Source organism: Phacochoerus africanus, chromosome 8, assembly GCF_016906955.1.
Source record: "Phacochoerus africanus isolate WHEZ1 chromosome 8, ROS_Pafr_v1, whole genome shotgun sequence".
In the NCBI taxonomy this organism is placed as follows: Eukaryota; Metazoa; Chordata; class Mammalia; order Artiodactyla; family Suidae; genus Phacochoerus; species Phacochoerus africanus.
Genome location: NC_062551.1, coordinates 45,146,557 through 45,271,348, shown reverse-complemented (window position 1 = coordinate 45,271,348; position 124,792 = coordinate 45,146,557). Strand labels below are relative to the sequence as shown.

Here is a 124,792-nt window from a genome sequence, read left to right as displayed (position 1 = left end):
TTCTATATCATGGTTGTGGTGGTAGTTACATGGGTGTATACATCTGTCAAAACTCATTCAACTGTAAACTTAAGACTGGTACATTTTATGGTGCATAAATTATATCTCAATAAAGGTAACTTTAAAAATAGGATCCATAAGAAAGCAGCATAGGGAGATATATTTTTTTTTGGTCTTTTTTTGTCTTTTTTAGGGTTGCACTGGCAGCATATGGAGGTTCCCAGGCTAGGGGGTCTAATCAGTGCTGTAGCTGCCAGCCTGCTCCACAGCCACAGCAATACCAGATCCAAGCCATGTCTGCGACTTACACCACAGCTCATGGCAACGCCAGATCCTTAACCCAATGAGCAAAGCCAGGGATTGAACCTGAAACCTCATGGTTCCTAGTCAGATTCATTTCCACTGTGCCATGACGGGAACTCCCAGAATTCTTATTCTTTGTATTGAAAAGCAGGAAAATATAACTGAGAAAGCTATTTCCACGAAGAACACAGTACACAGATATTTAGGTATAATCTTTCTTTAGACTTCTACTTTATTAATCATATCAAAACTGTCTCATCCAAATGCCTTTCCATATATATGTTTTTTATCAGAATAGAATAAAAATTTTTACACCATGGAACTGGAGTTCACAAATACATTAAGGTCCAAATAATGTCCCCTTAATTTTAAAAAATGATTCCATACCTAAGAGTAGAATTTTTCTAATTGTATATTTTTCCTTTTCAAAGAGGAAACTTACAACATTCTTTTTCCACATTGGCTAAACAAGAAAGGTGAATGTATTGGCTTTTCTAGCTGACAGTCCCACAACATTCTTTTTCCACATTCGCTAAACAAGAAAGGTGAATGTATTGGCTTTTCTAGCTGACAGTCCCAGGGGAGTGTTGGCTTCAAGCACTGCTGGATCCAGAATTGAGCCAAAGCTATGAGGGGTGTATTTCTCTGTATCTCTTGGTTTTTCTTTTCTCTGTGTTGACTTCATTCTCAGGTAGACCCTTCATTTGGGAGACAAAGACAATCACTTGCTATTCCACGCTGGCATTCCACAAGCTCAGTAGCCAGAGTACTTCTTTTGCCAGTAGTTCTAGAAAGTTCTAGGGCTATCTTTCGTCAGCCCAGCTTGAGCCTTACAACCATTTCTGAACCAATCATTATGGCCAGGGAACAAAATATGCAGATAATCCAAGTCCTGGGTTATTCAGCATCACATAAAGCACTTGGGTTCGGCTCTCCAAAGGAACTCCCAGGTTGTGGTTGTGTCTCTTCACATACTTCTTACTTCTCTTTGCCACTGTTTGAATCAGTGTTACAGATATCTACTGCTTCTATCTGCCCCAAATAGAGTCCATCTTAATTATACAGTTATCATTGAATAAGACAAGTTCCTAATTATGCCAAGCCCCTGGATCCAGCTATACCTGAAGTTAAAGGTATAGCTTCTGGACTATAACTTCCCTTTCTCCAGAATCCTAATGGATACTAGCTGGACTCTTAATCTGCTGAGCCACAAAGGGAACTCTGAAGTGACTATCTTAAGAAATTAGAAAATGAGCCGTAGAATAACCCCAAAGAAAATAGAAGGAATAAGAAAATTAAATCAGAATAAATTAGGAGTTCTCTTGTGTTGCAGTGGGTTAAGGATCCAGCATTGTCACTGCAGCAGCTCGGGCTGCTGATATGGTGCAGGTTCACTCCCTAGCCCAGGAACTTCCACATCTGTAGGCATGGAAAAAAAATTCATGTATATCAGAATAAATGAATGAAAAAATGTAAAATAGAGATTCTTGTTTAAAAAGCCAACTCTATGGTCTTGGAAACTAACAAAACATACAAATATGATTACACAGAAAAGAATGTCATTAAGGTTGTGAATGAAAAGGACAATGTAATTGTGAAAAGAAGGACAGAAAGTGAAGTAAGACAAAAAAAAGCTTTCAGTTCTAAAGTTAGTTTGCAAAGTTAAAGCAATCTGGAAGAGTGTGTGTGTGTGTGTGTGTTTGTGTGTGTGTGTATCAGATGGGGAGCCATGAGAGCCTCAACGTGAGGTGTCAGAGCCTAAGCACAGTGGGAGGGCTGCCCAGTGCAGGCTGTGAGAGTCCTGGGATTATGAAAAGGGCCAGTACCCAGGACAGGGGTAGCAGCAACAATGGGAAATGAGTTAAACACAGAGACTGATCAAAGAAACAAATATATTAATAGAGCCAGATTTCTCATTATCAGAGACAGGCTTTGCACATAGACCAGAATGTATCATGAACCAAGGATAATGGTTAATTCATTTGGTGTGCCTGAGGTCTAGAAGAAAAAAAAAGAAAAACAAGACTAAACAAATATAGGGAAAAATCATATGCTCATGGGGCTGTAAGTTAATAACAACTATTTTGCCAAATTGTTTGGCGATATCTACTAATTCTGACTGTATGCATACCCTACAACCTTACAGTTATACTCCAAGGCGTGTACCCAATAGAGACACTTATAAATGTGAACCAAAAGCATGAACTAAAATGTTCACTGCTACCAGAAAATGGAGACAACCCAGCTGTCAATCAAAGGAGAAGGGATAACTAAACTGAATATTCATCCAATGGATACTAATCAACAACAGGGGATGAATCTCACAAACATAATATTGAATCAAAGAAGTCAGACCCTGGAGTTCCCCTCATGGCTCAGAGGAAACGAATCTAACATCCATAAGGACATAGGTTCGATCCCTGGCCTCGCCCAGTGGGTTAAGGATCCGGTGCTGTGGTGAGCTGTGGTGTAGATCGCAGATGTGGCTCGAATCTGGTGTCGCTGCGGCTGTGGCATAGGCCTGCAGCTGTAGCTCCGATTTGACCCCTAGCCTGGGAACCTCCATATGCCGCGGGTGCGGCTCTGGGGGAAAAAAAAAAAAATGTCAGACCCCAAAGAGAACATACTATAGGATTTCATCTCCTTAAAGTTAAGAAAGAGTCAAATCAGATTGGTTATCTTCGGGGGAGAGGGAAATAGGGATTGGAAAGGGGCAAGAAAAGGAGGGTTTCTAAGGGGACAGATAATGTTGTTCCTTGACCTGGGGGTTAGTTACACAGGTGTCATCACTTTTGCCATGCGAATGCCCTTAAAGATGTTTTCAAGTTGTTCAGGAAGCAGACGCATGCCTCTGCATGTCAGGCATGCCTCCTTCCTGGCCTCCAAATTCTGTAGCTCCCTTCAATCAACGCAACCAAAAAAGTTTGCGCAAATTTCCAAAACTCCCACCAGGGGGCGATGTCGCCCTGTTCGAGAAGAACCAATAGACCGGGAGGTTGGTTGGTTCTGGAGCTCAGGGGAAAGGTCTGTGCTGGAGATGAAAACTCGGTGGTGGTGATGGGAGTGTCCTCTGCATGTTACGTGGTCACTGAGTCCCACTATTAAAGGCTGAGTTCAGGGCATCGAGGCAGAGAGGACCGCAGGAGCACAGGGTGGGTAAGAATTTTCCTAAAACTGCCGCTGGAGAATAACTATCAAGGCAGGGAGCGGCAGAAATTGAGGCTGGTGAGATGGGCAAGGATACATCACAAAGGTCATCTTATGGTGTCTGTACTTTATCCTATGGGTGATCGGAGGCTACTGAATAGTAGAAACAACAACGGATAGATAGCACTCCTGAGCTGTACCTGCTGGCCAATCCCTTTTCTAAGTTCCCAGTATATTCTCTCCAGGAACACCAGAATTCTCATCCAGATCACTCTCATCCAGAGTTCACTGACCTTTTTCCTGTTGACATGCAGTCTTCTCTGGGGACGCATCAGTGCCTAGTCCCTTACTTCAGATACGCTTTGTGCTTTGTCTGTTATCCAAGACACTTGGGGCTCTACCAATAAGCAGGTCCTTCGGATCTGGCCAATCGGAGGATCTTATCTTCCAAGCCCAGTGATTGGCGTAGGGGTCATCCGGTGGCCCAGTCAGAACCAATGAGAAGACTCTGACCTTACAACTGCTCTCCCACTTAGAACTCTGCCTCTGAGCTAATATTAAAGCCCTTTCCCCTCCCACCACAAAGTGAGTGAGCTCCCACCGAAGGACCATCTGGGAACTTCATTTAGGAACATTCCAGGACTACTGCTGAGCAGCATCTTGTATTCTCTCTGTTCTGCCAGGAACTCAAGTGTCCCCACCTAGTCTCCCCCCACCCCACACACCGTCATTTTCAGCTTAATGTTCCCCCATTCTAGTTTAGTGTTTCAGGTCGATCAAAAGAAATGCTCTTCTCCTCCCCTTAGTTGTTTCTACCTCCTTGCCATTTTTTTTTTTTTTCTTTTTAGGGCTGCACCTGCGGCATATGGAAGTTCCTGGGCTAGGGGTTGAAATGGAGCTGCAGCTGCCGGCCTATGCCACAGCCACAGCAACACCAGATCTGAGCCACATCTGTGACCTAGACCATAGCTTGTAGCAATGCCAGATCCTTATCCCACTGAGTGAGTCCAGGGATCAAACCCACATCCTCACTATGTCAGGTTCTTAAGCCACTGAGTCACAGTGGGAACTTCTGACCACCCTTTTTATTCAATAAAAATTTGTGGGGCATCCAGCCCATGTTATACTTTGGAGGATGCAGAGGTAAATAATGGATCTGATTATCTTCAATGTTGCATAATTTTGTTTTGATATGTTTAGGCAAAAATTTATTTTTATTTATCTAGTTCAGGATATACTTGCTTCTTAGAACTGTGGATTCATGTTTTTCATCAGTTCTGGAAAATTCTCAGCCATTGTTTCTTCGAAGATTGCCATTCCTCCGTTCTATTTCTTCTTTTGAGATTTCTAATATATATTCAATGTATCTTAACCACTTTTTCATATATCAATCTCTTTGTCTCTTTGTGCTGTGTAATTTCATTTGATAAATCTTTCAGTTCAATAGTTCTGTCTTCAGCTACATCTAATATGCTGTTTTTATTTTTATTTTGGAAATTACCTTTATTATATTTTTAATCCTAAAAGTTTCATCTTTTGTTTTATTTTTCAAATCTACTTTTTCATTCCTGATACTCTCTTTTTGCATGCTTATATTTGTGATTGCAGATTTTATTTCTTTAAACATTTCACAAAGGGCTAGTTTATAGTCTGATTTTGACAATTCCAATATCTGAAATTCTTGCAGGTCTGAATCTTTTGTTTTTTGTGGTGGTATATTGTATTTTCCAAAGATGGTCCTGGAGGGGCTGGAGACCAAGGTCAGTCACATGGGAGGTGGTCAGCCATGCCTATGGGACTGACCCCTGATAAAAAGCCTGGATACCACAGGTCACGTGAGTGTCCCTGGCCCGGGTACTCCATGTTTGTTTTCATGCGTTGTTGCTGGGAGAATTGAGTGCTGTTCACTAGGCTCTGCAGAGAGACAGCAAGAAGAAGCTTGTCCTGGTGTCTCCAGTACTGTGGGCTTCTTCCCTTTGGTATTTTTTTTTATGGCTATACCCTTGGCATATGGAAGTTCCCTGGGCAGGGATTGAATCTGAACCACGGCAGCTGAAAAGATCCTCTAACCCACTGCGCCAGGCCAGGGATCAAACCTGCACCTCTGCAGTGACTTGAGCAGCTGCAGTGGGATTCTTAACTCACTGTGCCACAGCGGGAACTCCCTCCCTTTGCTATATTAAATTTTAAAAATATTTTTATCTATTTATTTTTTGGCCACACTCACGGCATGCAGAAGTTCCCAGGCCAGGAATTGAACCTATGCCACAGCAGCCACCCAAGCCACAGCATTGACAATGCCAAGTCCTTAACTACTGGGCCACCGGGGAACTCCTCTCTTTGCTCTTTTTAATCTGTATCCTTTTACTCTAATAAATCATAACCATGAGGAAAACAGCTTTTCTGAGTTCTGTGTGTCCTTCTAGCAAGTCCATGAACCTGAGGTGGTTTGGGGGATCCCTTAACACAGGGGTGATTAATGGCATATACCAACAGGAGCAGAGGCACCAGTGAGACTGGACATACACAGCACTTAATGACCACAGCCAGTAGGTACGGAGCACATACTGTGTACCAGGCTGTGAGTTCCATGGGCTCCCAGGATCCTCATGACAACTCCATGAAACCGATACTGTGATTAATTTCTTACTTTTATTTTATTGTGAACTGTACATTCAGAAGTATAAATTGTAGATGTATGGCTTTAAAAATACTTATACTTAGCAGTGAACAATGATGAATCATAATTAGAATACAGAAAAAAGACACAGAAGCCCCCATAAGCTTCAACCCAGTTACAACTCCTCCAATTCCTTGAGCTAAACACCTCTCCAACTTTTGTGTGATAAGAATTTCCTTGCTTGTCTTTTCTTTATAGTTTTACCACCCACGTATGTTGCCATTTCATTGTCCATGCTTTCGAGTTTATTGAATAGATTAACACAGCATATTCCGTTTAGTCGTTGTCTGGCTTCTTTTTTTTTTTTTTGGCCACCCCTTGGCATATGGAGTTCCCAGGCCAGGGATCAGATCTGAGTTGCAGTTTCAACCTATGGTGCAGCTGCAAAAACACTGGATCCTTAACCCACTGTGCCAGGTTGATGGTCAAACCTGCATCCCAGAGCTTCAGAGATGCAACCGACCCCATTCCCACCACAGTGAGAACCCTGTGGTTGGTTTCTTTGATGAAATATTATGTATGTGAGATTTATTTGGGTGGTTGTGTGTATCAGTAATTTATTCTTTTCATTGCTGTATAGTACTCCATTGTATGAATATATCACAAAGTCTTCATCCATTCTCCACTCAATGGAAATTTGGGAGGTTCCCATTTGAGGTTATTACAAATAGTGCTGCTGTGAACATTTCTTCCTGTATAGGTTCCCTTATGCTCAAGTTCAAGTTCTCCAGGATATATACTCGGTATGGAACAGATGGGTTAAATGTTACATGCATTTTCACATTTGTTCAATAACACTATATTTGTTCCCATTTTAAGATGAAACAATTGCAACAAAAGAGATTTCCCAAGATCACAAAGCCACACTGTCTTGCTCCCAGAGCCCACTCTTCCTTAACACTCGCTGGTGCGTGATGGACCCCTAATAATCCTGAGCTGTTATGCCGACGGTCATTGGGGGCTATTATTGGGGGTTGCCTTTCCCATACCCATTATTCTGAACTCTGTCCCTATAAGTTAATAATTAACTACCCCCCCAAAGAGCCTGTGATCCTAAAGATTTGCCTTTCCCTGGGTACTGCCTGGTTAATCAGTCACTGCCCCTGGCCGGGCAAGGGGCACTTGGTAAACTTGCTACCTCCAGAGCCCCCTGACCTGGTGTGGAAGTGGTGAAGGACTCCTGATGCTCCGGACCTGTCGTGCGCTCTGCTCGCAAGCCAGCCCCTCCCCTGGGGGCTGGCAGCCCCTGAACTTTGATGGTGGGGCCTTCCACCTCAAGGGCACAGGAGAACTGACCCGGGCTTTGCTGGTGCTACGGCTATGTGCCTGGCCCCCTCTGGTCACCCATGGCCTGGCGGTGAGCAGTGACTGCGGGGACGGGCCTAGGGGATACCCAGGGCCAGGCTCTAAGGCCTCGCTCCCTGTCACCCCAGCTCCAAGCCTGGTCTCAGCGACTCCTGGGCTCCCGGCTCTCGGGCGCACTTCTCCGAGCATCCATCTATGGGCAGTTTGTGGCTGGTGAGACCGCAGAGGAGGTGAAGGGCTGTGTCCAACAGCTCAAGACCCTAGGCCTCCAGCCCCTCCTGGCAGTGCCCACTGAGGAGGAGCCAGACTCAGCTGTCAAGACTGGGTGAGTAGGGGACCAGGGCCCAGGGGGGGCGGGAGGCTGGGAAGGAAGGGGGTTAGTGGGCTCAAGCCCTGACACCTGCTGGCTGGGCAGTGAGGCCTGGTATGAGGGGAACCTCAGGGCTATGCTGCGATGTGTGGACCTGTCACGAGGCCTCCTGGAGACCCCTGGCCGAACTGGAGACATCCTCATGCAACTGAAGATTACAGCGCTGGCCAGCACTCAGCTCTGTGTAAGGGAGGGGCAAGGGGGGAGTGGGGGTGTTGTTGCCCACCAGGTCCCCCTCACCCCCCACTACCACCCCATTCCAGAAGGAGCTAACCTCATGGGTCAGAAGGCCAGGGGATTCCTTGGAGCTGAGCCCCAAGAGACTGGCTGAAGCCATGGACTCTGGGCGGGTAAGAACCTCAGGCTGGGAGAGATGGAATGACTAGTGGGGGATGTGGAGGTGGCAGGCACCTGCCAGGGGTGTGTGCAAAACATTTAGGAGTTCCTGTTGTGGCTCAGCAGGCTATGAACCTGACTAATAGCCATGAGGATGCGGGTTTGATCCCTGGCCTCGATCAGTGGGTTAAGGATTGGGTGGTGCTGAGAGCTGTGGTGTAGATTGCAGATGATGCTCGGATCTGGCATTGCTGTAGCTGTAGTGTAGGCCAGCAGCTACAGCTCCGATTCCACCCCTAGCTTGGGAACTTCCATATGCCATCAGTGTGGCCCCAAAAAACCCAAAAAACAAACAAAAAAAAAAACCCCACCAAGCCATTTAACTACTTCTACTTCCAAGGTTAAAAAGATCTGAATAAATGTGACTACAGCCCTGGGGCATGGCTGGAATGAATAGAAAGAACATGGGTCACCTGGAGATTTTAGGGGGGGGGCCTGGGGGCTGCCGAGCTCCCAGAGGCGGGATGGAGATGGCAGCTCTTTAGCAACTAGAAGCAAGTAATCAATCTTTTATCAATCAATTCAGCTCTGCTGGTGTGTGCTGATTAGCTGGGAGCTATGATTAGACCAATAGGCTTTTGGTTCATTCATTCACTCATTCATTCTTTCATTTCTTCTTCATTTCTGAATCATACCCTCCCTGCTGTTGGCAACCACTCCATCCTGTATAATGTGTATTTCTTTGTCATCGTGACTTTATTTTGCCAAGTATATGCTATTTGGGGGCATATTTTCCCAACATTTTATTATGAAAAATTTCAAACATACGGAAATGTTGAGGAGTTCTTGTTGTGGTGCAATGGGATTGGCAGCACCTCTGGAGCACTGGGGTGCAGGTCTGATCCCCTGCTGGCACAGTGGGTTAAGGATCCATCGTTGCCACAGCTGCGGTGTAGATCGCAACTGAGGCTCAGATCTGATCTCTGGCCCAGGAACTACATATGCCATGGGGCAGCCAAAAAAGAAAAAAGGAAAAAAAAAAGCTGAAAGAATTTTGCAATGGACACCCACATACCTGCCACTGTTAACACTTAACTAGACTTTTTTTAAGACCATATCTATCCCCCATCCATTCTTTTATCCATCCATCGATCCATCGTATTTTTTGATGCATTTTACTTCTCCCTCAGATGTTTCAGAATGCACATCCCTAGTTAGAGCTCAGAAATAATTTCTTTTCAGGTGAAATTTACATAACAATGAAACGCACACATTGTAAATGTACCCTTTGATGAGTTTGGACCAATATACACCTGAGCTTTTCAAATCTCCATCAAGCTATTGCACATTTCCATCACTGCAGAAAGTTCCTTTGTGCCCTTCTCCATCCATCTTGGGGATATAGTTTGAAATGTACACAAGTAACACTCTGTTTACTTACTTTCTCCACTGAGCCCTCTGAACTTAACAGCCTTCAAGCCTCTCTGTGTGCATCTCACCCAGTATTTCCATTGCTCCTTCTGGCCCTGTGGTTTGTCTCTCCTGGGATGGACACCTGGGTGGCCTGTGGGTCTCCACTACCACAAATAATGCTTCCTGGCACCTGCTGATGTTTCTTATTTCAATTTGTAATTGTAAAAATATGTTACAGAACACTTGGCAGCAGGTCTTAGGGCTTCAAGGGTCAGCCTTAGGGTGTAACGAGATTTACCTCTTCATGAGCTTTAGTTTACTCATGTGAGGACGGTGATAGTAATTTCTTCCCAGAATGATTTTAAGGCCTAAAACCCCTGCCAGGCTGGCATCTTCACAATGACAGAGGAACCCTCCTCCTTCGGTGGCATTTGCTTCCCTTGGCTTCCCCAAGACCATCAGACCTGGTCTCCCTTATCCATCTCCACTGGTTCGTTCTCCATCTTCGTAAGGTTTTAGTCTGCCTGGCTCAAATAATACGGAGGTTTCCCCGGGATAGGTCCTGGCTGTCTCTCCTTTCACATCTTACTCCGCTCCAAGGGGCCTTCTCACCACCCCCCAGAGCCTCAGCTTCCCTGCTCTGCACTAATGACGCCCACCTTTCTGTCTCCAGCCCCAGCCTTTCCCTTGAGCCCCGTGGACACCTGGACACCTTCCCCTGACGTTCCCCAGACTCCATATCCCACTGGGTCCCACACTGACCTTGGGGTCTCTCCAAACCTGCCCCTTCCTCCTGTCCCCAACTTAGTCCCCCTCCCAGCTCCCACCCACCTCTGGTCTCCACAGCGCAGTTCGTGGCTGTCCCATTCACGGCCATATCCTGGCCCCTGGCCCCTAGACCAGCTATGATAAACGTATGTCAAATGAATGAATAAATGAATGGAGCAAATGAGGTTGAAATAATAAACTGATGGTGGAAAACTTACAGATCACTCACAATGGGCCACTCGCTGTCCTAAGTGGTTTATATGTGTTCGAGGGAGACATTTACTCTGCCAGTGAGTGGGCGTGTAGGGTGATGCTTAAGAACCCAGGCTCTGGGAGTTCCTGATGTAGTGCAATGGGATATTCAGGGTCTTTGCAGCACCAGGACGAGGGTTCGATCCCCAGCTTGGCACAGTGGGTTAAAGAATCTGGTAGGTCACAACTGTGGCTTGGAACTGGTCCCTGGGAACTCCATATGCCACAGGGAGGCCAAAAAAAAAAAAAAAAAAGAACTCAGGCTCTCTAGAAGGTGTGGTTTAAATCCCAGATCAAGCTGTGTGACTTTAGATGAGTGATCTCACCTCTCTGTGCCTGAGTTCCCCTTCTGTAAAATGGGGATGATAATAGCCCCTACCTCAGAGAGTGGTGAAGGGTAAATGGAGACCTGGGGTAGCGCCTGGCACTGAGTAGGCCCTCCGAGGCTGCTCACACACCAGAGCTCCCCAGGACAGTTCTCTGACTTTTTTTTTTTTTTTTTGGACCCGGAAGTGTATGGAGCTCCCAGGCCAGGGATCAGATCCAAGCTGTAGCTGTAGACAAAGCCGTAGCAATGGCCACATCGGATCCTTAACCCACTGTGCCGGCCAGGGATCAAACCTGAGTCCCAGCGCTCCCAAGATGCTGCCAATCCCATTGCACCGCAGTGGGAGCTCCGACATTCTCTGATTGAAGAGAACTGGGCAGATGCCCCTCACTCTTCCCTCCTCCTGGAGAGAGTTTTCTCCCCCAAGAAGGGGTCCGTATCCATCCTGTTGGCTGTTCCATCCGTTCCTCTTTCTTTAACTTCCCAATTTCTTTGAACCCAGCTGGACTGCCCGAGTCACCCGCAGCTCACATTCACCCGTGAACCCCCTTAAGAAGACTGTGCATGAATTAGGGACGTTATCGTTTCCACGTTACAAATGTAACAATACCCTGGAGTTCCCACCATAGCTCAGCAGTAATGAACCCAACTAGTATCTATGAGGATACAGGTTCGATCCCTGGCTTTGCTCAATGGGTCAAGAATCCGGCATTGCTGTGAACTGTGGTGTGGGTCCTGCCAGCTTGGATCTGGCGTTGCTGTGGCTGTGGCTAGGCCGGTGGCTACAGCTCTGATTCGGCCCCTAGCCTGGGATCCTCAATATGCCACAGGTGTGGCCCTAAAAAAAAAGAAAAGGAAAGAAAGAAATGTAATAATTCCCTAAATATTTGTCGAACTTCTGCCACATTCCAGGTGCTGCACCAGATGTGGACTTGATGACCAAGACAGACAAAATCTCTGCCCTTAAAGGCACTAATTTTCTAGTTAGGGAGGGGCAAGAGACACTCAACCATTAAAACCAAAGCCAATATGTAACTAGTATAACTCATCATCATAGGGAAGCAGAAAGCTGAGGAGGGGAAAGGAGAGTGCCATAGGGAGGTACAAATTCAGCCAGGAAGACCTCATAGAGCAGGGAACACTGGGAGAAAGAGCCAGCACAGAGGCAGGTGACATCTGGGGGAAGGAGTGTTCCAGGTGGAAGGAACAGCCAGAGCAAAGGCTCTGAAGTGGGATGGCCCCTGGCATATTCAAATAGCAGCAGGGGGATGGGGTGGCTGAGGCGGGCAGTGAGTCTGGGGGGCAGTGGGCCAGGCAGGGTGGGAAGGAGGTGAGAGCAGCGGGGCCAAACTGGGGAGGCTTGGGAGCTGCAGAGTTTGTCTGGGGGTGGGTTTTTTTTGCTTTTTTTTTTTTTTTAAGGCCCGCACCTGGGGCACATGGAAGTTTCCAGGCTACGGGTCCAATGGGAGCTATGGCTGCTGGCCTACACCACAACCACAGCAACGCGGGATCCGCGCTGCATCTGTGACCTACTCCACAGCTCATGGCAATGCTGGATCCCCGACCCACTGAGTGAAGCCAGGGCTCAAACCCACATCCTCAGGGATACTAGTTGGATTCATTTCTACTGCACCACGTCGGGAACTCCGCAACGAGGTCTTTGATGTTTGATGTGGAAACTGAGGTCCCAAGAGGCTAATGCGAGGTCACACTTGTGGCACTTATTATGAGCTAGCCACTGTTCCAAATACTTTTTTTTGGTTTATTCCAAGTCGTTTTGCTCTCCCAGCATCGGTCTCCTCACTGGAACATGGGGCTTAGAATAACATCTGCCTACGAGGATCATTGTGAAGATTAAATAAATAAGATAGTATAAGATAGTATATGAAGATCAATAAGTAAGATAGTATACAACGTGCATATTGAGTGCTTATCACATGCTGGCACTCTCCTCTGCTTTTTATGTCCAGACACAGCTCACATATTAACTAATTCTTATTCACAGAGCAACTCCACAGGTGGATACTATCATCCTCCCTTTTTTTTTTTTTCCTTTTTTGGCCACGCTGTGCCATGTGGAGCTCCCAGGCCAGGCATCAGATCTGAGCCGTAGTTTCAGCTTAAGCCACAGCTGCGGCAGCGCCAGATCCTTAATCCAACTGTGCACGGCCAGGGGTTGAACCTTCGACCCAGTGCTTCCACGACACTGCCGATCCTGTTGCGCCACAGCAGGAACTCCCATCCTCCCCATTTTACAGAGGAGAACATTGAGGCCCAGAGAGGTTGTATGACTTGCTCAAGGCCACACAGTAAGTAGTGGAGCCAGAATTCAAACTCAGATTCTGGGCACTTGACCGCTGGGCTCTCTCTACCCACATAAATAGCATCTATATGATGTAACTACTTTTCGAACTGCTAACACTTTCGAAACTGTTTTTCCCTTCTCTGTGGTTGGAGAGAGGGGACTTAGGCCCTGGAAGGGTCTAGTAGCCCTGAGCTGCTCTCACCTCCCCTCTGCCCCCCCAGGACCTCCAGGTCTCCTTCCTCAACACTGAGCAAAACCGTCATCTCCAGGCCTCCCTGAGCCGCTTGCACCGGGTGGTACAGGTAACACCTCTGCCTTGGTCTGGCTCCACTGCACCTGCTGGTCACCCCTGGGGGCCCCACCACAGTCTCTCCCCCTCAGCATGCCCGGGCCCAGCACGTGAGGCTCCTGGTGGATGCTGAGTACACCTCGCTGAACCCTACACTCTCTCTGCTGGTGGCCGCCCTGGCTGTGCGCTGGAACAGCCCCAGGGAAGGCGGGCCCTGGGTGTGGAACACTTACCAGGCCTATCTGAAGGTGCGAGGTGCCCTGGGGGTGCGGGGTGGGGCAGCAGGTAGATCACAGGCCGGGATCCCGGTTCCCTCCTGACCTGAAGCTGCCCCCATGCTCTGCCAGGACACCTACAAGCGGCTGAGGCGAGATGCTGAGGCCGCAGACAGGGCTGGCCTGGCCTTTGGAGTGAAGCTGGTACGAGGGGCGTATCTGGACAAGGAGAGAGAGCTGGCCCGGCTCCAGGGGACTGAAGACCCCACTCAGCCTGACTACGAGGCTACCAATCAGAGGTGAGTCTGGGCTGGACCGGCCTCTGTGTAATATCAACGTCCGACTTTTCATTCGGGCTCACCTCCCAGGGTGCTGAGTGCCCTCCCTGCCCTCGTCCAGGACACTGTCACTTCCCACCTAAACAGCAGCCTCCCCCTTGGGCTCCCTGCTCGGTCCTCTGTCCCCTCTCCCCATTCTGTCCCCAGGTGCAGCCAGAGAGACCTGTTAAGACCTGAGTCAAATCTTGACTCTCTCACAGCAGCCAGCACACCTTCCATAAGCCCCAATCCTGTCCCCTCACTCACTTCACTGTAGCCACACTGGCCTCCTTGATGACCCCAGGGCCTTTGTACTTCCTGTTCCCCCTGCCCCGCACGTGCTTCCTGCAGACAGCTGCATGGCTCGATCCCTCACATGTACTTACTGGTATCTTCTCAAGGGACTGTCTCTGTCCTCCCGTCAAAAACAGGAACATCCCACACCCACTCTCTTCTTGGATTTCTGTTTCTCCCAGCACTTGTCAGCAGCTGAGGTTTCACATTCAGTTGCTCACTGTCTCCCCCATGAGCATGTGGGCCCAGGAGGGCAGGGCTTTCTGACTTGTTCACTGCTGACCTCCCAAGGCTTAAAAGTGTGCCTGCTGCATGGTACGGATCCGGGTTCTTTGGTGGTGGTGGGTTTTATGTTTATTTATTTATTTAGTGGCTGCCACATTGCAGCAACTTTGATGTGGGATCTCAGTTTCCAGGCCAGGGCTTGAATGAACCTGGCTACAGGGGTGAATGCACTGAATCCTCACCACTAGACCACCAGGGAACTCCTGGTACGGATCTGTTGAATGAATAAACAACCTCAAGCGTTTGATACTATTTTTATCATCCCCATTTCACAGAGGATGAGACCGAGGCACAGAGAGGTAGAATCACTTCCCCAAGCTAACAAGTGGCAGGGCCAAGATTTGAGCCTAGGCAGACTGGCTCTAGAACCCACATTCTTACCCACCTCACCTCACCCCATGCAAGTGATGCTCCTTGGACCACCCTCCCACAGCCCTGCAGAGAAGGAATTTCTTCTTTCAACACTTAATCTCAGAGTTCTCGTCGTGGCTCAGTGGTTAACGAATCCGACTAGGAATCATGAGGTTGTGGGTTCGATCCCTGGCCTTGCTCAGTGGGTTAAGGATCTGGAGTTGCTGTGAGCTGTGGTGTGGGTTGCAGACAGGGCTCGGATGCCACATTGCTATGGCTGTGGTGTAGGCTGGCGGCTGCAGCTCCGATTAGACCCCTAGCCTGGGAACCTCCATGTGCCATAGGAAGCGGCCCTAGAAAAGGCAAAAAGACAAAACAAACAAACAAACAAAAAAAAACACTAACTCGCCAACCACCTGATTTAGATCGGGACCTGTGCGACCAAGGTGGCCCCCAGGCCCTGTCCTCAGGGAGCTTTCAAAGCCTGACTCCATTTCACAGTGGATCAAGGAGAGGGCTGTAGAGCCACAGGAACTTACCAAGCTTCCTGAGCAAGTGGCCAAGCCACCAAGACTAAGCTTGCATCCAAGGCCCATGATGGCCCCTAGGCACGTATGTGTCCCATAGGCTTAATCACTGGCACCATTATTTGTTTTTACTGAGATATAATTCACATACCATAAAATTCATTTTTTGTTTTTTGTTTTTTGTTTTTTTTCTTTTTATAGCTGCACCTGTGGCATATGAAGTCCCCAAGCTAGGGGTTGAATCGGAGCTGCAGCTGCAGGTCTGCACCACAGCCTCAGCAATGCCAGATCTGAGCCGCATCTGTGACCTATGCCACAGCTTGTGGAAACACCATAACCTTAACCCAACTGAGAGAGGCCAGGCATTGAACCCTCATCCTCATGGAAGCTATGTCAGGTTTGTTTGGTTTTTTTTAGGACTGCCCCCTTGGCATATGGAGGTTCTGAGGCTAGGGGCGAATCAGAGCTGTAGTTGCTGGCCTACACCAGATCCGAACCACCAGATCTGCAAACTACACCATAGCTCACGGCAACACTGGATCCTTAACCCACTGATCGAGGCTGGGGATTGAACCTGCGTCCTCATGGATACTAGTCAGATTCGTTTCTGCTGAGCCATGACAGGAACTCCATCAGATTCTTAACCCACTGAGCCACAACAGGAGCTCCCGCTATTTTAAAGTGTACAATTCAATGGCTTTTAGTGGATTTGTAAGATGGTGCAGCCATCACCTCTGTCTAATTCTGGAACATTTTTATCACCTCAAAGAAGAAATCCCATCTCCATGTGCAGCCACTTCCCATTCCCACCTGCCTTCTGTCCCTGGCAACCACTAAGCTGCTTTCTGTCTCTGTGGCTTTTGTGTATTTTGATGTTTCATATTAATGGAATCATATGAAATGTGACCTTGTGTACCTGGCTTCCTACACTCAGCACAATGTTTTCAAGGTTCGTCCATGATGGAGCATGAGTCAGTGCATCATTCCATGTTCTGGTTAAATACTATTCCATTGTGTGGACAGATGGTTTTTGTTTTTTGTTTTTGTTTTTTTGTCTTTTTAGCAGGGCCAGGGATCGAACCTGCGTCGTTGTGGTTACTAGTCAGAGTAATTTCCCCTGAGCCACGACCGGAATTCACAGACATTGTTTTGTTTATCCATTCTTCAGCTGACAAACATTGGGATTGTTTCCACTTTTTGTCACTGTGAATAGTGCTGCCATCAATAGCCATGTACACAGTTTCATGTGAACGTACATTCTCAATTATCTCAAAAGTTCAGGTCTCTAGGAGAATCTTTGGGTCATATGATATCCCCATATTTAACTTTTTAAGGAACTGCCGGATGGTTTTCCAAAGCAGCTGCAGCATTTTAGATTCACGCCAAGCCTGGGTGAGGGTTGCAATTCTGCACTTATGCTGTAGTGCAGTACCATTAAGGTTGTAAGAGAGATTTTGAATAAATAATACATTCAGGAGTTCCCGTCGTGGCTCAGTGGTTAACGAATCCAACTAGGAACCATGAGGTTGCAGGTTTGATCCCTGGCCTTGTTGAGGGGGTTAAGGATCCGGCATTGCTGTGGCTGTGGTGTAGGCCAGTGGCTACAGCTCCGATAAGGCCCCTAGCCTAGGAACCTCCATATGCCACGGGAGCGGCCCTAGAAAAGACAAAAAGACCAAAAAAAAAATTCATATGATTCAAACATCAAAATTATATGGGAGTTCCCTAGCAGTCTAGTGGTTAAGGATCCAGCATTGTCGCTGCTATGGCATGGGTTTAACCCCTGGCAGGGGAATTTCTGCATGCTGCAGGCACAGCCAAAAAAAAAGACCTGCAAACAACCCATCAAAATGATATGAAAATTGGAGTTCCTGATGTAGCTCAGCAGGTTAAGAACCCAGCTGGTATCCATGAGGAAGCGGGTTTGATCCCTGGCCTCTCTATCAGTGGGCTAAGGATTGGGTATTGCCCTGAGCTTCAATGTAGGTCACAGATGCAGCTTGGATCCCGTGTTGCTGTTGCTCTGATTCAACCCCTAACCTGGGAACTTCCATATGTCACAGGTATGGCCCTAAAAAGACATGTGAAAAATTATATGAAAATGAACACCTCCACCCACATCCACCCACATTCCCATCTACTCTGGGTCCCCCTGCTCCTGCAGGTAACCACTTTTGTTAGTTTTTTACACCTGCTTCCTGAGTTCCTGAATGCAGATACAGGCAAACACCAAGATTTTTGAATGTATGTATGCAGAAGGCATCATGCCTATGGTCCTTGCTTTCTCCTCAGCTGGGTATCTTAAAGGCAGAATAGTCTGGTGTTAATGAGCCCAGACCCTGGAGCCACACACAGCCTGGGTTTAAATTCGAGCTTGGCCGCTTGGAGCTGTGTGACACGGAGACAAGGGACGTAACCTTGCTCAGCTCAGTTTCCCTCTGTAAGAAGGGGAATAACCGGAACCTCTGCCTCCCAGAGTTGATTCAGAGTAGATGAGTCAATGTGTGCGTGTCAGCCAGGGTCCCAGAGGAAGCAGAATTCCAAGCAAAGGGGTTGAGCTTTATTTTTTTTAAGTTTTATTTTTGTTTTTTAGGGCCGCACCAGAGGCATATGGAAGTTCCCAGGCTAGGGGTTGAATGGGAGCTACAGCTGCTGGCCTATGCCACAGCCGCAGCAACTTGGGACCAAGCCTCGTCTTTGAACTACATCACAGCTCACAGCAACGCTGGATCCTTAACCCACTGAGCGGGGCCAGGGATGGAATCCGCATCCTCATGGCTACTAGCTGGGTTTGTTACTGCTGAGCCACAATGGGAGATCCAAAGAGGTTTAACTTAAATTTATGATGATGATTGTACAACTATAAATGTAATAAAATTAAATTAAAAAATTTAAAATTTGGAGTTCCTGTCATGGTACAGCAGAAACGAATCCAACTAACATCCTGGCCTCACTCAGTGGGTCCGGGATACAGCATTGCTGCGAGCTGTAGTGTAGGTCGCATATGCACTTGGACCCCAAGTTGCTGTGGTTGTGGTTTAGGCCAGCAGCTGTGGCTCTGATTCAACCCCTAGCCTGGGAACTTCCGTATGCTGAAGGCGAAGCCCTAAAAAGCAAAAAAATAAAATAAAAAAATAAAAAAAAATTAAAATTTGGAGTTCTCTGGTGGCTCAGCAGGCTAAGGATCTGGAGCCGTCACTGCTGTGGCCCTGGCCACTGCTGTGGCATGATTTCAATCCCTGGCCCAGAAACTTCTATATGCTGTGGGTTTGCCAAAATTTTTTAAAATTAAAGTAATTAATTAATTAATTTATTTATTTATTTTTGTCTTTTTAGGGCCACACCTGTGGCACATGGAGGTTCCCAAGCTAGGGGTCTAATCTGAGCTGTAGCCTACACCACAGCCACAGCAATGCAGGATCCCAGCCACCTCTTCGACACACAACACAGCTCACAGCAACGCTGGATCTGTAACCCACTGAACAAGGCCAGGGATCGAACCTGAGTCTTCATGGATACTGGTCAGGTTTATCAACCACCAAGCCACGATGGGAACTCCGAAAAAAAATTTTTAATTTAGTGAAGGGACTATTTAAGGGGAGTGGTAAGGTTAGGGGAAGCCACAAGGAATGCTGAGGCACCCAGGAGCCCACAAGAGTGGGAAGCTACTCTGACCCTGTGCTATAACCGAGGAGGAGGGGCCGCCCTGGGGGCCGTGTGGCCACATGGGGGACAGTGAAAGTGGGCCAGGCAGGGAGCTAAGAGGTGAAGTACCTGTGCTCGCTCTCCTCCTACCTCCTGTTCCCCTGACCATGACTCCACAGGTGATGCAGGACAGAAAAGTCAGCTTCGTGAGAGGCAGAGAGGGATGGAGACTTGACTGGAGGGCGATGACAGTAGCCAGTGCAGTATGTGACGTCTGGAGGTGGCACCTGGCCTATGGCAAGCTCAGTGATCATTTACCAGTCTTTTTTTTTTTTTTTTTTGGCCGTGCCTACGGCATTCGGATGTTGCTGGGCCAGAGCTGTAACCAGAGCCATAACCAGAGCCGCTACAGTGACAATGCCAGATCTGTAATTCACTGAGCCACCAGGAACATGCTAGTCTTTTCTTTTTTATTAAAAAAATTTTTTTTTGGCTGCCCTGAGGCATATGGAGCTCCCAGGCCAGAGATCAGATCCAAGCTGCAATCTCGGCTTAGGCTGCACATGCGACAATGCGGGATCCTTAATTCACTGTGCCAGGCTGGGCATTGAACCTGTGTCCCAGTGCTCACAACACGCCACCAATCCCGTTGTGCCTTTTTATACTTCTGTAACAGTGCCCGAGCCCCTGGTCCTTTTACAGCTGCATGCGCTCCACTGTCCTCTGGGTGTTCATTCAGCCGGTCCCCCATTACCGGCATCGGGGTCACTGCTAATCCTGCTCTGTAGACAATGCTGCAGTGAGTGACCTTGGGTAAATGTCATCTTATGGGATGTGGCCCTTTGCTGAGAGATGGCCATTGTGCCAAAGGCTTTATGTCCACCGTCGTCTCACTCCAGCCTCACAACAACGCTATGAAAGAGAAGGAAAAGCCTCTGAGGGTGTGTCCCTCGTAGCTGAGGAAGGTGGGATGCAGGTATTTCTTTTTTTTTTTTTCCTATAAATTTACATATGTTTTTGTTTTTTTGTGTATGTTGGGATGCAGGTATTTCCTGACTCCAGGATCCTTGCCCGAGGCACCCCACGGACGGAAATCCTCAGGTCCTACAGCCTAATCCTCACTCATCAGGTGCCATAAGTTGAACCTTCATCTCCCTTCAGTTACAGCCGCTGCCTGGAGCTGATGCTGAACCATGTGGCCCATCGTGGCCCCACATGCCACCTCATGGTGGCATCCCACAATGAGGAATCGGTCCGCCAGGCAACCAAGCGGTATGAAGTAGGGGAATGGGAGACAGATGCCCAAAGGGTGGTGGACATGGAACGAGGGGAGGGACACGGTGGGCCAAGAGGTTCAAAGGGGAGCTGGGGAGGAGAGTCAAAATATTTAACCCCTGCTACCCTGTAGGTCCCATAGGCCCCAGCTGAGCAAGGCATCGCCCCTTACTTGCTGGGGAACGAGGAGGTCCAAGGGTTCCAGGGGAGGAGCTGGGATGCACGGGGGAGTTTTCAGAAGGCCCAGGGCAATGGTGATTTATCAGTGAGTTTGGAAGTGCTTCAATATGTGAATAACTCGAACAGCCCTATGTGTGCGGAAAGGCTGACTTTCAGCACCAGATCCAGCCACATGGTCTGGACTGAAGCGTGGCCTCTTCTGTAGCATGTGGGAGCTGGACATCCCTCTGGATGGGCCCGTCTGTTTTGGACAACTTCTGGGAATGTGTGACCACGTCTCCTTGGCATTAGGTATGAGTGATCCATCCCCCAGCCCCCACCCCCATGTCCCAGCCCCAGGCCTCATTCTTTCCCAATCAGATCCCTTCTCCCCGTCCCAAACAACACCTGGCCAGGCTCCCATCCAGCGCCTGCAGCCAGCCCAGCGCCAGACCCTTCCAGATAGGTCTGCCCCGGATCTGAAGGCCTTGCAGGCCTGTGTCTGTGTCTGGGGTCTGTTGTTTTTGTTGGTTCCTGATCACGGCATCTTGTTTCCTGTGTGCTTTGGTTACCTTTATCGTGTTTTTTCCCAGGGCCTGAGACCAGAAGATTTGTTTCCTTCTGCCGGGTACTAAGGGGTACAAAATCACTGTACTTTAAATTCATAGCTCGAGGCTTCTTGAGATATCCCAGGGGTGCAAATTAGGGCTGCAAAAATGTTAGGGCCACACCCTCTCAGAGATGTATTTATCTGTTTTCTTTCTTCCGTGCTCTGCTTATGGTCAAGGTCCTTCCCTGGGTGTGTGTGTAGTGGTGGGATTTGGGGGGAGGGCTAATTTCTTGTTAATTCATACCCTGAGGGTCTAGTTTTTGGGATTCCAAATTAATCTGGGGACAGTCTTCTTTATAATTCACCCTGGTCAGTCTTTGAGCCTCCACTTCTGTACCCACTTATGTACCCCCTCAAATGTGAAGTCATCAAACAGCAGTTCAGTTTGCCTTCAGGGTAGGAATGCTTCTTGAGCATGTCTTCTTTGGATTCTCACTTTCTCTCTCTCTTTTCTTTCTTTCTTTCTTTTTTTTTTTTTTGTCTTTTTAGGGTCGCACCATGGCGCATGGAAATTCCCAGGCTAGAGGTCAAATTGCAGTTGCAGCTGCCAGCCTACGCCACGGCCACAGCAACGAGAGATCTGAGCCGCACCTGTGATCACAGCAACACCAGATCCTTAACCCACTGAGTGGGGCCAGAGATTGAACCAGCAACTTCATAGATACTAGTCGGGTTTGTTACCCCTGAGCTACAACGGGAACTCCCCCTTCTTAAATTAGTAAATTCCTTATTCTCTTGGAAGCATTTTAATAGCTTTGAGAAATTTTTTTTAAATGATTCCTTGATTTTTAGCTTTTTCAGGGGGACATTTTCTCCCACTCACCTAGTCCACCATGTTCTTGGAAATGGTAGTCTGTTCCAGATGGGGCCTGGGGGAGCCTCTCCCCAAACATGAGCCCATACCCTGCCAATGCTCTCCCTCCAGGGCAGGCTGGCTATGCTGTGTACAAGTCCATCCCCTATGGCTCCCTGGAGGAGGTCATCCCCTATCTGATCCGGAGGGCCCAGGAGAACCGAAGTGTACTGCGGGGTGCCCGCAGGGAACGGGAGCTGCTCAGCCAAGAACTTCGGCGGAGGCTGCTGGGGCGGGGCCTGAGGGTACCCCATTAGCATCCCCAGGGGTCATGTGGTCAATAAAGGTCTTGAGCTGCTGCCCAGATGGCTGCCCTGCACTGAAGCCGCCTCCTTGGGGAAGGGCTAACCTCAGTCAGCCTGAGTTAGGGGTCCCTGTAGCTCAAGGGAGATCTTCAGATGACCCTAGAGCATGGTAAGGGCATTGATCAGAGACTAATGAAGTCCCCACTCGCCCACCCTAAGGCGGCCGGTCCTGCAATAGGCCAGTTAGTGGCTGATGTGGAAATTTTTCTTCACCTCAGTGGACGCCCAGGTGAAGGGCACAGGTGAAAAGCAGACAAGGCACTGATGTCTAGAGACTGGGCTAAGGCCATGTGTCCAGGGAAGGACAGAGGGAAGAGCCAAACCACTCTAATTTTTTTTTTTTTTAATAGGCTGCACCCATGGCATACGGAATTTCCCAAGCCAGGGACCGAATCCGAGTGGCAGCTGTAATTTATGCTACAGTTATGACAGATCCTTTAACCCACTGCACCAGGCCAGGGATCGAACCTGCGCCTCAGGAACGACCTGAGCTGCTGCAGCCTGATTCTTAACCCACTGTGCTACAGTGGGAACTCCTTTTTTTTTTTTTTTCTTCAGCGTGCAGTGGCTTGATGTGGTCAAACCCAGGCCTTGGGAAAGTGCCAAATCCTAACCACTAGACCACCAGGGAACTCCCAAACCTTTCTCTCATTTAATAAGCATTTACTGGGTTTCCTTCTGAGTCAGGCTGAGGTAAAACAACACGGAGAAAACAACAGTGACAAACAATCCCAGGCCTCACAGGACTCTTAGTCCAGTAGGGGTAACATACTTTCAGCAGTGACAACCCAGAGTGGTCAGGGTTGTGATGGGAGGAGCCCAGGAGGAGTATCAGAGAAATGTCTGGAAAAGCCTGGAGGCTGTGGGAGGCCAGGAGTTCCTGTCATGGCGCAGCGGAAACAAATCTGATTAGGAGCCATGGGGTTGCAGGTTCAATCCCTGGCCTTGCTCAGTGGGTTAAGGATCCAGGGTTGCCGTGAGCTGTAGTGTAAATCACAGACGCAGCTCGGATTCGGCGTGGCTGTGGCTGTGGTGTAGGCTGGCAGCTGTAGCTCCAATTAGACCCCTAACCTGGAAACCTCCATGTGCCGTGGATGCGGCCCTAAAAAGAAAAAAAAAGAGAGAGAGCATTCCAAAGAATAACCAAGTGAGGAGTTCCTGCTATAGCCCAGCGAGTAAAGAATTCAAATGCAGCAGCTTGGGTTGCTGCAGAGGCATGGGTTCCATCCCCAACCCAGTGCAGTGGGTAAAAGGATCTGGGGTTGTGAAACCTTTGGTGTAGTTTGCAGCTGCAGCTCAGACCTGATTCCTGGTCCAAGAACGTCCATGTGCCACAAGTGCAGCCATTAAAAAAAAAAAAAAAAAAGAATAACCAAGTGAATATGGAGAAGAGCATTCAAAGGCAAGGGCCCGTGCAGAAACGCGGGAGTGGGGAGAGAAGGATGATGGAGGATGGCAGGGCCAGATGATCCAGTCTTAGATGCCACACTGCAGGGCCTGGACTCTGTCCCAAGGGCAGTGGGGAATCAGGAGGGTTGGAAGGGGGGTGGGCGGGGAGGACAACACTGAGTCTGGTTGGGCTTTAAGAAGATTCCTCTGGCTGCCACGTGCTGGGTGGACCCTGGGCTCTCTGGTTCAGAGCCCAGAGGAAGCTGAGGTAGGGAATCCTGCCAGGTAACGGGAGCGAGGAATGCTGTGGGGAAGGGGTTGGGGGAGGAAGCCAGTGGAAAGACTAATCAGGAGTCCGAGTGGAAAGGCCTGGAGCTGACAGGCTGGATTGGAGGGAGACATTCAGGGAGAGGCCCAGGGCCCTGGCTTAAAGAGGGGACAGTGGGGCCAACCTTGAGATGGGGATCTGGGAGTAAATGCAGTTTGGGGAGATACTGAGGTCAGTGTGGGACCCAGTGGGTGTGAGGATCCAGGGGCAGGTGTTCAGGGCATTGAGGGGCCCCAGGTGTGGGGCAGAGAGAGGGAAGAAACAGCCAGGGCGGGGGCGGTTAGAAGCATGGGAAGACTGGCAAGGGCAGAGACCAGGAACAGCCCATCATTCCGAGCAAGAAGACGCTAACATGTACAGCGCAGCCACAAGGTCTGGAGTGCACTGCCATCTCTAGTACTGGGTCTCCTCCGAGGCGCGCCTAACGAGCATTGCTCAGAGAAGGGAGGCCACTGCGCAAGCGTAAAGGTGGCCAGAAACCGCTAATGCGCATGCGCTTAGGATTCCCGCCCAGATCCTCCGGGACGCGCGCACAGGGTCACGTGGCAGTCACGTGGTGCTAACAGTGGGAGCCCAACGGTAGGCGCCAAGCCACCTCCGCCCTCTACCAACCCCCCCTCCCCCAGCTTCCCCCCCGCCCTGCCCTGTCTCAGACCTCCCCCTCCCTCCTTCTCCTCCTTTCTTCCCACCCCTCCTGCGTCCTCCAGCCCCACCTCTTATCAGACCCTGTCTCGGTTCTACCCAGCGTTCCCTCAGCCCAAGGATCCGGTCCTCAGCCCCCCTTCCTTCTGTCTGTCCCTTCTCCTAGCACATAGGCCCTACCCCAGAATGCAGGTGCTTCCCTAAACCGCAGTCTACGCCCCCAATCCTCAGACCCTCCTGCGGCCAGCAGACCCCAGCCGCTGCCGTCAGAACCTTCCTCAGGGCCCTTTCTTCAGCCCGGGGCCCCTGCCCTCAGACTGGCCTCTTCCTGGATGCCTGCGTCTCAGAGCCTAGGGACCCTATCCCTTCTCAGGTCCTACCCTTTAGGCCTCTGTTCCTCCAGCCTTTGGGTAAGCTGCAGACCCTCCTCCTGAGCCCCCAGACTCCTTGCTCTGGCTCAGATCCCGTTCCTCTAGCCTTTCCAGCCCCTCTCCAGGACAGCAGATGTCCTTAGATCCTCTTCACTCTCAGACTCCCTTAGACCCCTGACCACCTGGTCTGTGGCTCTCTCAGAGCCCACCCTTTTCTCATTCAGACCCCTCTGTGCAAATCAGACCCCTCTTGAATCCCTTCTCTTTTTCATACTGTCCACCCCACCGCCCCAGGACTCCCAGCCAGCTCTGTCTTTATCACCCCCAGAGGTCTAGTCCTTCGCTTTCTCCTGCCCTCATGAGACCTGCTAGCTGATTCCTGGCCAGGAGCTGGTTGAATCTAGAGCCCACAGATGCCCTCGCTTCCTTCTCCGTTCCCGGTGGAGCTGGGCTCTGTTCAGGATCCAGAAGGCCAAGTGGGCCGTCTACATCGCCTGGCTGTGGCCCGGGGCCCAGGCTGGGGCCTCACCAGGCTCCTGCGGAGAGGTGAGACTTTCGCTGCTGGAAATGCCCCTGGGAGACAAGATCAAGGGGCAATGTGTAGGGTGCGACTTCATTTGGCCATTCAGCAGAAGTGTACCAGGCACCTATTATGTGTCAAGGCTCTGTTGTCTGTGATGGGAAACATGACCTTCTGGGTCATTGTGAATGAAATTTATTATGAGAATTTAAGAGAGTGATGAGGATGAGATAGACACATTGGAAAGGATGGCCTTTCGGATGGGTGATACTTGGGTCCCACAGCATAAGAGCCAATCATGCACGTAGCTGGGAGAAGAGCACTTCAGAAAGATGGAATAGCCAGTGAAAAGGCCCTGAAGTGAAAACACAAACTAGGTATGTGTAATAGCAACAAGGAGCAAGGGAATGAGGAGAGAGAACTGAAGCTGAAGAGGCAGCAGGTACAGACAGGAAAGGGCCTTAAAAGGGATGTAAATTTTGTTGGATTTTGTTCTGTGTGTAACTGGAAACCATTGGATTTGTAGGCAGGAAATTAACATTGTCAAATGTACAATTTCTGTTTTTCATTGATTTTTGTAAGTTGATTGTGTGTCTGGCCACTGTCTGAACTTGCTTAATAGTTGTAGTGCTATGCTGATTCTTTTGCTTTTTAAAAAATTTAAAAATTTTTTAAATTTAATTTTTATTTTACATTGGAGTTTAGTTGATTTACAATGTTGTGTTTTAGGTGTACAGCAAAGTGATTCAGGTATACATATATCCATTATTTTTCAGATTCTTTTCCCACATAATTTATTACTGAATATTGAGTAAGGAGTTCCCACTGTGGCTCAGGGGGTAACAACCTGACTAGTATCCATGAGAATGTAGGTTTGATCCCTAATCTCACTCAGTGTGTCGAGGATCTGGCATTGCTATGGTTGTAGTGTAGGCAACCCCTAGTGTAGTGTGTTTCAATCCCTAGCCTGGGAACTTCCATATGCTGCAGGTGCAGCCCTAAAAAGCAAAAAAAGATAAAAATATTGAGGAGTTTCTGTTGTGGCGCAGCAGAAACGAATCCAGCTAGTATCCATGAGGATGCAGGTTCCATCCTTGGCCTCGCTCAGTGGGTTGGCGATACGGTGTTGTCATGAGCTGTGGTGTAGGTTGCAGCACAGCTTGGATCCTGAATTGCTGTGGCTGTGGCATAGGCTGGCAGCTGTAGCTTCGATGCAACCCCTAGCCTGGGAACTTCCATATGCTGAGGGAGTGGCCCAAAAAAGCAAAAAAAAAAAAAAAAGAGAGGGAATATTGAATAGAGTTCCTTGTGCCATGCAGGAGGTCCTTATTATCTTTTATATACAGAGTGTGATATGTTACTGCCAGATTCATAATCTCCCCCCCTGCCACATTTCCCCTTTGGTAACCATAAGTTTGTTTTTGAAGTCTGTTTCTGTTTTGTGAATAAATTCATTTGTATCATTTTTAAGATTCCACATTTAAGTTATATCATATGATATTTGTCTTTCTCTGACTTTATTTAGTATGGTGATTTCAAGGTCCATCCATTTTGTTGCAAATGGCATTATTTCATTCTTTTTATGGCTGAGTAATATTCCATTGTATATATGTACCACATCTTCTTAATCCATTCACCTGTCAATGGGCATTTATGTTGCTTCCATGTCTTGGCTACTGTGAAAAGTAATGCAGTGAATATTAGGGTGCATGTATCTTTTTGAATTATGGTTTTCTCTGGATATATGCCCAGGATTGGGATTGTTGGATCATATGGTAGTTCTATTTTTAGTTTTCAAGGAACCTCCAGAAGTTCCCATTATGGCTCAGCAGTAACAAACCGGGCTAGTATCCGTGAGGATGTGGGTTTGATCCCTTGCCTTGCTCTGGGTTAAGTATCTGGTGTTGCCGTGAGCTGTGGCATAGGTCAGCAGCTGCAGCTCCAATTCCACCCTTAGCCTGGGAACTGCCATAGGCTTTCCACACCTTCAGCCCTAAAAAGCAAAAAAAAAAAAGGAACCTCCATACTGTTCTCCATAGTGGTTGTACTAATTGACATTCCCACCAGTGTTGTAAGAGGGGTCCCTTTTCTCCCCACCCTCTCCAGCATTTATTGTTTGTAGACTTTTTTTTTTTCTTTTTCATCCCCACCTGCATCATATGGAAGTTTGTGGGCCAGAAATCTAATCCAAGCTTCAGCTGTGACCTCTGCCATAGCTGTGGCAACACAGGATCCTTAACCCATGTGCCACAGCAGGAACTCCTGTAGAATTTTTGATGATGGCCATTCTGACTGGTTGAAGTGATATCTCATTGCACTTTGTGATTTACCTCTCTGTAATAATTAGTGATGCTGAGCATCTTTTCATGTGCTTTTTGACTATTTGTATGTCTTCTTTGGAGAAATATCTATTTAGATCTTCTGTCCATTTTTTGACTGGGTTGTTTTTGTTTTTTTTTTATTGTTATTATAGAGCTGCATGATCCGTTTACACACACACACACACACACACACACACACACACACACACACGCAGACAGGATTCAGGCCACATCTGTGACCTATGCCACAGCTTGTGGCAATGCCGGATCCTTAACCCACTGATTGAGCAACCAGGGATCAAACCTACATCCTCACAAACACTACGTTGGGTTCTTAACCTGCTGAGCCACAAAGGGAACTCCTGTTTGTATATGCTGGAAATTAACCCCTTGTTGGTAGCTTTGTTTGCAAATATTTTCTCCTACTTTGTAGGTTGTCTTTTCATAATGATTTTCTTTGCTGTGCAAAAGCTTTTAAGTTTACTTAGGTCTCATTTGTTTATTTTAGGTTTTATTTTCATTACTCTAGGAGGTGGATCCAAAAAGATGCTACTACCAATTATATCAAAGAATGTTCTGCCTATGTTTTCCTCTAAGAATTTTGTAGTGTCTGACCATACATTTAGGTCTTTAATCCATTTTGAGTTTATTTTTATGAAGGGTGTTAAGGAATGTTCTAATTTCATTCTTTTACATGTATCCATCCAGTTTTCCTAGCACCACTTATTGGAGAGACTGTCTTTTCTCCATTGTATATTCTTGCCTCCTTTGTCATAGATTAATTGACCATAGGTGTGTGGGTTTATTTCTGGGCTTTCTATCATATTCCATTGATCTATATTTCTATTTTTATGCCACTGCCATCCTGTTTTGATTACTGTAGCTTTGTAGTATGATTTTCTGTTGTTATCTGCAGACTGTGACAGTTTGGTCTCAGCTATTGTCTTTTTTTTTTTTTTTGGCCCGCAGCATGTGGAAATTCCCAGGCCAGGGATCAAACCTGTGCTACAGCAGCAACCCAAGCCACTGCAGTGACAGCACAAGATCCTGAACCCACTGTGCCACAGGAGAACTCCTGTACTATTAAATCTTTAAACTGAGATTTCTTTTTCCTGTCATAAGGTGATGGCCGGAACTCCCAAACTTTTTTGCCAGTGGACATTTCTCCCCTTGTTCATATTAAAGAGAAGTGTTTGTGTTTTTGCATTAGGTACCATGCTTTCTCATGGGTTTTAATTTATAATTTTTATCAAGTAAGGAAGTTCCCATCTATTCTTAGTTTTCTGAGGTTTTTTTTTCCCCCTAATGATAAGTAGGTATTGAATTTTATCAAATGATTTTTATGTATCTAGTAAGTGTGATTTTTGTCCTTTAATTCATGAATGTGTTTTGTTACATTGATAGACTTTTTTGTTGTTGAATCATGCTTGTTTTCTGGGAATAAATCAACAAGGTTGTCCCTTTTACTTTATTTAGGGGCTTTGCATATATGATCATAAGTTGAACTGATAAATACTTTCATTTCTGGCTCTGGAAACACTCATCTGATTTTGGAGTTAAGGTCATATTAACCCCATAAAAATGAGCCTTGCCCTCATTTTCTATTTTTCTGTTTTGGAACAACTTATATAAGATTATACATGAAATGAAGTGATAATGATTATATCATGAAATGATTTATGTTTTAAGAAAATCCCTGTGCAGGGCAAGACAAATGCAGAAAACCAGTTAGGATGCCATTGCAGAGGATGGTGGGCTACCAAGTAAAATAGGATGCAGTGAATATGATATTCAGAGGCTCCTGAAGAACCGCATTTAGAGGGATTTTGCGGCAGAGACCAAGTTGAGTTGAACCAAGTTCATCATTGATTAGCTGTGTGCCAGTTACCTTGGAGTGCAAGGGCAAAGATACCATGCATTCGCCCTCCCTGGGTATATGGGATAGGGTCTGGAGGATCAGGGACTTGGGGGTGATGGATGCAGAGAAACAGGGCTTGGGGCATGACGGATGTGGAGATGAAGGCTTGGGAGGGGGATCTGAGCAGGATGATGGCAGGCATGGAATTGGTGAGGCGTAGAAGCTGAATCTAAGGAGCTTACTACCTGGATTCAGCTCTTAGATGCAGTGTTCAAAAATAAACTTGAGGAGTTCCCGTCGTGGCTCAGTGGTTAGCGAATCTGACTAGGAACCATGAGGTTGTGGGTTCGCTCCCTGGCCTTGCTCAGTGGGTTAAGGATCTGGTGTTGCCGTGGGCTGTGGCGTAGGTTGCAGATGCGACTCGGATCCCGAGTTGCTGTGGCTCTGGCGTAGGGCAGCGGCTATAGCTCCGATTTGATCCCTAGCCTGGGAACCTCCATATGCCGTGGGAGTGGCCCAAGAAATGGCAAAAAAGACAAAAAAAAAAAAAAAGAAAGAAAGAAAAAAGAAAACTTGAGAGATTTCTGATAAAATCCAGAGAATCTGCTTTTCTTGAATTTGATGCTGGCCACATGGGCCCTATATTCATACAGTGAACTGGAGCTGGGTGTCTGCCCCAGACAGTGCACAAGGCTCCTGTAAGCCTGACTACCCACAAAGTCCACGTCATCCTGGCCCCCAGGTACCTTTCTGTGATTTTGACACCTCTGGGATGGGGGATGGATGTCAGCATCACAGCATCAGGTAGATGTCACTTTGTTCCAATCTGTGGACTTAATGGTGAGCACTGCTGAGATGGAATCTGAGTCAAAGGCCCCGGCGGCTGGAAGGTGGGGGTTCCAAGTCACAGAGATGGAACCTGGAGTCGAGGATCCCCCTGTCAAGGAGGGACTGTGGGAGCTGGGAATTGGGAAAGGTATTGCCAGGACCTCTGGCCCTGCAGTAAGGGACAGTGACAGCCCTTAGTGTCACTCACTGTCCCTCAGTTGTCCAGGTGGACGGTGAGAATTCTGCTGGGCAGACGGCACTCTTCCTCTCGGCGCTGCTGGGACGCAGCTCTGCCGTGCAGCTCCTGCTGGCCTTTGGTGCCAACCCCAACCAGTGAGTGGATAGGTGGCAACTGCCCCCCTCTCCCGGGGCCCCGAGTCTGAGCCCCACAGAGCCGGGCTCTCTTCTTCCCTAGAGGCTTCTCTCCCTCAGACCCCCTGCCCTCCCCTGATAACCCTCCCATCTCGACTGACCGCCGCCACCACCTTGTTCTCTCAATTCACCCCTTCCTGTCCTCCCGCGACTGTTCCCACTCTCCCCGTGCCTCCCATTCTCCCAGCGATACTCTTGTCCTCCCGAAGACTCCACTGTGTCCCCAAGTGAGGGGGACACAGTGATATCCACCTCCCATGACCATAGTGACCCTTTTATCTCTCAGTGCTCCTGTCCTGCCACCTCCTGTCCCTGTTCCGTGCCTCTCTTAATCCACCACTGCTCTCTATTTGCTGCAGCCGCTGCCTGGATGGCAGCACACCTGTGCATGCAGGCGCCTTCTCGGGCCGCAGCCTGGTGATGCTGCACCTGCTGCAGGCGGGGGGTGACCTGCGTCTGCATGACCAGCAGGGCCGCACCCCTCAGGACTGGGCAGAGCAAGGTGGTGCCAAGCAGAGCTGGGAGGTGAGCCCCAGCCAGGGTAGGGCAAGGGTACCAGGGCCAGCACCCCACCCTCCCTCACCTCTCATGCCCGCCGTCCAGGTGCTGGAGCTGTTACAGCTCTGCCGGACTCACATATCAGCACTTGTGCACGGCAGTGAGTTGGCCCCCACTGCGTCCCTGGGGCAGGTGCAGGCCAGCTCTGGACACAGCCTGCGTGGTGGTTCCCTGCTCTTGCTGCGGCTGGTGCAATCGGACAGGTAACGGTCCACACCCTGAAGCCTGCCCAGCCCCGACTCCCAGCTACCTGGACTTACTCTCGGACTGCCCTTTACCCCAGGGCGCTGAGGCCGGAGCAGGTCAGGAGACCCCCCCAAATTCCAGCCTTAGGGTTTGGCCAGGTAAGCAGGAGATGTGGGAGGGAGTGGGGACCACCCCGTTCCCTTCCTGCCTCATGGTCCCGCTCCCTGTCCCCAGCTCAGCAGCCTGGCACCCCTGGGGCTTGTAACGGGTGTGCCCCTTGCGGACCCCAAAGAGCTGCTGCCAGCGCAGGGCGAGCCTGACCGCACCTACAAGAGCAGCTCCCACACCCTCATGGCCAAGTGAGAAACAGCCTCCCCCCACACCCCTGCCTGGGCCCAGCAGAGCCCGGCTCTCCAGTTCCCTCCCAAGGAGAAGCCCCTCCTCTCAGCCCTACATGCTCTCCCTGCCCTGCTTCCCCAGCCTCCTGTGGAGGGGCCACCCCGTGACCGTGCGGCAGCTGCAGGCCCCTGGAACCCAGCCTGATGTGCTGTTGGCTGACCTTCAGCACTGCAGGTACGTCACCTCCGGCCTCTCCCCAGGCCAGCCCAGCCCCGCAGACCAGTCTCCCGGCGCCCAGTTGACTCGAGGGTTTCGTAAGCAGAAGAGCAGGGAGTGCAGCAACAGCCGCGGTTACAGTCTTCATCTCTGGGCCAGCGCTTGGCATGAGCCCTCCTAGGGTGACCCCCACCCCCTCCACCACCACTGGAAAGGGGGTACCCAGTTCTGTGTGCTGCCTTGTAGGCCTCAGAGGGGAGGTGTGTGTAGCTAGGGTACCAAGGACAGGGTGCAGGCTGGGTGCTGGCTGTGTGATCCGGGTCCCGGGTTCTCCTCTCCTGTGGCTGAGGGAGATGGTCAGCCTGATGGCCGAGGCTGCACTCCTGGCACGTGGTGATCTGTGCCCGGGAGCCGCCCCCACCCTCTGAGTGGCCTGCTCTCCTCCCGCCCAGCACCCTGCACCACCCCAACCTCTTGCTGCTGATGGCCCTGAGCCCCTCGGTGGACCTGTCGGGGCTGCGCCTTCTCTTTGAACCTGTGTGGCTGGGCTCCCTGCATGTGGTGCTGCACTCACGGGGACCGAGAGAAGGAGTATCTGGCCCCCACCCTGTGCCAGGCCTGCCACCCGGCCACCTGCTGCTGCAGGTGCTGGAGGCCCTGCTGTTCCTGCAGGCCCGCTGGCGTGCTCACGGCGGCCTCAGCTCCCATGCTGTGCAGCTGGTGCGGCCAGGCCTGGCCAAGGTGGGCAGCCTGGAGCACGGGCGCCCATTGCACCAACACTGGCTGCGGCCCAGGTCAGTGCCTGCCTCACTTGCCTGCCCGTGTCCCTGCCCAGCGGCCACTGGCTCACCAGGCCCCTCGGCCTCCGCAGGCCACAGCAGGGCTACCCCTGGGGAGGCCCAGGCCCAGGGTTGCCCCCGCCTCCTGAACTGTACCCATGGCTGCCACTTGAGCTCATCCGCGGTGATACGCCTGCTGCCACCTCAGACCTCTACAGCTTCTGCATCCTGGCCCAGGAGGTCTTCACTGGTCAGTGAGTGATCCTGTTCCCTGTCCCACTGAGGCCCCCCCAGCCCGTTCGGGTCCCCCGGTCATGCTTCCTCACAGGAGAGCTGCCCTGGGCTGGAAGAGAGGGGCCTGAGGTGAAGGCTAAACTGGAGGCAGGTGAGAGCCCGGCCCTGGATCCCCTGGTGCCAGCCCCCTACCAGGCCCTGGTACGGGCTGGACTGGGCCTAGGGCCTGCTGACCGCTGGGGCAGCCTGCAGAGTACGCAGTACCTGCTGCGGGAGGCCATGGCCCAGGTACAGTACAGGGAGGCAAAGGTGGGTGGTGGCCGTGCAGCCTCGGGCAGGGCCCATGTCCCACACCCAGCTTCCTCTCCGCAGGACTCGGCTGCTGAGGTGGGCTCCCCAGTGGACTGGACCACATTGAGCCCTTCACCCCGGGGTTGTCCGCCAGGTAAGAGGGCAAAGAGGGGGGGTAGCAGGTGCTGAGCATGGCTCAGCTTTGCCCCCGCCCCATTCCAACCAGCTGGTCTGTTCCCCCAGAGTCACTGTACTATGAGGTGGCTTCTGGAGCCAAGACTGCACCCCGGCCCGTGCCCCCTCTGATGTCTCTAGGTCCCTCCCCATCCCAGGTAGGAGCCAGGAAGGGGTGTGGAGGGCCAAGGGAGCTGTGGGGCACCTGGGCAACCCATGCCAGCTCTCTACCATCGCTCTCTGCAGGTGCTGGGCCACAGCAGAGTCCAGAGGGGTAGAGCCTGGGACTCGGGTAGCAGCTTGACTCTAAGCAGCAGCCTGAGTCCCAGCCCTGACCTCTGCCCAGGCCGCAGCCCCACAGCCAGGGTCAGCCTGCACCGCTGCCTGGAGCCCAGAGCCACGGTACAGATACCCTGAGCCCTGTGTGACCTCTGGTCCCTCCTCTGAGTTGTCACCAACCCCAGTTTCCCTAGCTGCCTCTTCTCTGACCAGGGACCTCCTGGGACCCTGGTGACCCCTGACCAACCCTGCTTCCCCCAGGGCCCTGTCCTGCAGTCCAGCCTTCAGGATTCAGCCTCCCAGCTGCAGACCCAGGGCCCTGAGGAGCAGTTTGAGAGGAAGGTCTTAGCCAAGATTCAAGCCCTGCAGGGGCTGCAGCTGTGCACACAGGGCTGCCCTGCTGGGCCCCCAGCCCCATGAGCCCACCCCCTGCCTGCTGACTCACAGGGAGGCTGCTGGCAGGGAAGGCCACGAGGGCAGGTGAAGCAGGGGACCCTGAGCCCAACCCCTGCCCCCTCCCACCCTCCCAGGCCATTCTGAGCTCTGGCCCTGGAGTGGCAGCTCCGGTCTTTTTCTCCTGCAGGCGCCCAGCCCTGAGCTGATCAGAGGAAGTCTCTTCTCCAGCCTGCAGAAGTGAGAAATGGGGCCCTGCTGGGGGGGGCCCCAGGCCCCTTCCTCACCCCTGGGTAACCCTCTGCCCACCCCTCCCCCTCTCCCAGGATGGATCTGCTGAAGGAGATCATAGCAGAGCTGCAAGGTGGATGCCAGCTTGACCAGGCTCAGTCCCATTCCTGACACAAATTGTTAGGGTGCCATGACATCCACATCTTCTCTGCAGATGTCACCCCTCAGAGCCTCCCAGGAGTGACTCCCCACTTAGCACCTGCTGACATGATAAAATGATAAAGCAGCGCATCTGTCACTGCCTCTTTATTCAATGAGCCTGGCCCGAGCTTGACGCTAGCAGGTACATTTTCATCATTTTTATTCATTAATTTCATCAGATGGTTTAGTGGGGTATGTGGCGGGGGTAGGGTGGGGGAAGATGGGCAGGAGCTGTCCCCCCACCCCTGTGCACAAGGTCAGGACATGCTGGGGGCTCCTGGAGGGAGAAGGAGGACAGGGAGTTAGCCTAGCCCTCAGATTTGTGCGAGAGCCCCCAGAATGGATGATAGTGGGGGAATGGGCGTGCCCCTCAGCCCAGAGTAGGGGAGCTATGATATCAGTTTAAGGACCCACATCAGAGGCAAGTTACAAAGTTAGAAACCTGGGGTAGGGGTCAGGAGCTCAAGAAAATACAAAACGAGGGACTGGGTTGGGCCAAGATCAGTGAGGGGAGGAAGAGAAAGGAGGGTCTCTTCCAGCTCTGGCTCAGCAGTAGCTTCGGGTCTGGCCCTCAGAGTGGAGAGACCAGGTGGGAGTGGGGTAGGGGGGTGGGGGACCAGCCCCCTCCCTCCCTTGCCCCCCATTCCTGTACAGGGACCCCCGGTGGTGCTCACCCCCGCTCCCGTAGGCCGGTGGGGCTGCCCTGTAGAGCAGAAGAGGCTCCGGAGGACCCCAGGGCCCAGGCACCCTGTGAGGGGTGTGGTGGCCCCAGGGGGCCCGCTGTTTCTGGGGGAGACGGGGGGCTGGGGGACCAGGATCTGAGCGGCTTCGGGGGTGGGCAGGAGGGGAGGAAGAGCTGGAAGAGGCGGGTGAGGGACCCCTGGGCCCTAGAGCTAGGTTGACATAGAGGGGCTCCGGTCGGGTGGGGCGCCGGGCAGGATGCCGGGGGGCTGAGTAGCTCAGGTGGTCGTGGGGAAAGCAGGACGGGGGTGGTGGGTAGCTGAGCAGGAAGTCGGGGGACCTGTGGAGCGGTGGTGATTGGCCAAGCATGCCATACGAGGCATTGAGCCTATCTGGGGGCATGGAGCGCAAGGGACTCCAGGACCGGCTGGGGCCAGAGTAGGGGGGCCCCTCACCTGCCTCAATTTCATAGTACAGGTTCTCTGCCCTGTCAAGTGGTGCAGGGGGACCCAGGGGGCTTCTCCAGATGGGGGCCGGGGAGCTAGGCTGGAAGGATGGGGAGCTGAGGGGATACAAGCCTGGTTTGGGGACCCCGAGGAAGGGTGGCAGGCACTCCCGGGGGGCTGAGGAGAAGAAGCCAGGGGTAGGAACCTGTGGGGGGACAGAACACAGAAACTGGGCTGCTGTCCCTGGCATGTCCTTGTACCCCCCCACCCATCCTGAGCTGGGCACTGACCTGGGCAGGGCCTCTGGGTCCCCTCCTTGAGGTCCCTATGGGCCGCTGGCTCCTCACCAGGCTCCCATCACTTTGTTGCCTCGGTAGGGAGGGTGGGGGTCCTGGAACCCAGGCCCCTGGGTGGGCTCTGGGGTGGGGGAGTGGTCCACTCCCCGAGGGCTCACCACCCACCTCCAGGGACAGTGAGCGGCGGAAAGGGGAGTGGGGAGCAGATGGTGTGCTCCCCTGCTCCTGTTGGCTCTGTCTCTGGGCCACCTGCTGAGCCCGCTCAGCCAGGGCCAGGGCCATGAGGCGTGCTGGGTTCTTGGGGGGTGGAGGTGGGGCCCCCCCAGGGCGCAGGAGGGACAGGGGTGGGGGCAGCAGCGGTGAGTCCACACCAGGACCTAAAGGAATGGGAAAAGGAGTCAGAAGGGTCTTGGGCACAGCCTCAGGGTTCATGAGGGTGCAGGCTGGGCAGGACAGGACTCACCATGCTGGCCTTGGGCTCCCCGGGGAGCAGGCAGCGCCAGCTTACTGCAGATCTCCTGTTGGCAGGTGTCGCTCAGCTGGGCCTCAGCTCCACGCAGCAGCAGGGGGATGAGGTGGGGGCGCAGGCCAGGGCCAGGGCTAAGGGCTGGCGTTGTGGTGGCCGAGGCAGGTGTTCCCCCAGCCCCCAGCAGCTCCAGGACGGCCGGTGGCACTGACACCGCCAGGGGCTCTGAGATGTCCAGGGCAGCGGGTGAGGCAGGGCTAGTGGGCCCACGGGGCGAGAGGGCCTGGGGGGTCACCCTGGGTGGGAAGGCAGAGGCGGGGGCCGGGGGGGCCGGGCTGGCAGGAGGTGCAGGGTCCCCTGGGGTAGGGCTGCTGCATCGAAAGGTAAGGGGGTCAAAGTCAAGCCCCCGGAGCCCCTCCAGGCAGCGGGGTGGGCTGAAGTCCAGCTCGTCACCATCATCTAGCCAGGCTGAGGTTCGGTGTGAGGGGGAGCCGGAGAGCGCCCCCAGGCCAGCTGCTGAGGACTCGGATGATGAGGACTCGGAGGAGGATGAGGACGAGGACTCGGAGGAGGATAGGCTCTCACAGGAGCCAGCAGGTGCCGGGCCCACGGGGAAAGCATCGCTGCTGGAGTGGGGTCGCCGTAGCCTGTGCAGCCTCTGGAGGCCTGGAAGGGCAGTGTGGGGGAGGGCCGGTCAGGGGTCAAAACTTGACATATCCACATACATCAGTGAGAAGGGGGCACACCACCCAGGAGGTTGGGGGAATAACATGAGAGGCGTGTCCCTGGGTAGGGTCCAGGGAGAGCTGTTCAGACACATGGGTGAGAAAAGAAATGAATGGCGAGTCTGTGAAGGGAACCATTCCAGATGCAAAGGCAAGAACCAAGTCTGACGACCCCACCAGCTATGGCCAGGAGACCATCAGGACCTCATCTGCAGCTGCTGGGCGGACAGCCTGGGGCGACCATGTCTGAGAAGCACTCGGGCCTTGTCTTGGACAGTTGAGTGTGAGCATCTCCAGGCCTGGGCACGCTCATCAGAGCCTCCAGATCCATCAGGGGTGGGGTGGGGTGGGGTGGGGGTGGGGTGAGGATGGATTAGCAACTCCAGAGGGGATACCCACAGTGGACCAGCAGGGAGTGGTGGAGAGGAAGGAGCCTGAGCTGCACTCAGCAGTGCACATGGCAGCCTGTAATGCTGTGCTGAGTGAGTCCAGGTACAGCATGAGACCCCTTCTTAAGGACTCTCGGCACATGGAGGGTCCCAGGCTAGGGGCTGAACATGGCCTACAGCACAGCCACAGCAACCGGGATCCAAGCCGTGTCTGTGACCTACACCACAGCTCATGGCAATGCCGGATCCTTAACCCACTAAGCAAGGCTAGGGATTGAACCTGAGTCCTCATGGATCCTGAGTCCTCATGGGTTTGTTGCTGCTGAGCCATGACAGGAACTCTGTAGGATACCCTTTAATTAAAGTTTCAAGACAACTAGAACTGACCCATACGTTATTGACACCTACACGGGTCTGTGATCAAACTCTAAAAGCACAAGCATGAAGACCATGGAATTTAGGAATTCCCATCGTGGCGCAGCAGAAACATCTGACTAGGAACCATGAGGTTGTGGGTTTGATCCCTGGCCTTGCTCAGTGGGTTAAGGATCTGGCGTTGCCATGAGTTGTGGTGTAGGTTGCAGACGAGGCTCCGATCCCGAGTTGCTGTGGCTGTGGTATGGGCCAGCACCTGCAGCTCCTATTAGACCTCTAGCCTGGGAACCTCCATATGCTGCGGGTGCAGCCCTAAAGAGACAAAAGACAAAAAAAAAAAAAAAAAGACCATGGAATTTAGAGGCTGCCTCTAATGGGGAGGCAGTAGGTGGGAGGGGGACGAGCTCACAGGTAAGGTAGCAGGGCTCTTTTAGTTCTGGCCAGTGGGCTCTGGGGTGATCATATATTTTTTTTCAAAATTTACGAATAAAAGATTGTCTGAAAGGGCCCTGCATGACCAATGATCACAGTGCACCATGAACCAAGGGTGAAATTTATCCAAACACAGACCCAGATTTTAAAAACAAACCAAGACCCCCCCAAATCTGAGTACACCACTTGGAGGCCAGCTTAGGGCCAGCCCCAGTCTCTCCCAGCCCCACCCGGGTATCACATAGGCCGCCCCGTGCTCACCAGCCCCGCTGGCCTGTGATGACAGCGACTCCTCACTCTTGGCAGATCTCAATGTGACCGTGTCAGGTCGGCTGCCTGCAGGGAGAGGTAGAAAGGTCACAGGGACCCTCCAGAGTGCCTCCCCAACCACCACACCGACTGCCCCACCTCTGACCTGAAGGCTGCGGTCGGGCACGGGTGCCCCCTAGCCAGGGCAGAGGCTTCTTTCGGGGGATGCTGGGGCCCCGGCCCAATGCAAAGAAGGTCTTCCAGCTGCTACCCCCAGGCTTCCGCTGTTTCTCGCCTCTCTCTCCTTTCCTTCTGGGGTTTGGATGAGACATAGGAGGCCGGCTGAGGAGCTGGGGGCTTCCAGGCTGGCCCCCCGCCTCCCAGGCATCTCACTCACCTTTCCACAGGTGAGGCTGGGGCCTTGGAAGTTGAGGGTTCGGTCGGTGTACCCAGCCGGCCCTGGGTGCGAGCCTGGGCTTCCTCCAGCGTCAGCAGGCGAGTGGAGGGGCCGCTGCCCGCAAGGGACTTGGGCCGGGGGAGGAGGCAGCGGCCTGGGGAGTTGGGAAAGGGGGCAGCTGTCAGCCCTGGGGGCCATTCAAGGCCACAGGCAAAGCCAAGCGCTACAGCCCAAGCCCCGGCCCCGCAGCATGCCCACCCGGGCTGACAAGGCAGAGGGCCAGGGCGGATCAGGCGGGAACGGGTGGGCAGCAGGCAGGTGAGGAGGAGGAGTGAGGCAGAACGAGCTGATGAGGAGGCAGCTCCCAGCAGCCAGCGAGGATAGCGGCTCTGGCTTCAGTTACCTCGGGCCAGAAGGCCCTCCGACGTGCTGAGTCCTGACTGGGCTGGGGTCCGGGGCAGGGCGGGGAGTCTGGGTGGGGCCGGGGCAGGGTCAAGTCTGGGGACCTCCCACCTCCTCCCAGGTGGACCCATGGCCCCAAGCGCCCCCAGGAGCTACAAGGGGTGAAGGAAGAACGATGTCCGGGCCAAGAAGTGGGGATCCTGAGCGTAGGAGCTGAAATGAGAAGGGTGGGGAGGGGAGGGAGAGGCCGGGGCGGGGTCCTCAAGGAGCCAGGAGGGAGGTCCAGCTTCAGTAGGATGGGGATGGGGCTGGGAGCCCACCTGCCCTCCCGCTGCAGCCCTGACAATGAGGGGGCAGTAGCCAGGACACCAGGGATGGGATGGGCATACCTGCAGGGTCAAGGCCAGCAGAAGTGAAGGTGTCACTGAACAGGACGTCCACGTGGGTGAGCAGGAACTCCACCACCACTGACTGCACCCGCACCTCCCGGAAGGCTGCTGCCCCCCCCAGCCCCACTGACTCCAGCTCCATGGACCTGGATGGGAGGAGTGGGAGGGTGGCCGGTGCCTGGAGCCCCCGCTGATGGGTTCTAGCTAGGCGAGGTGGGGAGCCAGGGAGCAGTGGCTGTCAACGTCTCCGATCTTGTCAAGCTGATCACATCTAGAACTGGATTCTCTACCTTTCCCCAAACCCTCTCCCTCCCTGCCTATTCCATCCTAGTCAGTGCAGCTCTTCTGGCGGCTTAGGTCAAACACCTTGGAACTGTCCTTAGCCCATTTCCCCACACCCACATCCAATCTCAGTAGACTTTGGGGGTTCCACACACAAAATTGATCCAGAATCTAAATGCTTCTCCTCCATTGCCCCTGCCCTGGCTCAGCCTCCATCCTCCTGGACCATCCCACAGCCTCCTTCCTGGTCTCCTTGGTCTTCCTGGTCTCTCCTGCCCCCCACAGTCTGCTCCCCACACACAGCCAGAGGGAGCCCGTGAACCTGGGTCAGATCAGAGCCCTCCTGGCTCAGAACCCTCCTCTGGCTTTCCCCTTACTCCGGGTAAAAGTCAAGGTTCTCACCATGACCCACAATCAGTAAGTCACTCCCATATCTGGTCCCCTATCACCTCCTTAATTTTATCATCCCCCTCCTCAACCCCTCACTCATTCTCTCACTCGGCTCCAGCCACACTGGCCTCCCAGCTGCTCCTCCAGCCCACCAGCCCCAGGACCTTTGCACTTGTCATCCCTTCTGCCTTGTTTGCTCCTCCTGATTTCCACCTGGGTCCTTCCCTCATCTTCTGCAGGTATTGACTCAAATGGTACCTTCTCAATGGAGTCTTCCCCGCCTACCTAATTTAAAATTGGAAACCTCTATATTCCGGGTTTGTTTATTTATTTTATTTTTTTGGTTTATTTATTTATTTATTTTTTGCTATTTCTTTGGGCCGCTTCTGCGGCATATGGAGGTTCCCAGGCTAGGGGTCTAATTGGAGCTGTAGCCACCGGCCTACGCCAGAGCCACAGCAACGCAGGATCTGAGCTGCATCTGCGACCTACACCACAGCTCACGGCAACACCGGATCGTTAACCCACTGAGCAAAGGCAGGGACCGAACCCGCAACCTCATGGTTCCTAGTTGGATTCGTTAACCACTGCGCCACAACAGGAACTCCTATTTATTTTATTTTTTCAGAGCCGCACCCAGAGTACATGGAAGTTCCCAAGCTAGGGGTCGAATCAGAGCTGCAGCTGCCAGCCCACACCACAGCCATAGCCACAGCCACGCCAGATTCGAGCCATGTCTTTGACCTACACCACAGCTCACGGCAACGCCGGATCCCTGACCAACTGAGCAAGGCCAGGGATTGAACCACATCCTCATGGATACTACTTGGATTCATTTCCGTTGTGCCACAACAGGAATGCCTGCCTGTCTCTTTTTCCTCACATTTCTTATACCCGCCATCTGATGTACCATCTATTTTATCTGTTTATGGATCTGTTTTCCTAGAAGAACTGAGCTCCTCCAGGACAGAGAGCTTGCCTGTCTTGGTCACCATCAAATCCTCTGGGACTTACCCTGCTGCTGGCCATGGAAGACTTCTCAGGGAAGCCTCCCCTGCCACCCTATCTAGAAATTCCAAACACCAGGACGCAGATCTTCCTTCCCTGCTTTGTAATCTTTCTCCTGGCCACTCATCACTGTCAGACAGTCCTCTGTACTGTCCTTTTTTTTTTTTTTTTAAGTCCACTTTTTACTTTATTTTTTTATTTTATTTTTTTATATATATATATTTTTATTTTCCCACTGTACAGCAAGGGGGTCAGGTTATCCTTACATGTATACATTACAATTACATTTTTTCCCCCACCCTTTCTTCTGTTGCAACATGAGTATCTAGACAAAGTTCTCAATGCTATTCAGCAGGATCTCCTTGTAAATCTATTCTAAATTGTGTCTGTACTTTCCTTGTGATGGTTCACTGTCATCTCCCGCAGAGCACAGGTTCCTGCTCACTACTGTGTCCCCGGTGCCAAGAACAGGGGCTGGCACATAGGAAGTGCTTCATAAAGGTGTGGTAGGTGAAATGAACCAGAGCACAAAAGCCGAATGGGTTCCTGGGATGGAGTGGGGGCAGCGGGAGACTCGAGGCCCAGCCTGTAGGAGGGAGCTGAGGGGGCAGGCCGGAGAATTGCCAGCTTACCGTAGCAGGTTGGGTGCCCAAACGATGGCCAGGTTGCGGGCATGCATGCTGGTGTTGGCACTGTGTCTCGCCATGCGAGCCAAGTGCCTCAGCAGGTACTCCAGGGTCCTGCGGGCAGGAGCGGAGGGAGAACACCTGAGGCTCAACTCCCTTGGGAGCCCGCCAAGCCCTTCCCTGTCCCTCGTGATTTACCTGTAGTGCGGTGGGGGCAGCTGCTGGATGACATCGTGGACCCGCACCAGGCGTTCCTCCTCCCCAGGCACGGACATGGCTTCCTGTGAGGGCGCACAGGCATGATGGGGGCTGGGCTGGCCGCACTCCAGCACCCTCCCCTTCAGTCTCGCCAGCGCCCCTACTCACGCTGAACTTGCCGTAGAGCTGGTAGGTGAGCAGCGGGTTTGGCAGTTCTCGGAAGTAGAGCTTGCAGAGGGAGGACACGCTGTGGATGTCCTGCAGGAAGGCGGGGCCGGACAGCTCAGGGATCCTCTCACTGTCAAACTCATGCCTGAGGCACCAGGTCAAGGAGGAGGAAGACTCGGTCAGAGCTGACCCACCTGGCCCTGTCCTTCCCCGCCCCCCAGTCTCTGCAGATGGCCGCAACCCTTCTCCTGGGCTGGGCTCATCAGAGGCAGAAACTTACTGAACCCCCTCCCCGCACAGCCCTGTGTGCCAAAGACAAGGGCGCCCCCATTTGACGGAGGAGACACTGAGGCTCAGGTGGGAGATGCCCCTACAGGTGGCTACCCAGGGCTCTGTGCCTCTGTGGGCGGGACAAGCTCCATCTACAAAGTTGTGGCATTTTCCTGGCTCCGAGAGGTCCCTGGCAAATGCAGCTGAAACCCCAGTGGCCCCTGCTCAAGACTCTCAGGTCAGAGCTCTGCCTCATCTGGCGCTGCCCCTGGGTTCCGCTGCCCCCACCTCTTACCCTGGTACGCACACTGCTCCTCTTCCCTCCTGGACTCCTGCGGTTCCCTTACTCCCAGGAAAAGCCCAAGTCCTGACAGTTGTCAACGAGGCCCCACATGCTCTGTCGCTAACTACTTCTCAAATGTCCTCTCCTGCTGCTTTCCCCTTTCAAGGGCTGTTCCCCCAGATGGCCTGCTCCCTGCCCCCTGCCCTGCTCCACAGTAAGCTCCCCAGGAGGCCCTCTCTGCCCACCCTGTTTAAAACTGCAATAGCAGAGTTCCCGTTGTGGCCCAGTGGGTTACAAACCCTACCAGTATCCATGAGGATGCAGGTTTGATCCCTGGCCCCACTCAGTGGGTTAAGGATCTAGTGTTGCCCTGAGCTGTGGTGAAGGTCACAGATGCGGCTCGGATCTGGCGTTGCTGTGGCTGTGGTGTAGACCGGTGGCTACAGCTCTGATTAGACCCCTAGCCTGGGAACCTCCATATGCCGCAGGTGCAGCCCTAAAAAGCAAAACAAATAGACAACCAAAAAACACAATACCCACCCCACCCCCCAATTTCTTATTATGATCCTTCCCACCCCTTTTTTCCTCCATAACACTTGTCACCTACCGTAAACTCTCTCATTTCCTTATTTTTCCCTCCAGCACATGGACCCCAGGAGGGCAGGAGTCTCTGGTGGCCTTATTCATCCCCAGCGCCTTAGTGCTTGGCATGTGGCGCGTGTTCAGTGAAGGCTGAGGTGTCACTTCCTCGATGTAGCCCTCCCTGGCCACACCTCTGGTCCAACCCCGCCCTATACCCTCCGAACTCCCGCCAACTCTGCGGCCCCGGCACATGGCCCAGGGCCTGGAATAGAGGTGGTGCTCAGTAAATGTTAGTGGAGAGAAGGGGTTGGTGCAGGGCCCTCACCGTAGCCTCTGGATGTTGGATGACACACCCGAGAGCCGGTAGATTCCATCCACCACCCCGTGGGCCTCGATAAACTCAGAGCAGCAGCGGAGCACCTGGGGCACTGGGAGAAGGCAGTGGGGTCAGGGCTAGGCGGGTGCGTCCTGGGTGGAAGGAAGGGGCCGGGTAGGTGGGCCCAGAGCCTCACCATCCTGGCCTGAGTTGCTGAGATGCTCTCCAAGGTCACAGCCAAACACCCTCTGCCGAAGGATGCCCCGCTGCCGCAGCCGCTGCCGAGAAGGGCGGGAGCGCATGAAGGTGCGGAGGAGGCCGGCCAGCTTCCCACGCGGCCGGGGCACAGCTGCGGGGGTGAAGGCAGGCCACACAGGGTCAGTGCAGCCACTGGTCTGGAGGGGCGGGGGGTGGGAGGCAGGGGCCTGGTCCTTGTTTGCATTACCTGAGGTCAGAGAGGAGATGCCCTGGGGAGTCGGGACACCACTCGGGGGACCGTCGGCATCTGTGGGGTGAACAGTGGGTGGAAAGGATGGATGGCCAGCAAAGGATGCAGGGGGCCCTCCCCACATTGCCCAGGGCACTCACCCCCCTTTAGACCTGGACCCGGCCGCTCAGTGAACAGCTCCACACACTCGCTGGGGAAGAAACCGACCTGAGGAGGGGTCAGGGTCAGTGACTGGGCCACGCGAGCTGACATGGTGCCCCGACCCCCGCCTGTCCTCCCCAAGCCAGGCTCACCTGGAAGCCTCGCTTGCCGCGCCACCAGCTCCGATCCTCCGTGGGTGGCATGTCGATCACGGAGACAATGTCTCCCACCTGTGAGTGGGCAGGTGCCAGGAGGGAGGGTCAGAAGGCACAGGGGAGGCGGGGCATGGGGGGGACCCAGGCGGAGTCTGTTCCCCCCACAGCCTCACCTCGAAGGACAGCTCGTCCGGTGCCTGGGCTGTGTACCGCTTTACCACATGGGCGGCGGCCACGGCAGGGATGTTGAGCGAGGCTTCCTCACTGAGGAGCAGCCGCCTGCCGTGGTTGTCCAGCTGGGATGGAGGGGGAGGTGGCCGGGAGGGGCCAGAAGAAGCCGATAAGAAAGACAGAGACGGTTCCTCCGTGCCCAATGGAGGCCACCACCTGTCGCCCACCCAAGAGCTCCTGTCACGCAGAGCTACCAGTCAAACACCTACATTCTCGCCCCTTCCGTATTCCAGGATTCCCCCGCCCAAAGTCTTCCTGATCTCCACCTGCACCCTCATCCTCCGCAGCAGACACTGCGCATCTGCCATCCAAACCCCGCTGCTTTAAGCCACTCTCGGCTCAGTGCTGTGAGTTACAGCCAAGCCTATTTCTAACCCACATACCTTGAAATCCTCGCATCCCACAGCCCAACACCTGCGCGTGTGCGCACGTGCACACGCGCACACACACTCACTCACTCACATTCTCTCTCGCAGGCGAGCGCCCACACAGACACTGAAATGCCAGCACCTCCTCCACTCCAGCTCATTTCTTTCCTGTGCCCACACACCCTCCCAGGCTGGTTCTTTTCCTCACTCATCCCCACTCTAAGCCCCCCTGCTCCAGCCCACCTCCATCCAGGTGAGCACGGGCCCACAGTTGAGGTTACTGTCCACCAGTCCTGACAGCGTCTCCAGGTACTGCAGCAGTAGCGGCACCAGCATCTGGGGGCAGGTTGTCAGGTTGGGGTTTTGTGCGAAGACCCTAAGACAGCCCACTGCCCCCCTACACTGCCCTGGCTTGCCCCTGGCAGGGTTGAAGTACAGCCTGAACTCATGGGTGCCACTCGGCTGTTAAGTACTGAAATATCGTTGTATCAGGTGGTAAATAGGCTATGCCAAACCCTGTGTGCCCCCATCGGTCTGGCTATTCTGACCCTTTCATGGAACACCCTGGAACCCCTCCAGGATCCTAAAACTAAAGGGAACCTCCAGAACCCTGATGCAGTTCTAAGACCTCTCCATTCTGACTGGTGGGGCCCTATGAGTGTTTAAATATCTAGCCCCCACCTCCTACCCCACCCCAGACAGTTTCACCCTTGACTGCTGAGGACACACCTTGGCTGAGGCAGGGGCTGGGACAACGAAGAGTTTACCTGGGCAGCCCTAGCCCCCTCCGGGGGTGGGGGGAGCTCCGGGAGGCAGGAAAACCTCCGGTCAAATATGCATCGGTGGAGGTGGGCATCCAGGGAGCGGAAGTCATCATAACTGCGGAGAACTGGCCAGGAACGGCCCTGTGGGAGCAGGAAGGATAGAAGGGAGCAGGAGTCCCACTACACTGAGCTGGGGACCATGGGACCCAGTCTGCCAGGCTAGATGAGAGGCAGGAGTGGCTGGCCTCACCTGACAGGTTACCTGTACCCCAAACACCAGCTCATTCTCTCCAGAGAAGCTGGGGCCCTCACGCTCTGGAGACAGCAGGAGCTGTAAAGAGAAGCAAAGGCCCAGGTGAGGACAGCACTGTTGTCCTGTCCTGACCTCTCCCAACTGACATCATCTAGGGATGGGTCTTCGGCCCCCTGCTGGGCCTCCCCGACGGCAGGGCCTGGTGATGTCGCAGTCAGCACACAGGATCTTGGCACAGACCAACCAAACGCCTAACAAAAAGTTGCTACTGAATGACTAGAGGAACAAATGAATGGACGGACAGCTCTCCCCTTCTGCCCTACAGCTCCTGCCATGGAGCAGCCAGCCCCGCAGATAGGTTTCGGGGTGGGGGAAAGCGACTGATATTGCTTGAGGATGCTTCAGGGTGGGTGGGCTCGCACCTTCCCACCTGGGTGCAGCCCCCATACCTGAATGTGGCCAAAGTCAACGTTCTCATAGTGGAAATGGGCACAGTCAGCCAGCCGAGGGAAGGGACCTCGAGGAGCCGAGAGCCTAGGGGACAGGTGACAGATCACAAGAGGCTCCTGCGCTTGGCCCTCCTCCTAAGCTGAGCCTCTCCCTCACCTCTCACCTCTTCCCAGGCTTCCCCTTCACACTGGGCCCCCCAGTGGGGGGCAGGGGCTGCACTGAGCCCTCCCCAGGGCCATCCAGGCTGTCAGTGCTGCGAGCCTGTGGAGCAGAAAGAAGAATCAGAGGCCCCCAGAGATGGGAGCCAAGGGACAACGGGAGCATTGTTATCTGTCAGCCTGGGCCTACAGGCCTGCATCGCTCCATACACTGCCCTGAGCGGGAAGAGAAGGGTAGGACGGGGGAGGTGAAGGCTGGGCTGAGGCTGCTTCTTCGTGTGTGGTCTGGGCTGCGGGAGCTGAAGAGCAGAGGCCAAGTGCGAAACAGGGAAGGAGCATGCTGGTAGCTGGTACCATCTCACCCAGTTTAAAACTCTCTCGTAGCCCCTGCAGGGTAGAATCATCTCCCATATGTGCCTCTCCAGGCCTCTCATCGGTGTCTGGACAATCACAGCTCCCATCTTATCAGTCTTCCCACTTCCACCTCTTGCTTCCCGCCAGCTTCTTCAGAGCAAGAGCCAGTATATCTCACAAAACACAAATCTGCCTGTCTCTCCACAGATCATGGAGCTTCGACAGCTCCCTGTTGTCTTTAAGATAAAATCTAAATCCTCTGGTGTCTGTTACCTCTCCAGCCTCATCACTTCCCATTGCCTCCATTCTCAGAGCTCTCAAACTTCCAAGAGTCCAACTAAAGCACCATCTTCTCATTTCCTTCTAGACCTTTGCAAAGGCTGTTCCTCCTGCATGGCATACTCTTCCTCATCCTTTTCCCGTCCCCTCACTCATTCATCAGGTCTCGACTCTCAGGTTCCCTCCTCTCCAAAGTTCTCGCTGACCCCTCAGGTGGTGTCAGGCCCCTTTCCTGGACTCCCACATCCCCCGAGCCACCCCTATCCCAGGCCTGACGATGTTGCCTGAGCTTTCCTTAATCACAGCCCTGAGCACTCTGAGATGTCACTGTCTGGAGACAAGTCCATCGCCCCCACTGGACAGGGACTGAGTCCCTCATCCCCCAGCATTGTCCAGCACTGAGCTGAACACAGAGCTGATGCTCCTCACAGCTGGGGTGGTGCCTGATTCCTCTCTGGGTCTCAATGCCCAGTGCCAGCTCAGTCGCACAGCAGGGGCCGGGGAAAATCTGATGAATAAATTAACCATCTGCCAGCTGAGGATTCCCCAGACTGGGCTCTAGCCTCTCCCTCCTCCAGATCCCTACAACCCTGACTTCATCCTTTGGGTCTCACCCTTAGGTCTGGGTGAGACTTCAGCCCCCTTCAGCCCATGAAGCTCCCACAGGCGGGATGGGATCTGACTCTGTCTGGAGCAAAGGGGCTACACAGAGGTCTCTGAATACTAAGTGAGCAAATGAGGGAATGAATAGATGAATGAGCAGGAGCAGCATGGTGGGAGAGGGAGACCGCGTGGGAGGGTGGATGAGGAAAAGAAGATGGAGAGGACCCAAGGATCACATCAGGGGTGGTACAATGCAGGCTTGGGATTGGGACGGAGTAAAGAGGAAGGGAGCAGCTGCAGAGGCTGAAGTAAAGGTTCAGACTCGTGGAGGGGAAGGGAGGGGTAGTTGAGAGGCACCGGGCGGGGGGGAGATTGACTAGAAGGAAAAGAAAAGGGTCAGGCGGAGGATGGAGCCGGGTGGGGGTGGGGCTCAAGAATGAAAAAGGGACTGGTGGTGTGAAGAGGAGGCGGCGGCTAGGCAGGGGAGGGGTGGAGGTTGGGACGCGGATGCTGAGGATGGCTCTGGGATACGGGCTGGTGAAGGACCCAGAGAGCCTTAGCAGGCCCCTGCGGGGGCCACTTAGAGGATGCGAGGTCCTTCCCTGGACCATCCCTTTTTCCTCCCAATTTTGGGTCTTCGTCCACTGTCACCCCCATCCAGGGCGTGGAAGGGGGTATGCGCGCCGAGGGGGCGGGGCCGGGGTAAGGGCTGTGGCCCAAGACCAGGGCAGGGGACTAGACCCACCACGGTGAGGGGTGAGGGGTGAGGGGCGGCGCAGGCCGCGGGCTCGGGCGGGGCCGGGGGCGGGGCGCGCGGGGCGTGGCCGCACGCGGACAGACTGATGCGCCGACAGACTGACGGCCGCATGGGCCCCTCACCACCATGGTCGCGTAGCCTCCTCAGGCACCGGCCGCGCTGGACCCCTCGATCGTCGTCCTCGTTGCGGATGCCGCCGCCATGGCGACACAAAGGGGAGGGCGCGAGCCGTGCGCAGGCGGCTGCAGGCCCCGCCCCTAACGGCTGCCGGTGGCTCAGGCGCGCGCGCCCCAAGGGACGGGAGCTACGGGAACGCGGCGCCGCTTCTCATTGGCTCCACTTTTGGCCTTAGGGCGACGCCCCACCCACCATGCGGCTTCTCATTGGCTTCGACTTGGGTCCCACCCCAAGGTCTCTCTGGTCCCTCCCCGCGAAGTTTGACAGCGCCACGCCTATGCATGCTTTTCATTGGCCATCATTCCCCTCCTGAGACACACCCCCAGGTTCTTTATGCTTCGCTTACACATTTCTTACGCTAAGCGGTGGACCCTCCCTCCCTTTAGTCCATTGTCAAAAGGTGACTGCTCCTCTGACACTCTTTTAACTGGATTCTCCCATGGCCGCAATGTTTTTCTTTATCCCCTAAGCAGCTCTTCAAAGTCTCAATCCTCCAGCCTCACTGGTCAGTCCTGCCCCTGGGCCTGCTAAAAACACACTAAGAACATGGATGGCCCCTGGTTGTTTTTCACTGGCTCAGATGACTTGACTGGGACATAACCCTAGACACTCTGCGACTTAGGCTCCCCCTATCCACTGGATATTTTCCTTGCTTCCTCCTCTACCGCTTCTTACAGGCTGGCCTCTAGTTTGTCTCCTTTTTCCTAGGAACAAATTTAGCCAGCATGCCAAACATGACCACACCACTCATAAAGCCAATCTCAATGGTTTCTCCCATTGACTGAGGTTCAGAAAATACTCTGTAACAACGTTCTGTCCAAGAGGACTTTCCATTGGTTCTCAACAAGGCCCTCACCTCAGAAGGTATATATTTATTTTTTTCCACCTTTGGCATATGAAAGTTCCTAGGCTAGGAGTCAAATCAGAGCCACACCTGCTGGCACCACAGTCACAGCAACGTGGGATCCAAGCTGCATCTGCAATCTACACCATATCCCACCACAACACTGAATCCTGAACCCACCAAGAGAGGCCAGGGATCAAACCTGCATCCTAAAGGATACTAGTCAGATTCATTTCTGCTGAGCCACAACAGGAACTCCCAGAAAGTACATTCTTGATCCATCCATTCATTCATTCAAAAACTGATCACTTAATTTGTGGATATAACAGTAACCAAAACAGGGGAAAAAATACCTTGCCCACATGGAGCTCAAAAGCTAGTGAGAGGAGTTCCCGTCGTGGCGCAGTGGTTAACGAATCCAACTAGGAACCATGAGGTTGCAGGTTCGGTCCCTGCCCTTGCTCAGTGGGTTAACGATCCGGCGTTGCCGTGAGCTGTGGTGTAGGTTGCAGACGCGGCTCGGATCCCGCGTTGCTGTGGCTCTGGCGTAGGCTGGCAGCTACAGCTCCGATTCGACCCCCTAGCCTGGGAACCTCCATATGCCACGGGAGCGGCCCAAAGAAATAGCAAAAAGACAAAAAAAAAAAAAAAGCTAGTGACAGAAGACAATTAACAAAATAAGAATTTTAAAATATAGAATATTAGGTGATAAGTGCTATGGATAAAAAAAAATTAAGCAGAGATTGGGGAAAGGGAATGCTGAGAGGACAAGTTACAGCTACCTATTGGTTGAATTTGCTGATCTCACTTCCATAATAGGGATTTCCCACATGCTTGGAGTTCCCTCTGCCTGGAATATTTCCCGGCCCCCACTAAACAATGACTGCAAATTCCTTCACACTCCCCTCATGAAAAGGTAGAGTCTATTTCCCCTTGCCCTTGAATCTGGGCAGGATTATGACAACTTCAATCAATAGAGAATAGGAATGAATAGGAATGGACACTATGTGATTCAAAGGTTAGGTAGTGAAAGGCAAAGCGGTTTCCTCCTTGACCACTGGAATGACTAGCTCTGGAGCCTTGAGGCGTCATGTGAAAAGTGGGTAGTCATTTTTTTGTTTGTTTTGTTTTTCTTTTTTGGCCACCCCACAGGCATATGAAATTCAGGAGCCAGAGATCAGATGCGAGCCACAGCTGTAACCTATGGCACAGCGGTGGCAACACAAGATCCTTTAACACACTGTGCCGGACTGGGGAGTGAACCTGCGTCCTGGTGCTGCAGAGATAACACCAATCTTGTTGTGCCACAGTGGGAACTCCTGCAGTGGTCATGTCATGTCTTGAGGAAACCTAAGCCACATGGAGAGACCTTGTGTAGGCACTACAGGCCATAGGTCTTGCTTGGAGTCATTTGATCCCTGATGCCAGACTTGAGAGTAAGGAAGCTCCAGAGAGTCCACTCCCAGCTATCAAGCCACCTTCCTCTTCCCAGTTGAACCTCTAGACATCATGGGGCAGAGACAAACTGTCCCCAACTGAGCCCTATCCACATTTCTGACTCACGGAATCCATGAGCATAATATAATGACTGTTTCATGCCACTAAGTTTTGGGGGTGGCTTGCAACCCAGAAATAGTCATTAGGATGGCCCTTTGTCAACTATGAATTCCTGGCACCGCTCAAATGTAATTTCCTCAATAAAACTTCTAGGCCCCGCTCACTGCCCAGCTAAATCAGATTCTGCGACTGTAAACATCTTTTCTTCCTTATATTGAAACAGATCTTCTTGATTTTATCTAAATGTATGGTTTAAATACACACAACCAGCAATGCAGGATCCAAGCCGTGTCTGTGGCCTACACCACAGCTCATGGCAATGCCGGATCCTTAACCCACTGAGTGGGGCCAGGGATCGAACCCACATCCTCATGGATACTAGTCGGGTTCATTACCACTGAGCCATGAAGGCAACTCTCAATATTTACTTTTCTTTTGAGGTAAACTTTACATACAATGAAATTCACAAATTTCTTTCAATTTTGCTAAGTGTGTACACCTTTGTAATCCAAATCCTTACCCAGCATGGTAACTGGACTTTTTATACGGCATCCCAAGGCTCCAAAAGAAGAGAGAGACAGACAGACAGATTGAAAGGAAACCAGATAGAAATGATACCACCTTTTTTAATCCAGTTTAGAAAGTTAAAGCAATATTGCCTCCCTTGCATTCTGGCAATTACAAAGTTCTACCTGGTTTCAAGAAGGGATATAGGAGTTCCCGTCATGGCGCAGTGGTTAACGAATCCGACTAGGAACCATGAGGTTGCGGGTTCGGTCCCTGCCCTTGCTCAGTGGGTTAACGATCCGACGTTGCTGTGAGCTGTGGTGTAGGTTGCAGACGCGGCTCGGATCCCGCGTTGCTGTGGCTCTGGCGTAGGCCAGCGGCTACAGCTCTGATTGGACCCCTAGCCTGGGAACCTCCATATGCCACGGGAGCGGCCCAAAGAAATAGCAAAAAAAAAAAAAAAAAAGAAGGGACATAGACTCTACTTTTTAATGGGAAACATGTCCAAAAATTCGCCAAGAAAACAATACTTTTTTCAATAATCCAGACAGGTGAAGATAGCCTAGACTGGGTGGGGCAGTCGAAGGGGGCGAGGGGAGGGGTTAAATTCTGGAGAGATTTAAAGGTAGAGGTGATAAGACTCGCTGGTCAACTGACCGTGCATGTAAGGGAATGAGGCGTCAGTGACAGCTATGGGACTTTTGGCCTGAGTAGGTAGAAGGATGGAGCGGAGGAAAGCCAGGGAGTAGCAGGTTTAGGGGGAAGACTGGGAGCTCAGTTGAAGACCTATGGAGTTTGAGACATTGCTTAGAACTTTTTGTGTGGTCTAAGCTCACTGATGTGCAAGTAGCAGGATACAGGAACCTGAGGAAATAGAAGATAGAAATTTGGGGGCTATGAAAATAAAGATGGGATTTAGAGCCATGAAGAATGAGGATAGATAGAAAAGTCAAGGCCAGGGCCCTGGGACATACCCAAGTGACAGGTTGGGGCAATGAGGAGGCACAACCAGAGGTGAGGAGAAGGGTGGGGTTCTGGAAGCCAGGAAAGGAAGTGCTTCAAGGAGGGAGGGGTCAGCACACCAAATGCTGCTGCTGCTGCTGGCCCAAGCAGGATATAAACAGAGGCCCAAGTACTGTCCTACATTCTGATGACCCCACTAGCTTCATACCCAGAGGGCAGTTCCACTGGTCTCATGAGACAAGAGGATCCCTTCTCCTTCTCCTTTTTTTTTTTTTTGGCCACACTCACAGCACGGGGAAGTTCCTACGTCATGAATAGAACAGGGCACAGCTGGGGCCACACAGGATCCTTAACCTGATGAGCCACAGGGTAACTTCCAGGAGGATCCTTCCTTTCCTTCCTTCCTTCCTTCCTTCGGCCACAAGTACAGCATATGGAAGTTCCCAGGCTAGGGGTCGAATTGGAGCTACAGCTGCTGGCCTACACCACAGCCACAGCAACGCCAGATTCAAGCCGAGTCGGTAACCTACACCACAGCTCACGGCAGTGACAACACCAGATCCTTAACCCACTGAGCAAGGCCAGGGATCCAACCTGTGACCTCATGGATGCTAGTTGGGTTCCTTACCGCTGAGCCACAACAGGAACTCCAGGAGGATCCATTCTTAAGAGTCAGATAAAGTGAGTCCCAATCTTGCCCAAAGTCTTACCTAGAACCCCTATCCTGTCCTCAAACAGGATGAAATCAGAAAAGATTTTGTTTCACTGGTCAGAAACTAGGGTGAGGTAGGGCTGGGCAGAGCTAGGGTATGTGTGTGTGTGTGTGTTGGGGGGGACCCATTCCCTAAATTAGCATGACCCTTGACCTTTCCAGAACAATTCCTTTCTCAGAGGTAACCAGTAACCTGAAAAAAGAATTTATTAGGAAAATAGAATTTGTACAATTCAAAGTTGTCTGGCCTCAACAGAGTCTCCTTCCCTCTGCAGTCGCATTCTTGGGGACCCCGGGGGGTGACCTGGCTGGAGGAGACCAAGACCCTGAGTCTTCTGTGTGGCCCAGCAGGCGGGATAATTGTGAGTCCACTTTCCTGGAAAAAAGCCAGGGAAGTAGAGGCTGAGGCATTTGCTCAGGATTGAGCTCTAGGGCTGTGTACGGTTCTGGGACAGGAGCTCAGGAGAGGTGGGCACCAACTGGGGGTCTGAAAGGATTCAGAGGCCCGGTGTTTTAAGTCCTGGTGATGGTTACCTTTTCTGTTGCCGAAGCTCCGCCCTTTGAACCCTTAGCACCTGCAGTACAGGGTCGTCTTGGAACTCGCTGCCGTCGGAGTCTGGGAGAAGAACGAGATTCAGGGGGCCGGACCACCATCTAGATCCCCCCAGCCGGCAGCCACGTGCGCGCACATCGGTGAACTCCAGCTCACCTTCCGCAGCCTTTAGAAGTCTGGCGGCCTGGGAGAGCAGATCTTCTGAGGAGGCGTGGCCAGCAGCAGTTGAAGGCGTGGCTATAACTTCAAGCGGCCCCGCCTTGAGCGGAGGGGGCGGGGCCTTGACCCGAGTGGCCGCCTCCTCAGCTGAAGGGGGCGGGACCTTTGGCAGCAAACGGCCGGCTTCAGTCCAGGGAGCGTCTTTGTCCTTCCGCGGCACTGGTCCCGCTAGGGGGAGCATGGCCTTGCCGTTCTGAGACTCGGCCTCAGACCGAGCCGGCGGGGTCTCTGCCTGCGGACACCATGATTCAGAGAGCGGGGCTGTGACCTCTGGGCGAGGGGACGTAACCTTGGACTGAAAGGGTGCGGCCTTGACTTTCCGAGATTCAGCCTCGGGTGGAGGCGGGCCCTCAGGCTGAGGGGGCGTGTCCTCCAGGCTGTCCGGAAAGAGCCGAGCCGCCACCACCTGGCCCAGGGCGCCTTTGAGCTGCGAGCCAGGCCCATCTTCAGCTGCCTTAACTCGCCCAGCAGACCCCCGGCTTGGGGTTCTGCTTCTCCGAGGCTTGGAGCGCTGCCTCTCGGACTCGGCGGGGCTATTCGGCGCAGGGGTGGGCAGGCCTTGGGGGGCGGCAGGGGGCGCAGAGGTGGAGGCAGGGGGTGTGGGGGTTGAGGCTGGAGGCGCAGAAGTGGAGGCCTGGGGCGCCGAGGTAGAGGCTGGAGGCGCAGTGGTGGAGGCTGGGGGCATGGAAGGAGTGGCCCCAAGAGATACCCAGGGACCGGGCTGCGGTGCCCAGAAAAACCCATGGGGACTGGGGCCCCAAAAGATGGGTGGAGAGAACCCTGGGATAATAGGCTTCTCCACAGGAAAGGCCTCTTTGGGAAAAGGCGGAGCCACACTGCCCCAAAGTGAGAGGCAGTTAGGCTGGGTTCCTAGCGAACTAAGGGTCTCCGTAGGAGCAGAAGTCTGTCGACTGATGGGGACGGGGACCTGAGAGGGAGAGAAAGGGTAGAGGGTCTTCAGTCCCCCCTCAGACTTCCCCTTTTCCAACTTTTCTTAGGATCCCTCTCAGGCGCCACCCTCCCCCCTCTCACCGTAGTGGTGAGGGCAGGGGTCCCGGGCAGCACCCAGGTCCCATCACCCTGGCTTCCTCGAGCCTGTTCCAACTTCCGCCGCTGCCGCCACTGGTACAGAATGTCATCTTCTGGCCGCAGGGGTGCCCGGGAGGAGACCGGTGCTGAAGCAGGGACAGGGGCAGGTGCTGGGGTTGCTATGGAGTAAGGAGAGAGAAGAGGGCTAAGTCTGGGGCCAGAAGTGAAGAGCAAGGGCCGCCTAGCACATTCCCTACGACGGTCCCGGAAATTTCTTCAGACAAGCTCTCGCGATAACGTCTCAACTCCTCCGGGAGACAAGGAAGTGGGGAAATGGGCAAATCAGAGACGAGAGCACTCATGGGCTTCTCAACCTGTCATCATTCAATTCTTCATTCATCAACAGCTATTTATTGAGCGCCGACTATGTGCCAGGCACTGTTCTGAAGAAAGGTTCTGTACCCTGCTCCTCAGGTACAGAAGTGACCAAGACGCATTCTCCAGAATCTGCTCACTTCTCCCCACTTTACTGCCCTCACCTGCCAACCCCACAGCAACTGCCTCCCATTTCCCTTCTAGCCTGTCCTCCCAAACTCTTCGCACCTGCAGCCAGAAGGAGCCTGTGAACACCTGAGTCAGATCCAGGCCCTCCAGGGTTAGATTCTTCCCCAGGCTGCACCTGTCTCCTGGTATAAAGCAAAACCCTTTGCATCTGTGGTTCCTACTACCTGGAATGCTCTTTCCTCAAGTATCCACAGGGTTCACTTCAAGTCCTTCAGATAGCTGCCTGAGTATGACCCTTAGTGACAGAGCCCTTCCCTTGGCCACCCTACTCAAAATGGCAACAACCCCGGCCCTACCACTCTCTATCCTCTTTCCTGTTCGGTTTTTCTCTTTAGCACTTAGCACCTGCTAACTACTAATCATAGTTCTGTGCTTATTTCATCGCTCCCTCCACAACTGCCAGCATTGCAAGGGCAGCAGTTTTTGCCTGTCTAGCCATTACCATATCCCCAATGTCAAGAACGGCCTGGGGTCAGTACCTGTGTCACAAATGCAAAATGAACTGTTTCTGGTGCTCCATCCCAGGGCCTGGCCTTGTGCTGGGGATTCAGACTAAGGGGCCAGGGTCACTGTCTGTCCTCAGTCCCGTGGGGCAGACATCATTCCCCATCATCCAGAGATTATTTCATCAGTCATGATCAAGACACCCACCGTGGTCTCTCAGAAGCCCTACCCACTAATGCTGCACAGAGAAGGGGGTTGGGAGGGGGAATCATCTGGGACCTCTCCTCCCCTCCCCTCTCCATCCTGTGGTTCTATTTCTAAACCTGCCCACTCCCTTCTACCCTGCTCCTCAGGCTCTGGCCCAAGCCAAACTACCAGCATCTATCTTCCACTCGGTGCTGAGAGCAGCCACAGGGAGTCTGTTAACGCCCAATAAAGATCATGTCCCCTGCATGCTCAGAACCCTCCTGTGGTGCCCCAGGAGATAATGACCAAATGCCTCAGGCGTCTACATGGCCCCCATGTAATCTGACCCCTGCCAATCTCTTCCACCTCATCCAGCACTACTCTTATCCCTGGTTCCCGCCTTTTCTAGTCCGCTGTCGGCCACGTGTCCCCTCCCACCTCAGGTCCTCTGTGCAAACGAGAGGGCTACTGTCCCCACCTTCATCATTCAGGTCTCCACTCAGAATCTCTTCCGGAAAGGCCTTCTCTGACTCTCCAGCATCACGGTCCTCTTCTGCATGGCCCTAATTTCTGCTTACCTGTCACATCTGTTTGTGGAGTTATGTAGCGATTCTCTACCCCCACACTCATTATGCTGTGAGGACCATGAAGGTGGGACCACGCATGGTTCTTTCACTAAGGAATCCCCAGAGTTCCCCATCGTGGCTCAGTGGGTTAAGAACCCAACATAATGCATGATGTCCGTGAGGATGTGGGTTCAGTCCCTAGCCTCGCACAGTGGGTTAAGGATCCAGCATTGCCACAAGCTGTGGTGTAGGTCGCAGACACAGCTTGGATCCAGCATTGCTGTGGCTGTGGCATAGATCAGCAGCTGCAGCTCCGATTTGACCCCTAGCCTGGGAACCTCCATATGCTACAGGTGTGGCCATAAAAAGGAAAAAAAAAAAAAAAAGGAATCTCCAATCCCGCTTCCAGGCTTCAAATACAATAGCTAGTCAATGTTTATATGAAAGGATGAATACATTTAATCTGCAAAACAACTCATGAAGTAGGTAATAGTCTTATCCCCATTTTTTTTTCCCCCCTATTTTAGGGCCTCACCCAAAGCACATGGAGGTTCCCAGGCTAGGGGTCGAATAGGAGCTACAGCTGCTGGCCTATGCCACAGCTCACAGCAACACCAGATCCTTAACCCACTGAGTGAGGCCAGGGATTGAACTGCAACCTCATAGATCCCAGTTGGGTTTGTTAAACCGCTGAGCCAGGAAGGGAACTCTCTCTCTCTCTTTTTTTTTCCTTTATCCCCATTTTATAGGTGAGGAAACTGAGGCTCAGGAAGAGGTGAATAAAAAGAGGAACTTAGAAGGAGCAAAGAATCAGACAGGGGAATGCTTGTGTAGGATCACACAACATGCAAAAACACCACTCTGGTTTCTGTGCTTGCCTGTCCCCACTCATGGGAGTCCCATGAGACATGGAATAAAACAAACAAATGAACATAACAAAACAGAAACTGACTCACAGATGTAGGAAACAAACTAGTGGTTACCAGTTGAAAGAGGAAACAGGAGGGGCAATATAGGGGTAGAGGATAAGAGGTACAAACTACTATGTATAAAATAAATAAGCTACAAATATATATTGTGCAGCATAGGGAATATAGCTAGTATTTTATGATAACTTTATTATTATTATTATTACTTTGGCCACACCCATGGCACATGGAAGTTCCTGGGCCAGGGACAAATCTGAGCTTCAGCTGCAATCGACACTGCAGCTGTGGCAATGCTGGATCCTTAACCCACTGCGCTAGGCCAGGGATCGAATCTGCATAGCCCGAGAGACAATGCCAGATTCTTAACCCACTGCCCCACTACAGGAACTCTTATAATAACTTTAAATGATGTAAGATCTATAAAAATTTTGAACTACTATGTTGTACATCTGAAACTAATAATGTAAATCAACTGTACCTCAATTAAAAAATATGAATATTCATGGAGTTCCCGTGGTGGCGCAGTGGTTAACGAATCCGACTAGGAACCATGAGGTTGCGGGTTCGGTCCCTGCCCTTGCTCAGTGGGTTAAGGATCCAGCGTTGCCGTGAGCTGTGGTGTAGGTTGCAGATGCGGCTCGGATCCCGCGTTGCTGTGGCTCTGGCGTAGGCCGGTGGCTACAGCTCCGATTCGACCCCTAGCCTGGGAACCTCCATATGCCGCGGGAGCGGCCCAAGAAATAGCAACAACAACAACAACAACAAAAAAAAGACAAAAAAAATATGAATATTCACCCTAAATGGACAGATACATAAATATTCTTCATACTGTTTAGGCCAAATTTTGCTAGTGAATTAGGTAGGGGTGGTGCCAAATTTGAAAAAAGCCTTCTGATTTTGGAGCTTCTCATTCAGAACTGCAGACAGGATGCAGAGAGAGAACCTGCATATGCATCTGCATACGCATCTGAGCTACTGTCACTTTTTTGTTTGTTTTTTCAGGTCCACCCCTGCAGCATATGGAGGTTCCAGGCTAGGGGTTTAATGGGAGCTGTAGCCACTGGCCTGTGCCACAGTCACAGCAATGCCAGATCCGAGCCACGTCTGCAACTTACACCACAGCTCATGGCAACGCTGGATCCTTAACCCACTGAGTGAGGCCAGGGATCGAACCTGCATCCTCATGGATGCTAGTCAGATTCGTTTCCGCTGAGCCATGACGGGAACTCCTGAGCTATTGTTAACAGAGCCGTGCTAAGTGCTCCATGTATTCACCAACTCATTTAATCCTCACAACACCCACAGCAGAGAAGGACAATTACCATCCCTGTTTGATGGTTGGGGAAATAAGGCCCAGAGAGGCCCAAGGTCACAAAGCTGGTAAGCCACAGAGCTGGAATCTGTACCCAGACTGCCCTCGTCCTGGCCTCCCCAGTTCCCAGAACTTACCTTCTGCCTTGGGCACAAAGCCCTTGCTGGAGTTGGGGGTGAAGGTGATGGAGAAGGGAGAGAGGCCATCAGAGCTGATAGGGAATGAGGAGCTGCTGGCATCACTGGGGCTGAGGGAGGAGGAGGAAATGGAGGCCTTGCTGTAGGGAGAGGCAGCAGTGAGCCAACAGGGGTCTCAAAGGCAGTGATCGGGCCTGGAAAGCCAGGAGTGGGGAGAAGGAGGGGGGCGGGGGAGGCACCTGCGTTTGAGCAGCCGGGCAGCCCTGCTTTGAAGGCTCAGTGTCTCCAAGTCCAGCAGGGAGGAATTCCATGTGTTGAGGCTCTGTGAGGTGAGAGGGGTCAGAGGCCAGCCCCTATCCCAAAGGCTGTTGGGAAAGGAGCTCTGGATAGAGGGCCTGGATGCCGGTCTGCATTCCATGTGGCACCCCCACATGCTGGCTTAGAATCTGCTTCTCCTGCTCAGGGAACAGAGACCTACCTGGTTTTCCTCTGTGGATCCACACCCCTCAGTACAGTTATTGTTGTGGGAGAAGGGTTAACTCTACCTTCTGGACCAGGTGTGGCTAATCACAACTGTGATTGGCTCAAAGATGAGTGGGGCTTCAAATGGAGCTACTGGAAAAGCCTTCTCTTTCTACCAGAGGAACTAGGTATGTTAGAAGCCTAGAGCCACTGGGGCCACCTTAGCTATTTTCAGGGGAGAGCCTACTTTCGATTGAGCCAAACAAAGAGGAACAGAGAGCCAAGAGAGTTGAGTTTCTCCCAGTATGGTTCAAACACCTGGATATAGCTATGCCTGAAAGCATCTATTTTGGGATTTCTTGATTGCATTAGCCAACAAATCTTCCCTGTTGTGGTTAAGCTTCCTTGAACTGGGGACTGACTCTAATTCTATCCCAGGGCTGGTACTATCAGTTCAGGCATGCAGATGAAGGAGTGGACCATGGAGATGTCACCTGCTTTATTTCTTGAAGGGGGGCCGTAGCTTTAGCCTGCGATGCACTGGCCACCTTGGCAAGAGTTGGGATTGATGTGTTGAGTCTTCCTTCTGGTTCACTGGCTCCTGCTGAGAAACCCCAGTTGATTTTGGGGGCGGGGGTAGGAGGAGAGGCTCCTGGGGGGATTGCTCAGGACTGGATGAAACTGAAGCAGGTACCTTCCACAAGTTGACAGTTGGGGTCTGGAGATTCAGGCTGCAGCCACCAAAAGTCAGCTGGGGTTGGGCCTGCAGACTGGCGTTCCTCTCGGCTTGTGGGCTGAGCCTGGCGGAACCGGTTTATATACCTGTGAGCATCAGAGAATTGAGAGGTGGGCAAGATGAGAAGAGCCAAATAATAATAACAATAATAATCACAATAGCCAATGTTTATTTAGCACCATGGCAGCATGTGGAGGTTGTCCCTCAGTATCTGTTCTTCTTACTCACATAATAATGCAATGTCATATAAGACCATAATCCAGGACACAAAGCCATTCTTCTACAAATACATTTAACCAGGTGCCCTTGTAGCTTTATGGCCATGTAACTATGTTCTTGAGCAACAGGTATGAGGAGGTGTGGTTCTGGAAAGTGGATGTGGCTGGAAGCCATTATGGTCCATGAAGGAAACAGCAACAGTCTAGGGAAGGGAGAGCAACAAGACAGAAGGACACGGTGTCCCTGACACCTCAGCTAGGGCCTGCCATGCCAGCCCTGGTTGCCTCTGCCTGGACTGTTAGGGGAGGGAGAAATGAATGCTATCTTTTTTAAGCCACGATTCATCTGGGACTCCTTGTTATAGCCGCTAAACTTGAATCCTACAAATCCAAGTGCTTACTATGTCATGGGCATTGGTAAAAATGCTGTACAGACAGTAATTTTTTTTAATCTTTTTTTTGGGGGGGCCGCACCCACAGCATATGGAGATTCCCAGGCTAGAGGTCTAATGAGAGCTGCAGGTGCCGGCCTACACCACAGCCACAGCAATATGGGATCTGAGCAGCGTCTGTGACCTACACCACAGCTCACAGCAACGCCGGATCCTTAACCCACTGAGGAAGGCCAGGGATCAAACCCGCATCCTTGTGGATCCTAGTTGGGTTCGTTAACCACTGAGCTATGAAGGGAACTCTGGCAGTAATTCAAAGCTTAAAAGAGTCCTAGAGGAGTTCTCATCCTGGCTCAGCTGGTTAATGAACTTGACTGGTATACATGAGGACTCGGTTTGACCCCTGGCCTCACTCCGTGGGTTAAGGATCCAGCATTGCTGTGGCTGTGGTTTAGGACGGCAGCTACAGCTCCAATTAGACCCCTAGCCTGGGAACTTCTGTATGCCTTGGGTGTGGCCCTAAAAAGACAAAAAAAAAAACCCCAAAAAACCCTAGAGCATACATGTTATTAATAATCTCAATTTAGAGATGAAGAAACTAAGACAAGATCACATAGAGAATTAGTGACAAAGCTGGGGTTTGAACCTAGCTCCAGAACTCTTAATAACACGCATGCAGGAGTTCCCGTCGTGGCGCAGTGGTTAACGAATCCGACTAGGAACCATGAGGTTGCGGTTCGGTCCCTGCCCTTGCTCAGTGGGTTAAGGATCCATCGTTGCCGTGAGCTGTGGTGTAGGTTGCAGATGCGGCTCGGATCCCGCGTTGCTGTGGCTCTGGCGTAAGCTGGCAGCTACAGCTCTGATTCGACTCCTAGCCTGGGAACCTCCATATGTCACGGGAGCGGCCCAAGAAATGGCAAAAAGCCAAAAAAAAACAACCTAAAAAAATAACATGCATGCAGCGTGGTCCTAAAAGTGCAGCTCTGGTTGGGATGATTATTATGGGGTGTCTTCCCCCTCCCATTAATCCACACCCTACTTTTCCCCCAGGGCTGTCAGTACTTACTTGGCCACCACGGAGTCCCCACTGTCAGTCAGGGTGGGTGGTGGGGAGGCTCCCATCTGTCCCTCAGTGGTGCTGGGTGGGGAAGGGGTCCCTGAGCTGGGTGGCCAGGATTCCTCAAACAGCTCAGAGGAGTTGGGACATGTAGCCAGAGCCTTGGGAGCTTCTGGGAGCCTGGATCTCTGGGACCTAGATGAGCTCAGGGTCTAAATTAGGAGAGGTGAGGAGAAGAAGAAGTGAGGCTGAGGGATCATCCCTGTAAGGGAATGAAAACACATACAAAGTCTCAATCCAGTGGGGAGGAAACATCCCACAATAGCAACAACTCGGAGTGACTGGGCTGTGATGGGGGATCCAGATGACAGGGGACGGGATAAGGGCAGAGCCATAGGGAGGAGAAGAAGGATTGTCTCTTGATCTTTCACCTCCATCTCTGGTCATGTCTTCTCTTTAGTCGTCACTCTCTCGCTACTGGGCTGGCACACAGCAGTCTCTGTGGGGTGTCCTCACCTTGGGGTGCCAGGTCTGGCTTCGGGATGGCCAATAGTGGCTTCGACCCAGGGAAGCATCCCCAAAAGGGCTGTCTTGGGTGGAGAAAATTGACAAGCTGCAAGAGAGGTGGGGGTGTTGGCAGGCAGAACATGGTCATTGCAGCCCTGCTCAGGGGATATAGGAGGGGGGTGGATGGGAGAATGGGAAGAGGAGGGCAGAACCCTACTACAATTCCCATATTAATTCCTAGAAGAGATGGACTGTAATTCTCATGAAGCACTACAGCACAACCAAGATAATGATACTGGAGGCATGATTCCCATCAGCCCACGGGGTTGTCTCAAAAGAGAATCAAGGAAATGTTGGCTGATGATTCTTAACCCTGGTCTAGGGTCTATTATTATTGTTATTAGCTGTTCCCATGGCATGTGTAAGTTTGCTGGCCAAGGATTGAACCACAGTAGCCGCAGCAGTGACAATGCCGGATCCTTAACCTGCTGCACCACTAAGGAACTTAGAAGGAATTTTTTCAAAATACTGAAGTGGAGTCCTCACCCCAGACTAAAAGAATCAGAAAATCTGTAAGGGGTTTGGACACCTACACACATCTTTTTCACAGCACCTGAGATGATTCTGAAGTGGAGCTCAGGTTAAGAGCCAAGGCCAAACCTATCATTGTACATTTCCCATAAGTCCTTGGGACAATATCTAAGGAGAAAGGGGTAGATGGACTACAATCCCTAGTCACTGGGCTTCGCCTAAGCAAGAAATGTCAAAAGTAACACCCATGGGAGTCTGGGGCAATTTCAAAATAAGGAAACTTAATTCCCAAGATGCCTCAGTACACCCTTACGGGGAAAAAGCCCTTGGGGCCACTAAGAGAGCAGCGTGTAAGACGCCATGGGGACCCCGGCGGCATGGTGAAATCCAAGGCGGGAGCAGTTTAAGGCTGTAGAGCATCTTGGGAATTGTAGTTCCAGTGCAGTGGAGAACGAGAGACTCCGGACTCTGGCAAATCTGATCCTAGGCTGTTTTGCTCTCACCCTTGGTCCTCCCCAGGCTTCCTGTGATCCCCGAAGAGGGGTCGGCCTCACCTGCGGTCCATCCCTCAGCTATCCCGGCGATTCTGCCCGCTTGGCTGGGTCACCGGACACATTGCGAGCGCATCTTTGTCGCTTAGCAATGCCCTGTCAGCCCCGCCCCTCCTTGAGTGTGCGCGAGCGGGAAGAGAGCCGCCTCCAAGGCGACCAATGATAGACAGGAAAATAAAAGTAATTGGACCGTGGCCAAAGGAGGTGCTTCACAATTGGCTGTAACGTGAATGAGAGAGCACGTGTGATTGGAGAATCGTAGCAAGCTGCAGCAACTGGCAAGCCCTTGGACCAATGAAAAGGATCTGAAGCTGGGTTCGTGGTTAGGAAGGTTTTCAAAGTACTCTTGCTTTCCTGCAGCCTTGTATTCTAGCCACTCCCCATGTTGCTGCATAAATCTTATCCAGATTCCAGTCTAACTATGGCTTTTCCCGCTGCAGGGGTCATCGGGGAGTTTAGCCCCTCTCCAACCACCGTCCCTCCATCAGTCCAGCCAGCTTACCAGTCCCGTCTGGTCATCTAACCACTTCCGTCTTGCTCCAAGAGCAGCTGGTTGCGCCAAGTGCCAGGTCTGGGCTCCTGGCCGAGGTGGCGGGATCAAAATGAGCTATTTCAGGCCCCGGCGCGCGGCCCCCGGGGGGCCATCGTGGACTGTTCTTGCCCGCGCCCCCTGGCTGCTGCTCACCTGGCAGACCCCGCTGCCCTGCGCACCCGAGGCTGAGTCAGAGGCACAGAATTAGGCCCCGCTTGCCGGGGGGTTGGGCTCAGAGCCCTGCTGAGATGGGAATAGGGTCTGTTCTGTGTTCTCCTGACAGCCTGGCCTGGTTACCGCATTCCCTGTACCCAGGAATCTGCTCCTAAAACCTCCATCTGCGTCATCCCCAGAGCGCCTTCGGGGCGGGGGTGGATTAAAGAGACTGGGAATTCTTGGTGGGCTTCTCAGGCTGTGAGTCCCAAACGCCACGCTGTACTCCTCATCCTGGTCAGGGCTCCGCCTCCTCAGCCTTAGTTTTCCCTTCTGAAAATTAGGGAATGATACCTCCGTGGCATCCAGCAGGCGCTTAATAAATGGCCAAGTCATTGTTGGGCTTTCTAAATAAGGCTCTATTAATGGCCGGCTCTGGCCGCGGTCCCAATGTCCTCGGGCGGCCCGCCGAGGGGCGGACACAGGGCGTAATATAAAGCGGCGCCGGCGCTCGCTGGGGCACTGCAGAGCCTAGGGGCGGCGGCGGAGGAGGATGGAGATCCCGGTGCCTGTGCAGCCGTCTTGGCTGCGCCGCGCCTCGGCCCCGTTGCCCGGGCTTTCGGCTCCCGGGCGCCTCTTCGACCAGCGCTTCGGCGAGGGGCTGCTGGAGGCCGAGCTGGCTGCGCTCTGCCCCGCGGCGCTGGCCCCCTACTACCTGCGCGCACCCAGCGTGGCGCTGCCTACCGCCCAGGTGCCAGGCCTGGGGGAGGGGCGGTAAACCGACCAGTTCCAAGGCTGGGGTCCCCGGTCACCCTGAGGGGGGTGAAGGCCTGTCCCCTGACTTTGAGCAGGGTGGAGAGTCCGACCATTTAGAGGGGCTTCTGGAGGATGGATTCTCAGAGGTCGGATTACTGAAAGGGGTGGGAGGTCCGCGTCAGTCTGAGGAAGGTCTCGGCTCCGAGAGGAGTGGAAGGGCTGGGTCACTAATAGGGTGGGGCCGTCTCGCTGAGGGGAGTCCTGGTGACGCCGAAGGATGCTGGTGACCCAGGCAATCTGGGAAAAAAGGGGGAGCCCAGTTATTCCGAAGAGCGTGGGGCTCCCAGGGACTCCCGAAGGGAGGGAATGTGTTGTTATTCTCGAGGAAGAGAATCTGGAAACTGTGTGGTGACTGTGTAGGTCTCCTGGAGAAGCAGAGGGAAGGGAAGGTCCAGTGACTTGAGAAAGAGGGGTCTGGCCACTCCTAAGTGGGGGAGGAGTACTAGTAATTGCTGAGGGCTCAAGCAATCCCGTGACTCGAGTGGGAGGGTAGAAAGAGGACACTGGAGACTGGGGGAGGAGGCATCTTGGCGATTTCTGGGGGCGGGTGGGGCAGTAAGGGCCCCAGGGGCTCTGGGTAAGGGGGCTGAGGAGTCAGTGTCCAGAAGGACACGCCGACTGCGGGGTTGTTGACACTAAGGGAGAGGGCGGGCCTCACCCCGTGAGGGCGGAGGTGCCTGATCTTGCGGGGGAAGGGGGCCTCATCCCTCTGGGTGAGAGGGAAGCCCAGCGACTACAAGGGGAAGGATGATTCCAGTTACTCTGGATGAAGAGGTCTTCGGTGGCTACCGCCTAGGAAAGGGGACCCCGCAGTTCCGGAGGCCAGGATCAGATGCAACACCAGAACAGAGTCGGAAGCCAGGGGGGCGGGGCCTTGCGGGGTCCCGAGAGCCCCGCCCCTCTCGATGACAATGGGGCTGTGCGCAGGTGCCAACCGATCCCGGGCATTTCTCGGTGCTGCTGGATGTGAAGCACTTCTCGCCGGAGGAAATCGCCGTCAAGGTGGTTGGCGAACATGTGGAGGTGCATGCGCGCCACGAGGAGCGCCCGGTGAGCCCGCTGGCGGGGGCGGGATCAGAACGCGCAGGCGGGAATCGCAGGCCGAAGGGGCGGGGCATCTACAGGGAAGGGGCGGAGCCTCTCAAACTTCTCTCTCCAGGATGAGCACGGATACATCGCGCGCGAGTTCCACCGCCGCTACCGCTTGCCGCCTGGTGTCGACCCAGCGGCCGTGACGTCTGCTCTGTCCCCTGAAGGCGTCCTGTCCATCCAGGCAGCACCTGCGCCGGCCCAGGGCCCATTGCCGTCGCCAACGGCTGCTGCCAAGTAGGGGTCAGAGAACCCTGGGAGCCGCCTCAGGCCCCGCCTTTTAAAGCCGACCTGACTCCACCCAGCCAGATGTCCCCGGGCGCGCGCCAAGACTATCCGCCCACCCCACCTGGGATCTGCCTTGACCCTTCCAACCTAGACTCAGCCCTGATAACCCAGGCCTTTACACTGACACTCCGGGTTCCTACACCCTCTCCAGCTTACAAACCTCCAGGCACTTCTCTAGTTTCCAGACTCTACAAAGCACTGTCCCTCAGCCTGGTCTCCCATCCCCAAGGACCCCACTTGGCATAAAACCCCACTCCAGACACCCTATTTCCTTCTGACTCCTCTAGGCAAACATCTCCACACCCCGTTTCAATCCACCCTCCAAGATTATGGTGTAGACAGCCCTGCCCCCACCCTAAACCTAGGCAAAACATGCATAATCCCTGCTTCCCCTCAAAGGTCCCAGACTATGCACAGACCTCCCACCCTCAACCATCCTGGCCTGGTCCACAACCTCTGGATCCTTCCCCTCATTCCAAGCAGCTACTCCAGTACCCCTCACCCTCTCCCCTCACCCATCTTCTAACTTGAAACCTCAGCCAGCTACCCCCAGACTCTTGAACCCTTTTTCTAATCCCCTATTCTAGGCCAACCAGGACCCTCAGCCTCAAACTGTACAGATACCTACCCCATCTCCCCAGATGCTGCAGATATCCTAGGCTCCCATCTCCAGCTCCAACCAGAACCCCCTCTGTCTTGTCCCTCAAGTCTCCAACCACATAATCCCAGGCAATCCACTCCATACCCCTCCCCCTTATTCTCCAAGATCCAAAGCAGCAGCCACTTTCTTTGAAGCTCCACAATCTTTCTCCCTCCTTGAGTTTCTTGACGCCCCCATCCCCTCACCCAGGCCCACTCCCCCAATAAATGTGCTGGAGCTGTGCCAACGGCTTTCTGTCTGGGCCAGGAAGGACGGGCTGGAGCAAGTGGAGGCCAGTATTGGGCAGGGGAATGTTTATTGAGGTGGGGGGACAAGGGAACATCACTGTCGCTCGTACATCTCCCGTAGGATCTTCATGCTTTCCGAGTAACGAAGCTGGTTCCGATGGGATGCCTCCTTCCACCTGTGGCGGGGGTGGGAAGACAGAGGGAGGGCTCAGCAGTTGGAGTAGAGGCCACAGGGATCATGCACGCTGGGGGCTGCTCACCTCTGGCGGATGCGTTTCCAGCGCTGCATGTTTCGGTAGATGAGCGTGGAGGGTGAGGGCTCAGGCTCGGAGGGCTGCATGGACAGAGAGGCCAGGCTGGGCATCCATGCCCAGCCCCACTACATAGGCCCCATCGCCCCAGGGCCAGCCTTGCACACCCACCTCGTCATCGGGGGCACCCTGGGTCTCAGGCTGGAGCGGGGATGGAATTCGGGATCTGCAGGTGTCTCCAGGTGGCCCAGGAGCTGTGGGTGGAGGCAGCTTATACACGTCGCGACTCTTGCTGTTGGTGACCTCTGAACCCTGGGGATACAAGGGCCCCACGCCATGCCCAAGAGAGTCAAAGAGGGGCAGGGACACACATTTCACACCTTGTGCCTGTTGCAGTGGCAAAAGACATGAGAGTCTCACCAGGGACCTGTACTTAGGCGTCCAGTCTGCTGCTCCAAGGATCCTGTTGTCTCCTGTCCAACCCAGGGACCCCCAGTGCCCAGCATAGAGACCTCCATTTACCCTACCCAGCCCAAGGGGTCCCCATCTGCTTCCTTAGGTCAAGTGGTTACAGCTATTTGCACTGAAGACCCCTGCCCCGTCCCCTAGCTCTTGGAGGTCCCTGATCCTGGAGTTCACATCTATCTGCCTGACCCTGTCTCCGCTCCCTCCTAGACCAGACAGCCGTGTCTGTCTGCTCCAGAGCGCTCCAATCATTTCCTTGGCCTAAAGGTTCGTATCCGTGAGCCTCACTGGATCCGGGGGTCACTTGAGGGACACAGAGACCTGTGCTTATTGATCCTACCAGCAGGGAGGGAGCCCACCGCCCATCCCACCTCCTCATCCTCAGGCAGCGGGGGCAGCGGTGAGCTGGGGGAGCGTTCCCGCTCGCGCACGGAAGGGCTGTTGCGCATCCAGGCTCGGCAGATCGGGTACAGAGGTGTGTTCTCACTGAACTGAGCCAAGTCCACGCTCCGATCAAACAGCTTGATCACGTATGCATCTGGGGTGGTGAGAGCAGGAGGGGTGTGAGGGTCCTCACAAAGCCGCCTGTCCCTGCCCCCCCCACCCCCCCCGCCAGGGCCACCACCTACTCACTGGATCGCTGTGGCCCACCCTCGGCTAGCCCATCATCCATCTCCCTCCTCTTTTTCCTCCTCTGGTGGGGGAATCGGGCGGATGGCCTGTGTGGGAGGGAGAATATCAGGACCCGGGCAGGGTCTGGGGGCCTCTCAGCTGGCTGGGCCCCTGCCCCCTTACCGTTTGCCAGTGGCCGCGATGGAGCAGTCCCTGTGGGAAGAGACAGGGTGTCAGCAGGCTCACCCTTGTCTGCTCGAAACCGCCCAAAGGGCACCCAAAGGGTGATCAAGCTGACATGGGCCCCAACCCTTTAGGCCTTGGGTCTCACCCCCTAGGGCTCAAGGTGCCATCGAGAGGGGACCTGAGCTTCCGCTGCCCCAGGGCCTTTGTACTTGTAGGTGGTTAGGACGGTGACAGGGAAAGCATGAGGCAGGGGGGTCAGGCTCAGATGAGGAAAGATACCCACCACAAACCCTCAGTGACAGATCCCATCAATAAAACTCACTTGTTGTGGGCGTCTGAAGGGGTCTTCCTGGCCTCCTCATCCAGACGCTCCCTGGTAGCAGAGAAAACTGTGGGTTCAGGGTTCCAACGGCTCAGAGTGGGCAGGCCCCCAGTGATCTCACCAATTGGTCCCCTTCCTCCCTAAGCCAGCCTCTCAAGTCCCATCCAGGGCCAGGGGGTCCAACCTGCCAGGGCCCCCAACCCCATGACCCCATGCACAGCCAGATCCCAACCTGTCCATGTGACTCTTCTCCAGAAGACACTGCAGAACAGCATCCAGCTGGTTCCGGGCCTTGGCCATCTCCAGCTCTGAGGAAGAGGGGACCAAGCAGGAGTCACTCCCCTGGCCCAAGGCAGCTGGGCAGCCACCTGGGCCAGGGAAGGGCATGCATATCTAATCTTTGGGCCAGGCCCGGGCAGACTGGGAGGACACAGCAAGCAGGGACTACTGAATGATAAGCAACAGCTCTGGGTTCCAGGGCTGACCCACATGCTCATGTGTGACCTAAGGTAAATCACCTTACCTCAAGGAGCCTGTTTCCTCATCTTGAAAATGGGTCTCTGAGTGATACCTATCTGCTCGGACTGTTCTGAGATTTCAATAAACCCATGCTCTATATGACTCTCTTAGCAGGATGCATTAATAAAAAGTAACAACATATGGAAGTCCTCTTGTGGCTCAGTGGGTTAAGGATCTGGTGTTGCTGCAGCTGTGGCACAGGTGGCAACTACTGTGGCACAGGTTCCATCCCTGGCTTGGGAACTTCCACGGCTGTGGATTTGGCGAAAAAAAAAAAGTAATAACATAGGGTGTTTGGGAGTTCCTGTCGTGGCACATGGGAAACGAATCCGACTAGGAAGCATGAGGTTACGGGTTCCATCCCTGGCCTTGTTCAGTGGGTTAAGGATCCGGCGTTGCCATTAGCTGTGGTGTAGGTCACAGATGTGGCTCGGATCCCGCGTTGCTGTGGCTCTGGCGTAGGCCGGCAGCTACAGCTCCGATTAGACCCCTAGCCTGGGAACCTCCATATGCCATGGGAGCAACCATAGAAAAGACAAAAATAATAATAATAATAATAATAATAATAACAACATAGAGGGTTTGTTACATGCCAAACACTGTTCCAAGCACCTCATGCATATTAACCCACTGAATTTTCACAATGACCCTGGTGGGCAGATATGATTTTTACCCCCATTTTATAGATGAAACTGAGGCACAGAGATGTTAAGTTACTTGCCCAAAGTTACCCAGCTGGGACATTGCAAGGCTGGGGATTTGCACTAGGTCATCTGGCTCCACAACCGAAGTTATAAGGCAGGGGCTCAAACTGGTACAGAATCTACTCCTCAAATGTGTTTGAGGTATTGGTGTTATTTTAAGTCTGAGTTAAATCTGAATGCAATGACTCCATTTAATAAATGGGAGTTCTCATCTAAAATACCCATTTTTGGCTTTTTCCTCCCAGGGAAATGAGATCCGGGCCCACCTGCCTGCAGGCCACAGGCCCTGCCTGGCCTTACCAGCCTGTGGGTTTGCCTCTCATTATCAAAGAACTTAAGGAGGTGACGATGCTGTAAATATCCTCCCCTTGCTCCTGAGGGGTGTTTGCTCTCCTCTTCCAACTAGTAGGAGCGCTTGGCCCAGTGCTCAGAGCTTGGAAGGACACTTGGCGACATGCTTTACCAGCCCCAAGACTTCGTAAAGAGCCCAGGAGACGTTACTCAGAGGAGAGATGGAGGGGATGAGGGGTTGGAAGCAGCCGATATTCTAGCAAAGAGCCTTGGGTAGAAGCCAAGGTATGGATCATGCCTTTATCTCTTTCCCTAGTCCCTGCTTCCCTCCTGAACCTCAGACCCTGGGACCCCATGGCCTCCCGGACCCCTCCCTGTGGACTTCCCCCAGGCTCCTTCCACCTACTGGGTCCCACACTGGCCTCAGTGTCTCTCTAAACTCACCCCTTTTCCTGGACCCCCATCTCAGGAGTATTCCCCACTGTCCCTCAGTCTCTCCTTGGGCCTCATCACTGTCACATCGCTCCCTTCCCCACCCTGGCCCTTTCCCTTCTTCTCCCCTGGGCTCCTGACCCCAGTCTCTCCTTCTGATCCACTCGCCACACGGTATCCAAGGGAATCTTCCTAAAACCAAACCTGACCTTGATCCGCCCCTGCTTGGAACCCTCCACCACACTGCGGTGCCCCCGGCTCAGAGTCTGAGCTCTTTGGCCTGGTGTTCACAGGCCTGCATGATTCTGCCTGCTCCTTCTTCACCACCATCATTTTGTGGTCAGACCCCCTTCAATTATTTTGGCATTTGTGAAACTCTCTCCTTGGCTCAAACCCCTCCCTCGGCTCCCCATTTCCCTCAGAGCAAAAGCCAAAGTCATAACCAGGGTCCATAAAACCTGCCCCTCACCACCCATCTCCTCACACTTTCTTTTTTTTTTTTTGTCTTTTTGCTATTTCTTGGGCCACTCCCACAACATATGGAGGTTCCCAGGCTAGGGGTCCAATCGGAGCTGGAGCCACCGGCCTACGCCAGAGCCACAGCAACGCGGGATCCGAGCCGCGTCTGCAACCTACACCACAGCTCACGGCAATGCCGGATCGTTAACCCGCTGAGCAAGGGCAGGGACCGAACCCGCAACCTCATGGTTCCTAGTCTGATTCGTTAACCACTGCGCCACGACAGGAACTCCCCATCTCCTCACACTTTCTACCTCACTCACTCTGCTCCCGCCACAGAGGCCACCCTGCTGGCCCTCCAACACTCCACACAAGACTGCCACCTTAAAAGTTTGTCGTGGCTCAGTGGTAATGCATCCGACTAGTAACCACCAGGATGCGGGTTCGATCCCTGGCCTCGCTCAGCAGGTTAAAGATCTGGCATTGCTTGGATCTGGCGTGACTGTGGCTGTGGCGTAGGCCAGCAGCTACAGCTCCGATTTGACCTCCTAGCCTGGTAACCTCCATGTGGCAGGTGCAGCCTTTAAAAAAAAAAAAAAAAAAAAGACTTCCACCTTCTCCAGTTTCAAAACTATTTCCTTTGTCCTTTAGATTCACTACTCCCTTGCATATGCTCATGGCTCTCTCCCTCACCTCGCCTCACTCCTGATCATATCTTTGTTTCTTTCCCCCTTTTTTGGTTACCGCTTATACTGTTTAACATCATATTTTATTCTTACTTTTTTTCCTTTTTAGGGCTGCACCTGTGGCACGTGGAAGTTCCCAAGCTAGCCACAGAATCGGAGCTGCAGCTGCAGGCCTCCACCACAGCCACAGCAGCCAGATCCACGCCACATCTGCAATCTACACAGCAGTTTGCAGCAACACAGGATCTTTAACCCACTGAACGAGGCCAGGGATCGAACTGCATCCTCGGGGATACTAGTTGGGTTCTTAACCTGCTGAGCCACAACAGGAACTCCTATCATTACCCTTTAATCTGGATTCTGTGCCTTTCCTACCACCCTTAACATGCCAGTCTTGAGTTCCCATCAGCTTGGCCCTGACCCAAAAATGACTTCCTTTCTTTTAGCTTCAGTTTTCCCATCTACCACATTTCCTACTTCCTAGGATTATTGGGATACAGTGACTGTGACGATTAAGAGCCTCCCTGTACTTCAGGTTCTCAGCATAATGCTTGACTCAGGACGGGTGAAAATGGAGAAGCGGAGGCAGAGCCAAGAAAAGGGTTCTTCTCAGAGTCACACAGCTCGGAATGCCCAAGTCTTACCTCATCACCATTCAATCTCAAAGCTATCCTGAACACAGACCGGGAGGGTATGAAGGGGGCAGGAATTGCTCGCTGCCTGACCGCGACAGTCAGATGGGCTGCAGGGATAAGTCGCGTCCGGCTTATCGCGATAATCGTCTATCGGGTCTCCCATACCCTGATCAGTCGGTCCGGTGCTCCCCTACAGGCCTCCAACCTCGGGGTCCTCACCTGATTTCTCCACCTTCACTTTCACCGGGAACATGGTTTCAGGCTGGGGTCTGGCTAGATGGTCAGAAGAGCCCCAAAGTGCCTAGGATCACAAATCAAGGCCGGAAGCAGCCGGGGAGAGGTCAAAGGTAAGCTTCGCGTGTGGCCAGTCCTCCACCCTGAGCAGTGTCCGGTCGTGACTGCCGCGGATGCCGCCACCTCCTCCTGTTCCCCTTCTGTGGGCGGGCCCCTTCGGGACTTGCCTGTTCCCATTAGTCAGGGCAGCCGTCGATCTCGTACCCTGGCCAATTGACAGCTGCTGCTGTCGGCTCCCAGCTCTAAGTCCCTCCTTCCTCCGTCCGGGTTCCGGAAACAAACCAACGACTAGCCCGGGCGCTTCCCGGGAGGTGTAGTTCCAGGTTCAGACTCAGCTGAAGTAACGGCGCCTGCGCCGCGCGAGGCACGGTGGGAGACGAAGGGTCTAGTGCTTTGCGAGGCTTCCCGAAGCTTATGGTGTTAGAAGCTTTGAGTAACACCAATTTAGCTACTGAACTGGAGTTATTTAACCGTGGGAGTCCCTCTTGGTCTCTTTTCCTAAGAGGAAGATGTCCGGAGTTAGGCTGGGTTCCCTCTTACTGGGCGCTTGCTCGGTGCTAGTTACCTGTTAATCTCTTTTCAGGTGCAACCTCATTCACTGAGCAAATATTAGTGTGCCGAGTGCTCTCCTAGGTACTGGGGACACCGAAGTGAACAAAACGGACAGAAATTCTTACCCTAATGAGCTTATACTTTAGAGGATGGAAGATGAACAACAAACAAAACTTTTTCTTTTTTTTGGCTTTTTGGGGCCGAACCCCTGGCAGATGGAGGTTCCAAGGCTAGGGGTCGAATAGGAGCTGTAGCTGCCGGCCTACACCACAGCCACAGCAACGCGGGATCCGAGCCGCGTCTGCGACCTACACCACAGCTCAGGGCAAGGCCAGATCCTTTAAGACACTGAGTGAGGCCAGGGCTCAGACCCGCGTTTGCCGGGTTTGTTACCGCTGAGCCACAACGGGAACTCCCCTGAACATAGTAAATGAAACATAATAGGAAAAAAGAATATAGCCTGAAAGAGACATAGGCAATACCAAGAAGACTGAATTTTAAATAGGAAGGTCAAGGAAATCTTCTCTAATAAAGCTCTTGAATAAATGTGTCTGCTGCTGCAGACAGTCTCCTTTGGAGAACTTCCATTTACCACAGGTACCTTGGCCCAGATAAATTCCAAGGGGTAACATTATGATCCACACTTCTTTTTTTTTTTTTAAGTTTTTCTTTCTTTTTTTTTTTTGTTGCTATTTCTTGGGCCGCTCTCGTGGCATATGGAGGTTCCCAGGCTAGGGGTCGAATCGGAGCTGGAGCCACCAGCCTACGCCAGAGCCACAGCAACGCGGGATCCGAGCCGCGTCTGCAACCTACACCACAGCTCACGGCAATGCCGGATCGTTAACCCGCTGAGCAAGGGCAGGGACCGAACCCGCAACCTCATGGTTCCTAGTCGGATTCGTTAACCACTGCGCCACGACAGGAACTCCATGATCCACACTTCTGATGAGACTAATGAGTGGGGAAGTAATGTTTTCAAATTCACACACAACCAGTACAGGATAGCAGCCCCTAGTAATGGAAGTATCATTCCTTTCTTGGTTCCAAATCTGTAAAATAACATTCCCAAGCAAGAAATTTCCTATTTTTGAGGGATGAGGAGTGTACAGGGAAATAACGCACGTCATGTAAAAAGCACTAAGCCTGGAACAAAGTAAGCAATCAATACATGCTTCTGAATATTAATACTCATTTTATGCTTCAACATCCAAAAGATCCGAGGAAGTTAATATTGAGAATTAGGGTCCTTTATTGGGGGATGTCAGCAGAGAACACAGGAGATAGGAAAAAGTCTTAGGGACTTGAGAGGGGCTTGGAGTAGAGGAGCCCATCCTGGTCCTCAGGCTTGTGCACAAGAAGTTGTCAGGGGGTACCCAGGGGTATGGTGAAGGAGAGGTAATCCCCAAGGGCACCCCAACGTGGCCGGTAGATCTGGAAGATAGTGATCCAGGTAGTGAGTATAATCACCCAAAAGAGGAAGCCCACAGCTGAGCGCCAGACATCTGTAAGAGGGAACAGGAGGGGGAAGGTTGGCTTCCACCTGCTCTCGGGTCTCCACAAGATCGGCTCTCTCTTCTCTTCTACAGAGTTCCAGAATTCTGGAACCCCCATCATCCCCTCCCACCGAGGTTCCCAAGTTCCCCTCTCCCACACCTGCTGGCCTCCCTTTATCTGTGCCCTGGACTCACAGCCTTTGATTTGGCTCTGTTCTGTGTATGCCGGGACAAGGAAGGCCTCTCGGAAGAACCAGAAGATGTTGACCAACCAAAGAAAAGGTAGGAAAGCAAACCCACCTAAAGAGAAAAAAACCAAACTGGGACATAGGGCAGTGAGGATTCCCCCAACACCCGCCGGGATGATCAATTTGATTTTTTTTTTTTTGTCTTTTCTAGGGCTGCTCCCACGGCATATGGAGGTTCCCAGGCTAGGGGTCTAATTGGAGCTGTAGCTGCCGGCCTACACCAGAGCCACAGCAACACAGGATCTGAGCCGCGTCTGCAACCTCCACCACAGCTAATGGCAACGCCGGATTGTTAACCCACTGAGCAAGGCCAGGGATCAAACCCGCAACCTCATGGTTCCTAGTCAGATTCGTTAACCACTGCGCCACAACGGGAACTCCTGGATGACCAATTTGAAAGATCCTCTCATATACCGAAATTCAAACGGAGATCTCTGCTATCAGGGACTCAGGAATCCTGGCTCCTCCCTGGTACCCAGGAATCAGTCCTCAACCATCTCTTTGGCAGGACCAGGAGGCCAGCTCCCCAACTCCCCTCCTCTCTTGGGAGCCATAAATTTTGGGAGCCATAAATTTAGGCTGCACTCTCCTCCTTCCTCAGGACCCAGGCCCCTCCTCTCTTGGGACCCAGGAGTCGGCGTCCCCAGCCACGTCAACCTCTAGACCCAAGAATCCAGGCCCTCAAGGCCCTCTCCCCGGAGGCGCTCCAGTTCGGCTCCCTCTCTTCTCCAGCGACCCTAGGATTACCCAGGTAGTACTTCCGGCACAGGTTCAACTTCTCCTCGTTGGACACTCGCTCCAAGTTCATAGTTGCTCAGCGGCCGGGTCTTCTGAGGGTCTGCGGGACAAGACCCGAGCTGTGACCCAAAGTGACAGGTGCAAGGATCACAAGCGGCCACGCCCCTATATGACAAAAGGAAGAGAAATTGAAGGGTGGGTTTTCTGAAAGAAGGATATCCCCGCCCCAACGAGCAAGCTGACAGGGTCGAGGTGCTCTTGATGTTTACTGGGGGCCAAAACGACCCCCAACTCACCAGGGGAATCTTACTTCCTCCGGCTTGGACCCCTCGCCACTTTCAACTACGGGCTTTTGCGCGAGATGCCGCAAGTGCTTCTGGAGTTTGTAGTCTTTTACTGGGGAGGCAACGCTGCACGCATGCGCCTTCAGTCAACTCCGGAGGGCGAGTCTGCGGAGAGGGAGCAGGCTTCCAGCACGCAAGCGCACTAGCGAGGTTCTGAGTGTCCAGCGGCAGCAATGAACTACACTTCCCATTGCCCTTAAGCAACGGAAGCGACGTAAACAGCAGAGAGAATTGGAGCGTTCGGGTAAAAATGGCTGAATATTTAGCTTCGATATTCGGGACTGAGAAGGACAAGTGAGAAAAGGCACAGGGGATGGCCCCTCGGGGTGCCAGGGCAGGGATTTTTGGTTCCCAGGGGGCTGGGAGGCGTGGGGCGGTGTTTCCGGGGTGTCCGGCTCCCCGGCCCTCGGTTCACCTCTGTCTTTGCACCTCTTCCAGGGTTAACTGCTCTTTTTACTTTAAGATCGGGGCCTGCCGGCACGGGGACCGGTGCTCCCGGCTTCACAACAAACCGACTTTCAGCCAGGTGAGACCCGGCACCGAGCCTGGGGGGGTGGTTAATGCCTACCCGCCGTTTCTCTTCTGTTGTCCATCATCTTGAGGCTCTGCCTTTTCCGGATTTCTAAGGCCCACCCTACCGCCCCACTTCTTTCTCATGGGACCTCTTCAAGTTCTTCTCCCAACCTTCAGGCCTTTCTCGCGGGGACCTGGTCACGCCCCCGTACGTACAGACCACACCCCTGGGCTGTCCCTCACTGCTAGATGCCCCCCTCTTCTGGTTCTGAATGGTGAGCGTTGCTGATGCACTTAACATGCTAACGCTTTTTCTCTGGTGCAGGGTCCCACCCACAACCTTCATACCCCACCCCTTTGCATGTAGCCCCGTCCTCTGATCTCAGGCCACGCCCAATTTAAATTATGTTCAGACCATAGTGCTGCTCAACCTGTACCGGAATCCACAGAACACTGCCCAAACCGCAGACGGATCGCACTGTGAGTGAGGGACCGGTCTTGGGGCAGGGCGGACAGCCTCCCAGCAAGCCATCCTCTAATTTCACCCTGCCCCCTCTTCCAGGTCACGTGAGCGATGTGGAGGTGCAAGAACACTATGATAACTTCTTCGAGGTGAGGGTTGGGCTTGGGGTGGGTTGAGTTTCCCATGGGCCAGGAGCTCAGCTGAGTTCCTCCTGGTCTTCCACAGGAAGTGTTCACGGAACTGCAGGAGAAGTACGGGGAGATTGAAGAGATGAATGTGTGCGACAACTTGGGGGATCACCTCGTGGGCAATGTTTATGTCAAGGTGCCTCGTGTTCCCCCATTAGAGCCCAGAGGTGGAGGCATTTCAATGCCTAATGGCCACCACAGCTAGAGGCCCATCACTAAAGCCAGTCTGGCCCCTGAACTGCTAGCTAATCCCCTGAAGATCTCTGAGTTTGATTGCTGACCCAGACCAACTTTCCCTCAGTTTCGGCGGGAGGAGGATGCAGAGCGGGCAGTGGCTGAACTCAATAACCGCTGGTTCAATGGGCAGGCTGTGCATGCCGAGCTGTCTCCGGTCACTGACTTCCGGGAATCATGCTGTCGGCAGTATGAGATGGGGTATGGTAGTACAGGGGTTGGATGGGCACCTGGAGTCCCAGCCTTGTGTGTGTTTTGGGCCTGTCAGTCACAATGGCCTCATCCATCATCCTCTACCCAGGGAATGCACCCGCGGTGGTTTCTGCAACTTCATGCACCTGCGACCCATCTCCCGCAACCTTCGACGGCAGCTCTATGGGCGGGGACCCAGGCGCAGGTACCTTAAGACTGACCAGCCTGCCAAGACTTCTCATGTGCCAAGGTCCCTAAACCTTCAGAGGAGTCTGATCCTATGCCCCAATAAGTGTCTTGGGTCTTTTGTGCCCTAAGACTAGCCCTGAGGCCATCTCAAGATCAGGACCTAAGTCACAACCCCCAAAACAGCCCGAACCCCAAACGTGGACTCCTAATCTCGAGACGAGCCCCTGTGCACCTATCCTGAGACCAGTCCCAGGAACTCTATAGTTACTTCAACTGCCATGCCTTTCCCCAGAGCAGAGAAGCAGACCTGGGCTATCTGCATACCACTCCGTATGGCTCTAACCCTTTTCTCTCCTGTCCCCAGGTCACCCCCAAGGTCCCATGCTGGCCACCGTCCTCGAGAAAGAAATCGGCGACGGTCCCCAGACCACCGGCATGGCCGTTTCTGAGACCCTGACCCTCCTGCCCTCTGCCCCTGGCAGGCACAGATGTTCCTGGCCAGGACCCCTCTTCAAAGGTCTCTTAACTCCCCAGCACCATCTTCTCCAGGCTCCAGGTCTCCGTGATGTAATGTGTTCAACATAGGGACCTTCTCCTACCACCCTTCCCCTAATAAAGTTCTGTATTGAGGGTTTAGAGCTTCGTTGTTAGCTTGAGCCTAGCTGTGGGCTGGTTTCCTTCCACCCCCGCCTCTGATGAAAAGGGGAAGTGGCGCTGGGCTCTGGCCACAAATTCAGCCAAGGAAGGTGGGGAAGCAGCCTGCCCAGGGGGCTAGAGGGACTGTTTGGGTGGGGCTGCCGTTTTGCTGGAGACTTCAGCATATCCATCTGAGGCATCTCAAGGGGAATACAATTGGCTGTGTCAGGTTGGAGGAGACTGGGGTTTGGAGCTAAGGTAAGAGTGCTGCATCGAGTGGGGGTCCCCACTGGGTGAGGGCTGGATCCTCCAGGCCCACTCGCTGAGATGGGAATAGGTAGCACCTATTATCCAAGCTTACTCAATGCCAGGTGCTGTTCTAAATGCTTTATTTCCAGTCATGGTTTTACTTCTTGACAATAACCTGAGACAGGTAGTATTATCCCATTTTACAGATGGGAAAAGAGGGCAGGAAGATGACAGAAGTGGGGTATGAATTCATGCAGTCTGGCTTCAGTCTTCCCTCTAGCTATCTTTGAGGCCTTGTGGCCTCTCCCGTAACAGGGGGCCAGGAGCTTTTGGACTCGGGGGCAGGGGCTAGGTTCCTGGCTTTTGAAGGGACCTGGGGTTCCTGTGCCCCCACATCCACTGCTTCCTTCTTCTGCCCTGGTTTCCTGGCAAGTGCAGCAGAGGCGCTATGGCAGGAAGTCCTGTGGTCATAGCCCCCCAGACTGCAGGGACCGCCCGGATGGGGCCCCCACACACTGCTCCTGGCCCAGGCGGTTCGGCAGGAGGCCTCTCGGCACTGCAGCCACCTTGAATATTGGAACCCTGACAACCTGTGTTGTGGCAGTTGCCTGCAGCACTTCGGGCCCCCGCCCTGCTCCGGTGAGGAGCTGGGATTGTGCGTTTACCTACCTTCAGGCAGAGCTGGGGGTGATAGGGAGGGAGGAAGGGGTGAGGTGTGTAGGGTACAGCCCATCAAGCTTGCTCCCCTGTAGAGGAGAGGGGCCTTTAGTAGACAAAGGCGGGGAGGAGGGAACTGAACTCCCAGAGAAGGGCTAGTAGGGGTTATGAGCATCGCGGTGAAGAGGGGAAAGGGCCTCACTACCACACAGGAGGCAGGCTTGGTGGCACCAGTGTGAGACCTTGTTTCCTATCAGACTCTATAGAGTTTTTGGAAAACTGCGGCCTCAGTGATGCCGGTGATCATGTAATGCACCCCTTCAAAGAGTGTCCTCCTGGGCAGTGCAACCCCGACAATGCAGAGCTATGTAGCCCTTGTGGCAGCAGAGCAACGGCCCCCACTCCCACAGGGAGCCGCGGCGGAAGCCAGCGGCGCTGCAGAGAGGTGCTTGTCTTGTGGCTGAGCCTGGGCAAGGGTGCAGATGGCTGGAGGTGGAGCGGGACTGGAGGCGTGGCTTGGTCTTGGATGGGCGGGGTCTGTATCAAAATAAGGCCTGAAGTCCATGAGAAGAGGATGGGGGTGGGAACAGAGTAATATCAGGAGGTGACCTGTCTGGGTTAAAAGAGTTGGGGGTAGAGGGTCAGGAGGGGAAGTGGCCCCATTGAGGGGTGGAAGAATGGGAGGTTTGCGCTGAGGGGGCACGCCTCCCACTTTACTCCAACATCCTCTTCCCAGAAGCTGGTTCCTAAGAAGGAGCCCTGTCTCCTGACACCTGGAAAGCCAAGGGTTCTTAGCTCCCAGGAGACCAGCTCACCAGAGATTCCCGGTCTTTCGTGGACATCTGAGCATAAGGTCCCTCACCAGGCCTGGTGGGGTTTGAGTTTTGCCCTGTCCCTGGTGCTGGTTCTGCTCGGGACCTTGGCAATAATCATGCTGGCCCTGCAAAGGCACCGTCGGCGGCGCCGCCAACAGGAGAGAGTCATCCAATACTCCTCTCCTGGCGTGGTTTGCAGTGATCTCAACACCCACATCCTCTTCTCCTTGCTCTCGTCTCTTCTCCCGGTTCCCTGGAGGCTTCGGAGGCAGAGGACTCATGGAAGGAGGTCTCTCTGCCTCCAGTCCTAGGCAGGAGTGAGTGGAGGATACACCAGGGAGCAGGGAGGGGGGCTGGGAGCTTGCCTTCCCTTCCCCTCACCTCTCCCTCCCACTGTCTCCCAGAGCTGCTGCGTCTGGAATCCCAGCCCCTGTCGCGCCTCCTGGACGAGCTGGAGGAGCTGGTCGTGCTGCTGGATCCCAAGCCTGGGCCTGGTGGGGCAATGTCTTATGGCACCACCCGACACCTGGCTGCAAGATACAGACTGCCTGCTGCCTGGTCCACCTTTGCCTACTCACTGCGGCCCAGTTGCTCACCTCTTCGGGGCCCTGATCGAGATGGTGGTGGCAAAGGAGCCCTCTGCCTCTCTGGGCCAGCTTGGCACACACCTGGCCCACATAGGACAGGCAGACGCACTGCAGGTGCTGTCCAAACTTGGTTGATCTGGGGCTTGCCTGGCCTAGTACTCAAGAAAAATAAAGTTTCTCTTGAAATAAGCGGCTGCTGTCACTGGGTTTCTTGAAACAGTCTTAACTGGGCCTAAACCCAAGAGACATCCTCTGGTCCCCCCCACCCCCAGGGAATCTGACCATACACACAAGACCAAACGTTTGTTACCTCTGGGCCGCCAGGGTCCTGTCTGAGAAATGGTCCTGCTACCGCTGGAAGAGTTCATCTACAGGGGCCCAGCTGGGTTCCAGCTTGGAATAGGTATTACATTTACACTCGGATCCTTAAGAGATGCCACCATTTACTTCTTTTTTTTTTTTTGGTCTTTTTTTGCTATTTCTTGGGCCGCTCCCGCGGCATATGGAGGTTCCCAGGCTAGGGGTCGAATCAGAGCTGTAGCCACTGACCTACGCCAGAGCCACAGCAACGCAAGATCCGAACCGCGTCTGCAACCTACACCACAGCTCACGGCAACGCCGGATCGTTAACCCACTGAGCAAGGGCAGGGACCGAACCTGCAACCTCATGGTTCCTAGTCAGATTCGTTAACCACTGCGCCACGATGGGAACTCCATTTACTTCTAATTCTGAACCACGGCCACTCACCTACCTGTCGAGGCTGACAGGTATGCCTGGCTCAGGATGAGTGTGGGGCACAGAGAAATAGGAGCTCCTTACCTGTCCCCAGCACCATACGAACGGAAAGACCACCTCTCCAAACATTGACAGACTTTATTGTGGGGGGTTCCCACCTGGGATCCCACCCTCTTAAATAAAAAAGTGCATAGAAAAGAAGGGATTTAGAAACCTTTGTACAATATCTACATCCTGGGCCCCCAGGGCAAGAAGGGGGCGATTGCTGGGTGGGCTGGAGGCAGGGCCCTTGCCACCTGCATGCCCACAACCACCCTGAACATGAGGGTGGGGGTGAGATGCTTTGGGAGGGATGAGAGAGCCCCCAGGCTAGGGGCAAGATGGCAGCAGGGGGGCACGGCAGGCAGCCAAGGCTTCAGTTAAGGAACCGACGGCAGCGCTTGGCGCCACAGTTGCAGGGCAGCTTGTTGCTGGCATCCTCAATGGGGAACTTGTAGTCATAGGTGAGCTCCTCCCCACGCAGGATGCGGCGCAGGGCAAAGATGACGATGTGCTTCTGGCCCTCCACGTGGATGACTCGAGAGAAGCAGTTGGGCTCACACGAGTGGTTGATGAAGCGGGCAGCATTGCCATGCATGGTGGCATCCACCACGTCAAAGTCATCCATGCGGAACATGTAGCACCCAATGCCCTACAGGGAGAGGGTGGGGAGTCAGGGACTCTGCTCCCACGGACGGCCCCTTTGCACCCACTTCATTCTCATGGCCTGGCAGAGCCTACCTTCCCATCATAGAACTTCTCCCGCTTGTCAGTCAGCACAGAGCGAATGACAATACCAGAGTACTCAATGACCATCTCGCCGGCATCGATGTTGCGTTTACAGAACAGGCCCCGCCCGTGGATGGCAGATCTGCAGGGCAGGATGGGCAAGGGGGAGCTCAGGGGGCAGGGGGACAGAACCAAGGCGGCCCCACGACAGGGCACCTGTCCATCCACCCAAGGGGCATCCTCCCCCCAACCCCACTCACCTGTAGACACCCACAGCCTCTTTGGATGTCTTCTTGAGGTGGCGAAAGCGCATGGCCATGGGCAGCTCCAGACTGGTGGCGCGTCTGGTGGGGGATGGCAGGGTCGCACAGGCTGGTGCCCAGGAATGACCTCTCTTGCCCCAGTCACCCTCCTTAGGGCCCTTCCAGACCACCCCTAGCACCCCAGCCTGGCCTCCATACCTGGTTGACCTGAGCTGCACCTCATCCTCTTCCTCATCACAGGCGGCTCCCTCAGGGAGCACCCGGTGTTGGGAGGCGAGGAAGTTGAACATGTCGAAGGTGCACTTCCTGCAGGGGGAGGGAGGAAAGGAGGGAGGGTCAGAGCCATTCTTTTAAGAAGATGCTCCCCCTCCATTCTTTGGCCTGGGCCTGCCGCTGGCGGCGTAAGAGGAATACTGCTTCTACTGAAGACACAGCAAAAGGGGAACAGATGGGATTCATTCTTGTGACGTGAACTCTAGAAATAATTTCTGCAGCAATCGAGTGTCTTCTCCCTAGACCTCCGTTTCCTTTAATTCCCACCCCAAGCCAGGTACCACACCCGAGACCTCTCACCGGAGATAGACCTCAGCGCGGGCTGCCCCATGGGGATTCAGGGGTGGCTCCTCTTGGCCCTCTCCCTGCTGGTGGTAGCGGAACTTATAGTGCTGGCAGCGCTGGGCTCCAGGCAGCTGCTCTGCCAGGAAGATGACAGCATCATGGTGGATGCCCAGGAGCCTTGCCCCACTCATTCCTGGGGAGAGTCAAAAATGAGGACCCCTAAGTCATGCCGGAGGCCCATGTCACCATCGGGTATTCATCTCAGCCCCCAGGTACCACTTCCCGTGGACCCCCCCTCAGTTACCACTAAAGGAGAGATGTCTGAGCCGGGCATGCCCTCGGGCCTCTTGCACCTTCTCAATCAGAGTTCTCCACGCCCCTGGGGAGAGGGCAGGGCCAGAGCAGTCAGGACGGGGTTCTATGGGACTTCTTCCCTCCCTGGCCACACAACCCCCCTCCACCAACTCACCCTCTAGGCTCTCTGCCTCCACGATGAACCCGTCCTCACTGCTGATCTCGAAACGCAGATGCGGACCAGCCCGTTTAGGGGCCTGGTTCTCTTTGTCCTCTGGGGATGGAGGCTCCTCCTCAGAGCTTGAAGCCTCACCTGGTCCCAAGAAGCAGATCAGACAGAGGTGGTGAAGATCACCCATCCTGGACTCAAAAGCCCCTTGGTCTCCTCCCGGGTAGAAGCACAGAAACAGGGTCTGATGTCCTTCTTGCTGCAATATCTGCCCAGTGAACCCCACAAAATGGACACTATTTTTTCTAAAGGGCCTGTAGGCCCCTTTTGCAGGACACGGTTATGGCTCACTCAAATGCAGTCTGCCATAAATGCCCTTATCTACCCCTCATTCTTCTTCTGTTATCTCACAAAATTTCAAACACTGGAGAACTATTATATTTTGCAAGTGTATTTTTTTATGTGCAGCACACCTCGGTAAAGATGACCAATATAGCATCAGAAAGGCCCATACTCACAAAATCAAATACATGTGCACCACGAGGGATTTCTCAGGGGCTAGAAATTTTAGAACCAGAACAGATAGGAGTAGCTGAGAAGTGATGTGGCTGTTAGGGAAAGAGAAGGGGTCCAGGACAACCCGGAGGAGTGGGGCCGAAACAACTGGAAAGATAATACTGCCACAGACTGAAACGGTGAAGGCTGAGAACTCAGTCTGGGACATGTCGAGTCTGAGATCCCTCTTAGAAAACCTTCCCTTTCAACTTGCTGGTGGAGATGGTGCAGCAGGATACAGAAGCCTGGCCAACAACTTGGGGGCTATTGGAATCAGAGGTGGGACTTAGAGCCAGGAAGCTAGATAAGAGCACCTGGGAGTGATTGGGGGAAAGAAAAGTCAGGGCCAGGGCCCTAGGACACACCGAAGTGACAGGTTGGGGCAATAAGGAGGCACAACCGGAGGTGAGGAGAGGGGTGGGGTTCTGGAAGCCAGGAAAGGAAGTGCTTCAAGGAGGGAGGGGTCAGCACACCAAATGCTGCTGCTGCTGCTGCTGCTGGCCCAAGCAGGATGAGGATGGAGGCCTGACTGCTGTCCCTGGGTTGAGTGGGGTGGGGCTGACGTTTGAGTGGCGCACACTTTAGGAGAGGCAGGACTCACGGGGCCATACTTTCTCCCCACATTGCTTCTCTGGGCCAATCAGCCCATGTTCCCTCCTGGCCGAACCAAAACTAAACCAAACTCTTGCTGTGTGACCCCCATCATCTCCAGGCTTCAGAGCACCCCAGGGTCCGCCACCTTTCCGCACCCTCACTTTCATGAACACAGCAGGACAGAGGCCAGAGGCCTCACCGGGCACGCCCTCCCTGTCTTCCTCCTCGGTGCTCATCCTAAGCTAGAGTGCACTTGCTAATTACATGTGTTTCCTCTGGCAACATGTGGTTTGGTCCCAAAGGGCAGGGGACCTGTCTGTCACGGTCACTGCCATACCATGCTATTTCTGTCTGACTCCAACTGTTAAAAAGCCTTTCAGTTAAACAGCCTCGGTTTACTACATTCCGCTCTCATGCTCGGCAGCTGAGCACTACATAATGAGAAGAATCCACACATCTGGACAGGACTGGGGCCACAAGATATTCCAAGCTGCTCAATCACCGGCTTCCTTGGCTGTAACCCGCTCCCTCTCCCAAGCCCTCCATGACCAGCAGAGCACTGCCCTTCCAGCTTCACTGTGTCCATTGGCCAAAACTGCTCCTAGTGTCCCGATCCTGAATACCGATGTCTCCCATCTCTGCGAGCACAGGCATAAATCCGAGATACCGCGGGTCCAGTTCCAGACCACCACAACAAGGCGAGCATCGCAAAAAGCAAGTCACACAAATCTTTCGGTTTCCCGGTGCACACACAAGTTATGTCCACACCATACTACAGTCTATAAAGTGTGCAACAGGATTAGATCTAGAAAAAACGTACATACCTTAATTTAAAAAAAACACTTTACTACACGGACCACGTGAGCCTTCAGTGAATTGTATTCTTTCTCCAATAGCAACACCAAAGATCACTCATCACAGACCACCATAAAAAGGTTGAAATATTACAAAAATTACTAAAGTGTGTCACGCAGAAACAAAGAGAACAAATACTGTTGGAAAAATATCACCAACAGACTTGATCGATACAGGGGTGCCGTGAACCTTCAATTTGTAGAAAATGTGATAAAGAGAAGCGCAATAAAACGAGGTATGGCGGTAGACCCTCTTCACCTCCTTCCCTCCAGCTCAGGGGTCTCCTAGTCACACCTGGCTGCCACCACCCCTCCCAGCTCCTTTGCCATCCAAAGTCCCCTTCACCCTCGTCCTTGCCTCTGCAGTTTCAGCCCTCACACCAAACCCCTCAAAATGGTTAGCTGAGCTTTTTGGCAAGGCACCTGGGTATGGCTCTGGCTTCCTCATCAGCCACTGCCTTCAGTTCTGGACTCTGACCTGATGTATGTCACCTGCCCAGGCAGTACCCCGACCCTGGACCCCACCCATGTGCCTGGTGTCCTGACAGCTGGGACTGCTGACCACTGCCAACCCCGAGCCTCTGGGACACCACTCTCCTCTAGCTCTGGACTCTTCTTGCCCCTTCTCTGGGCCCTAGATGGGCTCCGTTCTCTGGATGACCCCCAGAACTTCACTGACTTTACCAGGCAGCCAACCCTCTGAGTCGGGCACACCAGGCTCTGAAGCCCTTCCCTGGGCTCCTGGGCGCGCTGGACGGGCACTTTCAGAGGACGTCTCACAGCAAGCTGAAACTTCATCTCCAGGTCTCTTTGTGCCATAGGCCCCCAAGAGTGTGTCTGTACCTCAAGTACCCAGCCTCAGGCTCATACCCAGGTCGGTGTGCAGTGTGCAACACGCAGTGGGTGTGTTCTCTAAAGTGGATCAATCCTGTATCTGTCAGTTACTCGGCGGAGGCAAGCACAGGGAAGGAGGGGGTGAGAGGGAAAGGCCGGTCCCTACCTGAGTAGTGGTGCCACTGGGACTCAAGCAGCAGGTCAGGGGGACAATCGGGGGCCTGGGGAGGACCACCTTCTGGAAGTGGCAGCAGAGGGGACCGGTCCTGGAGGGGCCTGTGAGAAGAGACCTGTCAGAAGGAGGAAGGGACAGAGAACCCCGAGGCTCCAGGAAAAGAAGGCTGGCCACTCACCTCGGGCTTTCCCCCCCAGTGGCTTCCCCAGGATCATCCAGGTCAAGAACTCCACGCACAGTGGGCGTTTTCATCCTCACTCGGCTAAACCTGGTGGTGGGGGGACTGTGAGAAAGCTGAGCTGCCTCCTCCTGCCCACCTCTCCCCTGCTCTGCAGCCTGGGCACACTTACTCACCCGCTGCCACAAAGCCCTGGACCCTGGGGGGGGTCCTCCAAGGACTCTCCATCTTCCTCCAGCCGGGGAGTCTTGCTTGGGGGAGGTGCTGGTGGGGAACGGCCAGAGAAGGTGGATACCCTTTTGACGCGGATGGCCTGGCGGGGCGGGCTGGGGGGCCCACCACTCAGCACCAGCGTCAATGGAGGAGGGGGTGGGGGTGGGGCGGGGCGGACCACCCCAACCACTGGCAACACACCCAGCAGGGGTCCTGGGGGCAGAGTCCAGGAAGCGGGGGCTGTGGGGGGGATGGGAGGGGGCAGAGGTGGTTGCTTCACCGGGGCTGAGACAGGGTCACCCTCTCCCGCCATCTTCACAAACACTTGCCCCAGCTTGTTGACAAGGATGATCTTGGATGCAGTGGGCTTGGGGGGCTCAGGGGCAGGGCCCAGGCTCAATACCCGGACCCCTGGGGCCCCAGGGAGCCAGGCAAACGTCCGAGTGGGGTCCGCCGGGCTAGGGGGGAAGCCCTGAGTGGGCTGGCTGCCATTGGCCAGGGGAGGAGCTGGAGGAAGTGGCTCCTCTCTGGGCCCAGCGCCTCCCTCCCCAGGCCCTCCTAGGTTCTTCAACACGAAATCCACAATTTCTGACGGCAAGTCCTCGGGAGGCCGGGCCCTGTCCCCTACGGCCCCGATGACCCCAGCCCGGCCTGCCCCTGGCCCTGAAGGTGGAGTCCCCTGGCCCCGAGGCTGCTGGACTGCCTCGGCCTCGCTGTCTGTGCCGTCATCCACTCCGTCCAGCTGCTCAATGCGGGGGGTTCCAGGGAGGGCTCCAGGGACCAGGGCAGGGCTAGACACCACAGTCACTGGGAAGTGGACGTAGCGGGGCGTGGGGCTGGCCTCCTCCTCTGAGCTGTCCCCCGGGCCCCCGTGGCTGCTCCCCACTGCCCCTGCAGCCACAATCTCTTCCTGGAAGGGCTCAGTCCCCAGCAGGCTGGCCGCAAAGTCCAGGTCAGCAGCACTCAGTCCTGACACCACCTCCATGTCCTCAAAGTCTGGGCCCAGGTCTTCAGGGGGTGGTGGAGATGGGGCCCGGGCAGGGGGAGCCAGCTCCCCTGAGGTAGGTGTGAGGGCTCTAACGACTGAGGTAGGAGGGGGCACCCTGAGCTGAGGAGAGGTTCTGAGAGGGGAAGAGGCCCGCCGTGTTGGGGGCAGCCTGGGAGCCAGGGGGCTAGGACGACGGGAGCGTCTGGGGGGAGCTGGGAAGTCCGGGTCTCCCACCGTAGGGATGTGGTGGGTCAGAGAAGAAGGACTTCCTGTAGGGGGAAGGGTCAGTGTCAGCCAAGAGCTCCTGCCTCGCCCCGCCCCACCCCTCGCCCGGACGCTCCCAGGTACACACCAGGGGAGGGCAGGGGTCCAAAGGAGACACCCCCCAAGGGCCTCCGGGATGGTGAGTAGTTGGGCACTTTGATTCGAGCCCCCGAGAAGGAGCGGGGGGCTGGAGGAGGGGCGCTGCTTGGATCCGGCCGAAGTGGGGGGTCCAGGTTCTGAACAGGTGAATGGTGCTCAGGAGCTCTAGGGATAAGGGCCTCTGTATCTGGTGGGGGGTCCACATGATCTGGGGGGTCTAAAGAGGCAAGAAAATGGCATGTGGGTGGCAGGGGCTCTCTGTGAAAGCTTCTCCTCTCGCACCCTCCATTCTTTCGAGCCAACCGTGCCTTCTCTGCCAGGCCCCTGACCTGGGCACAAGACGCATGGGTCCCAAACCCCTCCGTGGTTTTTGCAAAAGCTCCACACACACCTGAGGTCAGAGATCCTTGGCAACCCTGCCTCACCCATCCTTTGCCATCTCCCCACTTTCTGGCTGCCTACAGCTGATTCAGGCCCCACGCGGGGCCCTGCCCTCTCTCCAGCACGGCTAGTCCTACCACTTTCTTACCTGCTCTGCATATCCCTGCCACATCAAAGGCATCCACCCCATCCTGGCGCTCACGGCTCCCCATTACCTGGCTCCACTCAATCTGTGCAAGCTGACCTCTGCCACCTCCTCCCAACACTCCCTTGTTTCCAGCTGACACGGCTGTACCCTCTTCCCCTCTCTATTCTATGTCATGCTCCAATCCAAGACAAACATTTTACCTGCAAACACAATCCAAATCTCTTCGTTCTCCTATTCAGCCCACAGGACTCTCCCTTTACCAACCTCCAAGCCCGTCCATCCAGCCCTCACTGCAAGCATGGATGTGAGGGTCCGGTTTGGGAACTGAGTAGATCTAGGTCGGAACCCTGGCTCTACCGCTATGACACCATGGAGGGCAACTCCCTTCCTGAGTCGTACAGCAGAGCCTGTACATCCTCAAAGGGCCGAGGGGAGCATTCCATGAGCATGCAGCCCCAAATCAGGTGGCTACAAACACTCCCTACAGTTGTCCAGGAGTTGCCACCCCCTGTGAGCAGGCAACACAGGGCTGTCCCCTCACTTCCTGTCAAATGCCGAGTACACTCCCAGCACACTTGGCTTAGCCACTGAGCTATTTATGTTATTGCCATTATGTTATTGACAAGAATGGCGAGCATCCTGGAGATTCCTCAGGACACAGGAGAATAAGGGGCAGTGGGTAACTGTCTGCGGAGCGCAGCACTCGGGGAAGAAATTGAGGGAGTTCCTGGGCGGTACCTGAGGAAGGGGCGGGGCTGTGCACAATGGTCTGGTTCTCCTCCGCTGCCTCCAGGTGAACTGGCTCCTCCCTGGGCCCCCACGGCCGATACTCCAGAATTCGGCACCGATACCAGCAGCGCCGCCGAGCATCTACCGTGCTCCAGTACAGGCGGGAGCACCTGAGAGGAGGGCGTGTGGGACAAGAGGGTCAGGACAACTTGGAAAACAAGATCCAGTCCTGAGGGCCCTCCCGACCCCACCAATGCCCCGGGCTGCTCACTGGTAGCCAATGGGGAAGAGCCGTCCCTCGCAGTCTGAGAGGTCAGACAAAGTGCCCAAGGAGTCGATTCGGATGGAGCCTACGCACAGAGGAGAGGTCAGGGCGGTGGGCCCAGGCAGGGTCCGGCGGACCGAGGTAGAGAGTGAGCTGCTTACCAATGAGCACGTTGATGGCATCGGGTTCAAGACCCGTCAAGAACTTTCGCTTGAAGTTGATGCCCTCAAAGTCCACATAGACTCGGCGGAGAACATCAAAACCATCAGGGGTCACGATCTCCTGGGAGGTAGGTGGCCAATGGGATTGCTGGACTGGGGGGTGGGGAGGGGGATGCAAGGGAAGGCTCTGGAGGCAGAGCCTGGAGAGCTGGGGGCTTGGCTACAGGGCCGGGGGCTGAGGGAACAAGGAGACACTGAGAGGCAGCGGGGGTCAGGCCGAGGGGCTGCGGGGGGGTCCCTGAGTGGAAGAGGACAAGACAGGTGAAGAGCCGTCTCCCCTCAGGCGCGGGCCCACCTTGCCATCCAGCAGGTCTGTGTGTTTCTGGCAGAAAACTTTCTTGTCATCCTGGAAGATGCAGTAGCTGGCCCGGGCGCACATGAAATGGAAGTTGCTGAGGCAGGAGGAGAGGCAGCAGCCCACCGTGGCTCCCGGCTTCAGGCAGAGCTCACAGCGCTGTGGGTGGAGGGGACTGCTAAGGGGGCAGGCCGGTGACCAGGGCCAGGGCCTGACACTCAGCGCTATTGTCCCTAAGACTCTGCCTGGGCCCCTGTCTAGCCCAGCCGCTCACAGAGCAAAGGCGCACAGCCCACAGAGCCTCTCCCCTAGCTGCACCCGGGGCCAGGTGCACCCCGCAACTAGTCCAGACTTTCTCGAAAGGCTGCAGTTGGAAGAAAATAACCAGGGCGGAGGCTGAGTGGTGCTGCCCATCTTTCTCATACCGTTGTTCTAACGCGGAACCTGTATTGTTTCGTTAATCCTCGCATCGGCCCCTTGCAGTGGGTGCACCTCTCCTACTTCCCGCACTGGAGACTCTACGGTCCCTGACTCAGGCCTCACACCATGAGAGAGACTCTAACCCAGGCAACACCTCACCTCACAGGGAGGTAGTAAGAGCTAAATGCCAGACTGTACGGAAAGCACCCAGCACAGGTTAAATCAAAGGGAGGTTGTGAATTTTGCTCTCCTAGGCTTCAGGCCCATGTTATGACCAGAAGGCACAGAATGGAAGAGTCACTGTCACAGCAACACCAGAGTCCTGGGACAACCAAAAAAGACACCTAGGACCAGCAGTGAAAGGACCAGCTGCGATAGAGACTGCGAAACGAGCGCTGTCTCCACTGCAGGAGGGCCATACCGGGACCCCGAGGGCTGCCCACCTCTCCAGGCCCATGCCCTCACCATCTGCCTCCCTCGAGCCACAGCGGCATGCACGTTCTTGAGGGAGCCATCGTTTTCTTCAAATACTTCGGCTGACCAAATGGCACAGTTGACGTGTGTCCACTCATTCTGCCCAATGTACAGGAGCCGCCCCGCCTCCTGGGGGCAGAGGAGGACTGGCGTGAGGGAAGGACGCAGAGAGCAGACCCCACACAAGCTGGGGCTTCACAAGGTAGCCCTCACCTTCGAGTCCGCATCCCCATATTTGAGGCAGAGCGCACATTGACGGGGGTCTTCCAGGTGGGAGAACGCAGCTGAATCCTTGCCCTGGAAGGCTGGAAGGAAAGTCCAAGAATGCGGACCTGGAGCTTGGCCCACTAACTCAGGGGATCTGGCCTCCAGCCCTGATTTCCCAGTACCTGTTGAAGGGTCCCCTGGAGGCTGCCCTGATTCTGGGGTCTCTGGTTCCTGCTGCCTCCACTGAGCGTAGACATGGTCCAAGGAGGGGGGCAACACAGCATTGGGAAGGACTCCGCTGTGGACAGGCAGGGTCAGCCTCTGACACATCTAAACAGGGGTGGCTAGACTGGGGCCCACCCATAATAGCAGCCTAAATATGCCCTGGCACCCTCTGTCCTCTGCTCGTGGAATTCCTCTCAGTCTCCTGCAGAAGCCAGGCCCTCTAACGAATGCCACCTCTGGCACATGAAATACTGTTTCTCATGCCTGGAACACTCTTCCCCCACATCTCGGCTTGGACGGCGTCTCTTCTGGGAAGACCTAGGCCCTAGGCTCCTAGGCAGGCACCTCCTCTGGGCTCCCACAATCCCTGAACTTCTCCATCAGCGCCCTGTGTGAGTCATCAGCTCACTCACTGCTGTCCCCCGCGCTGCCTTGCACGAAGTAGACACAAAGCAAGAGGTACTCACACCATCTGCTCATCTAGAGCCACTGGGAACCTTCATCTTGGTTCGACTACCTTCCAGACCCTAACCCTGCTCTTCAGTCCACCTCAACCCTGGATTGCCAGGGGCCTTGCCTTTGCCCTGGATCCTGGGATCCCCTCCCACCATCCAGCTGAGCTCACTTGGGCAACCGGGTACTCCGTCGCCAATACTTGGGGTCGTGGGCGTCGAACCAGCCGAACGCAGACTCTAGCAGCTGGGGAGAGGGTTAACAGTCACGAGAAGAACTGGCTTCCTTAGGAGAGTTGACAGGGGCGGGGTCTGAAGGGTGTGAGGGACCCTCACTCAAGCTGCCCTCCAGGCACCCCGCCTCCCAGAGCCCACCTTTAGTAGGAGCCCCTTCATCTGGCCTCCAGCCCGGCGCTCCGGAGTCTCTCCCCCTTCTGAGTGCCTCATCAGGATGCCCACCACGTCCTCCATGAAGCTGTGCTGTAAGGGGGTTTGTCAGGACCAGAGCCTGACCCCCAACCCCAGCCCCCTCCTCCTGGCACCCACCTGTTCCTCTCAGTGTCCCACTCACCACGGACTTGTAGTGGCCTTCCTCGAAGCGCTGGCTCACAGCGTGCAGATCGCAGGGCCCTGGGTGCAGCTGCTTTCCATCCTGCCCACACTGCAAAGAGGGGAAGTCAGCAGGGCTCGAGCTGCGCCTGGCCCCACCCCGTCCTGCAGTCTGGCTCCCCAGACCTGGGTGCACAGCAGCAGCGGGCCTGCCACCTTGGAGCTCAGCAGGCCCTGGAGCACCTGGCGCAGGCCCCCCTGCAGGGCCCCGCTCAGGGCCTCTCGCCAGCGGGGGTGTGTGGCCCCAGCACACGGTCCACAGGTGTACAGCACCGAGTCTGGCAGCCCTGAAAGGATCTCGTAGTCTTCATCTAGAACAGGCAGGGCGGGAGAGGAAAAAATGTTTTAGGAGGATGTGAGGGCTCTCGGCAGCCCTGTCCTCCGAGGGCCCGAGCCAGAGAGTAGGACTGGGATCCCTGCGGGGCAGAGGCCACAGCCCAGCCTCTCCGCCCACTTACCCGAGAGCCCCTCGCACTTGGCATGCACCCAGTGGTCACACTGCGCGCACTGCATCATCTTGCTCTCGTAATCATTGTCTTCGTAGCAGCGTGTGCAGATTGGGCAGTAGTTTCCTGGAGCAAGAGGGAAGAAGAGGCAAGTCAGAAGGGCTGGACTTCTAGCTGCCCGAGTCCCTGTCTGGAAGCCAGCCATCCCTGGCTGCTGCGCAGGCTTGCTTCTGTAATGCCTCATCTCCGGCTGGCTGAGAATAAGGCCACTTTTCTAATTCTGCAGCCCCAATGCCTCTCAACAAAAAGAGCTTTGCTAAACATGCTGCCTGCGTAAATAAGCAAGCCCAGGTCTTCAAAGAGCTCAGTGGAGACTTGAGGCTCCAGGAGGTATCTCAGGGACGAGCACAGGGCGGGGCCCTGGCCCTCCATGCCCACTGTCCTCAGAGAGGCTGCGTCCTTCTCTTTCACGTACTATGTGGGCTCCCGTAGAAAAGCACTCTGAGTGGAAAGAAGGGTGCACAGCTCGAAGACAGTAGAAAGCCACTAGAAAAGAGGATCTCTTCCCACGGCCTGTCTAGGAACCTGCCCACACCCCGGTGGCCCCCAGGGCCCCAGTCCCCTGCCAGGTCCCCACCTTTCTCATAGAGCTGGGTGCACCTGGGGCAGAGGCTGTAATCTCCCGACCACTCGACGTCCCAGTTCTTGCCTGGAGTTGCCCCACAGCTCTTACAGCGCACACAGGCTGAGCAGATCTGGGGAGGCAGGGCGACGTTAGCGGGAGAGCCAGACACCAGGCTGGAGCAGTGTGAGCGGGGGATGGGCAAAGAGCAGTGGACAGATGAGGGACAACGGCTAAGAGGAAGAAAGGTATGCAGGAGAGGTGAAGAGGAGAAGGGGAGAGGAAAAGAAGCAGGGCAGGAGAGAGAATCAGGGGGGAGACTGGCAGAGGGAGACGGGAAGGAGATCAGGCTAGACCAGCAGACCCTTATCCCAGGACTACGGAATCCACAGCCCCTAAAACCATTAGATATAAACTCTGCATGTAAATCTTGTTTACGTGAAATTCTCGAAGAGAATACACGATGTTTATCAAACTCTCAAAGGGACCTCCAACGTCTCCCCCCGCCTGCGAGCCCTGGCCTAGAGCAAGTCTGGGGGTGGTGGCGGCATTCATCAGAACTCCAAAGCAAGGGGCGTGGGCCTCAGCTCTCACCCAGTGGCGCCGTTTGCGTGTGGCCCGGGTTGGGTAGCTGGGTCCCAGGCAGGCTGGGTGGTAAGCATGGCGGCAGCGCTCACACTCCAGGAGGTGCTGTTGGATATGGGAGAAAAACAGCAATGGCAGAACCTACTGGCAGAGGAATACCTCTTCTTCTCCATGCCTCCACCCTCCACCACAGCCCCTGTGCCCAAACCTTAGATCCCCGGCCTTTGCGCCCACAGACGTGGCAGAACTTGCAGCGGCGGCAGCACCAAGTGTCATGATGTTGGGGCAGGGGCCGCTCAGCCTCCTCCAGGCAGAACGGGTGGAAGGGGTCACAGCAGACTTGGCAGAACACCAGCTAGGGGCAGGGAGAGTGAACGATTGGCACCATGAGACCAGGAGGCCAGGGAACGTGACCCTCTTGAGAGGGCTCAAGAAATCAGGCAGTAAGGGCCAATGGAGACTTGGGGGGCTGTGAAAAAAAAGCAAGGGTCCAACCTCATGCAGGCCTTTGCTGGCACACAACAAGCACACCATTGGTGGCCCCCCTGGCACAGAGGTGAGTACACTTAGGCCACCCATCAGCCACACGTTCTCCAAGTCACAATCCTCCTAAGAGAAGAGACAACTTCCGGTCAGAGAGCAGCCAGGAACACAAGCCAGATCCAACCTCAAAGCCCTGGTTTCTCAGATAATAAACATGTTTCCTCCAACCACAGCCCCCACCACTACCCCGCTCCAAGGCCGTACCTTAAAATCAACACGAACCCGGTGCACACCATCAGGGGACTTTTGTTTTCCCGTCCAGCCATTGGGAAAAGAAGCAAAGGTACCAGGAGCCAAAGTATCCTAGGGAGGGATGGTGGTGCCCAGAGGGCTGTCAGCCCACCCTTTACCAACTTCTCCCCGACCGCCCTGCCCTCTCCCCGAGGCTGCCCAATCCTCTCTTTTGCCGAGATTCTACTTTGCTTTCCAGAAGGACAGGCCTGCTTCACCCCTCAGGGCCTGTCCTCTGGTGTGGCCACACCACGGCACTCAGGTGAGCCTGTTACCCTGACTTGCCAGAAAGCTCGAGGCATGAGCCTTCCACGGGGCTCAGGGTTCTTGACGTGGGGCTATGCTGACCTTGTCTGGGCGCTTTCGGGCCTTGAGCTGCAACACAGGCTGCAGGGTGGGTTTGCGGGGCCGGCTCTGCTCCTCAGGTTCTGGCACTGGCAGCTCTAGGCAAGACACAAGAGCAGTGAAGTTCCCTCTCTCCTCCTCCCATTCCCCCGAAATGAAATGCTATCAGGATCCCCAGAACCTTCTCTGACCTGGGCCTTGTTCAGTAAGCCACTGAACACCTCCCACACCCGTTCTTCCTGCCCACCCAAACACCCCCTTCTCTGCACTCAGCTACTTTCTGAAACTGATAGAGCCTTGGGCCTGTGAGCCCTGACCCTTCCACACAAATGACACGGGACTGACTAAGAAAGCAGCAGGCAATTCATACCATTCTCTCGGGGGGTCCGACGCCGAGGAGCAGGGGGGCCCCCGGGCTCTGAGTCATCCGAGTCCTCGAAGATATCATAGGAGGGTCGCTGTTTGACGCAGCGCCGGGCTGACTTGCGCTGCAGTAGGAGGGAGTCCTGCTCCTCGGGCCCTGGGGGGGCCGCCACCTCCTCCCGGGGCCCCCCAGCTCCCGCCCCCCGGCGTGGGCCTGGAGGACCAGGGGAGGCCTCAGGAGATTCATCGGAATCCCAGGGCAACAGCGTCTTCACTATCGTCCGGCCTGTGGGAACAGGGGACTCAGTAGGATCTGAGCTTAGCCAGGGACATGGGAACAACAGCACGGAGAAAAGCCAGAAAAAAAGGGGGGCAAAAGAAAACAAGTGCGGGAGGGATATAAAAGCACACGATGAAAAAGAAGACGAAGGTGGCAGACTGCAAAGACGAAGGAAGGAGAACGATGAAAACACGGTTTCGTCCATACCGCGAATCCCAGTAAGACGCCTAAAGAAATGCTCCTCAAACCCTGTTACCTTTTTTGGCCAGCCGTTCCATCTTCCGAGCCTCTATCTTGTCGCATTTCCGGTATCTGGGGAGGGGAGCAGCACGTCACCAGGGTAGGGGACTGGTGGTCTGGGGGAAGAGAGAAGGCTCTCCACAAGGATGCCAATCCCACTGCTCTGCTCTGGTGGGGCAGGAGGCCTGGGTGACTGACAACCATGGGTGGGAATGGAGGCTGCACCTCAGCTACTCACACACAGCACTGCTTCTTGGTGTTGGGGCCCCCAAACTTGGGCTTGTCCAGGCAGTTGACACAGGACCCACAGTCCTGCACACGCAGGCAGCCCCGACAGTGTCCACACCGTGCCATCCGCATCTTCTTGCCATGATGGGAGGGCAGTGAGCGCCGGGGGGCGTGGGCCAGGGTCCCACCAGACCCTGCAGGCTCCGAGTCTCCCCCAGGCCCTGCCGACTCCACCTTTTCCCGCCGGGACCGAGATGGGACACTCTCAGTCTCAGACGCTGATGACGTATCTATTGCAGTGGAGAGGCAGGGATGGAGCCAGAGTGCCACCGAGAGTTCCACCTTATCTCCCTGACCTCCCCGAGAGCCCATTCAGCCGGCCCTCTGGCCCCCACTTTCCCACAGGGCTCAGGCTCCGGGTGCTCCCAAACCCGCCCTGAGACCGAGCACTCTCAGACCAACCGACCTGCCACCTAGTCCCGAGCCCCCTACTCAGCTCCCTTTTGCCCAGGCTCTTGGTGCATTTGTTTGCACCCAAATTCGACACAGCTGTCAAGTCTCCCCACGACACACCCGCCCCTACCCTCCGTGGCGAGGTCCTGCCGATCCCGGAGAGGGAGAGCGCTGAGGCGGGGGACATCTTCGGGCACCATGGCCCGGGCCTGACCCAGGGCCACAGCAGCGTGACGGCAGACATGTTTGATACGGGGGCCTTGCACAGGGGACTCGGGGCCCTGGGGGAGGAGAAACCAGGAATACATGTGGAGAGCTGCCCCCTGTGCTCCTGCAACCAGCCTTCTTCAGAGGGCCTTCTTCCCACTCCATACCGACGGTCTCTCTCTCTTAATTTCCATCGATTCATCTTCAGACTTGACAGAACCTTTATCTGGGATCTGCTTCAGAGTCCCCACGACCTCCTCCATCTGCCCTCCTGGGCTTGGCTGGCGGGGAAATAAAGAGGGTCAGAGGCTGGAGAATGAAGAAAAATGGGGCCAGGGGACAAGCACTGGGGAGGGACTGAGCCACGGAAGGAACCCAGCAAGCTGGGGGACAGGCGAAGGACTGGCTCTGAGGGTTCCCTGCAATGCTGGAGAATGTCTAGGGAGTCAGGAGATGAAGGGTACAAAGAATTGAGGCTGGATGACTGGCTGCAGGGGCCTGGCCAAAGCACCACGCTCACCGGCATCAAAGATGCCACCTTCTGCTGCTGCTGCTGGTCAATCTTGATTAGCTGCACCTTGGCTCGCTTGAGAAGGCTGAACATTTTCTCCTCCACACCAGACAGTGGTAAGGAACCCAGGCCTGCAATCCGGGCCTTTTCCAGTGGTGGCGGCTGCTGCGGTGGCAGTAGCTGTAACTGTGGCTGCAGCTGCGACTGCTGTAGGGGTAGTGCCTGGGGCAGCAGCTGGGTTTGGAAGGCCTGTAGGGGCTGCTGCAGCTGAGCCTGAGGCTGCTGCCCACTGCTTGGAGCTAGAGCCCCAGGAGGGGGTACCTCGGCCTTAAGAGGAGTAGCAACCACAGGGGCAAATCGAGGCAAGCTGAGGTGGTTTGTGCGGCCCACTGCCCGTGGCTCAGGCTCAGCGGGAGAGTCATCGGCAGGAGGAGGCTCTGGCTCAGGGGCTTCAGGGGCCCCAAGAGGAGTAGTAAGCACCGATTCGTAGATCTTCAGGTGGGCTTCGCTTGGGGTAAACTGAGGGGCCCGAAGCAGCAGGGGCCTCCGAGATGGAGTGACAGGGGCAGGAAGTGGGGGTGGGGCCGGTGGAGGAGCTGGGGGAGGAGGGGGCAGCTCTCGGGTGAGCGAGGTCCAGCGAAACGTGGGTTCCCTCAGGATGGACCGTCTCTTCTCCGGGAGTGGGACTGGGGTAGGTGGAGGAGTTGGGGCACGTGGCGGAGAGGGGGCTGGTGCTGGTTCCTGGGGGGCGAGTGGGGAGGTGGCAACAGGAGGCCGCAGAGTAGGTGAGACCTCCACCTTGGGGGGTTTGGGAGGGTCTTCATCCATGAATCGCCGGGGTGTCTTAATGACACGGGAGGAGCGGGCACTCACCACAGGCATAATAAACTGCCGGATGTTCTTCAGAAAGGTGGTACTTTTGGGGGCCACAGTGGGGGTGTCTTCCAGAGGGCCTCCTGTGGTGGTGCTGGGGACTGGAGTGGGAGGAGAGGTGCCCTCCGGCCCTGCCCGAGCAGCTTCCCGCTCTGCCCGCTGACTGGGAGTCAGGGGAGGCCGGCCCCTCTTCCTGGAGCATGTAGCTGGGACCACGGGAGGAGGGGATTCTTCCCGCTCCTCTGGGGCAGGAGGTGGCGGAGGGGATGGTGGGGGTGGAGACACTGGGGGTGGTGGAGGGCAAAGTGGAGATGGAGGAGATGTTGAGGGGGGTGGGAGGGATGGAGGAGGTGGAGGGGCTGGAGGAGTCAGGGGTGGTGATGGCAGCTTTGCCTCTTCCTTTTCCTCCGCTAGCACCATCTCTTGCTCGGCTACAGCTCCCTCTTCCTTCTCTTCCTTCTCTCTTTCTTCTTCCTTCTCCTGCTCCTTGTCTTTCTCTTTTCCTTTGTCCTCCTCTCCCTCCTCCTCCAGCTTCTGCTCCTTTCTCCAGCAGGGGCCCTCTCCCTGTCCAGATCCAACTCTTCTTTGGGGGGCCTCCTGGCAGCTTTCCTCATGTTGATCTTGACCCTGACCTGATTCAAGTTCCAAGGACAATTGCCCCATCTTCACTTTTTTGGCCTTTGAAACAAACTTGATCACGAGGGGGAGCCCACCTCGGCCTCGGCCCCTGCCTCCACGGCCTCCTCGCCCAGACTGTCCTCCACGCTTGGGGGTCCCAGGACCTGGGCCGGGCCCCTCCTTGCACTTCCAGCTGCCAGTTTGGTGTTTTACTGGAACAACAGGAGGTGGGGGCTCAGGTTTGGGGATTGTCACAGCTGCTTCTGCCACCACTACTGCTTGTTGCTTCTTCCTGCAGGGGCCTGCTGGCCGTCCTGGGGGCCGTCCCCGAGACCGACGGGGGGTGGAGGACTCACATGCCCGGCTCCTGGGGGCTGGGGGGGCCTGGGCCCGCCGGAGAAGTTCAGTCAGTGCCTGCACCATCCGTTCTCTGCCCTCCTCACCCCGTTTCCGAGCAGGAGTCTTTGTGGGAGTAGGAGCCACATCTGCTAGGCGAGGAGGCGGAAGGGGGGTCGTCTTATGCTTGCGGCCCCGACCTCGGGGGGCTCGACCTAAAAGGAGAATAGGTGTGGGGAGATGGGTCAAGCTAGCCCTGAGGACTGAGGAAGACTCCAGGAGGGCAGGGACTAAGTCTGTTTCCCCCACAGCCAGTCTAGCTTGGGCTTTGAACACAGAACACACTTGGTAATTGGTGGAGACTCTAGTTGAGCAGGGAAGAGCTGACACGAAGAGCAAGAGTAACATTCCTGTAAAGCTACAGAGGTAGAGTTTCCCCATCACTCACCTCGCTGGGATCGGAGCGCAGAGCGCAGGGAACTGGGGGCCACATCTTCATCTGAATGAAAACCCTGAAACTCCTGATTTAGGGGACCAGGGGTGGAGGGGAGAAACAGCAGTCAGTGCCAAAGCCCTCGTTTCACCTGAAACTCAGGTATTGAGGAATATCCCCAGCTTCCCCCTTAACGTGTCCCTATTTACAAAAGAACTAACGAGGCTCAAAGGTGAGGGGAAGTGAAAACACGATTTCTTCTTAAGGATGGAGGTAGAGAGTATTGTGAGCCTTCATCCCAGGTTCCAGACCACACCAGCAGAGCCATCAGTGGTTCACTGGCCCAAAGGGAATACAACAGGGTCTTCTCAGGTCAGGTAGTAATAAGCACAACCCTCAGATTCCCTCATACCCCAACTTGGGGAAAAAAGTGGGACCTCTGTTCACCCTCTAAAGCTACAGTTTCTTTTTGAATGAAAATGGGAACTGGGCCACCCAAGTGAGGTGTCCATGTGTGTAACAAGTGGTTTCTCATATTATATGCTCCGAACGCCACAAACTGTCCTAAGTAACACAACCCACATCTTCCTGCCTTTTCTTAAAGGCTAGTGATAAACCCTGAATTAAACTCAAACCTGCTAGAGTGCCCACTCTCAGTCTTCACTCCATTTCTCTGCAACCTGTGCCCCCAAGAGAAAGCTCTTCACCATTCTACCTTCGCTCCACTTTAGGTCAGAAGAGGAATCGGGGCACTAGTGAAATCAGGGATGTGTCCGAGGTTTTGAGGCTGGGCGGGGCACCCGGCAGGTAGGAGCCCAGAGAGCCCCAGCCTGGGTCCAGTAAAGCCACGCTGCTGCTGTCAACCACCACTGGTTGGGCATGCAGTTCCTACAGCCTCCTCGCCCAAACCTCACCTGCCCTAGCTTTGCCAACTACCAAGAAGGAGCAGCCCAGGGCACTTCTGCAGGACCCGCCTCGGGCCCAAGTGTAAGCTGCAGCCCGAGCTTCTCTATGCACTTTCAGAGGCCCCTTCCATCGACAGCTCCGCGCAGCCGATCTCCTCCCGTGCCTATTTCTAAGGCCCTTTCCCTCCTCAGAGTCCTGAGGATCCCGCTTCCCCACACCACCCCTCAGGACCACCCAGACCCCTGGAAGCCCCCGGCCTCCGCCCGCCAGGCGCTGGGGACGCCTCCGACTGCCTCACCTCATCGTCGGACTCCCCGTCACTGCTCTCCTCCTCCAGCAGGCAGCCCCGGCTCGGGCCCCAGCCGCGGCCTCGGCCCCGGCCCCGGCCCCGCTGAACGCGCGGGCCAGCCCACAGGCGGCGGAGCCGGCGCAGGCCCCGGCGGAGCCCCAGCAAACGGAGTAGGGCCGTGTCCTCCCCGGGCTCGGCTCCGCCCGGCCCTGCCGCGCCGCCGCCGCGCCGCAGAGCTACCCGCACTCTCTCGGCCCCGCTGCCCCGTCCGCCGCGGCCCCCGCCCCCGCCGGAGCCCCGCGGCCGGCCTGGGAAGCGGCCCCGCGCGGAGCCAGGCCCGGGGCAACTGCCGCCGCCCGCCGCCGCCGCCATCTTGGCACCGTGAGAGGGGCCGGGGAGGCGGGGGAGGGGCGGCCCGTGCGCAGGGCTCGTGTCGGGGCGGGGGGGAAAGCAGAGGAGGGGCGGGGCGGCCGCGGCTCACGACAACAACCAGCGCCGCCGCCCGGCCGGCAGGAGCCGGGGGCTGGGCCGGCCACGCGCGGGGCACCACGGGAGCGGGAGTCCGAGGCCGGCCGGCTGGCCGTCACTTTTAAACCGCACCTGAAGAGCACAGACCCCCGCGTCGCGGCGGGAGAGGGTGAGGCGCAGAGGTGTCAGGGAAATGTAGTCCGACCACCTCGCTCCTTCCGCGGAGAGCTAGGGCCGCGAGAGCTGGGACTACGGGGTCCTGGCCGGACCCAGAAAGCCAGCATCCTCTGCTGCCGGGAGGTGTGGTTCTCATCCCAGACTCCTCCCATTGTTCTTGCCTAGGCCAGAGACCCATATGAACTACCACTCCCAGGGTGTAGTGGGCTTCGGACCCTGGGAACCCCAGAGACGCTGGGAAGTGAAGTTCGCGACTGTAAGAGGCGTGGGCTGGATTAGGGGCGGGGGCAAAGGGTTAGCCTCAGTTCCGGGCTCGACCCCACAGCAGAGATGCTGGGGAGGTCGCGCGGCCTTTTGGCCCTTGTGCTCAAGAAAAGGAGGCGGGTAGCCGAAAGCAGGGCAGAAACACGTTCCTTTCGAACTCCCGGGCCAGGAGGCCCAGACTCAGACTTCGCGTGCCACTGCTTGCTGTAGAAGGGACGAGTAACTTGTGTTCTCACAGCCTCCCCCCACAGGGCTTGCTGCTAAGTCGGTCAAGACACCGAGTCCTCGCGTCCCGCTGCTTCCGGAGGAGGACAGAGAGCCCCGGGAGACGGGGCGGTGGCTGCCGCGATGAGCCACCAGGGGTCGCTGCAGGACCAGGGGCAAGGTTGCTCACCGCGGGCAGACTAAAGTCTGGACTCGGCTTTATGGTCCTGGGAGGGGGCACAAGAAACTCTTTATTTTGGTGATGAAACCGCCAGTCCCCGCACAGTTAACTTTCACTCATGCAAACTTCACTGCCGTCGCTCAACACAGGTTCGCCGGCCCAGGCTTCTGCGATCCGCAGTCAACGGGGAGAGAGCTCTCGGCGCCCCTCTTGCGGCGCTTCTTGGAGCTGAGTTTGCTAGGCTCAGCCGTAGCCGCGGTGCGGGGTCGGACGCCCAGCTGGCCCACCCGTCCTGTCTTACATTCTTTAATTGTACATTTAACTGAAGCCAAAGAAGCTGCTGACAATCCGTCAGGTGGAGGAAGAGGGTCTGGAGGAGGAGGAGTAGAGGAAGGTGGAGCGAATGGTCCATCCTGGTGGGAGCTGGCTGGGCGAGTGGCCGCGCATGTGTGCCTGCATGGAGGCCAGGCTGGGGCAGCCGGCTTTGCACAGAGGGCAGCGGTAGGGTGCAGCCCCGTGCGTCCGCAGGTGCTTGGTCATGGCTGAGAAGTCCCGGGAGCGCTGGGGACAGAGGCTACAGGAGAAGGGCTTCTCTCCTAGGGCAGGTCAAGGGGAAGGCTGGTGAAGGAAAGAAGGAGACGACGAAGCCTGGCCTAGTGGTCGGTGGGGGCAATTGGGCAAGGGAGTTGTGCCGGAGCCAGGTGTGCAGAGAGGGACTTAGGAGCCGGCCCGCTGGAGTTTGGAAGGAAGCAGACAATTCATACTGGGCAGGGTGCCCATACCTGTGTGAACACGGTAGTGCGTCTCCATCTGATGTTTGAGTGAAAACCTCTTCCCACAGACAGAACAAGAATAGGGCCGAGACCGAGCGGGAGGGCGTGGGGGAGGGTGTCGGGGAGATGCGTGGCCTGCTGTGGCCACATGACCCACACAGGTTGCAAGTTCACCTGTGGGGACAAAAGGCAAAGGAGGGCAGGGCTGGGAATCCCAGAGCTGGATCACTGAAACTCTCAGGCCAGACATCCGGGGCCACAGTGGGGCTGAGGCAAAAGCGTCCTCACCCTACTCACCTGTGTGCCTCTGATCAGCCTCCTCCATTTCCCCAGGGCTGAGTGCTGTGGGGCCCTGGGGGAGGGAACCTGGAGGGAGCAGAGTGAAGTACGGATCCTGCTCAGCTGAACTCCTGGAGCCCCAGCCCCAGCTGAGAGACCACATTACAGCGTGCGTGCCAGGCAGTGAGGGGCTTACCTGGGGTAGGGCTGGAGGAGGCCAACTGGTTCTGGCTCCAGAGGCCTTTGTGGAGGTTCAGGGACAGTGGGATCCTGGGAGTCGGATGGGGAAGGGTTACAGCCCTGGCTGCACCTGGCATCCTGGCCAAGCCCTTTCTCGGGAGGGAAATGTCAGGAGTCCTCTGCTGGGGCTGAACTTTGGCTTTCCCTGTGGCAGGAGCTTCCTGACCGCTCTCCAGCTCAGAAAGTGTATAGTGGAGATGAGAGATATGGTGCCCTTCCACCCCTCACCGCTGCCTGTCCGCAGCCGCTCCCTCCCAGCTGGAGGTCTTCCATAGGCCCTTCAACTCACCTCTGGTCCTGAGGCCAGACCTCCTGCCAGGCTCCAGTGATGGGGGTGCTATGGGAGAAGGGAGTGCCATATCTGGGCGGCAATAGCAGGATGCTCCACAGGGCAGGCGGGCCCTCCCCCAACCAAGGGGCCTCAGCCCACCAGGGCCTAGGGGTGATGCCAGTTTGGAGGGGACCTGATGGGGGAAGGGGGCCAGGGAGCTCCCGCAGATTTTCCTCAGAGCCCCCTGGACCATCGCTCACCCGCATGATCATTTCTTGCTTCCCATGGCCAGTGGGGGCTTGGTTAAGTTTCTCCTTTAGTCTCATCTGCTCCCTTTGACCCTCCCGAGTTGTCTCTGCCATCTCAGGGCTCTCTCTTGGTCGCCTGTGCCTGTGCAATGTCTCCTGTTCTTGCTCACCAGCTCTAAAGAACGTCTCTGCTCTCTCGTTCTCTCCAAAGCCCTCCACTCCTCTCAGAGAATCCCCTGTGGGTTGTTCTGGTTCCTTCTGTTGTTCCTTCAGCCTTGGACCCAGCTCGTCTTTGGCAGGGTCCCTTTGAGCTCTCCTGCACGCCTCTTCCAGGGACTGTACCCCCAACACTCTGGCTGCCTCCTCAAGGGGCCCCAGTTCCCCAGGTTGCAGCTCTAGACTCTCCCCATAAACAAAGTGCAGAAGTTGGGCAAAGGTAGAAGGGCTGATGCCTTTTCCCAGAGCCCAGCAGCCCCTGCGGCCCAGCTGCTGGCTCACACCTGCCAGCACCAGGCTGTGGGCAGGGAACTCCTGGCTCCCCACTGTGATCAGGGTATCACATAGTGCTGGCCGGAGCCTGGCTGCTAGCCGTACCAGCCGATCAGAGCCATAGGGACTAGGCAGTCTTGTCGGGGACAGGGGCATTTTGCCTTGCCTGGGTACCAATCTCAGAGGTTCTGAGAGAAGGGCCACAGTGTGGGGTCCATGGTAGAAAGGGGAGGGAGGAACAGCATATTCTCAAGCCTGTGGAGGTGAGGGGAGAAAGAGTGAGTGGTCTGAATCCGAACTCTCTGTCCTGAGGGGAGCAAATGGACTAACCCAAGAGAGGACCTGAGCTTTTCCGGAACCATAACAGGGTGGGGGTGGTGGGAGAATGGCTGTTAGACCAAATTCAGGACTTAGAGAGCAAGGGCCAGACGGTTAAGAACTGTATCAAGCAGTGGGGTGAAGACCAGAATAGACGGGTCCCGCCAGCTGGCAACGTCTGACTTAAAGGAAGCAGACATGGATACTGCGGCTTCTCCAAGCTCCTCTGCAGGGAAAGACCTCTGAGTAGGCCAGGCGCCCCTCATTCCAGACAGAGAGAGCACCACGAAACCCAGTCAGCCCTGGAAGTTAGGGATGGAGCAAGATACAGCTTCAGGAGAAAGTTCAGTATGTCCCCCTGCTGCAAGCCCATCAGGCGGAGCTGAGGGTCCCGAGAGGAAGAAAGGGCAGCAAGGCAGGGGTCGTAGCCACAGGAGGGCAGGCTCTCAGGCATCAATCGATCATCTCCCTGAGGCCCAAAACTTCTAGAACCCATCCTCAGAGAAGGAACAGGAAGAGACCAAAGAGTCCCATGCAGTGAGTTAAGAGAGGAGGTCAGAAGCCACAGGAGACAAGGCTCCTCGCTCAAGGATGGAGAGACCTTGCAGAAGCCTTGACCCCTGAGGAAGGGGAGAAAGGGAAATGGGAACTATAGAGGGAGAGGCCATTTCCTCTCAAGATTAGGTAGGGAGATGATGCAATTTTGTTTTTTATAAGCCAATAGTGAAGAGTAGAAAGACAGACCCCAACAAGGCAGAAGTTTATCACACATCAAAACCACCACTTTGGACTTTAAGAAAACTGGGAACTCAGAAACAGAGGGACAGACCTAAGTGTGCCACTGCCCAGCAGGCGTATTCCTGGGTGTGGGCTCACCGTGAGTATGGACCCTATAGGAGGGAGGATTACTGCTTGGCTACCTTGGGGAGAGGGCCACAGGGTGGCAGGAAATGGACCGAAAGGGAGCTGTAATAGGAAAGTCTCAACTGGGGAGAGGCCACCACTCACCGGTTGTAGCTTCCTCCTGGACACCGCATGCTCTGAACTGATGTTGGGGCTCCTGTTCCCCACCCTCACCCCCCACCCCCCCCCACCCCCGAGCTAGCCCCGCCTCTGACCTCACAGCCTTCCATTGGGTGTCCCAAGTATCAGTCTGCCACAATCCCCCAAGGGGTGTGGTTTTAAACCCCTGGCTCCACTTCACCCTTCCAGGAGAGACCATGGCTCTACTCCCAGAACCCAGGCATTGTCTCCTAACCTCCTGTCTCCTTATTCATTTGTGAACTCCTAGAGTCATAGAAGGGTCTCTAAAGCAATAAGAACTTGGGGATAATCAAACCAGCATTTGACTCTCATCTTTGCCATTTACTGGTTGAGTCACCTTGGGCAAGTCACCTCTCTGAGCCTCAGTTACCTCACCCATGAAATAAGGATCACCTCTGCTTACCACAGTTGGAGGTGGCGGGAAGATGACATGATGAATGTGAAAGTGGTTTCTCGGTACCTCGCATTGCTCAGATAGTATTAGTTCTGTTTCTCAGAGGTGTCAGGAGAGCTCTAGCAGCTGGAAGCTGTTTCTACTTCCTCAGAAGTAAAAAGGACTGAAACATCCGGATTCCAAGGAGAGTGTGAAGGAGGACCCAAGGCATGTCTCCGGCTCCCTCTCCCTCCCTTGGTACTAGCAAAGCCCTGACTGCTTTGTGGGAATGACCCCTGCCATCTGAGCCACCACTGGGAACTGGCTGTGTGAGTGACTCAGATCCTCCTATCAGGCTGTGAAGGGGGCAACCCCAGGAAGGGCCTGCGGTGGTCTTCGAAGAGAAAAAACTCCTTTTCTTGGGTTGATGACAAATGACATTTCTCTGAAATCAGGACTCTGGGGTTTCTTTCACTTCCTGCCTAGGGGGTGAAGGTCCTCAGAGATTTCCCCTCTTTTCACACTGTAGCACTCCTTAACCTGGGGAAAAGATGAGGTCTGAGAGACTCACATTTCTTTTTCTGTTTCTTATTATTTCATCATTCCTCATCCTGTGGCAGATGTTTCATTCATAGAAGAAGTGTTGATAAGTCGCTTTATGATATGTGCCTGGCATATCACATATGCCTGATAACTGGAAGATGAACAAGTCAGGCACTGGTGGGCTGCTCTGATGACAAGACACAGTTTGGTTCTCCCTAGGCTTCTGCTTTAGATTCCAGACCTCTCCTAGACTCAAATATTATATCCCTAAACTCCTGTTTCACCTTTTGGCACCAGGACTCCAAATGTTCAGATCAGCCTTCTACTCTCTCTCCGGCCCTAAGATGCCATCCCTCTACCTTTCATTCTAGCTTGGGTGCAGGCAGATATTAACCCTTCCTGGATCAGACAGGGTGTGCCAATGGGTGGGGCTGGTGGAAGGGCAATAATAGTGTGGGGAGAGGGGAAGATGAGTCAGAGTGAAAGGGAAAATGCAAATAAATGGGCAAGCGGTATTCATCTGCTACTCTGATCGTTAAGTATTTTCCATTTCTGAGCTTTCTAACTCCTCACACTACCACACCCAGAGACTCATTAGATACCCATATAAAACACTAGACTTGGACACAGAAAAGAACCAATCTCTGATACGTATGTATACAGAGGGACACATCGTTCCTCCAACGCAAAAGTACATACTCCCTTATTCCTTAGGTGGAATAAGTGGGGAAAGAAACGCTAAGTTTAGGTATAGGGTCTGGAAGATGATGTCGTCACTCAGTGAAGTGTGGTCCCTCTCACCTCCCAGGCCTACATCATGCGCCCATGACTCAGCTCCCCCACTGGTGGTTTGCCAATTGATCAAAAGAGTTGGAGATTGCTCAAAGGGCAGCCTTCTCTTATCCAAATGCAGTTGACAAGAGGAGTGTCACTGGGCTCTCAGGAAACCTAAAAGGGAGGGGAAGGGGCAAGGGGACTCCCTGTTTGCTGAACAAAAGCCCCCACGAATGGGAAACCCTACCTTTCCTCCCACTTGGTGTCTACCCCCACCTAAGGATATCCCTTTAGAGCCCGCCTCCTTAGAGGTGTCTCTAGAGCCCTCTACACCTCAGCCCTTCCTCCTTTCTCCCTTTTTTTTTTTTTTTTGTCTTTTGTCTTTTCAGGGCTGCACCCGAGGCATATGGAGGTTCCCAGGCTAAGGGTCTAATCAGAGCTATAGTCGCTGGCCTACAGCCACAGCAATGCGAGATCCAAGCCACATCTGTAACCTACACCACAACTCCTGGCAACACTGGATCCTCGACCCGCTGACCGAGGCCAGGGATGGAACCCGCAACCTCATCCTTCCTAGTCGGATTCGTTAACCACTACGCCATGACGGGAACTCCACTTTCTACATTCTTGACTGCATAGCCCAAACCCTCTTGCATTGAGCAGTGACAACAGAAGCAGAAGATAATAGCACTTTGACTTGGAAGAGTAGGGACATTGCTGTTTCTATTCCTGAAAAGACTCTCCCCAGTGTCAGAGGCCTTGCCCTCCTTCCACTTCCCCAGCTGACTCAGTAGGAATCGCCTGCGATTGAGGGTGAAGCCACGAAAAGACAGGCTATGAGGACACAAGCCCACATCCTGGGAGTGGGCAGAGTAAGTAGGAGAGTTAAGGTAAATCATAATTGGAAAAGAAGTATGTGGAAAAGGAGGTGTGATTTTCGCCTCTCCATCCTTTCTAATATTACTAAATAAAGCTTGAAATCTGCTATTTCTTATTCTTACTGATAGGCTTGACCAGAAGCCACTTCAGGCACAACCCAGCTTGATGTAAAAATGTCAACACAGCAATATAAGTATGGCTTCTCTCTAAATATTTTAATTAAACTAAACTAAACCATCAGAATATGCCAATTAGAGAGATGATTGTTTTATGAAAAATATTCCCCCTTTGTCTTATGTAGTAAACACCCAAAGGCAAGTTAAACCAGATACAATTTAGAAAAGTTCTGTGAACTTCCCACTCTTCTTTGGAACACATTGTTTTCCACAAATTAAACTTCCCACAGCATTTTATATAGATTAAAACCAATTATCCAAACCTTATATAAACCTTCAAATGTTCACTCTTTTTAGTTAAGTACATCCAACACATACCAGAGAAGAGACCCCACAGGGTGAGTTTCTTTCCTTCCTTGAGTTTATGTTCTGCATAACCCAAGATCTGGATCTGGATCTAGTAACAGGCAGGTGAGCTGAATCTAGGTCATACAGAAACCCTTTCCTAGCACACCTTGTGTGGTTTAAGTGGCAAAAGAACCAGACTAGAAGTTAAAACAACTTATGTTTCAAACACATCCTCACAATGGATGGCTTTTTTTTTTTTTTTTCCAGTGCCTGAGCCATGTGGAAGTTCTACTGGCCAGAGGTTGAACCTAGGCCACAGCAAGAGCACAGCAGTGACAGTGCTGGGTACTTAACCCACTGAGCCACCAGGGAACTCCTGGGCTTGTTTTCTTCAGCCCTAACATGGGTCTAACTCTTCTGAGGCCCTCAACTTCCTCACAGGGATTGTTTTCTTTTTCTTTTTCTTTTTTTTCTTTTTAGGGCTACACTTGATGCATATGGAGGTTCCCAGGCTAGGGGTCTAATTACAGCTACAGCTGCTGGCCTACACCGCAGCCATAGCAATGCCAGATCTGAGTCGAGTCTTCAACCTACACCACAGCTCACAGCAATGCCGGATCCTTAACCCACTAAGTGAGGCCAGGGGTTGAGCCCGCCACCTCACAGTTCCTAGTCGGATTTGTTTCCACTGTGCCATGACAGGAACTCCTTTTTTTGGAGGGGGTGGGGATTGTTTTCAAGACCAGTATTGACTATCAGTATTGCCTCAAACCCAGGAAGAAGGCCCCACTCTGGCCTCCTCTAGTTGTGTCTCTCTCTGTGGGCTAAGGAGTCTAAGGTTAGCCAGGAAGTGCCCACCTGGAATCTGTGCCCCTCAATTCTAGACTATGCTCTGTGAACTCGGAACGCTGGACCTCCTGGCCCAAATGGCCCACTTCAGGGCTTGCACAGGCCCCCCAGTTCTGTACTCTTCAGAGTGGACTATGTGACTGAGGTAATTGTGTGCCCGGACTGGGTGGGAGGGGCATGCAGACAGAGCTTGGACATGTAGGCTATAGCATGTGATGCAGCACCTTGGAGTGTGTGCCAACACCAGGTGTGGGGAGAAGAAGGGAAATCATTTCTAATCTTGCTGAGGCCCCATAGGTAACAGGAGAGCCTGCTCTATTCTAGTGGTTCTTAACCTCTCGGGATCACTATCTATTTTATTTTTTTATTTATTTATTTTTTTTTTGCTTTTTAGGGCTGCATCTGAGGCATATGGAAGTTCCCAGTCTAGGAGTTGAATCGGAGCCACAGCTGCTGTCCTACACCACAGCCCCATCAATGGCAGATCCAAGCCGCATCTGTGACCTGCACCACAGCTCACAGAAATGCCAGATCCCCAGCCCACTGAGCAAGGCCAGGGATCGAATCCTTATCCTCATGTATACTAGCCGGATTCGTTTCCTCTGTGCCGTGATGGGAACTCCGTCATGGAATCAACCCTTTACATCAGAAAACTGGAGATTCTCATTCTTGCATGTGAATGACAAGAGAGTCACAGACTTCTCTGACAAGTTAGACTCCTTATCCTTGTGGCTGCTTTTGCCCTCTTCTTCCCCCCCTCTCCCTCCTCCAATCAAGCAATACACATACAGTTTTTCTTAATTTTTCCAGGAGCTCACAAACCCTTGTAATCCCCTCATAGGCTACCCTCTTGCACTCCCACCCTTGGTTTAAGAACTCTAGGTGTACAGGAAAGCACTCTGAAAGCTTTAATGCCACGTGGAACTGGAACAGCTGAGTGAAATTAGCTATCAATACCTTGCCCCTTAAGTATCAAAAGATCTTCAGTAAAGACAACCTGGGAGATTTCCTGAAGAGTGGGATATCTCACACACTTCCTCTGTTTCCTCCCGTGCTTAGAGGATATCTTCTGGAATGATTAGAAAGAGTGTGGGGAGGAAGGGGGGAACAGCGACTAAAGGGTCTCAGACACAACTCAATCCTGGATCTGAGGTGGTTCTAGAGCCGCCTCAAAGCAATTATACTTCATGCAGGACAAACAATCTGCTGGGATTCAGAGACCTTCCCCTCCCTGGAACCTCCAGAAGACCATAGGCCTAACCTCCTGACCATGTTGTCCAACCTGGACCCAGTACTGGAAAATCTTCCAAGAGCACCCCAAGCAGGAATCCAGAGATGCTCCCCACCCCCCAAGCCTTGCAGTTTCATACTCCCTGCACAGCCTGGATGCAATGATTCTTGACAACTTCCCACTAGGCTTTCCACCTCATCAACACTCTCTCAGCCCAGGCTGGATCCAAAGACTCCAGAAAACCTCTCAAGAGCACACTAGTTTCATTTCTTGGCCAATGATTCCCAATAACCTCTGGAGAGCCACAGGCCTCTCCTTCTGGTCACAGATCCAGGCTCAGTCCAGAGACCCCAGACAAGCTCTCACAGTTCAGAGACCTGTACCTCATGGTCAATGACCCCACACAGAGCTCCCAGGGCCTCCCACTGCCCCACAACACACTTCCAAAGCAGGCTGCCTCAGGGACCATGAACAATTCATAGGGAATGCTGGCCTGGTCTCTGAACAGCTTGGCCCAAAGGTGCCCAGGAAGCCCCATTTCCAGCCTCTCCAAGTCAGAGGGCATCTCCGGAGCCTAAAGCCCTCAGCCCTCCCTTCCTGATCCTCACAATGACCACTCAAGGCCCCGTATGCCAGCTTTGCCTGGGCCAGGCCTAAGCCCAAAGAAAAGTAAGAAAATCCATGGCACTCACCGACTCAGGCCCTGTTTCTCTCCCCACTCAGCCTCCCATACAGTCAGGGCGGCACAAGCCCCAGCGTCGGTTAGAAAGTGGACCAGCGGCGCGGCGCGAGGATCGAAGCTCGAGGCCAAGGCCGTGTGCACAGCTCGCTGGTGGAGCCTGGATTCCGAGGCAGGCGCTGATTGGCTGCAGCGCTGGCCACGCCCTCTTCCCTGAGCAGCTCCAACAGCCTGGGAGCCGCCTAGGACAGCTCCACTTCCCGGTGCCTGCCGCCGGACCTCTGCTGATTGGCTGGGGAACTCGTGCCCACCTTGCTGGTGCTGTGGAGGGACAGGGCCTAAAGTCTGATTGGTTGGCGGACGTAGGATTCAGGCCTCAAAGGTTGAGATCTTATCCGCCAGTCGGCCCTCAATGCTGATGGGCTGCGGAGATTGCCCTGTCCCACCCCCTCTATGAAGAACCTGGGTCTTGAACCTCCTTCACCTAAATAGCCTTGGAGGCTCCCTCCGCAAGTGCTCAGGAATACCACTACTTTCTTCTGTCTTGCCAACCTGAGTAGCTCTCATTGCAAACCCTTTCACTTTTCTTCAACCCCTTACAATCTCTGGAGAAGTTTGATTAGGTGGGAAGCCCTCAGGAGCCAGCCAGGTTTTGAGCGGTTGCAGGCAGCTCCCCTTTCCCGCATCTTGCCCTGCCCCACCAGTGATTGGCTGCAGAATGCACCCTGACACACCGTGAAGTATGCGGGGCCAAGGAAGACACGGGGGTGAAGGGCAGTGCTTTGAGCCCCTCATTGGCTTAGATACTCGCGCGTCAAATGCTCAATGACGCCTCGACTGTCAGCTGGGCCAGGATTAATTTTGTACTTCGAGTACCAGCCCGCACCACTTCGTAAAGAGAATGGTCCATTGAGCTGTTCTGCTATTTACTGGCCCAGGGTTAGAACCAGGCCAGCAGACTTCCTGACTAGGCAGGGCTTTGCTACTGACACACGGTGCCAACCTGCGGCTGGCGGACACTGTCTCTCCTCTCTCGCCAGCTCCACAGCGGTTGCACCGTTGATTGGCTGGCTCCACTCTCTCCTAAGTGGCTTAGCCTGGACATAGCCAATGAGGAACAAGGGCGCTTTAAGGAGGCGGGCATTGCTCCGCCGCTTCCACTTCTGATTGGTCCCGAGGCTTGCTTCATCGCCTTTGATTGATCAGGCCAACGGCTTCGGGCGGCAGTTAGAATTCTGTCCCTTTGCTTGGGTTTAGTTTTGGGGCTCTGAGTGTTGTCTGGAGTCTCCTTCCCCGCGTCTAGGAGGGGAAGGACTGGAGTTGGAGAGTAGGGTGGCGGGAGGAGCTGGAAGGGGTCCTGCTGGGGAGGGCGTGACTCAGAGGAGCTTGGGAGGGTGTGAACCGAGACCTCCTAAGGCGAGGCGAGGGCCGGGCAGGAGGGAGATAACCCGTCAAATAGCAGGGGAAAGACAGGCGCTATGGTAGCGGTGACAACTCCAGTGTACTGAGCTCTTTCCATGTACCGCTTTATGCATGAATCCTTCTAAATAACCCTGTAATAGCCTGGTTAAACGCTTGAGGGTCTGAGGTGAAGTCACTTGAGTTCCACAGTTTTACAGGCATTGCTGGGATTCCGACCTTGTTCTGGTGAGAGTCCAACAGCCGAGCTACACTACGATTAAATAGAGTTGATCTTATAGATGTGAGATGGGGTCTGACGTGGTCAGGCTGGCCTCGGTTTACTTCATCTATAAATGAGGGTTTGTTTTTTTTGTTTGTTTGTTTGTTTTTTGGGGTTTTGTTTTGTTTTGTTTTATTTGTTTTTGTCTTGAAGCTGATCCTGAAGGCTCAGCACTCAGCGCATATTTTCAACTCCTCAAACTTTGGGGCAAATGCATTTTCATTCTAGAAAAGGATATTTTAAAAATCAGAATCATCATATCTTTGCCACTTTTTGGCCCTTACACTGAACCAGGCCAGTTTTAAGTGCCTTATGTGCATGATCTGACCGAATCCTCATAACCAGTTCTATTAGATATTTACTGTTATTATTCTTACTTCACAGATAAGCAAATTGAGGCTGAGAATAGTTGGTTTCCCTAGGATCTCACCAGGAGTAATTGTCAGAGCTGGAATTCGAACTAGGCCTGTTGCAGTTTGACTCCAGAGCCTAAGCTCCTAACCATTGGTATACACTGCCTCCCATCCTAACAGCTACAGTGTCCAGAGTGTGGGCATACATGGTCCTGGGGAATCCTCATAGCCATCCCAGGAAGAGGAATGATGACAACACCCATTGAAACAGACAACTGAGGTTCATGGAGGTGAAGAATATAGCTGGTCCACAGCTGAGCAAGGAGTGGGGAGGAATGATACATAATCTTCTGAATCCAAACCCATGTTCTTAAGCACTCCTCAAACTGCTTCATTTGACAGATGAAGGAACTGATTCCCTAAGGAGAATTGAAGCTGGAATTCAGATCCAGGTCTATCCAACCCAAGAGATCACCTCTGGAACTGCATGGTCTCCAAGAAGTACGTGTCTGGCAGATCTTGTGTTGGGTCAGGTGAAGTCCTCTTACCCAGCCAGCCTTGTCTGCGAACAGTGAGGTCACCAGTTCCAACTTTGGCCCTAAAGGTGGTTGGAAGAGTATTTCACAGCCCCAGAACGTTTGGGGGTTCTCATTGAGAAGCCTGAATCATAATTGCTCCAATTTATTGAACACTTTATGAGCCAAGCAAGGTGGAAAGCATTCTGTGTGTGTTCTCTCACTGAATCTTATAATAATTCTAGGATATAGGGGTTGTTATTGTCTCCATTTCACTTGGGAGGAAACTGAGATCCCGTGAGGGATGCAACACATCTGTGTTTGCAGAGCTGGTGGAGCCTGGATTAGAACCCAGAGATCCTTTCTCTAGAGCCCTCAATTCCAGCTGCCCAGATGTGCAGACATGAGAAGATGGAGTGGGGGACCCTGGGTTCTGGCAAGATGGAGTAAGAAGAGTTGTTGGCCTCATTCTGGAATTTAGATTGTAAGATTAGGAGAGTCAACTGTCCGAGAGGAGTAGAGAAGTAACTATGGCTTATTGAGCAACTACCTGGTGCCAGACCCCGTGTTGGCTACACTTTAATACATGCTGAGAAAAAAAAAAAAATACATGCTGAGGAGCAGAGGGCCTTGTGATTAAGAAGTTGGACCCTGGATCCAATCTGCCCGAACTCACGCCCTGGTCTTGCTGCTTGCTAGTTGTGAGACATTTGGCAAGTTACTTAACCTCTCTTGGCCTCAATTTCCTCATCTGTAAAGTGGGGATAATGATAATAAATATCTCTGAAGACTGTCAAGAGGATTAAATGAACTAAGAGAACAGTGGTATCTCTTCTCCTGCCCAATGCCCTGAAATTGAGTTGTTTCCTTGTGCTCAATGTCATCTGCCTTGACTCTGGTGTAGACACTGAAAATTAAGGCCAGATATTTGTGAGGGGAGAGGCCAGAGGAAGTGTGTTCCCAGAAGAGGTAGCTAATGCCAAGGCTGTGAAATAGGAGCCAACTTAGTAAGTCTGAGGTACATATAGCAAGAAGTCCAGCTGGAAGCAGGCAGATGACTAAGACTCAGGGGCTCAGCTCAACTGCACACATGCTCATAAGAGGCATCAAAATGACCTTGTACTTTCCAGAGAGTAATGGAGTTTACTCAGGCTTTCATCTCTGGAGAAACCCAAGGCCACGATTACTTTTGAGGCTCTGTGTCCAAGCACAGGGATGTAGAAGTGAAGCTTTGAACTCAGGTCGTCTTGAAGGGCTCACGTGTAGGGATGAGGAGACTTGCATTCGCTCAAGTATTTATTAAACTCTGACAGCATATGCCATCTGTACCAAGCCCTGGGAAGATTTAGCCCCTTCAAAATCTTTAAAAGATATAACTTTCTAAAACCGTCTGGAGGTTCCTCAAAAAACTAAGTATAGAACTACCATATGATCCAGCAATCCCACTCCTGAACATATATCTAGACAAAACTGCTATTCAAAGAGATACATGTACCCCTATGTTCATTGCGGCAACATTCACAATAACCAAGACATGGAAACAACCTAAATATCCATCGAGAGATGAATGGATTAAGATGTGGTACATATACACAACAGAATACTACTTAGCCATAAAAAGAACAAAATAATGCCATTTGCAGCAACATGGATGCAGCTAGAGATTCTCATACTAAGTGAAATAAGTCAGAAAGAGACAAATACCATATGATACCGCTTATATGTGGAATCTAAAATGTGGCACAAATGAACCTGTCTGCGAAACAGAAACAGACTCACAGACATAGAGAACAGACTTGTGTTTGCCAAGGGGGAGGGGAGAGGGAGTGGGATGGACTGGGAGTTTGGGGTTAATAGACACAAACTATTACATTTAGAATAGATAATCAATGAGATCCCACTGTACAGCACAGGAGATTATATGCAGTCTCTTGGGACAGAAAATGATGGAAGATAATATAAGAAAGGGAATGTATATATATGTATGACTGCATCACTTTGCTGTACAGCATAAATTGGCACAACATTGTAAACTATATTTTTTTTATTTTTTATTTTTTTGTCTTTTTGCCTTTTCTTGATCTGCTCCCGAGGCATATGGAGGTTCCCAGGCTAGGGGTCGAATCAGAGCTGTAGCCATCAGCCTACACCAGGGCCACAGCAACATAGGATCCGAGCCACATCTGTGACCTACACCACAGCTCACGGCAACGCCAGATCCTTAACCCACTGAGCAAGGCCAGGGATGGAACCCGGTAGTCGGATTCGTTAACCACTGTGCCACGACGGAAACTCAACTATACTTTAATAAAAAAGAAACTAGTAAATCTGATTTTAAAAAGAGAGAACTTTCTGGGAGTTCCTGTTGTGGCGTAGGGGAAACGAATATGACTAGGAACCACCTCGAATTCATATGGTGAAATCTAATTCCTAACATGGGGTTATTGGGCGATGGGGCCTTTGGGAGGTGATTAGGTCCTAAGGGTGGAGTCCTCATAAATAGGATTAATGCCCTTATAAAAGGGACTCCAGAAAGAGCTCCCTTCCTCTTCCGTCTTGTGGCGTTACAGTGAGACTGCAGCCAGAGAGTGGGTCCTTACCAGAGACCAAATTTGCTAGTACCTTCATCTTGAACTTTCCAGCCTCCAGGATGGCGAGCTGATGATTTCTGTTGTTCAAAATCAAGCCAGCCTGTGGTCTGTGATAGCAGCCCAGACAGGCGAAGACAGAAGGACTGCAGTCCTACTGGACCAGGTCCCTGTTCTTAGGACTTCATTGCATTAAATTCCCTCCTTAAAGGCCCAACCTCCAAATATAGTTACGAGAGTTAGGGCTTCGACACACGAATTTGTTGGGGAGTGGGGGGAGGACACAATTCAGTCTCTATCACTGCACACCTACCACTGAGGGACTCACTGTCTGGTAGGGGAGATGCGTGTTATTTATATCACGTGGAGGGAGCCGAGCAGATTGGTTATGATGTCAGCTCTGGAATCAGACTGACAGGGTTTGGGTCCTGCCTCTGTCATTTACCAACTGTGTGACCTTGAGGAGGTGTCTTCCACTTGCCATACGTACCCTGAGAGGATCAGTGAGGGGATACCCTTGAAGTTCTTAGGACAGCCCCTGGCACACAGTTTGTGCTCATTAAATGCTGGCTGCAGTTGTTAATTACAAGTCAAGTGAAAACCACTCTAAGTGCTCTGAAGAAAAACCACAAGATAGATTAAGAAAGTAACACTCTTATCTGGCCCGTGTTTTCAAGAAAGACTTCCTGGAGGAAGTGATGCTTGCACGCAGATCTGAAGGATGAGTGCTCGCTAACCAGACTAGGGAGAGAAGAGAGTCTTCCAGGCAGGAGGATGTAGGTTTCAGAGCTCTGGGGTGGGAGGAAACGTGGTCCAGAAGTTCAATAGCTCTGGAGCTGAGAGAGCCAAGCCAGGAGGCACAGGGGAAAGTGAGGCTTGGTGTGGGCGCGGGCTAGCCTAGTAGGCCAGGCTCAGGTGTGCTGGCATTCTCCTAAGAGACATGCAAAACCACAGAAGGAAGTGTCTGTTTTTCTTTTTCTTTTTCAGAGACTATTTTCCACTCCTGTGGCATATGGACGTTTCCACGCCTGGGATCTAACACAAGCTGTAGCTGTGACCTACGCCACAACTGTAGCAATGCTGGATCCTTAACCCACTATGAGGTGCCGCCACAGACAAGCCGGATCATTAACACACTGCATGCACCACAGCAGCTACTCCTACAGAGATTAGTGTAATAAACCCCTATGTACTTCTCACCCAGATGTAAGAACTATCAGTATTCTGCCTTTCTTATTTCATCAATACTCCCTCAGTCTTTTTTTTTTCTTCTAAATGTTTTTCTCCTTGAACACATTCTACTTAAAATGAAAGCTATTGGGACAAAAATCTCTTTATTAAGAGGAAAAGGTACACAGATAATTTTTTTAAAATTTTTGTTTGTTTGTTTTTAGGGCTGCACCCACGGATATGGAGGTTCCCAAGCTAGGGGTCAAATCAGAGCTGTAGCTACAGCTGTAGCCTGTGACCTACACCACAGCTCATGGCCATGCTTGATCCTTAACCCACTGAGAAAGGGCAGGGATTGAACCACCATCCTCATGGATTGGAGTCATTTTCATTTCCACTGAGCCACGACAGGAACTCCACAGATAATTGGTTTTATCAAGCAATGGTATATGCCATTTAAGGAACGCATTTTGTGAAATACCTCGAAAATGCCTTAGAAAAAAGTTTAGCACCAAAATCAACAGCTTTTACAGTACAGACATACCTCATTTTATTTTGCTTTGTTTTATTGTACTTCACAGATTCTGCACTTTTTTTCCAAACTGACGGTTTGTGGCAACTCTGCGTAGAACAAGTCTCAGTGCCATTTTCCCAACAGCATTTGCTCACTTCATGTTTTGTGTCATATTTTCGTGATTCTTTTTTTTTTTTAATGGCCAGACTTGTAGCATATGGAAGTCCCTGGCCAGGAACTGAATCCGAGCACAGACGCGGCAATGCTGGACCCTTAAGCCCATTGCACTGGGTAGGGGATCAAACACATGACTCCACAGTGACCCTAGCCACTGCAGTCAGATTCTTAACTCACTGTGCCACAGAGGGAACTCTGGTATTTTGGTAATTCTTGCACTATTTCAAACTTTTCATTATTATATTTTATGGTGATTTGTGATCAGTAATATATGATGTTACTATTTTTTAATTTTTATTTATTATTATTATTTTGTTTGTTTTTTCTTGTCTTTTTGCCACTTCTTGGGCCACTCCCTCGGCATATGGAGGTTCCCAGGCTAGGGGTCGAATCGGAGCTGTAGCACTTGGCCTACGCCAGAGCCACAGCAACGCGGGATCCGAGCTGCGTCTGCAAACTACACCACAGGTCACGGCAGCACCGGATCATTAACCCACTGAGCAAGGCCATGGATCGAACCTGCAACCTCATGGTTCTTAGTCGGATTCATTAACCACTGCGCCACGACGGGAACTCCATATTATTATTATTATTATTGCTTTTTAGGGCTGGACTTGAGGCATATGGAAGTTCCCAGGCTAGGGGTAGAATTGGAGCTACAACTGCTGGCCTACACTGTAGCCACAGCAACATGAGATCCGAGCTGAGTCTGTGACTTACACCACAGCTCACAGCAATGCCAGATCCTTAACCCACTGAGTGAGGCCAGGGATTGAACCCATGACCTCATGGATACTAGTCAGATGCATTTCTGCTGACTCATGACAGGAACACCCTGATGTTACTTTTTTTTTTTTTTCCTTTTCTAGGGCCACTTCTGTGGCATGTGGAGGTTCCCAGGCTAGGTGTCTAATCGGAGCTGTATCTGCCGGCCTACACCACAGCCACAGAAACGTGGGATCTGAGCTGCATCTGCAAACTACACCACTGCTCACAGCAATGCCAGATCCTTAACCCACTGAGCAAGGCCAGGGATCGAACCTGCAACCTCATGGTTTCTAGTTGGATTCCTTAACCACTGAGCCATGACAGGAGCTCCCCCTGACGTTACTATTATAATTGTTTTGGGATGCCACAAACTGCCCTCATATAAGACAGCAAACTTAATCAATAAATCTGTGTGGTCTAATTGCTCAAGTAATCAGTCATTCCCCCTTCTCTCTCCTTCTCCCAGGGCCTCCCTATTCCCTGAAACACAATATTGAAATTAGGCCAGTTAATAACCCTACAATGGCTTCTAAGTGTTCAAGTGAAAGAGTCACGTCTGTCATTTTAAATCAGGCTAGAAACCATAATGGAGTTCCTGGTGGCTCAGCACTTTAAGGATCTGGTGTTGCTGTGGCTCAGGTTCAATCCCTGGCCTGGGAACATCTGCATGCTGTAAATGAAGCCAAAAAGAAAAAAATTTCAAAAGCTGGGAGTTCTTGTCTGTGGCTCAGTGGTAGTATTCATGAGGACGCAGGTTCCATCCCTGGCCTCACTCAGTGGGTTAAGGATCCTGTGTTGCTGTGATCTGTGGTGTAGGTCACAGATGAGGCTCGGATCCTATTGGACCTCTAGCCCGGAACTTCCAAATGCCATGGGCATGGCCCTAAAAGCAAAAAAAAATAAAAAATAAATAAATAAATAAAAAATAAAAAGCTAGAAATGATTAAGCTTAATGAGAAAGACATGTTGATAGCCAAGACGGGCGAGGGCTAGGCCTCTTGTGCCAAACAGTCAAGTTGTGAATTCAAAGGGAAAGTGCTAGAAGGAAATTAAAGTGCTACTCCAGTGAACACATGAATGATAAGACAGTGAAACAGCCTTATTGTTGATATCGAGAAAGTTGTAGTGGCCTGAATAGATGATCAAATCAGCCACAACATTCCCTTAAACCAAAGCCTAATCCAGAGCAAGGCCCTAACTCTCTTGGGTTCTGTGAAGGCTGAGAGAAGTGAGAAAGCTGCAGCAGAAAAGTTTCAAGCTAACAGAGATTGCTTCATGAGGTTTAAGGAAGGAAATGGTCTCCATTACATAAAAGTACAAGATGAAGTAGCAAAAAGCGCTGACGTAGAAGCTACAGCTAGTTATCCAGAAGGTCTAGTTGTGAGCATTTGTTATTGAGGTGGCTACACTCAATAACACATTTTCGATGAAATAGCCTCCTCTTGCAGGAAGATGCTGCCTAGGACTTACATAGCTAGAGAGGAGAAGTCAATGCCTGGCTTCAGAGCTTCAAAGTCCAGGCAGACGTTCTCGTCAGGGGATAATGCAGATGGAGAGTTTAAGCTGAAGCCAATGCTCATTTATCATTCTGAGGATACTAGGGCTTAACATTCATGTTAAATCTATTCTACCTGTTCTCTATAAATGGAACAACCAACCTGGATGGTAGCACACATGTTTACATGGTTTACTGAATGTTTTAAGCCCACTGTTGAGACCTATTGCTTCAGAACAAGAGTCCTTTCAAAATATTACAGCTCAGTGCCAATCTACCTGGTCAGCCAAGAGCTCTGATGGAGAAGTACAATGAAACGAAATGTTTTTATGCCTGCCAACACAACAACCATTCTGCTGTCCATGGATCAAGTACATTTTGTAAGGCTATCTATTCCATAGAGAATGATTCTTCTTCTTCTTCTTCTTTTTTTTGGGGGGGGGGGGGGCTGCACTCATGGCATACAGACATTTGTTGAACCTGCACCACAGGAGGAACCAGATCCACAGCAGTGATAATGCCAGATCCTTAACCTGCTGAACCACCAGGGAACTCTGAAAGTGAGTCTTCTGCTAGATCTGGGTAAAATAAATTGAAAACCTCCTGGAAAGGAGTCACTGTTCCAGATGCCATTAAGAACTTTGTGATTCATGGGATGAGGTCAAAATATCAACCTTATCAGGAATTTGGAAGAAGTTGATTTCAACCCTTTTGGAGGACTTTGAGGGGTTCAAGACTTCAGTGGAGAAATTTACTGCGGATGTGATGGAACTAGCAAGAGATCTAGAATTAGAAGTGGAGCCTGAAAATGTGACTGTGAAAGTAGTTTCTTGAGATGGAAACTGCTCCTGGCAAAGATGCTCTAAAGCTTCTTGAAATGACAGAGTTCCCACTGTGGCTCAGTGGTAATGAACCCAATTAGTATCCGTGAGAATGCAGGTTTGATCTCTGGCCCCAGTCAGTGTGTTATGGATCCAGTGAGCTGTGGTGTAGGTTGCATACGTGGCTTGGATACCACATTGCTGTGGCTGTGGTGTAGTCTGGCAGCTGCAGCTCCAATTCGACACCTAGTCTGGGAACTTCCATATGCTGCAGGTGCGGCCATTTAAAAAATCAAGAAAAAGAAAAAAGAAAATGTGCCTTAACTGAATAAAAGTTTTGGTGCCATGATATGGAAATGTACAATAAACTCATCTATTTTTGTCTTGATTGGTAAACACTTTTTTTTTGTCTTTTCGCCATTTCTTGGGGCGCTCCAGTGGCATATGGAGGTTCCCAGGCTAGGGGTCGAATCGGAGCTGTAGCCGCCGGCCTACACCACAGCCACAGCAACGCGGGATCCTAGCCGCGTCTGCGACCTACACCACAGCTCACGGCAACGCTGGATTGTTAACCCACTGAGCAAGGCCAGGGATACGAACCCGCAACCTCGTGGTTCCTAATTGGATTCGTTAACACTGTGCCACAACGGAACTCCGGTAAACACTTTCTAGAGGAAGTTCAGGAAAGTCTAATGAGGAAGAGTGCTTGTATCTCATGATTATAAATCTCCTAAAAGTGTCCGTGATTTCATCTATTATTTCTAGATCAATCCTCTGTAAGTCCCGGTGGTATCTCAGCTGACATCAGGCAGGGATGTGATCAATAGATGTAATGCTTAGACTAGCAATTTGATCTTTTGTATATTAACCTCGTATCCTGCAACTTTGCTAAATTGCTTATTAGTTCCAGGGTTTCTTTTCTTTTTTTGTCCGTTCTTTTAGATTTTCTGCATAGACAATTATGTCATCTGCAAACAAAGTCAATTTTACTTCTTCCTTCTCAATCTGTGTACCTTTTAGTTCCTTTTGTGTTAGCTAGGTCTTCCCATATGATGTTGAAAAGGAGTGCTGAGATGAGCCATCCCTGGCAATTTGATCTTAGGTGTTCTTTTGGTATAGCAAGAAGAAGTTGCCTGCTAGGGGCCCTCTTTTAATTATGTGTACAGCAGTACTGAAGTGGAGCTCCAAAAGACCACTTTTTTTAGTTTTCTTTAAATCATTTTAAAATATAGTTGACTTATAGTGTTGTGTCAATGTCTGCTGTAAAATATGGTTGATTTACAGTGTCGTGTTAATTTCTACTGAGTGTATATATATGTGCATATATATATATATATATATATATACACATTCTTTTTTCATACTACCTTACTTTCTTAGCTTCTTACCTTTTATATTTTATTTCCTTCCATTCCAATGCCCATGGCATCCAAGGAGGC

General features: G+C 53.4%; 11 protein-coding genes across 34 annotated transcripts; 5 read left to right on the top strand and 6 right to left on the bottom strand.

The window, feature by feature from the left end:
* The first annotated feature begins 7,220 nt into the window (after window positions 1-7,220).
* PRODH2 (proline dehydrogenase 2) lies at window positions 7,221-22,346 on the top strand. Its single transcript, XM_047791022.1, has 10 exons — window positions 7,221-7,487; window positions 7,564-7,760; window positions 7,851-7,989; window positions 8,069-8,155; window positions 13,429-13,509; window positions 13,589-13,744; window positions 13,844-14,010; window positions 20,292-20,402; window positions 20,791-20,876; window positions 22,100-22,346. The coding sequence occupies exons 1-10, from the start codon at window positions 7,314-7,316 to the stop codon at window positions 22,282-22,284; spliced, it is 1,383 nt and encodes a 460-aa protein (XP_047646978.1). The 5' UTR covers window positions 7,221-7,313; the 3' UTR covers window positions 22,285-22,346.
* Window positions 22,347-24,571: 2,225 nt separating this feature from the next.
* On the top strand, window positions 24,572-34,932 carry LOC125134184 (inactive serine/threonine-protein kinase TEX14-like). Of its 7 annotated transcripts, none has more exons than XM_047793157.1 (15): window positions 24,572-24,628; window positions 25,391-25,608; window positions 30,808-30,922; window positions 31,321-31,722; window positions 31,803-31,863; window positions 31,940-32,064; window positions 32,186-32,278; window positions 32,713-33,054; window positions 33,132-33,289; window positions 33,368-33,561; window positions 33,646-33,718; window positions 33,808-33,896; window positions 33,985-34,140; window positions 34,279-34,497; window positions 34,601-34,650. In XM_047793157.1, exons 2-14 carry the CDS (start codon window positions 25,476-25,478, stop codon window positions 34,435-34,437), a joined length of 2,100 nt encoding a protein of 699 aa, XP_047649113.1. In that variant the 5' UTR covers window positions 24,572-24,628; window positions 25,391-25,475; the 3' UTR covers window positions 34,438-34,497; window positions 34,601-34,650. The 7 variants fall into 7 exon arrangements, with proteins under 7 accessions (XP_047649113.1, XP_047649114.1, XP_047649116.1 ...); XM_047793158.1 differs by lacking the exon at window positions 24,572-24,628 and adding an exon at window positions 24,723-25,101; XM_047793160.1 differs by lacking the exon at window positions 24,572-24,628 and having other exon boundaries at window positions 24,723-25,608; window positions 31,321-31,486; window positions 31,565-31,722.
* Window positions 34,933-34,985: 53 nt separating this feature from the next.
* ARHGAP33 (Rho GTPase activating protein 33) lies at window positions 34,986-54,636 on the bottom strand. Its single transcript, XM_047793156.1, has 22 exons — window positions 54,468-54,636; window positions 47,186-47,283; window positions 47,022-47,106; window positions 46,570-46,650; window positions 46,323-46,460; window positions 45,799-45,891; window positions 45,130-45,252; window positions 44,954-45,031; window positions 44,801-44,867; window positions 44,658-44,717; window positions 44,409-44,561; window positions 44,222-44,324; window positions 42,762-42,906; window positions 42,594-42,676; window positions 42,402-42,509; window positions 40,090-40,235; window positions 39,299-39,452; window positions 39,068-39,213; window positions 38,914-38,988; window positions 36,729-37,397; window positions 36,260-36,642; window positions 34,986-36,174 (listed from the first exon to the last, which is right to left on the bottom strand). The coding sequence occupies exons 1-22, from the start codon at window positions 54,585-54,587 to the stop codon at window positions 35,389-35,391; spliced, it is 3,894 nt and encodes a 1,297-aa protein (XP_047649112.1). The 5' UTR covers window positions 54,588-54,636; the 3' UTR covers window positions 34,986-35,388.
* A 5,540-nt stretch (window positions 54,637-60,176) lies between these two features.
* PROSER3 (proline and serine rich 3) lies at window positions 60,177-65,642 on the bottom strand. Of its 2 annotated transcripts, XM_047793168.1 has the most exons (6): window positions 64,829-65,642; window positions 63,254-63,350; window positions 62,747-62,949; window positions 61,029-61,156; window positions 60,829-60,938; window positions 60,177-60,237 (listed from the first exon to the last, which is right to left on the bottom strand). In XM_047793168.1, exons 1-6 carry the CDS (start codon window positions 64,843-64,845, stop codon window positions 60,226-60,228), a joined length of 567 nt encoding a protein of 188 aa, XP_047649124.1. In that variant the 5' UTR covers window positions 64,846-65,642; the 3' UTR covers window positions 60,177-60,225. The 2 variants fall into 2 exon arrangements, with proteins under 2 accessions (XP_047649124.1, XP_047649123.1); XM_047793167.1 differs by lacking the exon at window positions 60,177-60,237 and having other exon boundaries at window positions 60,303-60,938.
* Window positions 65,524-68,087, top strand: HSPB6 (heat shock protein family B (small) member 6). Its single transcript, XM_047793170.1, has 3 exons — window positions 65,524-65,762; window positions 66,755-66,877; window positions 66,987-68,087. The coding sequence occupies exons 1-3, from the start codon at window positions 65,565-65,567 to the stop codon at window positions 67,155-67,157; spliced, it is 492 nt and encodes a 163-aa protein (XP_047649126.1). The 5' UTR covers window positions 65,524-65,564; the 3' UTR covers window positions 67,158-68,087.
* Window positions 68,088-68,143: 56 nt separating this feature from the next.
* On the bottom strand, window positions 68,144-74,108 carry LIN37 (lin-37 DREAM MuvB core complex component). 3 transcript variants are annotated; one of them, XM_047793164.1, is made up of 9 exons: window positions 73,874-74,108; window positions 70,161-70,236; window positions 69,929-69,979; window positions 69,604-69,633; window positions 69,442-69,527; window positions 69,180-69,346; window positions 68,515-68,655; window positions 68,353-68,426; window positions 68,144-68,268 (listed from the first exon to the last, which is right to left on the bottom strand). In XM_047793164.1, exons 1-9 carry the CDS (start codon window positions 73,905-73,907, stop codon window positions 68,187-68,189), a joined length of 741 nt encoding a protein of 246 aa, XP_047649120.1. In that variant the 5' UTR covers window positions 73,908-74,108; the 3' UTR covers window positions 68,144-68,186. The 3 variants fall into 3 exon arrangements, with proteins under 3 accessions (XP_047649120.1, XP_047649122.1, XP_047649121.1); XM_047793166.1 differs by having other exon boundaries at window positions 68,515-68,597; window positions 73,874-74,083; XM_047793165.1 differs by having other exon boundaries at window positions 68,144-68,426; window positions 68,515-68,597; window positions 73,874-74,087.
* A 1,617-nt stretch (window positions 74,109-75,725) lies between these two features.
* PSENEN (presenilin enhancer, gamma-secretase subunit) lies at window positions 75,726-77,412 on the bottom strand. Its single transcript, XM_047791252.1, has 4 exons — window positions 77,276-77,412; window positions 76,989-77,144; window positions 76,189-76,293; window positions 75,726-76,002 (listed from the first exon to the last, which is right to left on the bottom strand). The coding sequence occupies exons 2-4, from the start codon at window positions 77,047-77,049 to the stop codon at window positions 75,863-75,865; spliced, it is 306 nt and encodes a 101-aa protein (XP_047647208.1). The 5' UTR covers window positions 77,050-77,144; window positions 77,276-77,412; the 3' UTR covers window positions 75,726-75,862.
* A 38-nt stretch (window positions 77,413-77,450) lies between these two features.
* U2AF1L4 (U2 small nuclear RNA auxiliary factor 1 like 4) lies at window positions 77,451-79,738 on the top strand. 6 transcript variants are annotated; one of them, XM_047791251.1, is made up of 9 exons: window positions 77,519-77,617; window positions 77,787-77,849; window positions 77,951-78,044; window positions 78,250-78,316; window positions 78,399-78,448; window positions 78,525-78,623; window positions 78,789-78,922; window positions 79,023-79,118; window positions 79,467-79,738. In XM_047791251.1, exons 1-9 carry the CDS (start codon window positions 77,574-77,576, stop codon window positions 79,549-79,551), a joined length of 732 nt encoding a protein of 243 aa, XP_047647207.1. In that variant the 5' UTR covers window positions 77,519-77,573; the 3' UTR covers window positions 79,552-79,738. The 6 variants fall into 6 exon arrangements, with proteins under 6 accessions (XP_047647201.1, XP_047647207.1, XP_047647203.1 ...); XM_047791249.1 differs by having other exon boundaries at window positions 77,605-77,617; window positions 77,762-77,849; XM_047791245.1 differs by lacking the exon at window positions 77,951-78,044 and having other exon boundaries at window positions 77,451-77,617; window positions 77,762-77,849.
* Window positions 79,739-79,863: 125 nt separating this feature from the next.
* On the top strand, window positions 79,864-82,235 carry IGFLR1 (IGF like family receptor 1). The gene is given in 5 exon segments (XM_053743520.1): window positions 79,864-81,089; window positions 81,381-81,695; window positions 81,698-81,776; window positions 81,864-82,063; window positions 82,065-82,235. Coding segments are annotated over 5 exon segments (867 nt in total). The 5' UTR covers window positions 79,864-80,954; the 3' UTR covers window positions 82,203-82,235.
* Window positions 82,236-82,902: 667 nt separating this feature from the next.
* On the bottom strand, window positions 82,903-102,912 carry KMT2B (lysine methyltransferase 2B). 5 transcript variants are annotated; one of them, XM_047788672.1, is made up of 37 exons: window positions 102,533-102,912; window positions 101,344-101,416; window positions 99,078-101,110; window positions 98,725-98,838; window positions 98,481-98,631; window positions 97,908-98,187; window positions 97,686-97,741; window positions 97,157-97,435; window positions 96,790-96,884; window positions 96,415-96,513; window positions 96,163-96,276; window positions 95,876-96,022; window positions 95,677-95,772; window positions 95,098-95,215; window positions 94,473-94,586; window positions 94,141-94,325; window positions 93,977-94,066; window positions 93,781-93,885; window positions 93,579-93,652; window positions 92,911-93,026; window positions 92,735-92,826; window positions 92,513-92,650; window positions 91,628-91,786; window positions 91,273-91,393; window positions 91,118-91,196; window positions 90,856-91,016; window positions 89,578-89,805; window positions 88,201-89,494; window positions 88,025-88,114; window positions 87,838-87,947; window positions 84,841-84,978; window positions 84,676-84,750; window positions 84,387-84,564; window positions 84,012-84,119; window positions 83,811-83,894; window positions 83,563-83,692; window positions 82,903-83,473 (listed from the first exon to the last, which is right to left on the bottom strand). In XM_047788672.1, exons 1-37 carry the CDS (start codon window positions 102,893-102,895, stop codon window positions 83,198-83,200), a joined length of 8,163 nt encoding a protein of 2,720 aa, XP_047644628.1. In that variant the 5' UTR covers window positions 102,896-102,912; the 3' UTR covers window positions 82,903-83,197. The 5 variants fall into 5 exon arrangements, with proteins under 5 accessions (XP_047644628.1, XP_047644630.1, XP_047644632.1 ...); XM_047788674.1 differs by having other exon boundaries at window positions 91,273-91,390; window positions 102,533-102,910; XM_047788676.1 differs by lacking the exon at window positions 102,533-102,912 and adding an exon at window positions 101,550-101,617.
* Window positions 102,913-103,854: 942 nt separating this feature from the next.
* Window positions 103,855-107,502, bottom strand: ZBTB32 (zinc finger and BTB domain containing 32). 6 transcript variants are annotated; one of them, XM_047788678.1, is made up of 6 exons: window positions 107,444-107,502; window positions 105,399-106,372; window positions 105,066-105,139; window positions 104,888-104,956; window positions 104,600-104,764; window positions 103,855-104,413 (listed from the first exon to the last, which is right to left on the bottom strand). In XM_047788678.1, exons 2-6 carry the CDS (start codon window positions 106,271-106,273, stop codon window positions 104,169-104,171), a joined length of 1,428 nt encoding a protein of 475 aa, XP_047644634.1. In that variant the 5' UTR covers window positions 106,274-106,372; window positions 107,444-107,502; the 3' UTR covers window positions 103,855-104,168. The 6 variants fall into 6 exon arrangements, with proteins under 6 accessions (XP_047644634.1, XP_047644638.1, XP_047644635.1 ...); XM_047788682.1 differs by having other exon boundaries at window positions 105,399-105,446; window positions 107,444-107,484; XM_047788679.1 differs by lacking the exon at window positions 104,600-104,764.
* Window positions 107,503-124,792: the final 17,290 nt, after the last annotated feature.

Bases quoted from the DNA above. Each gene is read 5' to 3' on its own strand.
- PRODH2 (XM_047791022.1), top strand. From the start codon at position 7,314: ATGCTCCGGACCTGTCGTGCGCTCTGCTCGCAAGCCAGCCCCTCCCCT. The intron at 7,990-8,068 runs GTAAGGGAGGGG...ACCCCATTCCAG, and splicing joins TGGCCAGCACTCAGCTCTGT to AAGGAGCTAACCTCATGGGT. The intron at 20,403-20,790 runs GTATGAAGTAGG...CCTCTTCTGTAG, and splicing joins GTCCGCCAGGCAACCAAGCG to CATGTGGGAGCTGGACATCC.
- U2AF1L4 (XM_047791251.1), top strand. From the start codon at position 77,574: ATGGCTGAATATTTAGCTTCGATATTCGGGACTGAGAAGGACAA. The intron at 77,850-77,950 runs GTGAGACCCGGC...CGGATTTCTAAG, and splicing joins ACAAACCGACTTTCAGCCAG to GCCCACCCTACCGCCCCACT. The intron at 79,119-79,466 runs GTACCTTAAGAC...TCCTGTCCCCAG, and splicing joins GGGCGGGGACCCAGGCGCAG to GTCACCCCCAAGGTCCCATG.
- HSPB6 (XM_047793170.1), top strand. From the start codon at position 65,565: ATGGAGATCCCGGTGCCTGTGCAGCCGTCTTGGCTGCGCCGCGCCTCG. The intron at 65,763-66,754 runs GTGCCAGGCCTG...GGCTGTGCGCAG, and splicing joins TGGCGCTGCCTACCGCCCAG to GTGCCAACCGATCCCGGGCA. The intron at 66,878-66,986 runs GTGAGCCCGCTG...TTCTCTCTCCAG, and splicing joins CGCGCCACGAGGAGCGCCCG to GATGAGCACGGATACATCGC.
- LIN37 (XM_047793164.1), bottom strand. From the start codon at position 73,907: ATGTTCCCGGTGAAAGTGAAGGTGGAGAAATCAG. The intron at 69,980-70,160 runs GTTGGGATCTGG...CTCTGCTACCAG, and splicing joins GAGAAGAGTCACATGGACAG to GGAGCGTCTGGATGAGGAGG. The intron at 69,528-69,603 runs GTAAGGGGGCAG...CCTCCCACACAG, and splicing joins ATCGCGGCCACTGGCAAACG to GCCATCCGCCCGATTCCCCC.
- PSENEN (XM_047791252.1), bottom strand. From the start codon at position 77,049: ATGAACTTGGAGCGAGTGTCCAACGAGGAGAAGTTGAACCTGTGCCGG. The intron at 76,294-76,988 runs GTAATCCTAGGG...TTTTCTCTTTAG, and splicing joins GTGCCGGAAGTACTACCTGG to GTGGGTTTGCTTTCCTACCT. The intron at 76,003-76,188 runs GTGAGTCCAGGG...TCCCTCTTACAG, and splicing joins ACAGAGCCAAATCAAAGGCT to ATGTCTGGCGCTCAGCTGTG.
- ZBTB32 (XM_047788678.1), bottom strand. From the start codon at position 106,273: ATGCCCCTGTCCCCGACAAGACTGCCTAGTCCCTATGGCTCTGATCGG. The intron at 105,140-105,398 runs GTGAGTTGAAGG...TCCGACTCCCAG, and splicing joins GTCTGGCCTCAGGACCAGAG to GATCCCACTGTCCCTGAACC. The intron at 104,957-105,065 runs GTAAGCCCCTCA...TGCTCCCTCCAG, and splicing joins CTCCTCCAGCCCTACCCCAG to GTTCCCTCCCCCAGGGCCCC.
- LOC125134184 (XM_047793157.1), top strand. From the start codon at position 25,476: ATGCCCTCGCTTCCTTCTCCGTTCCCGGTGGAGCTGGGCTCTGTTCAG. The intron at 31,723-31,802 runs GTAACGGTCCAC...CCTTTACCCCAG, and splicing joins CGGCTGGTGCAATCGGACAG to GGCGCTGAGGCCGGAGCAGG. The intron at 33,719-33,807 runs GTAAGAGGGCAA...CTGTTCCCCCAG, and splicing joins ACCCCGGGGTTGTCCGCCAG to AGTCACTGTACTATGAGGTG.
- ARHGAP33 (XM_047793156.1), bottom strand. From the start codon at position 54,587: ATGGTGGTCCGGCCCCCTGAATCTCGTTCTTCTCCCAGACTCCGACGG. The intron at 46,651-47,021 runs GTATGGGGGCTG...TTCTCTTTACAG, and splicing joins TTGACTTTGGCCACATTCAG to CTCCTGCTGTCTCCAGAGCG. The intron at 44,718-44,800 runs GTGAGTGCCCTG...TTCACCCCACAG, and splicing joins GGGTCCAGGTCTAAAGGGGG to ATGCCGACGGTCCCCCGAGT.
- KMT2B (XM_047788672.1), bottom strand. From the start codon at position 102,895: ATGGCGGCGGCGGCGGGCGGCGGCAGTTGCCCCGGGCCTGGCTCCGCG. The intron at 89,495-89,577 runs GTGTGTACCTGG...TTCCCCCTACAG, and splicing joins TGGACCCCTGCCCTCCCCTG to GAAGTCCTTCTTCTCTGACC. The intron at 84,751-84,840 runs GTGAGTTGGTGG...CCCTCTCCCCAG, and splicing joins GGAGGCAGAGAGCCTAGAGG to GGGCGTGGAGAACTCTGATT.
- PROSER3 (XM_047793167.1), bottom strand. The intron at 62,950-63,253 runs GTGAGGACACCC...CTCCTAATTTAG, and splicing joins GCCAGACCTGGCACCCCAAG to ACCCTGAGCTCATCTAGGTC. The intron at 61,157-62,746 runs GTAAGTACTGAC...TGATGCTCACAG, and splicing joins GGGGACTCCGTGGTGGCCAA to GTATATAAACCGGTTCCGCC.